Raw genomic sequence first — 144179 nt, forward strand, 5'->3', positions numbered from 1 at the left:
TAATCAACAACAAGCATTGATGAAAGAGAAAAGCTGGAACTTACTGGATATATAGGAAACAAAGCAATATGAAAATAAAGCAATAAAAACACAAACAGAATGCTAGCAAGGAAAATATCTATAGAGATTCTCAGTCATCCAGGTCATGACAACTGGACTTTGTTTTCCCTTGAAGATATTTTGCTTCTCACCCAATAAGCTTCTTTAGATCTGATTGAATGGTAGATGATGGAAGGATTTATATTCCTTGTAGTTAATTGGCCATTAGCACTCAAAATGCTAATGGCTGATGCCTGCAAGGAATGTAAATCCTTCCATCTTTCACCATTCAGTCAGAAGTGTAGAAGCTTCTTGGATGAGAAGAGAAATGTCTTCAAGGAAATGTCTATGGAGATTCTCAGTCATTCAGGTTGTCCTAAAGGTATTTTTTCAAGAGGAAACTGGACTTTCGGGGGGGCTTGAAGATGTTTTGCTTCTCATCCAAGAACCTTGTTCTTCTGAAGAGCTGAAGAAGCTTCTTGGATGAGAAATGAAACATCTTCAAAGAAAAACCAGAAAGCCCAATTGCCTCTTGAAAAAGCACCTTTGGGTCTTCAAGGAAAAATAAAATCTAGTTGCTTCTTGAAAAAGCACTTTTGGGAGATCAAGGGAAAGCATTAAATGGTGAATTTCTACAAAAGGCTGGGGAAGTGGGTGAAGATTAAACGAAGATTGTGAAGAACAATAAAAAAGAAATTGGAGGCTTGTTTTGGCTATTCAAAGAGCAATGCAATAAAGGCCAGATTTCTAAAATCGTCAAATAATTCAAAGTACAGATTGTGCAAAGAAGCAAAAATGGATCATATACTCAACAGCAAGATAACACAGTTATCAAAGTAATTCAATAGAACATCTGTAAAAATTATCAGTAGTGGAAGATTGGTGGGAATATAATAATTGAAAAAGTAATTGAAAATGATCAGGTTAAAATATTTTAGGATTTCAGAATACAAACTTATAAAGTCTTGGCCCATAACACACCAGAGGTTAAAAAGAAGTGTGGATAATTGTTGTGTCAATAAGAGGCATGCATAAGCGCACAATCGTGCCTACCGTCTCTGTCCTATTGTCCCCAATTATTCATACCCATTTCATGTATTTATACTTATCTTTGTTATCTTGTAAGCTATTGACAAATAAATAAAATAAATATCACAGAATAGTAGAATAGAAGTCATAGAAGTGGAGATTATCACAAAATGTCAACATCTCAAAATCCCAGTTGAAAGATTATGACATAAATCTGCTGTGGTGATCATACAATTTCTCATACCAAAAACTCATGAACAGCACTTAAAAATTCTGTGCATTGACAAATTCTCCATTTGTCAGTTAAAAAAGGCCATACTACTTGCATCAACACATATACTGTGTCAATATATTATAACAGCCAGTTCTGGGAAGAACTCAATGTGTATGAAGGCCAACACTAGCTAAAAAATTAGCACTTGTGACTTCACATTGTAGTGTATATAATAAGTCAGGGGGGTCAAGCTGGTGGCCTATGCATCACACGTCAGCCACGCCCACTCCAACTTGCAAACATTGCAAAATGTCACGTGACGGCAACAAGATGCCACGAGTTTGATACCCATGTAATAAGCACTTGGGGCAATACCTAAAGAACTTAGAAAATAAAAATAGTTCTCTACTGAATGGATCTAATTGGATCTTATTTTACTTGGTTTGTCTCTATACTTCTAATCCACCTGTGGTTTCAATGTTTTATAGCAGAATTTGTAAACTGATTGCCCTAAAAATCATTCATGTTCTTCAAAATTTCTATGTGTGAACCCACACAATCAATTCCATCTCCAGAAGACGCTTCATTATGTCTTTGAAACACGTCTTCCTTTTCTACAAGTTCTCCTCAAACTATCTACCATTTTAATGTATAATTTTAATGGAATGTTAAAAACACCCTATAACGATTTTGTTGTTGCTAGTAGAAAGATCAAGTTTTGAAAGAAATCCAAAACTATGGAAAACAAGCTACAATATTTTTATTCCCCCCCCCCATGTTTAACAATGAAATTTGTTTAAACAAGTCTTGTTCAAGCAATTCAGCACCAATTCAACTCTACTAGCTGCATACTACAGTAGGATACAATTTCCAGCAGTAGCAAAAACAAACAAGCCACCAGTTCTTTTGTTATCAGAATAAAAGCTTTTCTGAATTTGCTCACTGGCTAATCTTTTCCAGGGTTTAAACAGGAACATTTGTTTAACATTACCTCTGTTTGTCATTTTCACTATATGGAAATGAAGCTACAAGAATTGAAGCCAGATTAGGGAATGGGAGAAACTACATGAAATTACTTGATTATACCATTTTAAAATTGTTTTCCCCTCAGAAAATATGATCCAGCTGTTTGCTACATTAAACCTTTTTAATAAACAAACAACACCTGAGCAAACAGATGGAACAATATGACTTGAATCAAATGATTCTACCTTAAATAGTATAAGTAGTGTTGTGAAAGAAAGAAGGCTCTGGGGCACCTCATTTCCAACTGACCTGATTATCAATATTTTAAGGTCAACCTGCCATTTCTATGCTACCTTCATTTGCAATAAAATTACACCAATCAATCCTTACACAGCTTTGTGAAACATCTGTAATCCTAGAAAGCAAAACACATACATTGCAAGGAGCTTATGTTGGCATTGTTTCAATTCAGAGAAGAATATGGCCATAACATTGCACATGTTTACATGGAATGTTTAGTAACAGCCAGCAGAGGGCAATAGTACCTTACATATACTCAAAATGTGGTCTTGATATAGTAAAATTCATTCTGCTTCCTCCTCTCATGAGGCTAAATGAAAGTTTCTCAACCTTAGGGAAGTAAAGATTTGTGGATTTCATGCCAGCTGAGAGATTCTAGGAGTTGAAGTCCTCACATCATAATGTTGTCAAGGTTGAGAAAGACTGTGCTAGAAGATTAGAAGAAGATACGTAACCATGAAATAAAAGAAGTTTCAACGGTATATATTTCAGCTTAAAAGTCTGTCACGTGACATATCGGGACATTTTCCCCCTTCGCTAAACCCAGTGGGAGTGAGCCAGCATGTGACACATCCGGCCTACGGGCTGTGAGTTTAAGACCCCTGGGGTTAACAAAATAATAGTGTTGGAAAGGACTCTGGCAATCCTCTAGTTCAGGGCTGTCAAACTCCCAGCCTGCGGGCCTTCTCTTTGTTAGATGAGATATTTCCAGGTCCTGCAACCATTCATCATATGTTATAGTCTTCAACCCTCTAATAATCTTTGTTGCTCTTATCTTTCTAGTGTTGCAACATCTTTTTTATATTTTATGGTGACTGAAAAGGGGTGCAGTATTCCAAATGCGGTCTTAGCAAGGCAATATAAAATGGTACCTTATAGGTTGAGAATAGAATAACAGAGTTGGAAGGGACCATGGATGTCTTCTAGTCAAACCCTTGGTCAGGCATTACCATTTCAGACAAATGGTTGTCCAATCTCTTCTTAAAAACTTCCAGTGTTGGAGCATTCACAACTTCTGGAGGCAAGTTGTTCCACTGATTAATTGTTCTAACTCTCAGGAAATTTCTTCTTAGTTCTAGGCTGCTTCTTTCTTTGGTTAGTTTCCATCAATTGCTTCTTGTCCTGCCCTCAGCTGTTCTAGAGAATAGATTAGATTGACTCCTTCTTCTTTGTGGCAACCCTTAAGATATTGGAACAAGATATGGGTTGGTATTTTAAAATGTGTTGGTCAAAGGATCTGCTGAATAATTGTTAAAATGGTTAACAGCCACAATAAGTAATTTGAGGACAGGAAGTTAGTGGAGTATCCCTTTTTTGTTGTTACTTAATAATTAAACAAAAATAATTGATTAAGGTGCTGAAGTAGGAACAGAAAAATGCAAATTCAAGTTTACCTTCAGATGTGGAAATTCACCTGAAGGACTTTGGTTTAGTGTCTCTCTCAGTGTAACCCATTTCCCATGTTGCTGTTGAAATAAAATGAAAAAAAAAGTGTAATTTTAGAGGAACAACAGAATATATACATACAGTTCGATTTGTGGTTAGTTAAATTTAGTTATCCCACTGATTTCAAGAGGAACAAAGTTTAACTAACTGTTTGACATCAATCCATCATATTACCAGGCCCTTTTCTTTACAGACTGCCTTATTAGTTTGCTGTAGCAAAAAGCAACCAATAATCTTGTGATACTTCATATATAAACATATTTTAGCAGTTATAATAAATGTGTTAATGTTTAAGGTACACTGTGATTTTCATTTTTACCCATTTCTTTTTCATCTTGTCCTCAATTAAATATAATTCTCACCAAATGTCCAAACAAACTGGAAATTCGAGCCTTTTAAGGTTGCAACATTTCTTCCAGCAAAAGGCATTCTAAGTTGTACGTATTGATTTATTTTAGTTTGTTAGGTATACAGTGCTGTAATTTCCCCTGAGAGAAAACATGTGAGGTTTGAAATGTACGGGGAATTAGCTGAGAAATAAAGCATTTCCCATTCCCCTTGGTTTCTGCTCCTTACATCTTTCTAACTAGAGTGGTTGCCACTTTTAATATGGCGGTGCTGTAAAATGCCTACGTACCTGTTTATTACACTACAAGCAGCAGTGTATGGTATTAATGAAAGAGGGCCCCAAGCAATCCACTGTCTATATGCTATGTGTGATAGTATTGTGGACTTTTTCATTAGCGCTGAACATATGGGAACCAGTGACATGCAAATGAGGATGACACTAATTGGACTAAAGGTGAAGGCAATTTCTCAATTTCTATGACTTCAGGGATTTGGTCATGTAGTTTTCTGGGCAACGGAATATAAATATCTTGCCATCCCAATTTTCTGGCCTTGCTTTAGCTTTTCAGGATCAACTAAGGTCAGATAGGGCTGCCATCTTACTAGGCAAGTTCTGTAGGATATTTTTGATATATTCAATGAATGTGTGAAAAAAAAAAAGTTTGAATACTCTGTTGCCTCTCATTAAGGAGGAATGTTATAAGATCTTTTCATTCACTTACTCAATCATTTTTTATTTAAATCACTGGAACAGTTAAAGAAGAAAATGAGCAGAAGAATCAATTGAAGAATGGCCAGGTGAGGCTGTGGCTACAGGACATCTCACTTCAAAGGGAATTATATGAGACAACATTATGTTTCTGGCCCTGTAAAATTGGGGGAGGAGATGTGGTGAGCTATAGCCCAGAAAAAAAGTTCCCATTTATAAATAGAAAAAAATCTACCTCTCAGCCTTTATCCTGAAGAAAACTAGGGAGGGTCAAGCCGGAGACACTTTTTCAAATTCCATTCTTTCTTTGAGCTGAGATTTCTCTTATTTTGCTGTTGCTTGATATTGGATCATTCTCTTCTTCATCAAAGTTATTATCACAGCCCATTATACCTTCCTAGATTTGGAAATTTCCCATCCTGTCTCTGAATGAGATTTCCCTCCTCCAGATGGAAGTGATGTATAATTAGAGAATGTTCCTGGGTTCCTACTTGAAGAGTTATGGCCAGGAGGATATTTCTACAACTTTGGCTTCTGAGCCAGTTGCACCTGTTTATGGATTGGAAGCCCCTCTTCAAAGTTACTCACTAATCTCCTAGCTGGACTACTATAGCACTGCATATGGGGATTCCCTGGAAGAGCATTTGGTCCAGAGTGCAGCAATCAGTTCATTTGGGGATGTTTTTTATAATACAGATGTCAGCCTTTGAAGCCATATTTAACTTAGAAGCTTCGAGACTGCCACATTTAGTGCCTGGGAATTTGGGAGGGGGGATTTCATAGAGAGGGGAAGATTAGGCTCAACAACATTCTTTCTCAGGAAGTCAAGGACAAGTCACCCTGCACCTGGAGAGGAGTGTCTGGAGGAAAGTCTCCAGTTGGGATGACGTTTGATTGGGCCATGTGATGGACTAGTAAGTGGCCACCCTTGCAGCTCATAGCACAATGTGCATTCTGTATCAGCTGAAGCTTCCAAATAGTCTTCAAGGCAGTCCCATGCAGAAATCCAACCTGGAAGTGAGGTTAGAGCATGAATGACTGAGAAAAGAACCTTTTTGAACATGAAAGTAAGGTTGGTTGATTGATTGACTGATTGAGTGATTGATTGGCTTAGGCAAATAAATTATTGGCAATAAAGAGAGAATATAATATTATTACATTATAGGGGCATACTTTGTACAAATGCCACAAGGATTGTTCAAATTCCTTCATATTTTAAAAGCTAAATCTGTCAAATTTGCAATCCACCTAGCAAATGAAGCTGTGAAGAATGAAACCTCAGAAAGGTTATTTTCTTCTTCTTAACCTCTAATGCTGTAATTGTCAACCTTGGCAAATTTAAGCGGTGGAACATCAACTCCCCCAATTCCCAGCCAACAGGCTGGCTGAGGAATTCTGGGAATTGAAGTACCCAGAGTTTAAAACTGTCAACATTGAGAAACATTGCTCCAAAACAATCCTTTCTTATCAAGATATCTTAATTAACTATATATGTTCAATGACTGTTTGATATATTTGGTTTGTTTAGTCTTAGAAGCTTTTGGACTCGTTCTGGAGCCCATCTTCAGGGAACTTCTCTCTCACCCAAATATGTGATTTTATCCATATATTAATTTTAGATTATGGGTTCTAAAATCAGATTAAAGTTGGGATTCTGATCTGGTGCAATAAAGAGACTTCTGAATTCCGTCATACTACATCAGTATCTAAGACAAGTTTAATGGTTATAAGGCACTAACTGTTTCTAAACTTTTAGAGCCATGGTGGCACAGTGGTTAGAGTGCAGTATTGCAGGCTAATTCTCCTGACTGCCAAGACTTCTATCTTGACTGGCTCAAGGTTCCATCTATCCAAGGTGGGTAAAATTGGAAACTGAAGTTTTTCTTTTAGGATTATTACATAAGAAGTTGGAAAAAAAGTTTTGTTATTGTATATGTTGATTACAGCAGAATGGAAAGATCCATTAATCCCGCACAACAGAAGAAGGGATTGAAAAAGTGATGGAGCTGGCAAAGATGGAAAAATGGACAGTTTTAATTAGAGAAGAGAATACATTTCTATGTGGAAACATATTTGGACTTTGTGCCTAAAACAGTAAAACATAAATTCTTGATTTTGGATTTTGCTGATCAGTTTGGAAACAGCCAATGTTTGCTAAATTTGTAAAGTAAAAAGTTGAGGTTGTAATTCTATTCTGCATTTTACTATGCTGGAAAAAAAGTGTTTTATTTCCCTTCCAGTTCCCCTTTCCTCTACACTTCTTCATCCTTCTTTCCCTTTTTCCTTTTCCTCATACAGGTATTTTCATTTGTATTTTATATAATGATATTAACATTTTTGATTGACTGGGGAAAAAAGAATGCTCATGGGATGGGAAAAGATATAGGAGATGATGATAGACTCTAGGAAGCAATGACAATTTGGTAAATCTATAACAGTAACTATCCAGAAAGAAACTAGGCATGAAATGCTGTATCTTTGTTCTCTAAAAAAAACTTCATTGTCTTTTCACTAGCCCTTTACCTCATTGTTGTACCCTAACAGCCTCAATGACCATACTACCACATTAAATGTGTATCCAATAAACTATCTTGCTGTTGTATCCATTCATATGTACACTTTAATTCACATTAATCTATAAAGAGGCATTGTAAATCATCCTGTCTTTAGTTTTGTCTTTGCCTCCAATACTGTCAATAAACCAATCTGGGCTTTAATTCAATTGTGTCCTGGTCCTTTTCAAACATTCCTTTAGAAAAAATCCCCTACAAATGTTCACTAAATAAGATTTTTAGGCTTGAGCAAGTGGCTTTTGATTTAGGAATCAGACATGTTGCTTCAGAATTGTTCCTTCACCCTAGTGTCAAAAGTGAAGAAACTGAAATGAACCCCTGTATCCTATATGATCAGAGAAAGAAACATTGCCAAGAAGTATGATAGGTCCTATTTTCTGAAGAAATAATCGTTCTGCCTTCTGTCCACTAGATGGCAGGACATACCAAATGTATCTTTAATTCTATTTAGAGAAAATCAATTTTATTTTCTTAAAACTATATGCAGTAGGTCAGTCCTCTATAATTAGAAGGTTCCTTGAAGGAATCAGTTACCATATACTCATTATCTTTGTTTTCAGCAGCAGTACCATTATTAGAAAATAATTTAGAGATAGATTGGTGTGTGTGAGAGAGGGAGGGAGGGAGGAGAGAGAGAGAGAGAAAGAGAGAAAGAGAGAGAGATTGTTTAATCAATTTATATAGCTGTCCATTTCACCACTTATGACTATGGGTGGGAAATACAATTAAAAACAACAATAGTCACAGACAGATATAACATAATTGTTCAGTTAGAACACAGTAGCATCTGAGGATAATCAAACCAAATTCATAGAACAGAAATATTATTAAAAAAAATAAAATCATACTGAAAAATCACACTGATAATCTCATCAGGGAACATGAAGTTTTTCAAGGATTTACAATTTTCCAGAGGGCAGGCATTGTGACAGAAAAGACATATCTCCTGGGTACCGCCAGATGGCACTTTAATAGACAGGATCTGACACATGCCTGCCCTACCAGACCTTGTGGGATGGTCAGAAACTATTTGAGGCATAAACATTCATTTATGTTGTGTTTGCAAGAGGATCTTGTCATTCATGGTACAATCTTTTCTCCAGAAATCTGAAATTTCTCTGGCCTCTCAGATGTCACCTGAATTGACCAAGGGGATAAACTGTTGGCTTATTTACATATCTGAGAGTATAAACAAATGGAAATTACATTGCAGCAAAAAACACCACAACAGGAGATTGTGACATTAGCAACCTGCATTGTTCAAGTCAGGATAAAAGCACCTCAGAAGAAATTCTCAAGGAATTCTCCTGTATCCCAAAATTGGGATAGCCTCTTTGTAAGGGGAAGAAACATAACAGGACATTGGAGAACATACTTAGTCATAGAGATTTCTCAGACAATCAACTCATGTTGTTATCTTTACCTTGCTGTTGTGTTTATTATATATTAGAACTAGTATTTTTTTTAAACAAGTTTTATTGATTTTACAAACAAACAAACAAAACAAAACATCATTAAACATTAAAAACATAAAACCTCTTTCCATTGTAGATCCTTACAAGGCAGGTAACATATTGCTTTATATCACGTACTTATAATTTATCCCATTTCCATATAAACACGTAAATTCCCTTTACCAAATTCCACATTGTTTCTCTTTAATCATTATTCAATCATATTTCCTTTCTGATTTATCTGCTATCCAGTCATCAACTTTATATTTTCCTCTGGCTTGTTTATAATTATTCTCATCTAGTCTTCCTCCGAGGTTTTATTATTTAATTCTTAATTAAACACACACACATAAGACATAGACATAAAAACATAAAACTTTCTTCTAGAAAGTAACTTGGCCCCAGATTACCACTTTTTGTATGGACTTCAATTGAATTCATGCTCTTCTTATATACCATTACCCATCTTATTTACCATTCTATATCTATTATATAACTCCTCTCCACTTTTGCCTCCTCTTAATTCTGTTTTATATATTTAATCTTGCTTTAAAGAAAAATATTTTTATATCTTTTGTCCATTTCTCCATTTACATCTGTCTCATTTCCAATTTAAGAAAGAATAGTTTCCCCTGGAATCACTAATCGGAGTATGATGCCTTTCTATCATTCCCCTAAGTTAAAATTTAAAATAACACCTAAATCCCAATCAGATTCTGCTTAGTACATTCTACTATTTCAGAAACCAATACTACAATAATAAATCCATAACAATCAACACATTAATCCATTAAACTCTATATTCAAACTAATATTTTAAACATTCCCTTTAGTATTTTATTAAAACTTAATATCATTCATTATTAAACCTTTTAAAGTTATACCTTGATATTTTAGTCTTTTATTAGATCTTAAAAAGTTCTGATTATCTACTTATAATACAAATACCACTATTACAATGCTCATGTGTACTTTGCAGAATCCCCTCTTTTTTTAAAAAAAAAAACCCATATATTACCCATTATCCCTAAAAAAAATTTCCTTTTCTCCATCTTGTCTTATACCTTTGTAACTTTTTCCCCCTTTCCCTTTCCTTCTTAGCCCGCCTAAACTTTTACCCCTCCTCTCCAAACCTCTGCCTTCTTGATTTCCCCTTTCTGTTGCATTCCTCTTTCCTTTTGCTTTCTAGCATTCTGTTGTTTTTGCATCTTCTTTTTCTCTTTCATAAACATTTTTTTATTTCTTAAGTCCTTCCTTTTCGCTCCTCTCTTTCTCCTTTCTTTCTTAGTCACACCGTTTAATTCATTAAAAATGGCTTCTTCTTCCTCGGCTTCTTCCAGCTGTTGTTTAATTTGCTGACACATGACAAGCGCCATATCTAGAAAACAAAGGGCTTCTCCCATAACATCTTCGCCTTCTTTCTTTATTTTTAAATATTGTTTTTTTAATTCATCAAGAGATAGAGCCATTTTGAACTGTTTCTTCTTCTCTTTCTGTATCCTCTTCTTATTATTAAGCCAATCAATTATTTCCAAACTTAAAACAGTTCCCAAAAGTCCCAAAATCCCACAGTCATCAAACAGTCCAGGCAGAGTACAAGCTTCTTCTTTTTACAGTTTCTCTTCTAGGAGTGTAGTCAAATTAGGGAAAGCAGAAACGTCCAATCTGTGCTTTAAATCCCTTCCCACTTATAACAAAGGAGTTTAGGTTTTACCTTCTATCAAAAGGCTGGTTTCCCTTGTCCATTTGTTAATTCCATAAGGGAGGGAGAGTAACTTCCCCTTTTCGTCACTTTTCTTCGCAGCTGAAAACATCAATCGGGAACATTATAGCTTCCAAGTCATTACTTTCCCAGGTGTTAAATATGTCCTTAAGGTCCCAGTTCGACCAAGAAAAAACTTTCTTTAAAAAAAAACTCCTTCTCCCTCCTGCACATTCTTTATCCAATTGCCGGCTTCTTTATGGTGGCCATAAAAGACCACCGCTGCACCGTCTTGAGAGAAGGGGGTTATTGCTGGCTGAGGGGGGGGGTTTGCGATGCCCCTCACCCCCGTCCGGATCCCCCCTTTCTTCAGCTGCCCCAACAGGGCAGCCTTAGCCTCCAAATCCATCAGGATCGGAGGCACCAAGGCGGCTAGCACAGCAGGGATCGCAGAGAAGGCGAATCCCTGCTGTCACCGAAGCCGACAAACCGGAAATGAGCATATTAGAACTAGTATTAAGATGACCATAACTTTACTGCTGTGTTTGCATCCTTGTTATTATATTCTGTACAGTTCAACGGATGATGAGTGATGGAATATTTCTGACTACCCTGATCAGTCCTATACCTGATAAGTCTTTCACTGCAGGTAAGCATATATCGGTTTGGGGATCTGATCCCTACTAAATTCTCTGAAGCAAAATAAATGGGAAAAAGAAACATTCTTGCAGAGATACCTATTGTAGATTACTGGTGTCATCAAGGTGATTAGTACATTACATGTAAATGGAAATCTGGGAGATTGCAGAAGTGTTCTGATTATTTGCACTATGTTTTCAGAAACTAGGAGGATATTTATTTCTAAAAAGAAATAATGAGATCAAGCAACTCAGATCCAAACTCAGTTTCTGCACTATCCAAACCCAGTAGAAAAGCAAATAACAGCTTAGATGTAGTCCTCGATTTACAATCATTCACTTACAATCATTCATTCATTCATTCATTCATTCATTCATTTAGTGACTGTACGAAGTTACAATGGCACACTTATGATTGTTGCAGCATGGTTATGTGATCCAAATTTGGATGCTTGGCAACTGGCCTGTATTTACAACAGTTGCAGAGTCCTGGAGTTTTGTGATCATCTTTTGCAACTTTCTGATCAGCAAAGGGAAGCCAGCTTCACTTAACAGCCGTGTTACTAACTTAACAGCTACACTGATTCGCTTAACAAACTATGGCAAGAAAGGTCGTAAAATGGGGCAAAAGTCACTTAACTGTCTTGCTTAACAACAGAAATTTTGGGCTCAATTTTGATTGTAAGTTGAATAGTAAGTCAGTCATAAGTACCCCTTGTACTTTTTAAAAGCATGCATGAATAATTATGAATATAAACACAAAATAGTGATGAGGCATATGAGCACATCAGTCATGAATGGATGCTTTTGGACCCAAGCGGACCTGGTTGGAACTCCAGAAACTGCAAGGAAGCTGTGTCAGAAGGTAGTGAGTAAAAACTGCTGACTGTAAAGGTAAAGTGGATTTTAAAAACAAAGCTATTATTTAATTTGAACTAAAACCCAAGGAAGCTTAAAACAATTAAAAATACAAATGACAAATATATGACAAAATTTATATAACTAAAAATTCAAATTTAAATCAGCCATTAAAATAATTAAATGTGTAAAATGTTTTCCTAAATATGGGAAAGCTGAAATATAGATTAATGCATAGTTTTTCAGAGTCCATCATGCCAATATATTTCACAGGAATTACATATTAGTTTAATATGCAGACATATTAGGTCCGTGAACATTTTACTCTGATTTTTCAGATCTTGTTTTTTGTATGGGACACTAAGAAAATAATCTTCTTTATCTTCATTAAAAACAGTGCAGGAGGATATGGCTCCCAGGTATATAAATAACTACAGGCCGATTTCACTCTTAAATACTGATTACAAAATATTCACTTCTATTATAGCAAACAGATTAAAAAGAATGTTAAATTTGTATATACACAAAGATCAAAACGGATTTCTCCTAACCAGGCAAATAAAGAACAATTTAAGAATAGTATTAGACGTACTAGAATTTTACGAAGCCCACCAAGAGAAACAAGTAGCACTCATGTTCCTAGACGCAGAGAAGGCTTTCGATAATCTAAATTGGCAATTTTTAATTCAAAAAATTTATAATTTGAATTTGGGCACCAAATTTGAAAATATCATAACAACCATATATGATACACAACAAGCTAATATAATAGTAAATGGGGAATGTACTCACCCAATAAAGATAGAAAAAGGAGTGAGACAGGGTTGCCCACTCTCTCCCCTGCTCTTCATACTAGCATTAGAGACATTACTAACATGAATTAGGCAGAATTCAGATATAAAGGGATTAACTGTTAAGAAAGAGGAATATAAATTGCAAGCATTTGCGGATGATATGATTTTCTTTATTGAAGAACCAAAAGACAGGGGATCAAAATTGATGAGTGAATTAGAGAAATTCGGAGCAGTAGCAGGATTCAAAATAAATAGGAAAAAAACCAAATTAATGACTAAAAACCTAACAGAAAAACACAAAATAGAACTAGAAGAAACAATGCATATACAAGTGACAAAGAAAGTGAAATACTTAGAATCTGGCTAACACCACACTGTAAGACACTTAAAGAAAACAATTATGATAAATTAATACACCAGGTAAAGAAAGATTTAGAATCATGGGGGAAACTTCAAATTTCACTACTAGGTCGAATCACCACTATTAAAGTGAACATTCTCCCCAAATTCTTATACCTATTCCAAACGATCCCAATTAAATTACATAAAAAGTTTTTTGAAGAACTCAATAGAATAACCCTGAAATTTATTTGGCAAGGGAAAAAACCCAGAATAAATGTAAAAGCAATGCAGGATATGAAGAGCAGGGGAGGGTTAGCATTTCCAAACTGGGAGTTATACCATATGGCCACCTCGTTAGTTTGGCTAAAGGATTGGGTGAATTTAATCAACAAAAGAATACTATTTTTAGAAGGCCACGATTTACAAAGGGGGTGGCACGCTTTTTTATGGGATGTAGGGAAAACCAGTCAAAAATATTTCCATAGACATTTAATCAGAGACGCATTATTAACAAATTGGAGGAAAATACGGAAAAAAACATTATACAAAAGTACCAGTATGGATTTCAACAATGGAGGCAATGATTCACCCAAACAATCTGGAGATTACCAAAATGATCAAATACGAAGACTTATTGGACCCACAAGGGAATTTGAAACCGAGGCTGGAACTTCAGGAGCAAGGACAAAAAATTGATCAATGGGTTTACCTTCAGATTCAAAGCAGATACAAACAAGACAAAAAAGAATTTGGAATTAATAATAAACTGCAACAATTAGATAAAATTTTATTAGGATCAAATAAAAAAACAACAAAATTTTATAATTACTTATTAGAAACAGAATTAGAAGAAGAAATTGTAAAAGGAAGTACGATCGCATGGAGTAAGAATGTAGGGCGCAAGCATCATATTAGCGGAATGGGAGAAAGTTTGGGGCAGAAATAATAAGATCACCAAATTGGCAGCATATAAGGAAAATCTTTATAAAATGTTTTATAGATGGCACCTCCCCCCTTCGAGGTTAGCGAAGATGCACCCTAACATGAGTCCGTATTGCTGGAAATGTAGGAAAAAAGAAGGAACCTTTTTCCATATGTGGTGGTCTTGTACAGAAACCCCAAAGTACTGGAAGAAAATTAAAATTTGTTTGGAAGAAATTACAAAAGAGCAGATCGAATACAAACCAGAGTCCTTCCTGTTAGGGATTTTTGATAAGCAAATTTCCAAAAAAGCCAAATATATAACAATACACATTTTAACTGCGGCCAGATTAGCCTTCGCTCAACACTGGAAACAACATCAAATTCCATCAGACGAAATGATCATTGAAAAAATTTCAAAATGTGCAGAAATGGATAAATTGACTTTGGCGCTAAAAAACAAAGACACTTCACTATATTATGATAGCTGGAATTGCTGGTATAATTGGATCGACCAAAGATAAATTATATATCTTAAGGCATAAGAGAAAAGTATTAACCTATAATAATGAGGCAGTGATATAAGTAAAGAACAGGTGTGGGTACATGACATAAATTAAGGTTATGAAAAAAAAAAGAAGATCTTGCAAACTGTAAAAACAAGAATGCTTTTAACCTTCTCTTTCCTTTTTTCCCCCTTTTTTCCTTTTTTCTTTTTCCTTCTTTTTTCTAAATTCTTTCCTTTTCTCCTTTTCCTCTTTTCTTTCCTTTCCTTTGCCTATTTGTGTATGTACTGTTGGTTGATTTTAATTGTAAAAACTAATAAACTATATTTTTAAAAAAACAGTGCAGCTGTAATAAATCAACAGTTTACATTCTGCAAAGTACAGTGTCATCAATCAGTTCAACTCTCTGTTCCCACTATTATCAGAAGTCCCTGAGCACCCACAGTAAAGTTCCTTTGGTTAAATTCCATAAATTTAGTCTTGAAAGTTTCTTGGAAAAGTGAATTTATCCATAATTTAAATGGACAAAATGTTAGGGCCACACAGGGAAGGCATATTCCACCTCATTGTTTTGTTTGGCAAGGTGTTTATGTTCCATTATGAAGAGTGACAGCTGGTGGCCTTGCCTTGAAGGAAATGACTTCTGCACACACAGGACTGGCAGAACCCATTATCCATATACCAGAAGATAGGAAAGTGCTTTGCTGCTTAGAAATGGGAAACAATGTTCCACTTCATGTTTTGTTTTGAAGTGTTTGTGCCTCTTCAAAGTTCTGCTCAAGCTTATAAAATGTTTCATTTATCTGAATTTAGGAGGTGCTATCTTTTCAAAGTCTTTTTAAAAAAATGACCATTGATGTTTCCAAAAATGGATCCCTAAGTAAGGATTCCTGCTAGAATTACTCTAGGTTCTAGTGTAATATAATTACTAGAATATGTAAAGTCAGTTTCTTTGTATTACTGTTGTATAGTTTTATTCTTATGATTTATACTGACTATTTCCTACTATGATTTGATTGCCTATTTATACCCTATGACTATATTAAGTGTTGTACCTTATGATTCTTGATGAATGTATCTTTTCTTTTTATGTACACTGAGAGCATATGCACCAAGACAAATTCCTTGTGTGTCTAATCACACTTGGCCAATAAAGAATTCATTCATTCATTCTCACTGGAGAGTTAAGAAAACTTTCAGTAACTCCATGACAAGATTTGAATCAAGAGCTTCCCTTTCTCAATCATTGAAACAACTTATTTCGATGTGTTCTTGTTTTGCTGTCATTTTTATTTCTGGATTTATATTCAAGGTCAATAACAAACTTCTGTGACTTTATGATTACCAGCGGGATGTTATTTTTTATTGTGACCAGATAAGTGTGCTGATACATCTGTTATATTGGAATTTAACATTAAAAAAAACAAACATGCAGTCTTTTGAGGCAAAATAAGCAATGTGCTTTATATAGGCATTTGGAAGAATTCTCTTTTACATATTCAGAAAGCAGGGATTTTTTTACTGCTTAATGCATGTATTCCTTGCTATAAAGCTTGCAGAGCTAAGCTTTTCCTTATGATGCATTTGATGAAGACAACATTTTCCTTCCTGTATTATTTAAGACTGGGGTAGGTGGATGCGAATACAAAACTTATTTTTTGTTTTTTATATATCTGGGACAAATAAAGGAACATAGGGTCACTGGGAAAGCTGCCTTCACAGAAAACATATTTATTGCCCATGTATTTATCAAAATAATTCCAAATAACAAATGTGTCACAGAGATGTTTAAGCTCCTTTGACATCCAACTCTATTTGGGGCTTATTAAAGGCACACTGAAGGCATGTAAAGACAAGCACTATCACATTTATCTGTGGAAAGTAGGTCAAGAAAGCAGCAGAAATCACTGTGTTTGTTGCATTCTCCACTTGTTTTAAAGGTTTCAGCTGCTAGCCAGAAAGCTAATTTAACTTTTCATATGCACGGTGCACCACATGATATTGTTTCTTTCCCCTGAGCAACAGATGCCGATGCTGCTCCATAAATTACTTTTAAAGACCCCCTGAGAAAGATTATTAGTAGGGCCTTACATGCCATGTCCTTTCAGTGCATTAGGAAGGATGCTGATCATATCCAGACAGTAAAAAGGGGGATGGGGAAGGATTGTGACAGAGCTTCATCAATCAGGCCAGAGTGAAGGAGAAGAGCTATGAGAAAAGAGTAACTTTTGATGGGGAGATTGAAGCCTACTGAGAAATTAAGAGGAAAAGCTGGTTGATCCACCCTCCATCCACCCAACACGAAAAAGTTACACAGAAGGGATTCTTAGACATGTATGAATAGATAAAACTCAGAAATAAAACAGAGTTGGCAGAATCATCAGGGGACTCTGTTCTTCTTCTTTAAAAAAAGGAATAAAAATAAGGGTATCAGAAAGTCCTAGGAGGCATAGGATGGGGCTCCTAGAGATCTAGTCTCAGGGGTGGGATTCTACCAGTTCGTACCTATTCACTAGAACTGGTTGTTAACATTCTAAGCAGTTTGGATAACCGGTTGTTAGAAGAAAATACTGGCCTAATCCTGTAAGGAAGGCAGGAAGAAAACATTCTGGTGTTGCTTACAGAAACTGCCTCTCTGTTAATCCTTATTACATTCTTGGCAGAACTAGACTTCCTAAGTCAGGAATTTCTCTGGAGTTTTTTTCCTCTCCTTTGCTGGTACTTTGCTTGTGTGGAGTGACCATTCAAAGTTACAATGGCACTGAAAAAAGTGACTTATGACCGTTTTTCACACTTATGACTGTTGCAGCATCCCCACAGTCATGAGAGGCCAGGCGAGGAGATGCGTGCCTCAATGTGAGTGATAGAGTTCGCCATGCCTACCAACTAAAGCCACGCCCACAGAACCGGTTGTTAAAAAAATTGAATCCCACCCGTGTCTAGTCTACAAAGTGTTCTTGTTTCTTCTGTGAATCAAATTCAAGCAGTCAAGCTTCTCTAGCCAAAGATGACTATTAATGGAAGAAGATATGCTCTTTGAAACTATGTTAGATTTTAAAAACCCAGGAAAAAATATAACTTGTGACCTTGTAAATGTTAATGGTTAAGTGAAATTCTCAGTTCCATTTTCCCTGTAAATGAACTATATCTTGAAGTGTCTTTCCCACCAAAGGAGATGTAGGCTAATACTGTATGTATAGGTTGGAGGTGGGAAGAGTTATTTCTCAGAAAAAAAGAAATGTACAATAAGACCACAAGTTGCATGTTGTTCTTTGGCTCATTCAAAAAGCATACTTAGAGTCACGTGTTGCAACTGTTTATAAATGCTCTGCCATAAATCACTGCCATTCAGTTAGAGCACCATAATGGATGTGATTGGCAGTGACATAAAAGAAATCCATCACAGATTTCTTTTCAGGGAAAATGGTGTGCTCTGCCAAAATAAAATCTGCTGTAGTAGGAATGGGGGCTTAATTCAGTATCCAGCTGGAAAAAAAATCTCAGTTTAAAACCTGCATACCCAACTGTTTGGGGAAGTTACGTAAAAACCTGCATTTCAAAACAGTTGATTTATTAGTAATAGTAGCATATAAAATATGTACTGTATATTAGAAACAATGGATTTGAAAAAGATGTGTGAAATCTATGCCTGAATTGAAACAAAGTTAGCATTTCTTTTATTTTTTTAAAAAAATATATTTTGTGAAAGCATTGGTGGAATAGATAAATAGCTTACTCAAGTGAATACTTGGAATGTTGACATGCAACAGATCAGGATATAACTAATAATTGAATGAAAGTATAAGTGCTGAATGAATGGAAGGCTTAGTTTTTATATTAATCAGACTCCATCCTTTTATCCTTCCATCCATCCATCCATCCATTGCAGAATGAAAGCATTATCATTAAATATATCATATCATGATATGCCATGTTATTTTTTTTAAACCAGTTTGGTGTAGTGGTTCAGGCAGCGGTGTCAAACTCGTGTTATCATGTTGTCATCACATGATATATCACAACTTTCCCCCCTTCACTAAAATGCGGTGGGCGTGACCAGCACATGATGCATCTGGCCCGTGAGCTGAGAGTTTGACACCCCTGGGTTAAGGTGTTGGCCTAGAAACCAGGAGACTGAGAATTTTAGTTCCACTTTAGATAAGAAAATTGGCTAAGTGACTGTGGGCCAGTTATTCTCTTTCAGCCCAACCACCTCACAGGGAGAAAGAAGAAGAGGAAGGAATGTTATGTTATGTTTGAGGCCTTCAGTTACTCATAAAGTAATAAAAGCAGCAAAAAATATAATGAACAAATAAACTAGGACTAAGAATAACTAGCCAAAGTTACTCCTTTCTCGAAGGGAGCTCTAGCATCAATCTCTGCTCTTACTCCAATTTCTTAAATTACTATCCTACCCTACTGTTCTCTCTCTCTCTCTCTCTCTCTCTCTCTCTCTCTCTCCCTCTCCCCTCCCCCCTCTCTCTCACACACAAACAAGGAAAAAAATAGAGGAAGAGGGAGGTGTGTTGGATCCTCCCAGATCAGGTTTCTAATGAAAAACTTTAGAAGAAACATCACATTGATATACATATACATTTACATATACATATACATATACATATACATATACATATACATATACGGTATTCAGCTTTGTTCGGGTATTTTCCCACATCATTATAGTTGTGCTTTTAAAGTTGTAGCAACGTTTCGGCAGAATCTCATCTGCCATCATCAGGCTTCTGTATTGTGTTCATCTGTTTTGTGACAGAAGATATTAGAAACACCAATCAAGCAGAACACAGCAAACTCCAAGACCAATAAACACAGACCAAGACTCCCAACCAATCAGGATAAAGAAAAAACCATTCTGGCACAGCAGTAGGCTAGCCCCAAATTTAAAACTGAAACAACTGTAAAAGTCTGATGAACACAATACAGAAGCTTGATGATGGCAGATGAGATTCTGCCAAAATGTTGCTACAACTTTAAAAGCACAGCTATAATGACGTGGGAAAATACCTGAACAAAGCTGAATACCATACATGTAAGTACCCACGAAAACTTAAGAAAACAAATATCAGACCTCTACGGGGAGGAAATAAACAGCCAGACCAAAACCTATTGAAAGCTGGAAGTTAAAAGAGCAGGAATACTATGTGACCTCAAATTCCTATGCAGCTGCAGAGACAACAATGCAACACCAACCTGCTTTAAATTAACATTTCATCACAGCACAGCAGCTACTAAACGTATCCTGAAAAGAACTCTACTCAGGAACGAGCTCCACAGAAAGAGATCCCAATTGGATCAGTTAAACAAAGATTTGCTAACACTACACCTGGAATTGAGCAGCAAAATCCACCCTCTACTTTGGTACAAGATAAAACAACTTACAACTTGGACAGCTGAAACTGAAATCACTTACAAAAATGACAAATGCTTAAAGAAACTAAAGAAATTAGAACATGACAAGAAAGCCCCCAACAACTCACAACAACACCTGAAACAATAGTATATAACGTTTCCAACAGAGAACTCACCAAAACAGAAACGGATGTCCTAGCCAAAGGATTCAATTATGCTATAGCACCCCAAAAAATCCCACAGAATCCATCATATGTGCAGTAGAATCCAGCCTAACTAAATTAAATACAGATGAAGCTGATAGAATAAAACACCAAGTTACTAACATCCTATGCACAAGCAAACCACCCCAAAGCAACTTGCACAAAGAAGAACTAAAAGCCCTGCAAGCCCTAAAAAAGGATAGCAGCATAATCATATTTCCAGCAGACAAAGGGAATGCCACAGTAGTAATGGATAGAAAAGACTACGAAACAAAATTGACAGACCTACTCCAAGACTCCACATACAAACCCATAAACACAGACCCAACCACATATCTTGAAAAAATAACCAAGAAGAAAATTATAACCAGACACATGAGCAAAGAGATCCAACAGATGATCATCCCAAGAGAAAAATCTTCCAGATGCCCCAAACTATATGGCCTCCCCAAAATATACAAAGAAGGCATACCTCTCAGACCCATAGTCAGCTCCAGAGGAGCACCGCTACAAAACCTAGCTAAACACTTAGCAAAACAGGAGCTTCACATGTACAAAACTCATACCACTTCTTGGAAATGATCAAAGATCTACACGTGGAACAAGAAGATCTGCTTGTAAGTTTCGACGTGGTTTCACTATTCATTCAAGTCCCGATAAAAGAAACCCTTGAAATCATCAAAAATAAATACCAACCAGCTAAACACCTCATGGAACTAGCAGAACACTGCTTAACCAACACATATTTCATATACAAAGGACAAAGATACAAGCAAATTGAAGGAGCCCCTATGGGATCACCACTGTCATATGTCATTGCAAACCTGTTCATGGAAGAATTCGAATCCAGAGCCCTGGCTAATGCCACCCACAAATCCAAACTATGGTTAAGATACATCGATGACACATTTGTGATTTGGCCCCATGGAAAAGAAAACCTAAACAATTTCCTAACACACCTAAACAGCACACACACCAAAATCAAGTTCACCATGGAAACGGAAACAAACAAACAACTACCATTCCTAGATGTACTAATCTACAAAAAAACAGATGGCACACTAGGACACACCATATACCAGAAGAAAACACACACCAAATGCTACCTCAACGCCAAATCCCACCACCACCCAGCACAGATAAACTCCATGGCCAAAGCACTAATCGCCAGAACCAAACACCTGGCAGACAAGACACACATTAAGACTGAATTATGCACCCTGACTAAAGTACTGAGAGCCAATGGCTTCCACAAAAGCAAAATCACCGGCTTGATCCACAGAAACACACTGAGACATAATGGAGACCTAGAAGATGAACAGACCTATGGAACAGCTGTCCTGCCCTACATAAGAGGTACTACAGACAAAAGATACTACATAGGCATCCCATCAAGACTGCCTTCAAAACAGACAGAAAAATAGCAGCCATCCTTAGAAACCCCAAAGATAAAACTGACCTGGAAAACCAAGGCATATATGAAGTCCCCTGTGCATCATGCCTGGCCACATACATTGGACAGACCAATAGAAGAATAAGTACCCACCTGGATGAACACAAAAATTCAGTAAAAAAGCTGGAACACACTTCCTCACTAGTCCAACACATGAAAGCCACAGGTCATAGCATCGACTTCAATGGCACCAAAACCCTAGCCACTATAGAAAACCCCAGCCACAGAATCATCAGAGAAGCCATAGAGATTGAAAAATGACCAGAAAGCATGAATAGAAGAGATGATTCCACCAGACTGTCAATCATTTGGAAGCCTGCACACACAAACAAAAAAATCTCCACACCACAAGCCAGGCAAACACCTGGGCACAGACAGATCCTCCCTGATACCTCCAGCTCAAACACACCTCAACCAGGCACCCAGATGAAACCTAGCTTCCTAACTAATGATAGCCATCCATTTACTCGGAGCCAAGCTGCACTAAAGGCCTCCAATAAAGTAACACAATGTTGCCAGCCAATCAAGAGACAAAAAGAGCCAAAAAACAAACAGGAGATATTAGAAACACCAATCAAGCAGAACACAGCAAACTCCAAGACCAATAAACACAGACCAAGACTCCCAACCAATCAGGATGAAGAAAAAAACCATTCTGGCACAGCAGTAGGCTGCCCCAAATTTAAAACTGAAACAACTGTAAAAGTCTGATGAACACAATACAGAAGCTTGATGATGGCAGATGAGATTCTGCAGAAATGTTGCTACAACTTTAAAAGCACAACTATAATGACGTGGGAAAATACTCGAACAATCTTCGCTCTGGGCTTCTCAGAGTGATGTGAGAAGCCCAGAGCCGAAGACAGAAGCCTGAAGATGATGAATGAGACTTATCGAAACGTTGCCTAGATACTTGAATCTTACGCAGGAGAAAACCGAACAACCAAAGATCCACATACAAATACCATGAGAACCTCAGAAAATATATATATATATATATATATATATATATATATATATATATATATATATATATATATATATATATATATATATATGTGGATCTTTGGTTGTTCGGTTTTCTCGCGTAAGATTCAAGTATCTAGGCAACGCCGATGAAGTCTCATTCATCATCTTCAGGCTTCTGTCTCCGGCTCTGTGCTTTTCAGAGTAATGTGAGATTGCAGCTGCTTCCTCCTTTAACTGCCAGTGGGGGTGGGACTTGATTGGGTGGGGGCTTGGCTGTGTTCTGATTGGGTGGGGGTGTGTTCTCATTGGTAGGGGTTTGGTTGTGTTCTGATTGGTTGGGGGTTAGCCGTGTTCTGATTGGTTGAGGCGTGTTCTGTTCAGGTGGGGGCTTGGCTGTGCTCCGGTTAGTCTTAGTTGCTGGGGATTTGAGCTGGTGAGTTGTGATCTTGCTGTTTGGCTTCTAGTTCGTGGTCATGATGACACCTTCATAATCTGGCCACATGGGAAAGAAAAACTGAACAACTTCCTCACACACCTCAACAGCCTACACCCCAAAATACAATTCACCATGGAAACAGAAGCCAACAACCAACTTCCTTCCTAGATGTCTTGGTATACAAAGATCCAATGGCTCCCTAGGACACACCATCTACCAGAAGAAAACACACACTAACCGCTATCTACATGCACTCTCACACCACCACCCAGCACAGATCAATTCCGTAGCCAAGACACTCATCTCCAGAACAAAATGCTTAGCCGATGAACAACACCAAAAACCGAACTACACACTCTCACCAACGATTCACAGCCAATGGATTCCAAAGAAAGAAGATTACCACCTAATCCAAAAGAAACCCCAACCAAAATCCAAGACAGAGAACAAGAAACGGCAAAGCCCTCCTCCCATATATAAAAGGCACTACAGACAAAATCAGCAAGATCCTCCAAAAACACAACATCAAAACAGCATTCTGCACAAACAGAAAAATATCCACCATCCTAAGAAACCCCAAAGACAAAATCGAATTAGAAAACCAAGGAGTATATCGAAATCCGTGCACTGCCTGCCCTACCACATACATTGGACAAACTAACAGAAGAATAAATGCACGCATTGAAGAACATAAGAACTCAATCAAAAAAGAAGAAACGACCTCTTCCTGGTCCAACACCTCAAAGCCACAGGACACGAAATTGATTTTAAAAATACCAGAACTATCGCCAAAACCGAACACTTCAACAGCAGAATAATCAGAGAAGCCATAGAGATAGAAAAACGCCCACACAGCATGAACAAACGAGATGACACCTCCCGCCTTCCAGCCATTTGGAAATATATTTGTTTTTCTGAGGTTCTCGGGTATTTATATGTAGATCTTTGGTTGTTCGGGTTTTCTCCCGCGTAAGATTCAAAGTATCTAGGCAACGTTTCGATGAAGTCTCATTCATCATCTTCAGGCTTCTGTCTCCGGCTCTGTGCTTCTCAGAGTAATGGAGATTGCAGCTGCTTCCTCCTTTTAACTGCCAGTGGGGGTGGGACTTGATTGGGTGGGGCTTGGCTGTGTTCTGATTGGGTGGGGGTGTTCTCATTGGTAGGGGTTTGGCTGTGTTCTGATTGGTTGGGGGTTAGCCGTGTTCTGATTGGTTGGAGGCGTGTTCTGTTCAGGAGGGGGCTTGGTTGTGCTCAGGTTAGTTTTAGTTGCTGGGGATTTGAGCTGGAGAGTTGTGATCTTGCTGTTTGGCTTCTAGTTCGTGGTCCTGCTGCATCTTCATAGTGGGTGTCGGTTTGCTTCATGTATGGCTCAGAGGGGTTTGAAGTGGGTAAGATGCAGCTGCAGTGCAGCTTCTGGTCCATGGTCGCTTCTCATTTTCTGAATGGGTGGGAGTCTGTTTTCTACATGGAAGTGTGGTGGTGGCATCTTGTGTGGCTCTCATGGGTGTGGGTCCGGTGTCCTTCTTCATGTTAGGTATTCGTCTGTTCATGAGGGCGGGTTTCCAAATGGCTGGAAGGCGGGAGGTGTCATCTCGCTTGTTCATGCTGTGTGGGCGTTTTTCTATCTCTATGGCTTCTCTGATTATTCTGCTGTTGAAGTGTTCGGTTTTGGCGATAGTTCTGGTATTTTTAAAATCAATTTCATGTCCTGTGGCTTTGAGGTGTTGGACCAGGGAAGAGGTTTTTCTTCTTTTTTGATTGAGTTCTTATGTTCTTCAATGCGTGCACTTATTCTTCTGTTAGTTTGTCCAATGTATGTGGTAGGGCAGGCAGTGCACGGGATTTCGTATACTCCTTGGTTTTCTAATTCGATTTTGTCTTTGGGGTTTCTTAGGATGGTGGATATTTTTCTGTTTGTGCAGAATGCTGTTTTGATGTTGTGTTTTTGGAGGATCTTGCTAATTTTGTCTGTAGTGCCTTTATATATGGGAGGAGGGCTTTGCCGTTTTCTTGTTCTCTGTCTTGGATTTTGGTTGGGTTTCTTTTTGGATTAGGTGGGTAATCTTCTTTCTTTGGAATCCATTGGCTGTAAGTACGTTGGTGAGAGTGTGTAGTTCGGTTTTTTGGTGTTGTTCATCGGCTAAGCATTTTGTTCTGGAGATGAGTGTCTTGGCTACGGAATTGATCTGTGCTGGGTGGTGGTGTGAGAGTGCATGTAGATAGCGGTTAGTATGTGTTTTCTTCTGGTAGATGGTATGTCCTAGGGAGCCATTGGATCTTTTGTATACCAAGACATCTAGGAAGGGAAGTTGATTTTTGGCTTCTGTTTCCATGGTGAATTGTATTTTGGGGTGTAGGCTGTTGAGGTATGTGAGGAAGTTGTTCAGTTTTTCTTTCCCGTGTGGCCAGATTATGAAGGTGTCATCTACGTATCTGAGCCAGAGTTTGGGTTTGTGGTTGTATTTTTCTAGAGCTTGAGTTTCAAAGTGTTCCATGTAGAGGTTTGCGATAACAGGTGAGAGGGTGATCCCATGGGTGCTCCTTCTGTTTGTTTGTATTTTTGTCCATTGTAGGTGAAGTAAGTATTGGATAGGCAGTGGTTGGTTAGATCTAGGATGTGCTTGGGGGTTGTATTTGTTTTGGATGGCTGTCAAGGCTTCTTTTATTGGCACTTGGGTGAAGAGGATATGACATCGAAGCTTACTAGTAGGTCGCTAGGTTGTAAGTTTTGTTTCTTTATGATCTCGATGAACTGGAATGAGTTTCTTACATGTGAGTTGATGGATTCTGCATAGGGTTGTAGTTGTTTGGCAAGAAATTTGGCCAGGTTTTGTAGAGGTGAGCCTATGGAGCTGACTGAGTGGGTTCCTTCTTTGTGTATTTTGGGAGACCATAAAGCTTGGGGCATCTGGATGATTTTTCTCTGGGTATGATTCCTTGCTGGATTTCTTCACTGATGGGGGAGGCTTTTATTTTGGATTTGGTAGTTTTTTCTAGGTAGGTGGTGGGGTCTGTCTTTAGGGGTTTGTATGTGGGGTCTTGGAGTAGGTTGGTTAGCTTGGTTTGGTAGTCAGATGTGTTCATTACCACTGTCGTTGCCCTTGTCTGCTGGTAGGATTATTATGCTGGTGTCTTCTTTCAGGTTAAGTAGTGCAGTTTGTTCTTCTTTGGATAAGTTGCTTTTGGGTGGTTTGCTAGTGCAGAGGATGTTGGTGATTTCGAGTCTGATTTTGTTAGCATCATCAGGGTTGGTTTTGGTCAGGCTGGTTTCAACTCCACATATGATGGTTTCTGTGGGGATGTGTTTGGGAGCGACAGCAAAGTTGAATCCTTTTGAGAGGATCTTGGTTTCAGCTTCAGTGAGGATCTTGTCTGAGATGTTGTGCACTGTTTGTTTCATGTGTGGCTGTGGGGGGAGGAGTTGGTTTCTGGCATTGTTGTAGTTTCCTGAGTTTGTTGGTCTGTGTGTCTGTCTTGAGGATGGTCTGTGTTTCGGCTCTCCAGACAGCGAGTTGTTTGGATTTGTCCCAAAGTAGAGGGTGAATCTTGTTGCTGAGTCTGAGGTGGAGTGTGAGGAGATCTTTGTTGATTTGGTCTAGGAGAAACCTTTTGTGTGAAGTTCATTTCTAATTAGGGCCAGTTCTGTTCTTTTAAGGATGCGTTTGGTGGCTGCTCTGTTGGTGTGGAATTTCAATTGGAAGCTTGTGGGAATTAAATTTTGATCTCGGCAGTTGCATAGGAATGCAAGGTCACATAAAATGGAGGCTCTTTGGACTTCAAGTTTTTCATAAGTCCTGGTCAGATGGTGGGTTTCCTCCCGTAGAGGTGCAATATTTGTTTTCTGAGGTTCTCGGGTATTTATATGTAGATCTTTGGTTGTTCGGGTTTTCTCCCGCGTAAGATTCAAGTATCTAGGCAACGTTTCGATGAAGTCTCATTCATCATCTTCAGGCTTCTGTCTCCGGCTCTGTGCTTCTCAGAGTAATGGAGATTGCAGCTGCTTCCTCCTTTTAACTGCCAGTGGGGGTGGGACTTGATTGGGTGGGGGCTTGGCTGTGTTCTGATTGGGTGGGGGGTGTTCTCATTGGTAGGGGTTTGGCTGTGTTCTGATTGGTTGGGGGTTAGCCGTGTTCTGATTGGTTGGAGGCGTGTTCTGTTCAGGAGGGGGCTTGGTTGTACTCAGGTTAGTTTTAGTTGCTGGGGATTTGAGCTGGAGAGTTGTGATCTTGCTGTTTGGCTTCTAGTTCGTGGTCCTGCTGCATCTTCATAGTGGGTGTCGGTTTGCTTCATGTATGGCTCAGAGGGTTTGAAGTGGGTAGTGATGCAGCTGCAGTGCAGCTTCTGGTCCATGGTCGTTTCTCATTTTCTGAATGGGTGGGAGTCTGTTTTCTACATGGAAGTGTGGTGGTGGCATCTTGTGTGGCTCTCATGGGTGTGGGTCCGTGTCCTTCTTCATGTTAGGTATTCGTCTGTTCATGAGGGCGGGTTTCCAAATGGCTGGAAGGCGGAGGTGTCATCTCGTTTGTTCATGCTGTGTGGGCGTTTTTCTATCTCTATGGCTTCTCTGATTATTCTGCTGTTGAAGTGTTCGGTTTTGGCGATAGTTCTGGTATTTTTAAAATCAATTTCATGTCCTGTGGCTTTGAGGTGTTGGACCAGGGAAGAGGTTTTTTCTTCTTTTTGATTGAGTTCTTATGTTCTTCAATGCGTGCACTTATTCTTCTGTTAGTTTGTCCAATGTATGTGGTAGGGCAGGCAGTGCAGGGGATTTCGTATACTCCTTGGTTTTCTAATTCGATTTTTCTTTGGGGTTTTTTAGGATGGTGGATATTTTTCTGTTTGTGCAGAATGCTGTTTTGATGTTGTGTTTTTGGAGGATCTTGCTAATTTTGTCTGTAGTGCCTTTTATATATGGGAGGAGGGCTTTGCCGTTTTCTTGTTCTCTGTCTTGGATTTTGGTTGGGGTTTCTTTTTGGATTAGGTGGGTAATCTTCTTTCTTTGGAATCCATTGGCTGTAAGTACGTTGGTGAGAGTGTGTAGTTCGGTTTTTGGTGTTGTTCATCGGCTAAGCATTTTGTTCTGGAGATGAGTGTCTTGGCTACGGAATTGATCTGTGCTGGGTGGTGGTGTGAGAGTGCATGTAGATAGCGGTTAGTATGTGTTTTCTTCTGGTAGATGGTGTGTCCTAGGGAGCCATTGGATCTTTTGTATACCAAGACATCTAGGAAGGAAGTTGATTGTTGGCTTCTGTTTCCATGGTGAATTGTATTTTGGGGTGTAGGCTGTTGAGGTATGTGAGGAAGTTGTTCAGTTTTTCTTTCCCATGTGGCCAGATTATGAAGGTGTCATCTACGTATCTGAGCCAGAGTTTGGGTTTGTGGTCGTATTTTCTAGAGCTTGTGTTTCAAAGTGTTCCATGTAGAGGTTTGCGATAACAGGTGAGAGGGTGATCCCATGGGTGCTCCTTCTATTTGTTTGTATTTTTGTCCATTGTAGGTGAAGTAAGTATTGGATAGGCAGTGGTTGGTTAGATCTAGGATGTGCTTGGGGGTTGTATTTGTTTTGGATGGCTGTCAAGGCTTCTTTTATTGGCACTTGGGTGAAGAGGATATGACATCGAAGCTTACTAGTAGGTCGCTAGGTTGTAAGTTTTGTTTCTTTATGATCTCGATGAACTGGAATGAGTTTCTTACATGTGAGTTGATGGATTCTGCATAGGGTTGTAGTTGTTTGGCAAGAAATTTGGCCAGGTTTTGTAGAGGTGAGCCTATGGAGCTGACTATTGGTCTGAGTGGGGTTCCTTCTTTGTGTATTTTGGGGAGACCATAAAGCTTGGGGCATCTGGATGATTTTTCTCTGGGTATGATTCCTTGCTGGATTTCTTCACTGATGGGGAGGCTTTTATTTTGGATTTGGTAGTTTTTTCTAGGTAGGTGGTGGGGTCTGTCTTTAGGGGTTTGTATGTGGGGTCTTGGAGTAGGTTGGTTAACTTGGTTTGGTAGTCAGATGTGTTCATTACCACTGTCGCGTTGCCCTTGTCTGCTGGTAGGATTATTATGCTGGTGTCTTCTTTCAGGTTAAGTAGTGCAGTTTGTTCTTCTTTGGATAGGTTGCTTTTGGGTGGTTTGCTAGTGCAGAGGATGTTGGTGATTTCGAGTCTGATTTTGTTAGCATCATCAGGGTTGGTTTTGGTCAGGCTGGTTTCAACTCCGCATATGATGGTTTCTGTGGGGATGTGTTTGGGAGCGACAGCAAAGCTGAATCCTTTTGAAAGGATCTTGGTTTCAGCTTCAGTGAGGATCTTGTCTGAGATGTTGTGCACTGTTTGTTTCATGTGTGGCTGTGGGGGAGGAGTTGGTTTCTGGCGTTGTTGTAGTTTCCTGAGTTTGTTGGTGTGTGTGTCTGTCTTGAGGATGGTCTGTGTTTCGGCTCTCCAGACAGCGAGTTGTTTGGATTTGTCCCAAAGTAGAGGTGAATCTTGTTGCTGAGTCTGAGGTGGAGTGTGAGGAGATCTTTGTTGATTTGGTCTAGGAGAAACCTTTTTGTGTGAAGTTCATTTCTAATTAGGGCCAGTTCTGTTCTTTTAAGGATGCGTTTGGTGGCTGCTGTGTTGGTGTGGAATTTCAATTGGAAGCTTGTGGGAATTAAATTTTGATCTCGGCAGTTGCATAGGAATGCAAGGTCACATAAAATGGAGGCTCTTTGGACTTCAAGTTTTCATAAGTCCTGGTCAGATGGTGGGTTTCCTCCCGTAGAGGTGCGCTATTTGTTTTCTGAGGTTCTCATGGTATTTATATGTGGATCTTTGGTTGTTCGGGTTTTCTCCCGCGTAAGATTGAAGTATCTAGGCAACGTTTCGATGAAGTCTCATTCATCATCTTCAGGCTTCTGTCTCCGGCTCTGTGCTTCTCAGAGTAATGGAGATTGCAGCTGCTTCCTCCTTTTAACTGCCAGTGGGGTGGGACTTGATTGGGTGGGGGCTTGGCTGTGTTCTGATTGGGTGGGGGTGTGTTCTCATTAGTAGGGGTTTGGCTGTGTTCTGATTGGTTGGGGGTTATCCGTGTTCTGATTGGTTGGAGGCGTGTTCTGTTCAGGTGGGGGCTTGGTTGTGCTCAGGTTAGTCTTAGTTGCTGGGGATTTGAGCTGGAGAGTTGTGATCTTGCTGTTTGGCTTCTAGTTCGTGGTCCTGCTGCATCTTCATAGTGGGTGTCGGTTTGCTTCATGTATGGCTCAGAGGGTTTGAAGTGGGTAGTGATGCAGCTGCAGTGCAGCTTCTGGTCCATGGTCGTTTCTCATTTTCTGAATGGGTGGGAGTCTGTTTTCTACATGGAAGTGTGGTGGTGGCATCTTGTGTGGCTCTCATGGGTGTGGGTCCGGTGTCCTTCTTCATGTTAGGTACTGTCTGTTCATGAGGGCGGGTTTCCAAATGGCTGGAAGGCGGGAGGTGTCATCTCGTTTGTTCATGCTGTGTGGGCGTTTTCTATCTCTATGGCTTCTCTGATTATTCTGCTGTTGAAGTGTTCAGTTTTGGCGATAGTTCTGGTATTTTTAAAATCAATTTCATGTCCTGTGGCTTTGAGGTGTTGGACCAGGGAAGAAGTATATATATATATATATATATATATATATATATATATATATATATATATATTGCTCACAGTGCCATTATTTTTCAGGAGATTTTTTTAAAAATTATAATTGCAACATGGGAGCAATGAGGTAAGCTTTCCTTCACTGTTAATATTAGCAGATCTAATTTTCATTCAGTCTCTATTTTACACACCTGGGTATTAAATATAAGGATATTTCTTGTGTTTCATCTAGATTTATTCTGTGATCCTTTCTCCAGCTGTTGAGTGAAGGGCCCTCTTCCTGTTCTTAAAAAAACCACAATGTCATGAAATTTGCAGTATACATTGCCAATTCTTATCCTGCCTCTATTTCAAGTCACTGCAGCCTCCCACTGCAGTAATGAGTAACACAGCCTAACAGGTATCTCTAAAACTGGCAGTCTTTAAATAAAGAATTCAGACTTGACACTTAAAAACTAATATGGAATAGAAGTTATCTCATTCATGGGCTGGTTAAGGCATAGTTTTGGAGCATGGGGCAAGAAAAAAGGTCGACTTTTTCATCTATTGTTGATGCAAAATACCCCAAATTAAATGCTCACAGATGTGACAGCACTGCTTTCAAGCAGGGCCCCAAAACCCAACTCATCTTTTTTATTTATGGGAGTTCAAAATAAACATGAGACTCTCTTTCTTAAAAAAATCCAATACAAAAATGAGTGGACTAAGGTAGGTAGGGAAAATAGACCCAACATTAGCTTTTCAATCAGAAAGGTCTGAGAATCAGACATTTAAGGGAAGACCTGTTACTTTAGATCTAAATAGAAGTTCTGGGAAGCAATGGCTTGCACTATCTTTCTTTTCTTTCTTAACTTTCCTTACAGCATCTGAGTTCTCCCCAAGAACAGAAATTGAACTGGGGAAGAGGGCCTTTTTTTCCCTTTTCTGTCTTCTCTCACTATAGTAGATGAGTAGAGGATGGTCTTGAAGGACAAAAGGAGATCTGCTACCAAGGCAACAATCAGATAAGTGAAGCCCATACCAAGAAACTAGAATGCAAAAATGCCTAAGATAGCTCACATACACACACTTATTCACTCTCTCTCACACATACTTTATTTCATATGGAGGGAAAAAAAGAAACTCATTCAATATTTCAAGTTTCTATTACTATTATTCTATTACTTTGAATAAAAGTATCTTTAGGTCTGCAGAGTGTCTGCTTCTTAGTCTGGTCTGCATTATAGAGCTGACAATCAATTATATCTACAGTTAATCAAAGTCTATGATATCTCCTTGAAAACTGCTCCCGGAAGGACTTTAATTAGAGCGTGTACGCATGCACAGACACACACTTAATCAATATATGATCAATATAATATATATTATCTATTCTATCTATCTATCTATCTATCTATCTATCTATCTATCTATCTATCTATCTATCTATCTAATGATAAAAACTTTTCTGTATTCTTTCTCCAAGGAAGGGGTCTGTGAAAAGGACAGGTGTTTATTATTATTTATTCTTTTTTTAGAATGTTTTGCACTTTGTACCTGCAAAGGGCTCATGGGATAAAAACACACATATAAAAAATAAAACCAATACAAGAAAATAACCAGATAACCTTTTTTTAAGCCTTTGGCCTTTTAAGGCTTGACATTTTTGCTGCTTTCAATCAGAAGTAGCAGGAACATGAACCTCATATTCATTTTAATAAAGTTTGAGAAAGCGTGGGTGATCCCAGCTCCTCATACCATGGCCATGCTCACTAGGGTTGTTGGGGTCTAGATGTCTGCCATCCACTGGATTGTAAGAAGGCCGTGACCTTCAGAAGTAGTTTTTAAGTATTTCTCCCTTTATTAAGGTTGCCAAGCACTTACCTGCCCATTGTCTCATGTCTTCTTTAAATCAATAGGACTCACTTCTGAGAGAGCATTGGAGTGGATGTAATTTGTATGAAGATGGTTTTTGGTAGCTTGTTTGATTACAAACAAAGACATGCATTAAACAGATGGAAGAATCCTTACCGCAGTCACACAGAAATAGTATAATGAAAGTAAATACTTATGATAATAAGCATCACACCTTAAGGAGTTGTAAAAATGTGTTGTATACATATAAAATGCTCAAAGAAAGTGGAAGCAAAGCTATTTCCTTGATTTACAATAAAAAATGAAGAAAGAATTGTCTACACAAACTGCTATTCTCATAAGGAACAAAAATGTATTCTTCCTGTTCTTCAAAAGTTGAAATCATTTTATGTATCCCACAGTAAGAAATATTGAAACATGAAAGCTTTTTTCCCTTCTTGTACGAAAGCAAATAGAAATAAGTTCCCTTTAAATTAGTGTATGTCACACAGCAAAGGATACTAGTTTCAGATCCAGAAGGTGTATCATTTAACAGAAATAAAATGTTTTATAGATAGAAATGGTCACTGTTCTACCATACTTTATTTTTATTTCTGTCCCCTCGATTTTTCATTGGTAATAGAAAAAAACCTGGAACAGGTAATTTTTCTAGGAACCATCAAATAATTGCCCCTTTTCTTCTGTTCTTTTCTATGATCCAACAAAGTGGATATGTTCCATGTGCCTTTCATCAAGAAAGTTTACCTGATAGGACCTGGTCATTATACTATTCCTTCTCTGAAACTTCAAGCAACCATAACTCTGCTATCGTATGTATGTATGTATGTATGTATGTATGTATGTATGTATGTATGAATTTGTCAAACATATACAAGTATGAACATAAACAAGAACAAAGAAAGTAAATACAGATAAATGGGGACAGTAAGACAGGGAGGGTAGGCACCCTGATGCGCTTATTCATGCCCCCTTTAAGGACCTCTTAGGAATGGGGTGAGGTCCATGGTAGACACTTTGAGGTTGAAACTGAGAGGGGTTGATGCTGCTACAATGGAGTCAGGAAGGGAGTTCCAGACATTGGCCACTCTGTTGCTGAAGTCATGTTTTCTGAAATTGAGTTTGGAGCGGTTTACCTTGAATTTGTGTTGGTTGTTTGCCCATGTGTATTATGTATTACAGTTAAGCCTTGAAGATCTAGCTTTTTCCCCAGGCTCTGAGTTAAACAGGGATATGTGTCCATCTGTATGGGATTATGTTCATTATACCAATGGCTGGTTGTTGCTTCCTGCTGTGGCCATTTTCTATTTCCTTATTCTATTTATTTGTGTAATGTATTTGGCTTTTGTTCTAATTTGTGTGCTGTCCAGAGTTACCGTTGAGAGTTGGATGGCAATGAGGGAGAAGGGGAAGGATGTTTTACCACCAGCTTAGGCCAACCTATGTTTTCTTAGCTGCTATTCTTTATGGGAAAATGTAGCATTTTTAACAGGCAAAAGAGATAGAGAGCCCCTTCCCTAGCTTTCAGTACTTATATTTGGGGATACTTGAATTTTATTCTTTTCCTAGCAAAGATGAGGAAAACAAGTCTCAGGTGTGTCTTGTTGTGTGGCCAAATATCAGGAAGTTCTTTCCAGAGGGTTCTGTCTTATTGCTGCAAAGATTTGTTTGGGAGAGGAAAGAATTGTGACCTTTGGTTCTCTGAATGGCAAGTGAGGGCAAAGTACAGCTCGTTTATCTTCTGCTCTCTAATGTAACTCTTCTGTGACCTCAGAAAAGAACCTGTTCAAAAAGGGCTAAATATTACATCTTATTAATGTATGTTGTCAATGAGGAGATGTTTCCACTTTTACCAAACAATACTTTGTTATGACTGCAGTTCATTTTTGAAGAAGATAAAATAAGCATTACACTTTTTTTCACAGTGAAAACAGGAAGTCTAACACAAAACATTCACTGGAGACTGAAGTCTGTAGTTAATATCTTTCTCATATAGCTTGATGTCAACTTGGTGCACAATGCAAAGAGGGATAGAACTGAAGGTGGACTCCATCAAATCTGTTTAAAAGCCTTTTCATCAAGATATTTTCCTTCCTGGATTTCAATTAGCAAAACTGATTCCAGCAGACTGCACAGAGAGACAAAAATTTCTTCTCTGTCTCTGTCTCTGTCTCTGTCTCTGTCTCTGTCTCTCTCTCTCTATGTATGTATGTATGTATGTGTATATATATATATATATATATATATATATATATATATATATATATATATATATATATATATATGTGGATCTTTGGTTGTTCGGTTTCTCCGCATAAGATTAAGTATCTAGCAACGTTGATGAAGTCTCATTCATCATCTTCAGGCTTCTGTCTCCGGCTCTGTGCTTCTCAGAGTAATGTGAGATTGCAGCTGCTTCCTCCTTTAACTGCCAGTAGGGTGGGACTTGATTGGGTGGGGCTTGGCTGTGTTCTGATTGGGTGGGGTGTGTTCTCATTGGTAGGGGTTTGGCTGTGTTCTGATTGGTTGGGGGTTAGTCGTGTTCTGATTGGTTGGAGGTGTGTTCTGTTCAGGTGGGGGCTTGGTTGTGCTCAGGTTAGTCTTAGTTGCTGGGGATTTGAGCTGGTGAGTTGTGATCTTGCTGTTTGGCTTCTAGTTCGTGGTCCTGCTGCATCTTCATAGTGGGTGTCGGTTTGCTTCATGTATGGCTCAGAGGGGTTTGAAGTGGGTAGTGATGCAGCTGCAGTGCAGCTTCTGGTCCATGGTCATGTCTCATTTTCTGAATGGGTGGGAGTCTGTTTTCTATATGGAAGTGTGGTGGTGGCATCTTGTGTGGCTCTCATGGGTGTGGGTCTGGTGTCCTTCTTCATGTTAGGTAGAAAACCCGAACAACCAAAGATCCACATACAAATACCCGCAAGAACCTCAGAAAACAAATATATATATATATATATATATATATATATATATATATATATATACACACATACACATACACACACACACACACACACACACACACACACATGATAATCTTTCTCTATCTATCTCTCTTTCCACCCATAAATATACATATATATTATTTTGGTTTTGGCTTGCATTAGTTTTTATTATTTGTATTTATATGTATATTCTATATAAATAGTAATATTAATTTATATAAATTTGCATTTATATTTATTATTAAATATTATATATATTACATATATATACTACATGTTACAATTATTACAATTCCAACAATAAAAACTAATGTAAACTAAATAAAAAATAAAAATAGAAGGTGCAGAACAGGGGAAAAAAAGAAAAAAAATGAAGACAAATGCACTAAAGAAATGGAAACAAAGAGGTGATAAATATACCTGTTTCTTCAAGAATAATTCATTCAAAACAAATGCTAACAACTAATCACATACCAATGGAAATACTCCACATAATACTCCAATTTAATGAAATAAATCTGAAATAAGGATTCTGATTGGTATAATGATGCTATTTCTCTGGGCTGCGGGTAGATGGCTCAGAACCAGCCGAAGGCTAAAATGTAATAAAGATGAAGATGGGAAAACAACTGGTACAAAAGTTAAATGTGAAGAAATATGTCTGATGCACTAGATTTCAGTAGTCAGAGATATTGTCTCACAAATATGAGTGACAAATAATCCCAAAGCAAAGTTTCTTATGGCTTTAGTGAAAAACAAAACAATGTGTCAGCCTTGTTTGTAAGAAACAAATGCTCAACCTATTTCTAGGGGAGTCCATTGTACCTGCAGATTCCTACAAAAATTAAGATTGTGTCTTTGCCTCCTTTTCACATACAGAGCTACCACATATTAACTTGTAGATGCACTTCAAGACCATTTGTTTTTTTATCTTCTTTAGTCTGGAGAAGAACAACAACTCCAAGGACCTTCAAACCTGGCACTGTAATGTTCACAATCACCAATCAGTGTTGTTGTTTGTTGAAACAAATGTCAGAATTCAAGACATATAGAATTATAGAACCCCCAAATTATTTATACACACACATACACACACACACACCCCTCCTTGAACAAATCCTGACCTTTTAAAATAAATATATTTTATTTTAAAGAGAGAGAGAAAGAACAATTGTGTGCAGTAAGTAGCTCTTTTAAAATCTATAACAACTTCTTCAGATAGAAAAGGCTCCATCCATAAGCAATATCATACTTGGTCATATAATAACAAGCTGTTGTAGGAAAAATCAAGTACACTATTTTTCTTCCCGAATGAACCTAGAGCAGTGTTCTCCATCCATCCATCCAACCCCCCCCCCCTCCCCAAATTAAAACAATTTGATAAAAGCAATAGCCAATCATAATGTTACGTAGTGATTCAGGTGTGACTCAGTAAAAAATAAAAGACAGAATCCAGATTTGTCTTGATAAGCCTAATGTGTTTATTCAGCTGAATAAATGTGGGCCCTCTGTTTTGTTGGAAGAAGGTATAGAAGTTATAAAAATACTCAAGCACACCTTCTGTGGTTTTGGTCACATGCCCACAGGGAAGTGGTTTCCCATGGAACTTTTCATGGCCTCAAGGGTCATGCTGGCACCTGAACGTCAGTTCTGCCATTTCAACATATATCTGTTTCAGCCAATCATCAAATTCATCAGATTCCTGATCAACAATGATATCCTGGTTTAAACATCATTTAAGTAAAAAGCAATCTAGTCCTAGATACTTGTTCCCTTATTACTAAATGTCTTTGGCTCAGGGTTTTCTACTGCACTTTAAAACTATTATTTCTACTCTTATGTCACTTTATCAGTTCTTGTCCAAATGGCCTGGTGTAGTTTATTTCTCCATAGGCTAACCCTCCAAGCAGTTTAAGGGCTATTTCACAGAGACAAAGATGGTCTCTAATTTTTGTACATTTACCAAGAATGCTATAATATATCAGAGTGTTTGCAGCATGACTACCATTATGAGACAACCCAGGAGCAAAACACAGCACACAAAAATGTAGACATTTAACAGTGGTTTATATACAACAGTTATATATAGACATATACATGGTAGGCAAAATACCTTACAAGCAATTTTTCTTCTTATTAAGTCTACACAGAGAACTCTGCAATGAATACCAAACACAAGGAGAGAGAACATGCCCTCTATAATGGCTGCCTTCTATAAAAAACTCTTAAAGGGGTAGAAGCCAACCCCAGTCTTAAAGGGAAAATGCCCATGCTATGCTGAATCATTCTTATTGCATCAACCTACATTACATCAGCTTCACTGCAGGTCAGCTCTTAAATCCCAAGACCTTAACATAACAGCAGAATTTTCTGTCTAAAAAGAAGTTTGCCAAGTTGAAATCCACCAAAACTTTTAAAAAATTAAAGTAGTATAGAAATTCAAAATTATTATATTTGTCTTTGACTGTGGTAGTTACTTCTAATTATTTTAAAAATAAGCCCAGCAAATAAGCCTACAGCTGAAGAAACTTCTTGGATGAAAGTCAAAATGTCTTCAAATAAAAAAGAAAAGGTCCAATTACCTGTTGAAAAATGCACTTTTGGGAGCCCAACATTGCACAATTTCATTATTTTTTCATTAACATGAGGTAGAACTGTTTCACCCCAGATTCCAATTAGCTCACAGGAGTAACTTAAAGCACACAAGTTTTCATTAGGACAGGAGCCATTCCAGAGTCAATGCCTTGAGTCTTAATAACAAGATCACAACAAAATAATATGGTTGTAAACAACTCAGTACCTAAACTATTTCCATGGCCTGTCCTTGGTTCTATTTGCTATTAGAATAAATTATTTCCCACTAGATTCAATTTATCTTCTAGTGATGTAAAAAAAAACTATTGACTCAGGAACAGAATGTTTCTGAGAACTCTGGAATATTTCATTTCCCCTTTGGACAATCTCCAGATCATGCCATTGATTGGCAGTGCTAGAAAGTACTACTTCCTCTGAAGCAGAAATATTCTCTGGTCCAGCAATGAAATAGGACAGTTCTATCCAGACAATGATGTCTGGAATATGTTGAATGTTTTCAGTTCCAGAAAAATAACATTGCAGAATCTGTGGATTTTATAGATTCCTATTTATTTCTTTATTTTCTGAATAAATAAGGAGGGCTTATTTACAACTCTTTGCAGGTTCTGAACAAAGAACATTTTGCCAAGACACATTTTTTCCCCTCACCCTCCCTCCCAAATTACATCATTTTATATGGAAGCTATGTAGTTTCTCAAATTGTCTGTTTTTGGCTGAGAAGTAGAACGTTGTTTGTCCAAGACACCACTAGAGGGTGCTTAGCATTTATTCAATTCTTTAGCGCCTTTTGTCTTTTACAAAATGAGCTGTTTATCCTGAACTAATCAGGCATCATCCTATTCTGATTTCTTAATTTTTATAAAACAAAAATGGTATGAAAAAGAATCAGAATAGTACATCTCTGTAAGAGAAATGAAGTACCACTGACATTACTATAATATTCATTATCAACAAATGATCCTTTATTTATGGGCAGAATTATGGACATTCTTGTGGCATCAGAAATATATATATTTCTCATATTGCCTTTGGCATGCAGTATTATGAAAAAATCCATTTTGCCAATCCAGGTTCTTATTCTGAACATTTTTTCTTAGAAATCTGAGGGGGGGGGGGATTAATTCTGTAAACATGATGATTGGATTTGAAGTTTTGGCCATTTTCCCCTCTTAAATATTGGACAATGTTAAAAGAGCAAGAAACAAAGCATTCATCTGGAACTGTATCTTTGCTTTAAAAGATCATGTATCATTTTAAATAATAAAAATGCTCACTGTTATTTGTATTGAAAATCAACCAGAATGACTCCTTACTGGGTTTAAAGTTATTCTACTGAATAAAGCAAAAATATGGACAGTTTAAAATAAAACGATGCAACCATCTATTCAGAAAATATATAGCTTTTTTCAAAGCAGAGATAAAAGCTCCCCTCACCACCCTTCATCCATAGAAAGGGTGCATGATACATTAAAGCCTCTATTTGCCTTTTTTAAGACTGCAAAAGGAGGAAGTAAACATTTCTGCTTCTCAGTCTCACCTGTGTGGTAGAAGGTTCACTTCAGCTGAATGGTCTTAAGCAAACCACTATGTTTTCACATTCCAGGTAGGCTTAATAATTTATATTGTTATAAGAGAATAACAATATATGTTGGTAAAGCAATCATTAAGGCATGGAAAAGACGCTCAAATACTGCAATATGAGTACCAGAAAAACAGACTTGTGTAATTCATGACATTTATATGACTATGACATTTATATGAAGCAAAAGTTGGACTTTGAAGAAGCAGGATAGGAATGTTCTTGAAGCTTGTGAACTTTGGTGGGGGAGAAGACTCCCAAGAATATCATGGAGAGCCAAGAAGACAAACCAATAGATAATCAAATAAATGAACATGAGCTCTCACTTGATTTACAAATGACTAGGCTCAAACTACCTTACTTCAGATACAGAGACCAAGCACTCTGAAGAAAGTTCCAATGCTGGGAAAATAGAAAGCGAGTGAGGGAAGAGGATTATCAACAGCAAAGTGTATGGACCAGGGATGGGATTCAAATTTTTTAACAACCGGTTCTATGGGCATGGCTTAGTTGGTGGGTGTGGCTTGGGGGGTCATGTGACTAGGTGGACATGGCTTGGTGGTCATGTTATTGGCTGGGTGTGGCCAACTCAATATCACTCACATTGAGGCACGCATCTCTTCACTGGCCTCCATGACTGTGGGGATGCTGCAACAGTTGTAAGTGTGAAAAATGGTCGTAAGTCACTTTTTTCAGTGCCATTGTAACTTTGAATGTTCATTCCACACAAGCAAAGTACCAGCAAAGGAAGGGAAAAAACTCCAGAGAAGTTCCTGAGACAGGAAGTCTAGTCCTGCCAAGAATGTAATAAGGGTTAACGGAGAGGCAGTTTCTGTAAGCAACACTAGAATGTTTCTTTCCTGCCTTCCTTACAGGATTAGGCCAGTAATTTCTTCTAACAACCGGTTCTCCAAACTGCTTAGAATGTTAACAACTGGTTCTAGCAAATAGGTGCGAACTGGTAGAATCCCACCCCTGGTATGGACTCAGTTGTAGGGGCAATAATTGTATTGTTGGAAGACCTGAAAGACCAGGTTAGTGACAATCATGGAAAAAAAATCTATATGTGGTCACTAAGAAATGACAATGACTTGGTGACATGGAATCAATCAAATTTCTACACAGATCACTGAAGTTCTTAATCTCTAATGCACAAGTTAACATATCACGACTGATTTCCTTAATAGGAACTTAAGTACTAACTTGGGAAACAAAATGAAAGCTGCCAAATGATTTTTTTTTTGCAAGGCTAGTTTTTGAAACCTTAATTTAAATTCCAAGGTGATAAGTTTGATCTCTAACAGAAGAAGAACAGGAAGAGGTATAGCTTTCATTATTTAAGCCAATGGGATTTCTCTGTCTCCATGATTAGCAATAAGCCTTGGAGACTCTTCATTCCTGGAGACAGTGGAAATGAATAAGCAAATCAGGAAATGGACTGGAGTAGATCAATGGAGTAAGAGACTGACATTAGGGATCACATAGACACAAAAACTGAATTGCAGCCATAAAAAAATTTCAGAATATTTTTTACCCCCAAACAACAAGAGGCACAGGGAAAGTACAATTAAGTCAGAGGTGCTGACTATTGTTCCTGAGCCTAATTAATGTATACCTTAAACAGCTAAGTATTTTAAGTAATTCTGCAATCATTAGCAATCCTACAAGGATATTGTATAGTACATGCCATTTACTTAAACCAGGTCCTATGTCTTTGCTTTTACAGTGCATGTAATAGTGTCATGGGAGGAATTTGCATGCTGTGTATTTATTTATCACGTTTATATAGCTTTCCATCTCACAAAAAAGGAGAACATACAATAGACAATAAATAAACATGTATAAAACAGACATTTAAAATAGAGAAATCAGCATTAAAATGGATATTATTAAAGCTAAAATTATATACAAATCCCAAGGAGAGAGAGACTATGAACATCCATTGAAATAATAGAGCCATCCAAACAAGTCCCCAGTTCCCTAGAATCTGCAGGCCTGATGGCATAGCCAAATTTTGAGGGACTTCTGAAACATCAAAAGGGATGAAATTAACTTAATGTCCAGGAGAAGAATGTCCCATAAACCACCCACAGAATGAGATGGGTGGCATATAAATTTAATAAATAAAATAAGATGGGTCACCACAGTCCGCCACAGAAATAAGTCCAGCCTCCTGGGTCTCTGTGATTATAACTTTGAAAAGCATACCATCTGCCAAAAATATTTTTGGGGGAGCAGAGTCTCTTAAAAATAGCACCTGGGCAGGGTTATTATTATTTATTATTTATTTATTATTTATTTGATTTGTCAATCGCTTACAAAATAATAGGTATAAGAATAAACATGAGTGTCAATACAGGAAATAGGTACAAATAAATGGGGACAACAGGACTGGGACAGTAGGCATGATGGTGCACTTACACACACCTTTTACAGATCTCTTAGGAATGGGGTGAGGTCAATAGTAGCTAGTTTAAGGGTAAAGGAGTGGGGGGTTAGAGGATGGAACAACAGAATCAGCTAGTGCACTCCAGGCATTGACCACTCTGTTGCTGAAGTCATAATTTCTGCAGTCAAGTTTGGAGCTGTTTCCATTGAGTTTGTATCTGTTTTGTGCTCTTGTATTGTTGCAGTTGAAGCTGAAGAAGTCATTGACTGGTAGGACATTGTAGCAGACTTAAGTCCAACCATAGGAGGCATAGTTCTAGGTTGTCTAAGCCCAAAATTTCAAACCTGGTGGTGTAGGGTATTCTGTTGCAAGCAGAGAAGTGTAGTTGGATTACATATTTGGTCAGGATCTTGAGGTCCCCAATAAACGATCATTTCTTAAGAATACTTTTATGAGAACATTGTTTTTAGTATTCTGAGGGGTCCTTGGTACTTTCTGAGCTTGCTTATTGTGTTGCAGATATTTCATTACCCACATTAGTTTTCATCATGTCTTCTGACTACTCCTTGGTGTTCATGGATGCATTCTGCCAGTCTTTTGCCTATTTGTCCTACACAGTGGTTGTTGCAGTCATTACATTGTATGTTGCAGATGACTGCTGCTTCTTTTTTCTTTTGGGGTTGCTGGGACTTTTGATTTGCTTAGGATGTTTTGTGGGGCTTTAGTTGGCTTGTGTGCTGTTCTGATTCCATGTGGTTGTAGTTTGTTGATAATTTATGATATATTCTTGATATATGGCAGAGTAATTCTTTTTTGGGTTTGTGTTGGTTCTGCTGTATTGGGCTGAATAGTCAGGGATTTTTTGATAAAGTTGCATGAATATCCATTTGTTTTTCAGTATTCTGTTGTTATTTTTCTCCCTTACCTGATATTTTCCCTTAAATTGCTAGAAGGAATCGATACAAGAGAAAGAATGATTAACAATATGATACAATCCACAAAACTTGCTTTTAACTTTTCAATGCAACTACAGAAGAATTTACAATAGAGAGTTGTTAAAATTGTTATACAAATTACCTCAGCTGACTAAATAATCCTTTCAGCATAAAAAAGAGATGTACAAAGGAAAAGGAGAATTATCTTCAATCTTCCACAGTACCAATACAGATGTGTCTGTACTCTTTGTCATTGTCTTCCATGATGGTGCTCATGTTCTACAGAGGTTCTGCAAAAAGAGGGTATCCACCATACTCCATTTCTGTGTCCATTGCAGCTTTTTTCCTCCTGCATTTATAGATATGAAAAAGAGGCACAAACAGGTTCCTCTCCCCAACAGGTTCCTCTCCCATGAAAGATCTCTGCTAGGTAATAAGAAATTATGAAAGCACCAACTTCTCAGTCTTGTTTGCAGTAGCTGATTGCAATATATCACTGGCTAATTGATCACAACATTTAAGTCAATATTTGTATCTTAGGATTGAATTTTGGAGTCCTTAGTTCTCTCATTAGTGCATCGGTGAAATTATTATATTGGTTAATGAAACATCTGCAAGAAAGCCAAGTTTAGAGAACAGCAAGGGCCCACTGATCACGACATCCCTGGTCATAAGAAAGCTAAGGAATGCAATCAGGGTAGGCACATAGCCAATGTATCTTTTTAGTAACACTTCTATTTTTTTAATCATTCCTTAGTAGCTACTTTTCCCCAATATATGTCACTGATATGTTCTTGTCTCCTACTCCAACTTTTCCATCTACCTAGATTATTGTACTACTAGTTTTATTGTATTGCGAACAGATACTGGGGTGCATCCACAGTTTCATTGTACTTGTATAATGACAATAAAGTTCTTCTAATTCTAATTCTAAAAAAGTTGAACAGCTGTGTAATATATCTCTGTGGGCATGCTATTTTGATAGTGAGAAAATTCATCTCTAGAAGCTATTTGATCCAAGTACAATGATACTTAGCAGCTAGTTTTATATATCACAATAAAGCATAACATAGCTTTAAAAATGTTTTGGAAATGAACAAATTATTGTAATATATTCATTGTCATTTATGGCTTAGCACATTTTTGAACACAGCTACTTATGATTTAATTTGTAAATTGTAGTTTATAAATCATTACATAATACAATGTGAACTTGCATATTGAGATCCACCTAGCCAACCTGGGATCATCTCAGTAGCTAAGCACTTTAAGTCCTAATTAGCTCTTGCAGGAAAGTCTACTGCAAACCATATGGAGACTAAAATGGCAACATTTGCATGTGATATCATATAAATCCTTGTTTTAAGTACTTGCATTCCAATGTCTCATCATTTGTCCCCTTTCCCACTTGTTCTGCAGCACCTCAGCATTTGAGAGCTACCAATGAAGCTGAGAGTTAGCTGTGTGTGGATAAAGTGATCTCATGTTTGTTGAGCTTAATTTGAGTTGCCTTTACTTCCTGACCGATGATTGATTCTTCATGACTTTTGCAAGTCCCGTTTTCCTCAAGGATAACAGTGGTAACAAATAGGAAGAATATTGTTTTCCTCTTCATTTCATGACTATAATGGAACCATTTGACCTAGGTAGTATAAAAGAGTACTGAGAGGCATTTAGAACATGTTGTGTTTTTGTCAAAATCGTAAAGGGGGCTTTGAATGTAATTTTGTTTCACATTGTTTAACAGATATCTGATTGGCAGAAAAGAGAGGGTGTTTATTTCCTATTGCACAGTCCCAGTCTATTGGCTCAAACTTTACGCTAGGAGTACTATGTCCTTCCAAGTTCTGATGGAACTGAGACTGTCTCTTTTCATATGAATTAAGCTTCTATTTGAATTTTGGCCCTGTTGAATGTTGGCTGCCTTTTTGATAAATGCAGGCCCAGAATGTTGATTAGTTAATTAGGTGATCTACTTCCCAAGGGTAAAAAAAAATGTAGCATTCTCAGGCTTTGCTGTTCCTGTGGCAACAGTCATGAAACTCTCATTTTCAATGGGATGTACCTTTCTTGATTTAGTTACTAGCAAAGAAAAGCACAGATTAAAATGATTAGCTAAATTTCTATTTAATTTTGATTTATTTTCACCTTTGTAGTCTAGGAACTGGAATACTGAAGGCTATGTTTAAGTACCACAGAAGAAGGCATGTGTTGTAAATAATTTAAAGATTATTCGTCTGTGTTCCATCATCACTTTTATTGGCTAACTAGCTTTTCTGCTACTCTCTCCCATACTCTAACTGCTACTCTTTCCTATATTTATAAACTCAAGGTAATAAGCTTAAGAATGATGTTTTGAGCTGAATCTTTCTGCCAACCAAAGGTGGTATTCAGCAGGTTCTGACTAGTTCTGGAGAACTGGTAGCAGAAATTTTGAGTAGTTCAGAGAATTGGCAAATACCACCTTTGACTGGCCCCATCTATTTTCTACCTCCTGAGTCCCAGCTGATGGGTATTCTTTTGTTGCCCTGTATAGAAGAATGGAGCTGGAAAGCAGGTTAGTGGGGTGGGGAGGGAATATAGATTTATCCCTCCCCTGTCACACCCACGAAGCCACACCCACAGAAGCGGTAGTAAAAAAATTTGAATCCCACCATTGCTGTTGACTACCAAGGTCTTATTTTCCCTCCCTTTTTTGATTTATTGAACAGTAATAATTATCATCTCATTAATCAGAATTCATCTAGAATATACCTTACTTTGTATTACTAGATTAAACCATGTTTTTTGGTTCAGAGATTAATAGATAAATTTGACTTAATAAATCTCAATCATCATCTACTGCTGGGGAAGAATTAGAGGAGGAAAAGAAAAAACTAAACAAGTCATAATATATTAGGCCATAAGTAATATATCTAAACCACCTGTTTATCTCTGTGGGGCTAAATCTATTTTTACACATATAATATGTTACTATCTGTAAAAATTATAATACATATAAAATATATTATGTTTTTCATACAAAACTCTGGTGTTTAGAGCTTAAATAATCTACAAACATTACTTTTATTAGGAAATGGACCAAATCAATCTGCTAAATGAGAATGCCATGACAGGTTCTAGATACAATCCTCAGAGACCCCCCAAAATGTTAATATAATATGCAAAAGAGATACAATATTAAATAACTGGAGCGTGAACTAAAATATGTAAGTGGGTTGTCATTAAATGCCAATTAAAAGGAAATGAAATTCTCCGTTCTTGTGCTACTTGTTTCTTTATGTTTTTTATTTTTGAAAGTGAAGTTTCTAATATGGTCCTCAAACACCAAACAGTAATTTTGGCCCAGTGATGGTTCTAGATCTCTCTCATAACCATGTATGCATTGGGAACTCGCTTAGACTCAAAGTTGAGGTTCAGATAACTGCTGAAGCTCCCTCCTTATTGTTGTACATAGCTATAATTTTTCCCACTTTCATGGTTATAAAATAGATTAGGAGTATTTTTAAATACTCTGTGGGTGTGGATGTGGGTGTTTATACACACACACAGAGACACACACAGAGAGAGAGAGACACACACACACACCACACAATAAAATAGTTATGAGTTAATCCAATGATGTGCTGTGCTAAGGGAACATATGATTCCTATTCAAAATGAAACTGGATTAATTTTAGTAAAGTATATTTATCCAACTAAGTGCAGATACTAGTTTTCTTTTTAAGATTTAGCCCTTATGGTAATAAAGAAATGCTTGAAAATAGCAGTGTTCACTGGTTTTTTCACAATCTTTGTAAATAAACAGTACAGCTTTAGTGAGTTTTTAATATAATTTTATATTAAAGTTGCAATATAATTTTAAATTATATCATGCAAGCTGTTTATCATGTATAGCAGATAAAATCCCCAAATAGAATGAAAGAAGGACTTGGTTTAGCTAATAAGAGAGCTTAGATATTTATTAAATAAGGAAACAAAGAAGAAATAATTCAAAGTGACACATTATAAGACAAAGCTGTATAAAAACAATATGGTAGTTCCTAAAAACAAGATTAAGGCTCTTCACCTTTAGATTCACTGTCAAATGCATTTTACAGAGACAACCATATAAAGATTTAATCACATAGGCAATATGGTGAATTCAGACTCAGAAAATAGATTAAACCACAAGAATTGTTCAATGAACGTAAGAATTTACAATAATTGATGTACAATATTTACAATATTTATTCTTGGAAGAATGAAAAGTGACCTCAAGGAAGACCTTGAGAAAAATATGACAGAATTTTAAACACTTATAGAAAATCAGAACCGCATCATTTGTGTGTGTTTGTGTGCATGTACATATATATATATATACATATATGTACATATATATAGTATGTGTGTATAAATTTATATTACCTATTTTATTTAAGGTAGTCCTCACTTAATGACTGCCTTGTTTAGTGACTGCTCAAAGTTACGATTGTAAGGAAAGAAATAGCTATGCAACCAGTCAACCATTTATGGTCATAGCATCCTCCAGTCACATGATCATCCAGTGGATCAAGTAGTGGTTTACAATTACTTTTAAGAAGTCAGATTAGTGGAGAACATGGAAGTGAAATCACAAATCATTGTTATAGCATATCTCACTTAACAACTGCTGTCATTTGCTTACTAATGGAAACAGAAGTGATGTTTTAAGTCCAGCAAGGTCACATGCTTAGCAACTACAGAACTTAGCAACAGTTATTGCTCCCAGTAGTGGTTGATAAGCAAAAACTGTATTATGATGTTACGCAACAGAAAGAAGGTGGTAACAAATATCCAAAAATGGAGAAATGTTTTTATTTTTATTTTTTTTAACTACAAAAATAATGTTTATTGTTGGTGGCTATTATACTACTAATCAATAGCAAGGTCTTTTAACAACCTGCTCCTGAACACATCAACCAGTATACAAATCCTACTCCCAGCATGTATGTTTTCACAAAGCTTTATCACTTTTCTCCTCAAATAAAGAAACAAGCTATGCACAGACATATAAAAAGAAACTGCTAGGAGTAGTTTCTAAAGCAACTGCAGAAAATGACTTTGTACACATTCTTATACATTTCAGAGCACTCTTTTGAAGAATCCTGCTACATGGTTTTTGTATCTAATACTCTAACTGCCTCAGGCTCATAGTATTAAATACTAAAGACCACTTTCCAGTCAATCAGGTAAAGAATTATAATACCTAAAATATCTCATTAATATTCACTGTATGATCAATCAAATGATAACTAAATGCAAATTGGAAACAGCATGGAAAATATTTCTTCAAGTGGCTTACCAAAGAAGCAAATATAAAATAACTCAATTTTCTTTCCTACCCACTAATATTTCCGTTTAAGCTAAAGAACAAGTTTATTGAGGTGAGAGAAATAAATTCTAAATATCATATTGCATGGTCTGAATACTGATATGAACATGAACCCATTGATCTGATCATGAAAATATAATTAGGAGTTAGCCCATTTTTAATACTTTCTATTCCCAATGAGATGTAGAACAACACCAGACCAGTAGCGGAACAAATTAATAAGTTGGTGACATGAACATGTGTTATAAATTGGGTTATAAATTACTGTCTTTCATATGTACAATTTTTCATTATTATACGCAAGTATCTATATTGTATTGTGCCTAACCACAAGCTTAAACAATCAGAGCAAGAGCCAAGATCCAATTTAACACTGTTACGTAAATTTTTAATTATTTATTATAATTAAAAGCCACCCATCTTATGACCAACTCTGGGCGGCTTCCACTAAAAACTTAAAAGAGACTAAAAGCCATATTAAAACTATAAAAACAACACATTAAAAATGAAAACCTGGCACCAAGTCAAACTTCTCATGTGCAATTACCTCATCTTACCCAAAGCTTTTGAGACAAGTCTAGTCTTCAAAGCCTTTACAGAAAGCTAGGAAAGTAAAGGCCTGCCAAATTTCAGGAGCAAGAGTGTACCATGGGGCAGGGACTGCCACAGAAAAGGCACACTTCTGTAAGATTTCCGTAAGATAGTAATATGTAAAGGAAGGGACTAGGACAGTGGTGGGATTCAATTTTTTTTACTATCGGTTCTGTGGGAGTGGCTTGGTGGGGGTGGCAGGGGAAGGATACTGTAAAATCTCCAGTCAGAGGTGGTATTTGTTGGTTCTCCAAACTATTTAAATTTCCACTACCGGTTCTCCAGAACTAGTCAGAACCTGCTGAATACTACCTCTGGACTAAGAGTGTTTCCAACTTGCCTGATCTGTAGGATGTGTTAGGAATAACATAGGTTACCTAACATAGTTTGGGTAAAATAATATATATAAACTATGATTGTAAGTTTAAGTGTGTGTCACTTTAAACTGCAAAGCATGTAATTTTGGGTGCGGTTGTGAACCACCATAAGAGGGAGCAAGAGAACCTGACAATTGCTGACGATTCCCTGACGTTTGACTGGTTTGATGGATTGATGGTTTGTTAACTGCGTGTTTTCCCTGCTGCTGAGTTGCTGAAGGAAGAGAGGAGGTTTTCACTTCTTCATATCTCTACTGCGAGGAGATATATTACTGGACTGATATTTGTAAGTTTACTGACCTCTCTTTTTCGACTCTGGAATTTGCAACTGAATAATCCCTGGACAAACTGAATTAGTGAATGATACATGGACTGTTTGACTATGCTAAAACTCTTACTGGAATAAACTATTTAACTAGCACAGTGTATCTGTTTTACTGAGTGTAAGCTACAAAAACGTTTATCTCACATATTTTGCCTGCCTGACTGACTGCTGTGCAGATTCTGCTAGGGTGTATCCCTAACTGGATGGATAGATGTCCTTAAGAAAAGGCAGACAGGCAGATATAACCTGACCCTAAGCCCTGTGGTCCATTAAAAGTGATAACTATGAACTTGAATTGCAACCAAAAAGAAATTGGAGGCCAGTGCAGCTCATGCAACAGAGCACTACATGGGCAAAGCTAAGAGCTCCCATTACTGAACACATTGCCACATTCTCAACAGTTAAAATTTCCTAATGGTTTTCAAGGATAAATGCCTATCAGTCAAGCCTTTCATCAATGGTTCTTCAATTAGTGTTCCTCAGTTCATATGCTAGATTAAACTTTTTAAAGATATAAAATTGAAAAATAAGTTATTTGGGGAAACAGCAGAACTTTGGATCTTTGTTTGGTCTTTCACAGAGCCTCTTATTTTCCTCATTGTTAAGACTTTACCCTTTAGCCCAGTGTTTCCCAACCTTGGCCACTTTAAAATGGGTGGACTTCAACTCCCAGAATTCCTCAACCTAACCTAACCTTAACCCATGCTAGCTGGAGAATTCTGAGAGTTGAAGCCCACCCATCATAAAATTGCCAAGGTTGAGAAATACTGCTCTAGCATATTTCAGAAGAGAAACATGGTCCAAGTACCACTGCAATAACCTGACTCTGAAGCCTGAAATTGTGGAGATCTCCAAACCAAAATCCTTAAACTCTGGCTATAATTAACAAAATATTTCAAGCTTTTTTTTTTTCACTTAAGGGGCCAACCTACCAACCTACATTGCAATTTAGGGAGCTTCAGCACCAGTTTAGGGAGTTGGCCCTGTGTGCATTTTTAGGAAATGCAATGATGAGCTGTGATCTCGACTTGGAATGGATTTATCTGTTAAGTTATAAAAAGTGTCAATGATCTTATCAGAGCAAGTTGTTCATTCAATGCATTGTTTGCCTCCATGCTTTACTATAGTTGATTCATTTTTTTAAAATTTGGAGTGAATAATATACTGGATATTTTTGTACCCCAAAGCAGATCATATTCAGAATTGCAGTGGCAAAAGAAGTTTATTTTCCACTGAATAATATTCTGGTTTTGGCCTCCCTGCCTCCCCAAAACCTGTCAAAAAACCTTAAACTCCCCCCACCCACCCTGGCTTATGGTGGACTTGCTGCCTCAATGATCTGAATAGCTGCTTGGGAATTGGGAAAACAACTAGGTAATTTTATTATTACAGTCAAAAGGAGAGTTTCTGGCTGCGTCAAGAGAAATGACACATTTGGGAACATGTCATTCTGTGTGAATCCCCATGGGGTGTACTAGGGACATGTCCCTTCTGAATTATTGGATCCCTCTATGTGAGGCAGCAATTATTTGAGGTTGCTAGCATAATTCCTAATTGGTTGACATTTATGGGATTTCTTGAGTGGCTCTAGCTGTGTCGGTCCTCTTTATGCTGTATTTCTAGACGGAACATTTTGCCTCCCCCCCATCAAGTTTGAGCTATGAGGCAAATTCCACCTGCTGAGAGACAACAACCCAAAGATATAATTCTAGGACTTTTGATCGGGCACTATATATTTTTAAGAAACTGGAAAGCACCAAAATGTTTGCTTTTGAAGATGAGGATGAGAAGATTTCAGAAGAGCAAAGCTCATTTGAATGCTTAAAACTAAAATAATCTTGTTAACTTTCAAAGGGTTTTTGATTGATTTAGATTGTGAGGCACTCTAGATGGTTGAATAGCAGATTTCATAGGAGAAACTCCTATCCTTGGAAGCCAAGTAAGAGTCATCCTCTGAGGCTTTAATGGACAATTGTTTTTGTGCAGTGGACTCAGATAAACCACAGAAAGCAACAGGATTGCTCTGCTGTTCCAAAATGGGTTTACCAAACCAACAATCACTTTGATTTTTTATTCACAAAATGCAATATGTACTTATTCATATTCTAAGCTAACTGGGAATGGAGATAGAAGTGGAGGTTTTTTAAAAAATAATATATATGTTTGTTGTTCTAATTTGGCTTCTGTTGAAATTAATAAAATATTCTGGGCATGTTTCTATTGTGATTTTTCTTTTCCTTTTTTTTATCATTTCCTTCTTTACTGCTGCCTGGCAGAAACTAAAGGCAAAAATGATGGGCTGTTCTGCTCCATTTCTTACAGCATCCTAATAGCATATGTTTTTCATGAAGGGAAGCAGCTAGCATAAAACATTTGCCAAACAGTGACGGAAGGTAATTTGTTCAGCTTTTTTTTTTTTCAAGCACAAAATGTTTGTCCAAAAGGGCAACACTTAGAAAGCCTTCATGCTTTCTTGTCAGAGTATCTCAAGGACATTCCAATAATGTCATTTCTTACCATACTAGATTTTATTTTAAACATGTGAATAAAAATGTATAGTTTAATTATTGAAATATAAATGTAATTATCAAGTGTTATACTCCCATATTGGGATTACCTTTAATGAAAAGTAGGCTTCTTCCTATCTGTCTGTTTGTCCATCTATGTATCATTTCTCTGTCATTTATCTTTTGTTTTTACAATATATCATTAAATAATTTTAATTCAATAGAAAGATCTGTAGTGGTAAAAAGCTGGTGAATCTATTCCCCTGAAAAATCAGTAAGGAAAATCAGATCAATAAGAAAGAACTGAAGTAAAATATACTACAATCATTATCACCCAAACTAGGTAACATCATCGATATTACTCTATCACTGATATTGTTAGTTTTGGTAAACTAAGAAAACAACCAAGATCAGAAAGTGTTCCAATATTTGAGGGGCTCCTACAAAGATGAAGGGGTCAAACTATTTTCCAAAGCACCAAAAGGAAGATGAGAAACAATGGAAGATGAGAAACCAAGGAGAGAAGCAATCTAGAATTAAGGAGAAATTTCTTAAAGTGAGAGCAAATAACCAATGGAATAATTTGCTTTCAGGAGTTGTGGGTGTTCCATTACTGGAGGCTTTCAAAAAGAGACTGGACAATCATTTATCTGAAATAGTATAGGTTTTCTACTTGAGTAGTATAGGTTTTCTACTTGAATACTCTATTATTCTGTTCTAGCACCAAGGACCCTTTATTTCATCTGTAAGCTACACATATTCTTCTTTATTAGTGTAATCATTCAAGATGGTTCATAAGCCATCTCCATACCTGCTATTCTCAATTCTATACACTATCATCACCAAGGGGTTGGCCTGGAGATTTATTATCTCAATGGTGAGTTAAATGGCTCATAAATTTAATAAACAAACAAACTAAATCCATCTGCAGGGTTAGAGAAGGCTAACCTAGATACAACTTGAGAGTGGAAAAGGTTGATCCGAGACTGGAAGATGTGGAAAACATGTCTGCATAAGCTGTAATCTCCACTAAACCTGGGATATGCAGCTATGGTCCCTTAACAACCTGTGGACTTCAATTCCCAGAATTCCTGAGCCAGCCATTGGACCTTGTGACCTGTGGACTATGAACCACTGAACTATGAACCAGTTCATAGGTTGTAAAGGGGGTCATAGTTGCTCACAAAGGCATTAGATGTGTCATTGGCCCTATATGGTCACCTGCTTTAAACCCAATGTAATGGATGGCAAAACACAGTTGATTTAACACATTTTGTAGCTGTTATTGAATACTGAATGCTTTGAGAAAGAAAGCACTCTTTCAATAGAGAAATAACTAAGGTCATGAGTTAGAAATGAGATGAGGGGAACCCTATGGAATCACACTAGAATAAAATATGTTTGTAGAGCACACTTATACTATAGTTAGATATAAGTAGGGAATGACCCTTAACCATTTCATTTTCCTCTTTATTACTACTTACAATAGATTTCATGTGAATAGAAAGAAAATTGAAAGCAGAAACAGGAAAATATCAAAAACAGATAAATAATTGTCTGTTACTTCCTCCTTAACAGAGTTTGAATGCATCAGGTGAGATTACAATTGGTCTGACAGATCTAAAAGATACCAGAGGACAATGAGTTTCCAGGTGAGTCAACATAGCAGTGCAGTCTTTGATAGACCAGAAACTTTGATAGCCCTTGCATCGCTGTTCTCTTTCATTAAAAAAAACAACAACTGTGCACAGCTGCAAGGAAATAATAATAAAAAAGGATTACAATTCTTTTTATTAGCTGTCCTAAGTAGAATTGGCCAAATTCTAAAATCCAGGATGCTGATGGCATGCTTTATAATTTTATTCTCTTTGTTGAAGGCCAGCAAGCTAGAATCAAAGCTGAATTATAACAATTGATTTTGTAAAATACTATTCAGTAGAAGACTGTAATAAAAGTTCTACTTACTTATTGTTTATCTTTATAAATAGTACAATTCAATATTTCTGTGTGCAAAGAACAGAACAGAACAGAACAGAATAAAATCACTGGGCTTGAAGGGACATTGGAAGCTTTCTAGTTCAACCCTGTGCCCAAGATAGGAGTCCTTATACAATACAAATAATTGTCCAATCTTCTCTTGAAGTCTATTGTGATGACTCCCCTGGGTGCTTCCCCAGTTATCTCTCCAAATGTCAGCTTGGAGGAAGATGAACCTGTTCCAGGGGCAACTGGAGGTGAGTTGGTTATTGGCTCCAAGAAACCACCTGAGAAGAATTTGGCTCAAACACAGTTGCAGCAGGACAGCCTAGAGTCTGCAGGTGGAGAAGCATGCAGCTAGAACCAGTCAGTGATGAGGAAGATGAACTGCCTGCTCTACTGATTCAAGAACACGTAGGGCAGAGGAAAGGCTGGAGCAAAGAAGGTCAGCCAGATTACTGGTGAGGAGAAAGCCTTGCCCTTCTTGATTGGCTGCACCAGAAATGATTATTTAGCATAGTGGAGAGGGGGAAGTGATGCTGGGAACAATGTGTTGTGTGTTTTCTGATTGTTGTGATTCTTGCCTTGCTTTGGATTGATACTGTGTCTTGACTTGAATCATGCCTTACGAACTCTGGACTTTTCTAGCCTTGTGAACCCTCTTATATTGTGGGTTTAATTTTGCACGGTGGGTTTATTAGGATTGGGAAACTTTCAAGTGCCTTGTGGAGTCATTGGGCATTGCTCTGTGAATTAGCATTGGTCTGCTTATGGCTGGACTTAATTGGGACAGTTCTGGGTTTTTGGTGGAGGAAGTTGTGAGGGAATATTAATAAATCCACTAAACCACAATTACATGTGTGTATATGAGCAGGACAGCATATCAATGGAGATTCTCAATCAGCCAGGCCATGGTTGTCCCAGAGGTGATTTTTTTTTTTCAAAAGGCAACTGGACTTCATGGGCTTTTTCTTGAAAATATTTTGTCTCTCATCCAAGAAGCTTCTGCCATTCAGAACTGAAGAAACTTCTTGGATGAGAAAAATGTTTTCAAAGAAAAAAAAACCAAGAAAAATCATTTGCCTTTTGGAAAAAGTACCTTTGAGACAACTCAGGAGGCAAGCTGTTTCATTGATTTATTATTCCCACTGTCATGTTTCATCACAGATTAACAGATCATAGTGGATCAAGGTTATTCAGCCCCAACCAAATTGAAAGCAATTATTTATATATCCAAAATTAAATGCTGTTCTGCTTTATATCTAGTATTGTATCAAAGCCTTAATTGCCTATTGGTTAGGCAAAATATATATATTCTGGTTTAGAGGATCTTCCGTCTTGTGCTAACAGTGACATGTGCTTATGTAACATTTTTAACCCAGCTATATTTTTAAACTACTTGGAGTTAACCTATGTTCTTTTGATCACCAAAACTTCATTTTAATCCAATTAAGCAGCATATATGTCAGCAAGATGGATTGGGCCTCAGCCTTAACCTTTTTATTCATAAATGTTTAGGACAATTTCTTGCATGGGTTTCCCAAATCCCTGCTGCCCGAGATAATTTAATTGCAAATGGCAGCAAACTGGTGGGAGGGGGCAAAATATTTCTGTCATTCCTATTACATACATATACATCAAACTACTCCTGTTTGAGATGATGCAAACCACAAAAAATTACAATTGAATTATCATGTAATAGATTTCCATGCTCGGTAGAGAGAATAACAAACCATTTTTAGCTTCCTAATTCAGAATTCAAGTCTCAAACAGACTTTGTCATTGTCTGCAAGGAGAATGAGATAATCTTCAAATAATTCTGATTTTTTAATTAAAGATCATTGTTTTTATGACTTACAGCAATATTTCCTGCATTCTGAATTATTACTTTTATAAATAACTCAAGGCTTCTGACATACCTAATAGTTCTTCCTCCTCCCATTTTCTCCTAAACAATAACCCTGTGAGGTTTGTTGGACTGAAAGAAAGTGACTCACCCAAAGTCACCTGGCCAACTTTTGTGCCTAAAAAGGGATTAGAACTCATGGTCTACTGATCTCTAGTCAGATGCCTGACTAGATGCCTCTATTCATGGTTTTTTATAAGTAGTTTTATCCACCATCCATCTCAATAAAGGTGCCCATTATCATTTTTGGTGAGATGAACAGTTGTTTATGTTTGATAAATAAATAAAACTATATGTACGTGAGGAAAATTAGAAAGAATACAGTGCTGTATGTGAACAAAATAGGTAGGATTTTTTTCCTCTTGTGCCACCACTGCATTTGAAAGAAAAAGCAAAAATGTTAGAAGTGCAGGCCTGACATTTGTAAAAGAGAACATGGTAACTTTGTCAGTTTGATTGGCAGGAAAACAACATTTTTAAGGCCTGGGTAGAAAAGAAAGTTGTTTTATTTCTTCAAAATAGCAAAAGAAGAAATATGTGTTAGATGCTGCAGGATGAAAATGACAATTCAAATATGACCCCAGAATTTATCATTTGAAAAAATATCAAGAAATAAGAAATAAGGATAAGTAATTAGAGCAGAGAGAATGGTAGCTTACATAGAAGATGTAAACTATGCTTGTGCCAGTATTTGTGTATGAATGCTAGGCTGAACAGCAATGTCTGCTCTTAAAAGAGTTTATAGATACAGTTAATGGACTAAGAAATCAGTGGGACTTGGTTATTTCCAGTTACAAACTCTGTTAGAAAGAAGGATATGCATAGTGGAGGAAGTTTATGTAAAAAAACACCATTGAATCAAGTTATCTTGACATTTCCAAAAGAACAGATCATTTTATAGAGTCACTCTGAGTGAAAATACCAAGCCATAAAGATTAAAACTAGTTGTGGACTATCATCTCCCTAACTAAGATGTTGAAAAAGATCTGGAAATGGAAAGGGAAATTATCAAGGCATCCTGAAAAAGGAAGTCCTGCAATTATGGAATATTTCAATTACTCCCACATTGGCTGTGTTAATGTGTGTTCAAACTGTGAGAGACAGGAAATGTTTTTAGGTAATATAAATGACTGCTAGAACAGTGGCTCGTGGAATCAATGAGTGAGGGGACAATACAAAACCTACTCCTAAGTAGTGCCTATACTTAATAAGAGAAGCACATGTAGTCAAACCAATTGGGAATAATGATACAGTACAATTCAACATAAAAAAACAATGACATATTTAGCTTCAGTAAAGGGAACTTCTGAACTGGAGGTCACCCAGTGAAATTGAATTTCTTTTACGCAACACGTAAGAAAACTTTGGAATTCACTATGAGATCTAGTGCTGGCTACCAGTTTGGCTGATTTTTTTAAAAAAGTCTGGGCCAATCTATGGAAGACATGAGGATGAATGGCTATTCGCTCTGATTGCAATTTGATTACTTCTAAAGACCATCTGCTGGCATGCTACTGGGCTTCCTTGTACAGTTGTTGCCTCTGTGAGAACGAGATCATTGGATTAGATCAAGAGTGCCAAACTCGAGGCCCTCAGGCTGGATGCAGCCCATGGGTGCTTAGTTATGGCCCACCAGTCCACCCTGGAAACAGTGAATGTTAAGTTTGAGCAATGAGAGGCTGAACCAGAGCAAAAGTGAGTGGACCTGAGTGAGAACTCCTTGAGTCCTCAGGACATAACAGTGAAAGACTGGCCTGTGGCACACGGGCCCTGTGAGTTCTGTTTTTGCTGGCAGACCATTTGGGCCACCACAGGCAACCCGGCACAAGTGACATATAACTAGCCATGCCCCACCCCCCTGTATGAAGGTGGGAAAACAATAATTGTTGAACAAGGATGTATGCCTATTTCTTCCAATATTTAGATTAACAATGACAGTGTCTTAATGTGTAATTTTAAATATCCTAGCAAAGCTAGGCCTTACTATAAAATGTTTACAGTTTCATTTTTAAGCCCAGTGTAATAACATATGTTCAGAAAGATCTTGTTACTTGTATTCCAGGATTATTTTGAAGAAGTGCAAAAGAAAAGAATAGATTTTAGATTGCCAGGTGCATTGTGTCTGGAACAAATCAACAATAGCTATGGTCTATGCTCCATTCTTCTCTAGTGTTTATTCCTATAAAAAGCATTTATAAAGCACATAATGTAATTAAATCCTAGATAGGTTAAATGAGGAATAGAATGCACATTGTATTTGATGTTGCCTGTGGTACATCTAATGCCCGGGGTTATGCATTTTTCAGCCCTTCAGTTTCAGTAGATGTTATTATTCATTTCAATGGACATGGAAATGAGATACATAGATTTGAAATGAGCAGCCTGTCTACCATTCTCTTCCCTCTCATCATCCTAGACATTCAGTTTCACTGAAATCTGTACATTATTTACAAATCAAAGATGTATTGTTAGATACTGGAAGTAACTCATTGGCTGTGGGCAAACAAGTGTCTTCCATATATTGGCATCTTTCCCAGAAATGCTAATAGGCTCAGAGTAGCTTCCAGGATTTTTTCCGTCATTTACTTCTGTATATTTTAATATAAGCCCCCGCCTGCCCCGCAGTTTTACTCCATTCTGTTTTCATGCTATCTTTTTTTATATGAATTGCTTTATTGTGCTCCTTTTTTTTCACCCTCATCAATTCTTTAAACGTATTAAGCTGCTTCATAAGCCTGAGAACATAATGAGGTTCTCTCTGTATCATGGGAATGCTCAGAGAAGATATAATAACATGGAAGTTTTTCCCAAAGAATTTTTTTTTAAAGTAAGAAGCACTTTTGGGTCAACCAATCTTCAGTCAAGTTAAAATCTTTGTTCCCTGTGTGCACAGTCACTACAGAAAAAAGCCAATAGATTCTTTATTAACAATAATTATTCGTTACTGTATGTTGATTAAAAATACCAGGATAACACATTTTGCAATTGCAGCACAACTATTTGCAGATATCCTTAGCTGATTATACTAGTTTCTCAGTGGATAAATAGGGATTCATCTGTGCTCTAAATGGGCTACTTGTCCATGATCTACTGTCTTCCCATTCTAGGAAAACTGCTTAGTTAGACTAGAACAGAAGATTAGTAATCCTGTTATGTTTGCATCATAAAGACAGTATTGTTAATTTAACACCTGCAGAAAGAATGATTATTTTATTTCTGGTTGCACACTCAGCCAGATGTTTAGAGTGGACTTGTCATTTTTATTTATATATCAAGTCCTTCAAATGGGCCTGGGATAGGGAGATATTGTTTAATGCTATTAAAGGTGTTATTTAGGATGTGTGAATCCTCATTCTGGATAGTGAGGAAGGAAGCATATAAATTTAATGCATACATACATGCATACATACATACATACATAATTATTGAAGTAGGATAAATTTACCTGTGAATCCTCAAAATGCTAAACTTTCCCCTCTCTCTCTCCTTTCCTTCTTTCCTTCCTTCCTTTCTTCCCCCAAAGAAATAAAGACATGGGAGAAATTTTGGAGCTGGAATCAGTGGTGGTATTCAGCTAGTTTGAACCAGTTCAGGTGAACTGGTAGCAAGGATTTGGCATGGATCTGGCTGGCCACGTCCCCGACCCAGTCACCCGGTTGTTGCTGGCTTGCTTGTCCTGCCCACCTGATGTTCCCACCTGACGCTTGCCCCTTAAGGTATTTATTTTTTCTCCCTCCCAACACTCAGCTGTTCATATGATCAACTGTGCTGGGATTCCCCTAGCTGTCTCACTGCTTTGCCCAGGAGGTGCAGCCCCCCTCTCCATTTTTTGCCTTCCTGTGCCCCAGGGGAGCCTTATGGGAGCAAAAATGCCCCCTCCACAAGGCTTGCCTGAGGCCCAGAAGGCCTAAAAAATGGGGGGGGGGAGGTGGCTGCAAAAAGCAAAAAAAAAAAAAAAGCAAAAAAAAGCAAAAAAAGAAAGAAAGAAGAAGCCATGCCCACCGAGTCACATGGCCATGCCCACCTAGCCACGCCACCAAGCTGAGTAGTAAAAAGTTTTGAATCCTACCACTGGCTGGAATGAAGCCTTTATACCTCAAGTGACAAGAAAAAAAATACGAAATAGTGCAGAAGTGTACTTCTTAAAAACATAACAGTAATGTGAGTCATTCAATGGACAGGAAGAAGAGTAACGAAATAACCTTTTTACCAGGCTTTAGAGTAGTGATGTTCTGCACGGCAAGCAAGTGTTCTAATTGGTATACAACTGAGAGACTCATCCATCAATAACTGCAGCAGACATTATTGAGCTAAATTTTTAAATACAAAATGAAGGAATGGTTTGGTTTGAAACTGGTTGCTTTTCTGGCAGACAGACAGGCAGACATACACAGAGAGAAATATAGTTTGTGTGTGGGACGGGGGTCTAAAAGAATTATCTTCTCACCCCTATAGCTGGTATGTGTTTTTTTCAATCTCAAAAGGACTGGTAGCTTGAGGGTCCTGCACAGTATCATTGCTGCTTCTAGCACTGCAGTCTTCTGGACAGAGAGCTCAGATGTTGTTCCTGTTATTGTGCTGCTATGAACAGTGTCTCCGTGCTGTTTTTATTCCATCTCTTTCTATCCACTGGTAGGATTTCTCAAGGTCTTGTCCTGCCATAGAATTTCTTCTTGATCTTCCTCACATATATGCTGCTGCCTCTCTCATCTTTGGGTGCCATCTTACTCATGTACTCCTGGATACTGTGGGTTTCATCCAGGGCAGTAATTTTGACACTCACTAAATCCTGCCCACTCTCTTCCTGGAGATGTACAGTCTCTGGGTGTTGGACTTGGGTGGAAACCTTCAATAGTTTCTATGTCCTTGTTTGGCCAGCTCACTATATTGGCAGGGTATACCTGATGACTGCAGGATATACCTGTTGATGCCATGGCTCTTCAGAACTTGTTTTATCCATTGGTGAAAATTGAAAGTTGTCTTCCTTGCTTCTTCCTCATGGTTCCCAAGTTATCTTGGCATACTAAGATACTGGTCTATACATGTCTTCTATCTGGCCTGCTGGCAGTTTCACTTCTTCAGTCTTAATTACCTTCCCTCTCTTGATTACCAGCCAGCCAGCCAGACTTTCCCAGTTTAAATGACACCCCAATATCTTCATTGTAAATCCATAACAGGTGGCTCAATGAGTTGATGTTTCATTTACTTTTAGCATACAGCTTGATGTCACCCATGTAGAGGAAGTGGCTGGTGGTAGTTCCATTCTTGAACTTGTATCCATATTCAGTCCTTCTAATTATTTGGCTGAGAGAGTTCAAGCCTATCCAGAACAGCAGAGGGAACCATGTATAGTGGCAGGCATTCATAAATCTGTTCTGATCAAGGCTTCCCGAGACTGTAATTAAGAACACGCTTTATTTCAATGCTGGGAATTATTTTCATTCCCAGCCAGTAACAAGTCCCAAACAGTCCCTTAGAGATAAGCACCCTGTTATGTCTTTAGGACTGGTTGGAGTCCCCAACCAGGTCCGCTGTTTGAGTGGGAGCACCAGCAGCTCCCATTGGTTGGCTCCGTTTGACAGTCGGCTATAAAAGCCGGCTGTCGAGCAGAGCCAGCCGTTGTTCGCTTGCAGTCTGCCTTGTTAGCTGGCAGATGCGACAACCCTTTATTCCCTGAATAAAGACTGTTACTTGTATGCTCTGGTCTAAGCCTCGTCTATTCCCTCGCTCCACAACACTGGCGACGAGGATGGGATGTGACCGCAGGCTAGCCAGAAGCACTCACATTCAAAAGAGCTGAAATCGCCTAGCGAAGCCACGGCGTTGAACCGCAGCCGCCTCGCTCACAGAGAGCCCAAGCTCAAACCGCTGCGATATGAGCTGAAAGTCACGGCGCTGAAGCCTCAGCCGCCCACGCTCGTAGTAGAGTGCGAAATTCAAACCGCTGCCATTTGAATCGAGTCACTAAAGCGAAGTACGGCACTGTAGCCACAGTCGCCGATGCTCCCCAGAGAGCGCAAAATCCAAACTGCTGTCACTAGCTGAAGTCAATTACGGCGCTGTTAACCGCAGCCGCCAATGAGCGCAGAGAGCGCGAGATACAGACTGCTCTTTCAAGAGCCGAAGTCACTGAGCAAGTCTAGGGTGCTGTAGCTGCAGCCGCCAGCTCTCACGATAAGTGCAAGCCCTAGGGGCACGACCACCCAGAGAGATAGTCCAGTCTGCCGACGACACCGAGGGTCCCAAGATGAACGCCAATCCGGCGTTTCAACCATTCAAACCCAACGAGGAAACGTGGGACTCCTACAAGAATCATTTCAGCCATTACATCGACGCCATTGGGTTAGCTGACGCCGCGGAGCATAGGAAGAAATCGTACTTCCTTAGCTACTGTGGGGCTGCAGTCTTCGACACTGCCACGGCACTTTTCGCACCACATGACATCAGAAGCGTTCCGTGGAACGAACTACAAGAAACACTTTCGAACCACACTCCCCTAAGCCTTCCCAGATTGCAAGACGTTACGCGTTCAGGATGAGGAAGCAAACTGAGGGGGAGTCCATCAACCAGTACATGGCCGCTTTGAGGACAGCAGCTTTACAATGCGAATTTAAGAATTATTTAGACGACATGCTTCTCGACCAACTCGTCTGTGGGGTAAGAGATCTGAGGCTCCAAAGGCGTCTACTAGCAAGAAAAGATTTAAATCTTTCCCAAGCAGTAGATGAAGCCCTAGCTGCTGAACTCTCCGCCCAGTCAGCAGCTGAGATTCAGGGCACCACACCCAAGCCTGGTACTTCCACCGTCCATTCGGAAGAGGTGATGACCGAAGCTGACCCCACAGAATTTTCTGACATCCATCGCCTCAAGCAGTTGAAACAACCACAGGTAGGAGCAAGGCAGAGAAACAGCAGTGGCCCACAACAGATTCCTTTGTGCCTAACCTGCGGAGGTGCCCACTCCAGGGCATCTTGCAGGTTCAGAAACGCCAGCTGCCTAAACTGCCACAAGAAAGGTCACCTTGCAAGAGTCTGCCAGGCAGCACACGCTTTTCCTCAGAAACTTTCTTCATCTCCCGGCCTCCAAAGGCAAGTAGAAGACTGTTATACTTGCTACCACGCTAACCACACCTCCCAAACACCAAATAAAATTAAACTTTCTGTTTCCCTAGAAGGTAAACCTTGCAGCATGGAGGTAGACACGGGCTCAGCGCTCTCAATCATCTCCTGGGATACGCTGAAGGAGATTCACCCCAGACTGACCAGAAAGCAGCTACAAAAGTGCCACCTCACCTTGAGAGACTACCAAGGCAAGAACATCCCTGTCCTCGGGAAAGGCAAGTTCCTTGTTAAATTCCGAACCTTCAAAGGCCATTTGCCTTTAGTGGTGGTTAATGGTGCCCTCCCTAGTCTGTTGGGGTTAGATTGGTTCCCCTCTCTTGGCCTTAATATAACAGGGATTCATGCTGTCTCAACTTCAGATGTTGACACATTATTCTCAGACTATTCCGACGTCTTTAGCAGCAAGCTGGGTTGCTATAATGGCACGCCCATCTCTTTCTCCGTAGACCCCCAGGCAGTTCCCGTCCGCCTAAAATTTCGCAGAGTACCTTTTGCTATCCGCCCCAAATTGGACGCGGAACTAGACAAACTTCTCGAACAAGTGGTAATAGAACCCACAGATTTCGCCAAATGGGAGACCCCCATAGTCACCCCTCTTAAAAAGGATGATAGCCTGAGAATTTGTGCTGACTATAAGACGACCCTCAACCGTTATCTTCAGGTTAGCGCATACCCTGTTCCGGTCATCCAGCACCTGTTGCACACATTCGAACCCGGCACCATCATTGCCAAGCTAGACATGTCACAGGCATACCAGCAGTTCCCTGTCGATAGCCACACTGCAGATTTACAAACCATAGTAACACATAGAGGGGCATTCAGGTGTAAACATCTCCAATTTGGCGTTAGCGTGGCCCCAGGTATTTTTCAGTCACTAATGGAGAGAATTCTCCAAGGTCTTCCAGGAGTAGTTCCCTATTTTGACGATATTTTGGTCTCAGCTATGGACAGGCCCCAACTCCTCCAGAGGGTCAGGGCAGTATTAGAGAAGTTTAGACAGCATGGTCTCAAGCTCAAATGGGAGAAGTGCACCATCGCCACTAGACAGGTGGACTTTCTAGGATATAGGTTAGACGCCTCAGGCATCCACCCAGTAGAGTCAAAAGTAAAAGCCATCCACGAGGCACTCACACCTACCAACAAAACGGAGCTACAAGCCTTCCTGGGGTTATTAAATATCTACGCTTCGTTCCTACCCCACAAAGCATCAGTCGCTGAACCTTTGCACAGGTTATTAGATAAAGACACTCCGTGGCACTGGGGACCCACAGAATCCCATGCATTTAAAGCAGTCAAATCGCTACTCACCTCAGAAGCCGTTTTAATGCAGTTCGACCAACGCCTTCCCTTGGTCCTAGCCACTGATGCATCCCCTTTTGGGATAGGAGCTGTCCTAAGTCACAGACTTCCCAATGGCTCCGAGGCACCAATTGCCTTTTTCTCCAGGACTTTCTCCATGACTGAAAGAAACTACAGCCAGATTGATAAAGAGGCCCTGGCTGCAGTAGCGGCAGTTAAAAAATTCCACGAATTTCTCTTCGGCCACCATTTCGAACTCATTACTGATCACAAGCCGCTTTGGGGCCTTTTATCGGGGGACAGGCAAACTCCACAGGTACTGTCCCCCAGGATGACAAGATGGACCTTGTTCCTGGCAGCCTACTCGTTCAAATTGGTCTATCACCCAGGTAAGACTTTAAGCCACGCAGATGCCCTCAGCCGCTGCCCCTTGCCGACTCCAGTCGAGGACCCTGCTCCGGTGCACGCAATCTTCGAAGTCAACGAACTCAAGCTGCCAGTGACCGCAGATGACATCACAGCACACTCCAAAAAAGATAAAATACTCGCCCAGGTTCTGGACTGGGTGGGGAGGGGGTGGCCGGAAACAAAGTGTTCAGTTGATTTTACCCCATTTAAAACACGCCAACAGGAATTATCAAAACTCCAGGGATGCCTGCTGTGGGGTACCAGAGTCGTCATCCCAACCACTCTTCGCGTGCCCATATTGAAGGTGCTGCACGAGGGCCACCCAGGCATCGTGCGAATGAAGGCATTGGCTCGCAGTTACGTATGGTGGCCCGGGATGGACGATCAGATCGCCAATTGGGTAAGCTCGTGCCAACCATGTCAAGAGTCTAGAGCAGCCCCACCAGCCGCCACACCCACCAAGTGGGAGAGTGCCAATGCCCCATGGTCGCAGTTACACATCGACCTGGCCGGGCCTGTGCATGGCAAAATGTTCTTAGTGGTTGTGGACTCTTATTCTAAGTGGATAGATGTGGCCTTACTTCCCACAACCACCACACAGGCAGTTGTTAAAGCCCTGACCCGGCTTTTCGTAACTCATGGGCTTCCGGACACGCTGGTCTCCGACAATGGCCCACAGTTCACATCCTGTGAATTTAGCATGTATGTCGCGAATCTGGGCATCAGACACGTCCTCACGGCCCCGTTTCACCCTGCTAGCAATGGGATGGTGGAGAGAGCTGTCAGGTCAGCTAAGGAGGCACTAGCCAGATTCGGTCAGGAAAACTGGCATTCCAAGTTATCTCGTTTTCTCCTCAGCCAGCATACAACACCATGCACGAGCACTAATAAATCCCCGGCCGAACTGTTAATGGGGAGACGCTTAAGGACTACTCTAGACAGACTGCACCCCCCATTACTGTCCTGACACCCCGTTAGGGTCTGACAGCCAGGCCAGAGACTTTGCCTTGCAGGACTCAGTTTTTGCAAGGAACTACGCAGGAGATCTGTTGTGGGTGCCAGGGCAGATCGTGGCCGTCACGGGTCCAAGATCCTATTGTTGCAGCAGTCTCGGTTTCAACACAGAACAAGAGACCACGAGAGGTGGAAGAATTCAGGTTTATTTGCGCAAAGCGTTCAGAGCATTAACATGACAAATTCTGAACCCCCATTACATGCTGGGGTTAGTTCTTTTATACTTTATGATGATTTCAGCCCAAGCCTGGGCGTTCACCTATAACCTATTTACCAAATATAGATTTCATGCTTACAAAATACCTAAAACATATTTTGTCCTGGGAACAAAACATAAGAAAGAGGATGTGGTAAAGAAGACAGGATATTTGTAAGTATATTTTATCTTTTGCCATTATCTTACACTTACGAAAAATGCTTCCATGACCTTCCCTTGATTGCAGCTTCCTTGTTCTTCAACTTTAAATACATTGTTACTTCCTCTAAATAGATTTCCTAATTCTTTAGCGTAACACAGACAGAGTTGCCCTCTGTCCCTATGACCTATAGATCAGAGAGTTATAATATGCTCAGGAGCTAGCTAACTTATATAAAATATATTCCTTCTCTGGTCCTTCTTCATTCCCCCCTTTGAAACTTCACCTAAATCGAAAGATTAATGTGTAGTTTCATATTCCCGGGAAGGAGGACATAGGGGAAGGAGTTCTTCATAGACACCCACAGGTTCCCGTACCAAGAAAGCCATTACCTTTTCGGTAGTTGTTTTTTTTTTTTTCAATTAACAACGAGACAGAACTTGAAATAGTACGTATCAAAAGAGGTATCACACATGGCAAGATGACACAAGTCCCAACCAGGATCCCTACAAATACAATGATGGCTGGGCTTGATATTCCTTAGGATTCTTCCAAAATGGGGTAGGCACTGCTTTGTCATTTACATAACAAACCAGGCCCTGCTTCCCCTGATAACGATTGACAAATATCTCAACCCTCATTACCCCTGTACGCTTAGTGCCATTACAAGAGGTTGGAGGAGACCATGTGGTATGTTTACATCGTGGCAGGGTGAAGTCTGTGCACATTGTGGGCTTTCCTACCCTGTAGTTGAGACCCCCCTTTCCATCCTTACATTCCACATGGATGTTACACTTCTGGTCTCTATGAAGGGAGTTCAGGGTACGGGGTACCCGATTGCGACGGACAGGGACCCATGGGGAACGGAGAAAGTAACATCTTAATGTTTCATTTTGTACACATTGCCAATATTTCGTCCCTTGGTATTCACATTGTGGGAGACTTGTGATATGGCAACCTGGAGGCCTAGTGTTAGTATATGTAAAGTGTCTCCCAGTATTTCGAACCAGGAAGCAATCAACGCATTGTTCCGTTTTCCTGGGGTTTATAACTGGGGGAGGTTCATCATAAAAAGGGTCAGGAGAATACCATTCCTCCAACTGCTCTATCTCTTGGGGTAAGGGATCGTCCTGGGCTGGTTTTCCCTTTATCAGCGTTGAGTAAAGATACAATGAATTAATCACCACACTTAATACCAGTAATATGGTTACAACCCAGACAGATGGCATAAGACCCCTTCGGATACAAGCAGTTTCCCTTAACCTTTGACGAGGCTCCATTTTCTACTGTCCTTCCCTCTCCCTTTTTCCCAATTCCCCGTATTAGGGAAGTCTAGCACGTGACCTAAGCCGCCAGGGGAGACTCTCCGAAATAGGAGTAGTAAGGGTCTGGTGGTCTTCGCCTCCCGTAGGTAGAGGGACAGCTTCCGGAGTGTCACCACTAGGGGAGGGCAATTCCTCTTCGTCTCCCGTAGGTAGAGGGACAGCTTCCGGAGTGTCACCACTAGGGGAGAGAGTCCTCTTCACCTTTTTAAAGGTCAACCTGAGTGGAAAGTCAGGTTGAGATCTGACTTTCCAACAGGCAGGCGCGGCTAATTTAACCCGAGACCAATGAACCCATGATTTAATCTCCGCTACCTTAACAGCAAGGGGAGAACACATGACTACAGTATAGGGGCCCTTCCATTTGGGAGACAATGTTTCCCGTTTCCAATCCTTAACCCAAACCTCCTGCCCTGGACGCATGTTGTGGGGGGAGGTTACCCAAACCTGAGGTTTACACGTTAACACATATTCCTGTAATTTATGGATAATTTCATTTAGGGCCTTGAGTTGTCTTAACCTAATAACATCAGATACATTTGTGGTGTCATGCATATCAAACCTAACCAAGTTAGGAACCCTGCCATACAATAATTCAAAAGGGGAGACCGAAATATCCCTGCGTGGTGCACAACGTATCGCCACCAGAGCTAGGGTCAAGGCATCAGTCCATTTGAGATGTGTCTCCTGGCATATCTTTGCCAGCTTGTCCTTAATTGTTCGATTGATTCTTTCCACCCGACCCCCCAAAGGGGGGTGGAAACTACAGTGTAATTTCCATGTAATACCTAAAACTTTTGCTAGCTGCTGTGTTGCCTTGTGAATAAACTCCGGACCATCGTCCGAAGAGATCCGGGAGGGTAACCCATACCTTGGTATTACAATATGAAGTAATGCTCGAGCAACCTCAGTGGCCTTCTTTGTGCGTGTAGGTACACCTTCTGGCCAGCCCGTGTATGTGCAGACAATAACCAGCAGTGCATTGTAAGGGCCACAACGAGGCATGTCGGTAAAGTCAACCATCAAAGAGTCGAAGGGGTAACAGCCTCGGGGTTGGTGGCCCATTGGTGGCTGCGGGCCTTGCCTGGGGTTATTGGCTGCACATATTTCACAACGGGCACATACATTGGCTGCTATGCTGTTAACTCTATCTATATACACCTCCCTCCTAAGCGCCTTTGTGAGGGCAGTCTTACCTAGGTGCAATTGCTTATGTAGCTGACGTACAACATCCCAGGCCAAATGAGCGGGAATATACACCCTCTTATCTGGTAAGACCCACCACTGACCTTCTTGGTGCGCCTCGAGTGCCTTTTAGCCGGTCCCTATCCTCCTCCGAGTAATGGGGTTGGGGTTGAGCATCGGGCACCCATATGGCAAGGTGCCTTTCAAGGGGGCAAAGTCTAGTAGGGCTGCTTCACGCGCAAATTTGTCAGCTCTCTCATTCCCCCTCTGTATATCTGTCACCACCTTCTGGTGGCCCCGGCAGTGCATGCCTGCTACTTTGCTCGGAGCCCACACACTGTCCAATAAACGCAATATCTGGGGGCCGTATTTTATTTCTTTTCCCCCTGCAGTTATTAGTCCCCTCTCTTTATACAGAGCCCCTTGGACCTGGACTGTGAGGAAAGCGTATTTGGAATCCGTGTATATATTCACTGCCAGTCCCTGGGCTAGCTCTAGAGCCCGGGTGAGGGCATGTAGTTCAGCTAATTGGGCACTAGTTCCGGGAGGGAGTGGCTTTGCTTCCCAGACCTCATCCAGTGTGACCACCGCATATCCCGCTTTTCTCACTCCCTCTTGTAAGTAGCTGGTACCATCAGTAAACAGAGTATAATCTGGGGCGGGAAGGGGAACATCCTTCAGGTCAGGACGACTAGCATAAGTTTCCTCAATAGTCTGAACACAATTGTGCTCTACTGCTATTTCAGGCTCAGGTAATAATGTGGCTGGATTTAATGTAGTAGACTGAGAGAGGGTAATCATAGGATTATGGGTCAGAAGGCCCTGGTATTTAAGCATCCGTGGGTTTGTTAACCACAAGTGGCCTTTCATCTCTAGAACTGACTTAAGGGCATGTGGTGTGTATATGTGCAATTGTTGACCAAAGGTTAGCTTATTTGCTTCCTGAGTCAAGATTGCTGTGCCAGCCACTGCTTTAAGGCAGGCTGGCCACCCCTTGGCTACATTATCTAGTTGCTTGGAGAGATATACTACCGGCCGGTGCCATGTTCCCATCATCTGGGTGAGGACGCCTATTGCAACGTTTCGCTTAGTGTCAACAAACAACTGAAATGGTTTCTCCAAATCCGGGAGACCTAAACTGGGAGCTTGAAGGAGGGCTTGTTTAAGGGATTGAAAACTAGCTTCTTCCTCTTTGCTCCAAAAGAGGGGGGCCCTTTCTGCCCCTTTCGTAGCTTCATAGAGAGGTTTTGCAATTAGGCTAAAGTTGGGAATCCAGATGTGGCAGAAACCAGCCGTGCCCAGAAACCCTCGTAATTCTCTCCTGTTAGTTGGAACAGGAAGTTGACATATGGCCTCCTTCCGCTCGTGGCCCAACGTCCTCTTCCCTTGCTCAATGTCATAACCCAGATACCTGAACTTTTGCTGAACTAACTGTGCTTTCTTTCTAGATGCTTTATAGCCTAAATTTTGCAGTAGTGAAAGTAAATCAGCTGTATTTTGCCAACACGCGTCCTCTGCATATCCTGTTACTAATAAATCATCCACATATTGTAAGACCACATCTGGGGCTGGTATATGTAAAGCCTCCAGATCCCTGGCCAAAGCTGCACCGAAAAGTGTAGGTGAATTCTTAAATCCCTGAGGCAGCCTGGTCCAGGTATATTGCTGCTTCCTACCAATATTAGGGTTTTCCCACTCAAAAGCAAGTAAATGCTGGCTTTTCTTGTGTATGGGGATGGTAAAAAAAGCGTCCTTCAAGTCTATCACAGAAAACCACTGGGCCTCCCGAGGGATGAGTCCCAATATGACATAGGGATTGGGAACTACTGGATGGATTGTTATAGTGGCTAGGTTTACAGGCCTCAAATCCTGAACAGGGCGAAAACGACCATCCCCTTTGGAATTGGTAATATGGGGGTATTCCAGGGCGACTCAGTAGGTACCAGGATATGATGTTCTAAATATAAGTCAATAATATCCTGGATAGCTTGCATGAAGTGGCGAGGGTATGCCCTCTGTCTGATTCTCACAGGCACTTTCAGAGGCACTTCCTCAATTAGAATGGGTGGATGGTGTGCTGCAAAACCAGGGGGGTTATCTTCCGCCCACAAATAGGGAACCTTAAACTGCCTCCAGACTTCCTTATCAGCGCACCCAAATTCCCTCGCTACCATAAGCCTCCAGGATTCTTCCAAAGGTACCGACAAGGTTACTTTTCCGTACCCCAGGTTCATGGAACCATCCTCATTAAAGGATAATTGTGCCCTCATTTTACAGAGCAGGTCCCTTCCTAATAATGGGACAGGGCAGTCAGGCATGTAAACGAACTGGTGTGTTATAGCCTGCCCTTTTAAGGTGCATTCAAGGGGCTCCAGAAAGGGACGTTGTAAAGTTGTCCCTGTCGCTCCCTGAATATTAATAGTCTCACGGGATGCCTGCGCTAAGGGTTGGGTTAAAACTGATCGGGTAGCTCCAGTATCCACTAAGAATGTAACTGGCTTGCCTCCCACATTCAATCTGACCATGGGTTCAGGGAGGCTGACTGAACCCGGTCGGCCTCAGTCCCATTCTTCTGCTTGAGCCAAGCCCACCAGAGGGGGTCCGCCCAACCCCCGTCTGGTTTCTGTCTGTCCTCTACCCCTCTGGGTCAGCCTTCTCTGACCATCTTCCACCACGAAACTGAGGCTTCGTGGGGTCCTTCCCTATTTCTGGGTAGTTCACGTTGGGACACTCACCTTTCCAATGCCCATATTTCTTACATAAAGCACATTGGTTATGGCCGAGTTCCCATCTTCCCCCTTTCTCCCGACTATTGCCCCGGCCCCTCTGTGAGCCGGACCCCGCACCACGTGGATTTGACCGTCCTCGTGGTGCCCACATCATGGCTGCTGCCATTAATTCAGCCTTGCGTTGCATCTTCTGATCTTTTTTTTCCTGTCCTCCTCTTTATCCCTATTTGCAAAGACTTTTCGAGCTACCTCCATTAATTGGATTAATTGCCAACTGATCCACTTGTCTCAGGGGGGCTGTCAGGGAAGCCTGTTCTGTTTTTGCCCGAGTTCTAGCTGCGACCGGTTCGGTCATAGCAGATGTTCCCGGCGCTGAAGTGGATGGGGTAGGGTCCACGGACCTTTCCTTTGGGGTGGATGTTGAAAGCTGTGATCTATCCACCTGGACCGATCGATCCATTGCCTCTGACCTTGGGGGACTTTTTTAGATATGGAGATAGTCGATCTAATCGTGCCATAAAGTCTGCCACCCCTCCCGATTCCTCCCCCTCCGACCCTTCTTCAAAACCTCCCGGTGGTACATAAGGGGGGGGTTTGGAACTTCCTCGGGACAACTAGGCAGCACTTGTACAGATCTCTGTAATTTGTTAAGGGTAACATGTCGTGATAACAAGGCTTTACACAGCTGCATTTTAAGTCATCGTAGCCAAGGGGGTGGATGATTCAATAAATCCAGCCACACATCTATATATGGACCCTGATCTGGGTAGCCTAACATTGGGTGGAAGACCCTACGATGTACCTGCACAGTAGTAGGAATGTCAAGTGTACCCACCGGGGGCCACCCAATCCCCAGGTTGGGCCATTCACTTTCACAAAATTTTCGCAATTTCTGTCTATCCCATTTATGCCCATAATCCTGAGACTGGTAAGCCTCCCTAAAATGTCTCATCATAATCTCCAGAGGGGTTACCTCTTTACTTTGTCTACCACCCATAATCCTCCCACATAAACAGACAAGAGAGAGAGAGGAGAGGAAATTGAAGAAGAGGGTAAGGGGTCCCACTTTCTTCAAACACAGCAGGGATTTTTCACATAGACACCCACTCACACATGCCCGACCCAGGAGCCGGATATTCACGGTCTCCGATGGGAACTGCGGACGCCACTCACTTTCTACTGACCCACGGTGCTGGAGACTCACAGTCACCAATGGGAACTGCAGTAGGCTCTCTCTCTTTTCCAATCAGACTTGACAAGTCCACCTACTTTATCTGTTAAGAGAGGGTGATCAGTCCTCTCCTCCGTCCCTGCTTACAGGGAGGGATTATATTTCCCATCCAATACTTGCCTGCAGGCGTCTTCTCCTTTTTTATTCCTCTTTCACTGCTGGCCAGCCCCAGTCCTGTTCTTCTCACCTCTCACCAGTGGTTCGTGGGTTCGTCAATCGCCGACAGCAGCAGTCAGCCGTCTGGGGAAGTCCCTCGGATTCAAAGGGTTCGATGGCGCCTGGGATATTCCCTCCAACTCACCGATCCACTGACTGTCGGGATGGACCACCCAGAGGGCCTCAGGGCCCCTCCAGTCCCGGCGGAGTCGCCAGAAAATGTTGCAGCAGTCTCGGTTTCAACACAGAACAAGAGACCACGAGAGGTGGAAGAATTCAGGTTTATTTGCGCAAGCGTTCAGAGCATTAACATGACAAATTCTGAACCCCATTACATGCTGGGGTTAGTTCTTTTATACTTTATGATGATTTCAGCCCAAGCCTGGGCGTTCACCTATAACCTATTTACCAAATATAGATTTCATGCTTACAAAATACCTAAAACATATTTTGTCCTGGGAACAAAACATAAGAAAGAGGATGTGGTAAAGAAGACAGGATATTTGTAAGTATATTTTATCTTTTGCCATTATCTTACACTTACGAAAAATGCTTCCATGACCTTCCCTTGATTGCAGCTTCCTTGTTCTTCAACTTTAAATACATTGTTACTTCCTCTAAATAGATTTCCTAATTCTTTAGCGTAACACAGACAGAGTTGCCCTCTGTCCCTATGACCTATAGATCAGAGAGTTATAATATGCTCAGGAGCTAGCTAACTTATATAAAATATATTCCTTCTCTGGTCCTTCTTCACTATCAGGTCCAATTGGAGGATGGTCGCGTATGGCGGAGACACCTGGACCAACTAAGGAGACGGCGGAACAGCCTGACCAACGCTGAACCGAATCCACCGACCAGCCCTCGAGTTCCCGTCCAAGTTCCAGATGGAGGCTCCCTGAGGGACCAGACATTCCCAATCGAACAGAGTGAGCCTAGAGTAGATCCGGACTGCCAACCCGATTCTCCACCTCGTCCACCCAGCAGGAGCACCAGTCATCCGGACCGAGACGGTTTCCCGAGCCAGCCCAAACGAGGGGAGTCATTCCAGTCCCAAGATCCCACGCCAAGCCAAGTTGATACCCCGGCGACCTCAGAGCCCTGTTCCATGGACTCGATGCCCACCAGCAGTTTCCCAGAACCACGACGTTCCGGTCGCCAACGCAATCCACCCACGTATCTCAAAGACTATGCATGTTCCCAGCTAGTGGGGAGGAGTGTTATGTCTTTAGGACTGGTTGGAGTCCCCAACCAGGTCCGCTGTTTGAGCAGGAGCACCAGCAGCTCCCATTGGTTGGCTCCGTTTGACAGTCGGCTATAAAAGCCGGCTGTCGAGCAGAGCCAGCCGTTGTTCACTTGCAGTCTGCCTTGTTAGCTGGCAGATGCGACAACCCTTTATTCCCTGAATAAAGACTGTTACTTGTATGCTCTGGTCTAAGCCTCGTCTATTCCCTCACTCCACAACACACCCACCTTTCTTTCCTTTGAAGTGCTGCCAACAACTAGAGTGCCAAATGGATTATAAAAAACTAACTGAAATACAAAATCCACACAGAGCTTCAAGGATTAATCTGAACAGAATGAAAAACTTTGCTTCCTTCAAAGGTTATGTCACCTTTGCCTTATGCCTCCAAGCCTTACTCCTTTTGTCTTAGCTGCTCTTGCCTTCTAACAGCTCTGCACACACGCACATTGGGAACAGGCTCCCCTTGTTCCTCAGCCTTGCTGGTGCCAGATTCTGGAGGCTCCAGAGTCAGCAACCCACTCCCAGATGGTCCTGGCCCCATCTCTGCATCAGACACAGGACCATGTCCTCTCCAGACTCCCTGACTTGTTCCCATTCTTCCCCACTGTCCAATTCCACTGCCGTCTGCACAGGCTGCCGGCGAACCACAACAAAATCCATGTGCAATGCACTGAGTCACACTTTTCTGTACTCAATCCAGGCTGTGCTCCAATTGGTTTATTTATATCTTTAGTCTTAGTTCACTGATCTATCTAACTAAAACAACTAGTGTTCTGAACCTCTGGTGCTTTTTCCAACGTCCTTCTGAGCTTGCTCATGTACTAGCCTATACACTCTTATGCCTGATATAACTTTCCATGCTGTGTGGAAACAGGTATGCATTTCTCTCTCTCTCTCTCTCTCTCTCTCTCTCTCTCTCTCTCTCTCTCTCTGTCTCTCTCTCTGTGTGTGAATGAGTGTACACTATATTTTCAATCTGTAAATTTATATTTAATTTAACTTAACATGTATACTTTCATGTAAGTATGTATACATGTATCTTGATATGTAGACATTTTTACATGCACAGACACCTGCATAAACTTATTCTATATAGTATTATATCTAATAAGACTGGCAAAAAGAATGGGAAAAAGTGCAGTTGCTTTCCTAGCATGAAAGATTGTGAGGGCAGAACATCCGGGAAATTGTCCAGTGAGGGCAATGGTAATCAATTGTCTGGATTGAATCTATGACAAGTCTCTGTTGAAGTATGTCTTGACAAATTGTCTTAAACTGGCTTAGAGTCCTGCTGGCAAAATGTGCCATGAGGATATAGCCAAAGTATCTATACTTTTTTTACTTTCAGGCTAAGAAATGTGAAGTTACAGCTCAGCAGATATTTGGGGCTATGCTAGCTATGGATTATGAAGATATAAAACTGACAGCAGCTTCTGACAATTAGTTTGCTAAGCCCTAATATAAAATTTAATTAATAAAATGAGAAACAAAAGATCAATATATATGTCTTTCACCTCAGTCAGATAAAAAACATAGAGCCATTTTACATAAGACAGACAGTTTTTCTTTCTTTTTTTATTACATGTTTAGTTATTTCTATTCTCTTTGCAAAATCATTCTGTGTCTTCAAAATGTACAGAATTTCATTCAGCCCCTGATTTATTCCAGGCTACACACTGTTTCATTTTATCTCATTCAGCATTTCTTATGAGATTTCTCTTTTATCATTTCTCCTGTGGATCTTTTCTATCACTTCCTTTTATAAAAAACAATGGGATACTTGAAGCTGAATATGGCCTCAATCATTGACCTAAGATTACACAGTCTTGTCACTTAACTGTTATAGTCACAATTTTCTGAATGTTGCTGCTCTTTATTTATTAAATGCTTTCACTCAAGGACTGGTAAATGTATTAGTTTATAAAAAGAAAGGAGTGACTTTGTCAAGATTAGTTGGAGGTTTAGTGATACATAAGGCCTGCAATAATTTAATTAATACATAATAATGTATCTTTTTATACCATTTTTTAACATATCTTGTTACAACAGATATGGATACAAACAACAAAGTTACAGTCATACAGTCACAAGGGGGAGTGGATGGGTGATAAGGAGTGATGAGAAGATTAATAGTAATAGTAGTGCAGACTTTTTAAATAGTTGGACAGTGTTGATTTGGAACTCAGCACTTTGATATGGCCCATGGCTAATCAATAAAGTAAACTAACTAACTAACTAACACATGGACTGGAAGCTACAGTCAACTTTAATTATGGAGCATCGTCTGATGCCATTTTAATCTATAATAGTATATTTAGTCCTTCATGAACATCATCTAATTATCTTTATTAAAATTAATCAGGGTATAAATAACTGGTTTACTTTCCCTTTGAAAAAAAGATGTTGTACTCTTGTTCAGCTCTAACCTCTCTTTAATGAAGTTCTATATTTTCATCTCAGAGATTTTCCACTCCACACTTAGTCCCCTTAGCATTAAAAATTAGCTATTTTCTATAGCTTCAAATCAGTGAATATGATTTAGGTGAGCTTTGCAGTCTAGATTTACTTTTTGTTGCTGCTCATGAAAATAAATTATTGTATATTTAATATACATATACATACATTTAACACAATAAGAATAAAAGATAGATAGATAGATAGATAGATAGATAGATAGATAGATAGATAGATAGATAGATAGATTAAAAAATGTCTCACATTGATACATTTGATTATAGCTAACAGTTTAACACTAAAGAAAAATAGAGCAAAAGAAAAGGGCATCATGAGTTGTAAGGCTGGCTTTTTCCTAGTGCTTTTGACAGATCTTCGAATAAAAAACTTTTTACCCTCGAAAAGACATTGAAAAGGTTTGATTTTGTTATGAACTTTTAACAATATGTAATATGTTTGCATGCTTATAACCATGTTCTGTATCTTAAGGCCCTAATAAACCAAGCAATTGAAAATGTGTTCCTCTGATTATTTTATGGTAGGTTGAAGTAGATGCTCCTCTCAACTTCAAACTCGCAGGGCAGATGCATCATGCCCAGGCACTGTCTCCCCTAATTTATCTGGTTATTCTTCCCTAAATGTTATCTGGACATTCTGGACCAAGACAGTGTGCTATCAACTGTAGAACTTTTTGCTTGTAATTTTCATAGTTTTGAAAGCTATATTTTGATTCAGAGGTAGGATTGTCATCAGCCTGCCATTCTTTACAATTGGTTGGAATGCTGTCTGTATTTCCTATCTCTTAACTTCTTTGGAGCACACCATTACCATCATTGAGATGCCACTATAAAGTCCAAAAAAAAAAATAAATTACAAACATATGTGCTTGTATTAATCAAGTATATCTAGAATTTTGTATCAAGTTTTTTTAATTATTGGCAGTTCAGAATGTTAGGGTTCGTTTGAATTGATGATTATTTTTGTGATGGCATTGATTCAAGATGTTAGACAAGCATCTGTTGGAATTACTGTCCCTTTGTATTTCCTGCCCCAAGGAAGCAATTAGCTGCACAATCATCCACTGGATGCCAGCAGTTTCTGTTAGGGGAGAAAACCCCTAAATAAAGTTGCATGCCAATTTCAGATAAACTAAAAATCTTCTGTATTTGAAAAATAGTTAGAAAATCAAATAAGATACATTGCATTTTTCATTTGTTTCCAAAATGGAATACTTACAACAAATATTATGCCATGGAAGAGTTATTTTTAGAATCAAATCCGTGGTTCTATCTACTTCCTTCCTTCCTTCCTTCCTTCCTTCCTTCCTTCCTTCCTTCCTTCCTTCCTTCCTTCCTTCCTTCCTTCCTTCCTTCCTTCCTTCCTTCTTGGGTTGATTAGATTTTTATAGCTTTTTCAGCATATTCAATTGTTATTTTACTGGGTTTAGTGTAGTTCCTTTTATTTTGCTTTTTCCTTCATTTTGAATTGTGTGCTGGATATATGTCCCTTCCTATGTACATTCAGTTATTTGATTTCTCTATTAATATATATAGGCAGCTTTTGATTCTGCTCCTCAGGGTCATTTTAAAATGCTTTCTCAGTGTGAAGAAGGAAATTATCTTTATCCAGGGAAGTAGAGCTCCTTTCTACATTTTAATAAATATCCTGGTATTTTTCCCCTTCCTATCATTCCTATTCCATAATATTCCCCCTGCCATTTTTTTTATCAACTTTTCCTCACTTAGTCATCTGTGCTACTTAGTTATGTAGCAACCAACTTATATAATTTTGATTACCTTCTTATGTTATTTTCCTTCCCAAAATACAGCCTGGCATATTTGCAAACATATCTACCAATGTCTCTTTCATTGAAATGTATGGTGTAGTTATGATTCTAGCTCTTTGATCCTTACAATGAATATTATGAACCTTATAATGAATATTAACATATCAGTGTATAAGTTGAAAATGACTTTAGAACTGCTACAATCAGAAGAATAATCAGGAGCATGGAAATGCTGCCAATCCTCATCAGAGAGGCTGTTGAGCGTGAACGGAAACGTCCAAATGCCATCTTATTTGGTCTAGAGGGCATCAATGATAATGATGACATCACAACTGTCCGAAACATCATCAGTGATTATCAAGCATCAACCATCTCCCCTGATGAAATACTTGACATTTCCCGCATTGGCCGAGAGCTCAAAAACAGTGATGGCTCTGTGACCCCACGCTTCTGCAGGGTCATTTACAAAAATGAATCAAGCAAACGCAAATTCATTTACACTATAAATTCACTCGCCAAAAGCAACACCAACCATAAGAACCTCCGTTGTCGCCCTGACCTAACCATACAGCAACGTGCCCGCTCCCGTGTACTCCGCACTGAACTCAAAAAACGTCTCGACAATGGAGAGAAGGACCTGTACATTGACTACCATGCTGACTGTATCAAAAGTAAGTCACACATCCCGCAACTCAGCTTTAACCTTCAACCACAACCCTACCTCAACCAATCCACCATCACCCAAGACTAGGCACACGCCCTAACTACCTCAACTCCAACTACTGCTGGCCTTAAATGCAAGCTACTCAATGCAAGAAGCCTTGTAAATAAAATACCTGAATTTTTCTTCCTACTAAATATGGCTAAATTCGACATTATATTTGTCTGTGAAACATGGCTCAATGCATCTCTCCCCAACTCCATTACCACAGTAAGAGACTATCATGTTCACCGATCAGATCGTGAAATTCGTAGAGGAGGTGGTGTTGCTATCTTCTACAAAAGTCCTTACATCTAAAAAATATCCAAGTTACCCAGGAGCTTGCTCTTCCTGAGACCATTATCTGTGAACTATCCTTAAATATCACAATTCGATTCTTACTATGTTACAGAGCACCTGATTATGACATCGAACATGTAAACAAGCTAAATACACTACTAACATGGGCAGCATCCTGCCCATACCCTTTATCTTTCTTGGTGATTTCAATCTGCCTCATATTGACTGGACCCTAAATGAATGTACAACTGAAACCATACATGCAACCTTTTACAATGCTGTTACAAATCTGGGACTGGAACAGCTAGTATCCAACAACACTAGACTAAACAACTGCCTCGATCTCATCTTCTGCAATAGTTTGAATTTAATTTACGGAATACAAACTAAAGAACCCTTTTCCAGCAGTGACCACAATATGATTGACTTTTGTCTCAACATACGTCCACACAAAAACCACCACAATGATGTGATCCCCAATTATAATTTCAAAAAAGGCAACTATGATCTTATAAACAACGATCTCTCATCCCTTGATTGGCAATCTCTATTCACTGGATGCAATACTGTTGAAGACCATTACAACATATTTTTACTTGAAGTCAAAAGAGTCATCAAACTATATGTACCAACAACTACTCCCAAAACAAAACAAAAAAAACAGATTGCCCATAACAATAAAGAAACTTCAATCCAAAAAGAGATCACTCTGGCGGAAAAACAAATCTGGTCATGTTGCCAATTTCAAAAGCCGATACAAAAATTTATGCCACCAAATAAAGACCGAATGCACCAATTATCACATTAAACAAGAGGAAAACCTTCTAAGCACCAATTCCACCAATGCTTTTTACAATTTTGTAAACAACAAACTAAAAGATTCAAGGACCATCCCACCCCTGATAGGACCTAATGGTAAAGACTGCAACTGACGACACCATTAAAGCCAACATCTTTAACACATTTTTGGCTCAGTATTTGTAAACAGCAATGGATCATGCCCAGCATTTCCTAGCCGAACCACAGATAACTACAGTGATCTAATACATATCGATTTTACAGAAGACAATGTTGAAAAAGCACTACGCAATCTAAAACCATCCCTATCTATTGGACCGGATGGAATATGTGCCTATTTCTTAAAAAAGTTATCCACTGCCATAGCCAAACCGCTAAGCATAATCTTTGAAAAATCTTTCAGGACCAGTTCCTTGCCTAACCTATGGTCACAAGCCACAGTCACCCCATCTTCAAAAGGGAGACCCTTGCCTAGTTGAAAATTACAGACCAATCTCCTTATGCTGCGTCACCTGTAAAGTCATGGAATCAATTATTAACCAATCCATCATCCTCCACTTAGAGACAAACAACCTACTCTCAATAAACAATTTGGTTTCAGAAAAATACTATCCTGTAATCTGCAACTCTTACACTGCAAAAACATATGGACTACACAACTTGATCAGGGCAAAACAATAGATGCAATCTACATAGACTTCTGTAAAGCCTTTGATTCAGTGGTACATGACAAACTACTACTAAAAATAAAATCCTATGGTATCTCTGGACAACTGCATAACTGGATAGAAGCATTCCTGTCAAACAGACAACAAATGGTCAAAATTGGGAGTGTCCTATCAAATTCTGTACCTGTCAATAGTGGTGTCCCCCAAGGCAGTGTTCTAGGACCAACTCTCTTCATACTCTACATAAATGACCTCTGTGATCATATTAAGAGCAACTGCGTTCTTTTCGCTGATGATGTAAAGCTGTTCAATACCACAGACAATACTGCTACCCTTCAAGAAGATCTTGACTGTGTATCAGAATGGTCAAACAAATGGCAACTTCAAATATCAACAAATAAATGCTCTGTCTTACATATTGGCAAAAAAATCCGAAAATAAAATACAAGCTGAATAGTCAAGATCTTGTTGATGATCCAAGCTCTGTAAAGGACCTTGGAATACTCACCTCTAATGATCTAAGTGCTAGTGCCACTGCAACTACATAGCCAAAAGGCATTAAGAGTTGTTAACCTAATCTTACGTAGCTTTTCTCTGGTAATATCACACTACTAACTAGAGCATACAAAACATTTGCTAGACCAATACTCAGAATACAGCTCATCAGTCTGGAACCCACATTACGTATCTGATATTAGCACAATTGAGAAAGTCCAGAAATATTTCACAAGAAGAGTTCTCCACTCCTCTACTCGTTGTAGAATACCTTATGCCACCAGACTTGAAATTCTAGAACTAGAAAACCTTGAATTACGCCGTCTTCGGTCTGATTTAAGCATGGTATATAAAATCATACATTGCAATGTCCTACCTGTCAATGAATACTTCAGCTTCAACCATAACAACACAAGAGCACACAACAGATACAAACTCAAGGTTAACCGCACCAAGCTTGACTGCAGGAAATACGACTTTAGCAACAGAGTGGTCAATGTCTGGAATACTCTACCCGACTCTGTAGTTTCTTCCCAAACCCCGAAAACTTTAACCTTAGACTGTCTACTATTGACCTCACCCCTTTCCTAAGAGGTCTGTAGGGGCGTGCATAAGCGCACCAACGTGCCTACCGTCCCTGTCCTATTGTTTCTTTTATTTTTCTTTTATTTTTCTTATATGTACTCATTTCATGTATTCATAATTATGTATACACTTTTACTTATCTCGTAAACAATTGACAAATAAATAAATAAATAAATAAATAAATAAATAAATAAATAAAAATAAATAAAGGCCTCCTCCATTTTTAGCTTACTGTTTGGCATATTTCCTATTTTATTTCTCCTTCCATTTGTAAATCAATTGCTACATAGTTACGCTGAGACTAATATCTTTTATGGTCCCTCTGAAACTTCAAGGATCATGATTATGAATTCTTATTATCTGGGAGTTTATTTGTTCCCATTAAACAACAATATGGGTGGAATTAAGTGCTGTTCAACTGATGCCAAGCCATATCACCTATGCATGAACAATTGATGAGTTTAGTCCCAGCTGCTGTGCAAAGATTCTAGATGGAAGGAACAGCATGCTCAAATAGCATTAAGCCAACTCTTTGTTAAATAAGATTGCATCCTGAATGGTTTGGACAACTGAAGAATTAAGAAATTTTCTGATCATATGCTATAGCATTAATCATTTTACTTAATTTATAATCTGCACTCTTAATTATCATGCTTTTTTCTCCTGAAAAGCTTAAGAATAGATCAAAGTCCTGGATCATGGCAAGGTCCTATGTGTCTAGGGTCATGTTTACCTAATAGAGGGAATAAAATCAAGATCACATGAAGTGTTAGTACCATTTTATAATAATGCCACACTTGGAATATTGTGTCCAATTTGGTCACCACAATATAAAAAAAAATATGTTAAAACTCTAAAAAGAACAGCAACAAAGATGATTAAGGACAAAACATACAAAAAACAGTTGCAGGAATTGGGTATGTCTAGCATAATGAAAAGAAGGACTAGAGGTAATATGATTGCAGCGTTCCAACATTTAAGGGGCTGCCACAAAGAGGAGGGTGTCAACCTATTCTCCAAAGCACCTGAAGGCAGGATAAGAAGCAGTGGAGGGAAACTAATCAAGGAGAGAAGCAATCTAGAACTAAGGAGAAATTTCTAACAGAAAAATTAATCAGTGGAATGACTTGCTTCCAGAGATTGTGGGTGCTCCAACTCTAGAAGTTTTTAAGGAAAGATTGGACATCCATTTGTCTGAAATAGTATAGGGCATGCTGGTAATGCGGCCCAGTGCCCACCCCAACCTTCGTGCAAGAGGACGAGCCAACGAGGAGAAGGAGGAGAGGCAGGCGCGAGGCGGGGCGAGGCGAGCGCCACGCCAAGCAGCAACAGAAAAGGCAGGTGCCATCAGAGCCAAAATATCTGATGAGCACCTTGAGCACTCACTGAGAATTGCAACAAGTTCCATCGAAGCAAATATGGATGCATTGGTGGCTGAGGAACAATATCAAACATCTCACTAACTTCATTTCCAAATAAATTTAATATGTTAACTATGTTTTCTATGGTTTTTTTTTGGATGATCAGGTATCGTTACTGTTATTTTATTTTATGTGCGGCCCAAACCAAATTTTCATCTTCTAATGTGTCCCAGGGAAGGTGAAAGGTTGGACAAGCCTGATATAGGGTTTTCTGCTTGAGTAGGGATTTGGATTAGAAGACCTCCAAGGTCCCTTCCTACTCTGTTATTCTGTTCTGTTAATGATCAAATGTATACCCATGGGAAGTTTACATAAAAAAGTAATGCAGTAGCACCCTTTTGCTTGTGTGGTGTAGTACTATAGAATACATACACAGCTATTCCAGTTAGTTTACATATATCGTAATCCCCAAGTATATCAATCACTACGATTTCTGGTAGAAGCTTCAAATCTTTAACTGTGTAATGTTGAGTGAAAAAGGTCTTTCCCTCCCTTGAACCTCATACCATTAGCATCATGAGAGAAAAAGAAAACCAAAGTTTTAACCTACTTGTTCCACGCTAAGAATAATTCATCTTTCTTACTTAGTTTCTTTAAAAAAAAAAACACTTCCCCCATCCAACATTCTCCAAATATTGTAAGTGTCTTAGTAGAGGTGTTGCTCCAGATTCTTGGCCTTTTCAATTTGCATTTAGCTAATATGACTAATAGAGCTACCTTGGTGTAGTGGTTAAGGCACTCAGCTAGAAATGGGAGTTCTAGTCTCACCTTAGGCACAAAACCAGTATGATGGTCTTGTGTTGATTTCTCTCTCTAATAGAGCCAGATGTTAAGGCACTCAGCTAGGAGGCTGTGAGTTCTACTCTCTCCTTAGGCACAAAATCTTGTGTTAGTTTCTCTCCTACAACCTTAGGAAAGCAGCAGAGGCAAATCATTTTTTCAAAAATGTTGTTGCCTAGTCTTTCCAGGAAAGTCATCAGTAATTAGTTGGGAATGGTGCTATATCCTTCTACCTTTCTTCTACTCAACTGAGTTGATATATATGCATTTTCCAATCAAAGGACTATTTCTGGCAATAGTATTCTCTTGAATCCAACATTGTACGTCAATGGTAAGTTGATCCAGAAAATCCAAAAGGATTGGAGCCACCAATCTATTTCTTTTTTTTTTTTTTTTGGGGGGGGGTTATTTAAAAAAAATATTTTTACAACAAACATACAAACAAAACATAAGAACATAAAACCATCTTTCAATTATTTACATACAGTGTGTCAGTTGGTTAAAATCTTTTGTGCTATCCTTTTTTAAACATTGCTCACAAGTTATATAAATTCTCACCTTATCAATCTAGCTTGTGCTTATGTAATATCAGTTATTAAACATTCATTTGGCTAAACTATTTTTCCATCATTTTATACAAGATATTCTAAATTTCATTATGGTTTAACCTTAAACATTCATCCAATGGTTATATATTTTATATTGTATTATATATCAATCTATTAACTTTTATTGTAAGGCTTACTAATCTATTTCTTTACCATGTCTTTTTATCTAACCATTGATAAAATAAATCCCATATCATATAAAATTGTTTATCTTCTTGTTCTCTAATTTCAAATGTCAATTTACTTATTTCAGCACAGTCCATGGTTTTCTTAATAATTTCCTCCTGCATAGGTATTTTTTCATTTTTCCAATTCTTAGCAAATACAATTCTAGCCACTGTTAAAACATTTACAATCAAATATTTCAATTCTTTACTGTACATTTTTGGTATAATTCCCAATAAGAATATCTCAGGTTTTAAGTCTATGTGTTGTTTTATCATTTTTTCCAACCATGTGTGGATTATAGTCCAATATCTTTTTGCATCCGAGCATGTCCACCACATATGGTAATATGAACCAGATATCTGATGACATTTCCAACATTTATCCAATTTATTCTTGAACATCCTCACAATTCTCATCGGGGGTAAGTGCCACCTGTAAAACATTTTTTACAAATTTTCTTTATATGCAGTTGACATTGTCATTTTACAATTTTGAGACCACAATTTTTGCCATTTATCTAAGTCAATCCCATATCCAAAATTTTCCCCCATGCAATCATTTTACTTGCTCTTCCTCTAATTTAAACGCCAGCAAATGTCCATAAAGTTTTTAAATTATATTTTCATCAGTACCTGTCAAAAATTTATCTAAATTGGTCAACTTATCATAAATACCTTCTGTTTTAACATCTTTATCAAATCTGGATTGTATTTGCAAATATGAAAACCAATTCATTTTTACACCTTGTTCTTCCAATGCTTGCATAGATTTAAGTTCACCCTTTTCATTCAATATCTCACCATATCTTACTGTTCGTTCCTTTTTATATATTATTGGATAGGAAAAAGCTTCAATGGTAGATAACCATAGTGGAATTTTTAAATAATATTGCTTTTTTATCTTCTCCCAGTTTAGAAACAATGCTTCTCAAATATAATGTCTTCTAAAATACCCCTGCATGTTAGTTCCCTTATACCAGAGGAAGGCATGCCACCCTAAAAGCAAGTCATGTCCTTCTAAATTCAAAAGTCTAGTATTCCTTAGTGTTATCCACTCCTTTACCCACATCAAACTCGTCGCCTGGTAGTATAATTCCCAATTGGGCAAAGCAAATCCTCCTCTTATTCTTGCATCTTGTAACAATTTAAGTTTTATTCTTGCTTTCTTCCCCTGCCAGATGTATTTTAGCACTATTTTGTTTAAATCTTCAAAAAATTCTTTCCCTAATCTGATTGGAATTGTCTGGAATAAATATAAAATTCTAGGCAATACATTCATCTTAATTGTAAATATTCTCACAATCAATGATAATTGTAAATTTTCCCATTTTATCAAGGCTATCGCAATCTGTTGTTTGAGTTTAAGATAATTATCCTCCTTCAGTATGCTACATCTTGATGTTATATGTATCCCTAAATACTTAACCTTATTTATGACCTGGATCTCCCAAACTTCCTCCAATTCTTTCTTTCATCTTACTAACATGTTCTTTGTTAAAATCTTTGTTTTATCTTTATCTATTTCTGAATCCCTTTTCTTTTCATTTCTTTCATTTCTTTCCTTTCATTCTCATTTCCCTCTCATTCCTTCCTCACAATTGTCCATTTTAGCCAGAAGACTGAAGTTGCTTTGAAAACTGCAAATTGGATTGCAGATTATCCACCCATGTAATATACGGGTCATGGGACGAACCACACCAAAGCACAGAACACGCTGCCTCTTTCAATTAATTTGATCCCATTTGTACATTAAATTGAGGGTTTTTAAAAAAATGTATAATAGCATGTTAAGAAATATTTCTTAAAATATGTATTTTAAACTAATTTTGACACAGTTTTAACATGTTGAATATTGCAATACTATATTTAATGAATTTCAGCATCAAAGGGATAGCAGCATTTTTATTCCCATATCAGGATTCATAAAAATAACCACATAAAACTTACTTTGATTGTTTAATTGCTTAATTCTGATTATTATTTTCATCTTTATATAGTTTGGAAACAATTTGTTATGAGTTATTATCTATTCTTATCCTCAAATATCAGTGTCTGCTTGGAAAAATATTTTTAAATAAATGTTGAACAAAGACTCATATATACCTTAGGACAATTGGACCTTCCTAGGCAAGAGACTAATATTAGAATAATTTTACTGCAGTGATTGATAAGAGAAGGCAGAAAGTTCTAGAGAAATAGCATGCCTGTGTTAAGAATAGTTTAGATGTGGAAGAGAATAAGCATGTGGCCTGAGGTACTGTAAGAAATTGAAGGACTGAAATATAGAAAATGAAAGTAAATAAAATTAGAGGAAGAAAATAAAAAGAAGCATTGAAATTTCTATTTCTTGGCAAGATCACTATCTAAGTTCCTTGCTTTGGAATTGTCTCTGAATAAGGTTGTGTTTCTGTCCAAAGTAGTGATTTTAGAAGAGTTCTTCTCTTTTAAGATTAGTAACATGGATATATCTCAAGCTTCATGACTTCCTATCTTAGATTATCTGATAATGACAGACTTTAAACAGAGAGCAAAAATGTCCAAGGCTGGAGAAGAAGACATTTTATTGGAAATGAGGATTTTACTTTTTTTAATTAATTGATTATTTAAATAAATATTAAAGATACTCTGATCAGGGCCCGTGACCTGGCTTTCAGAGCAGGTGACACCTCACAGTACAGCATTGCCAGAGCTGAGCTGAGAAGGGGCATCAAACATGCTAAGGAGATGTATAGGAGGAAAGTTAAGGGCCACTTTAGGGGGATACAGGCCCTGACCAACTATAAAGGCCAGGGCCCAACAAACAACAGAGAGCAGTAGCACTCTGGCAGAGGAGCTAAACAGCTTTTTTGCACGCTTTGAGACCACCAAGAACCTGGACATACTGCCTCACAAAGACCACGATGCTGCACCTCTTTCTCTTCAGGTACATGAGGTGAGAAAAATACTGAGAGCAGTAAATCCCAGGAAAGCTGCAGGCCTGATGGCATTCCTGGTACAGTAATTAAAGTGTGTGCTGACCAGTTGGCAGAAATACTTACAGAGCTGTTCAATCTATCTTTAACACATGCCATCATCCCACAATGCCTGAAGGCTGCAACCATCATCCCCCCCCCCCCCAAAAAAAAACAAATATAAACACTCTCAATGACCATAGGCCCATAGCGTTAACAACCTCCATTATGAAGGTTTTTGAGCGACTAGTTTCACAGCACATCAGAGGCTGCTTCCCCCCCTCCTTTGATCAACATCAGTTTGCTTATAGAGCAAACTGATCTACAGAGGATGCTGTGGCCATCACACTTCATAGGAAACTGAGTAATCTGGAGAACAAACAGAGCTATGTGAGGATGCTCTTTGCAGACTACAACTCTGAGTTTAACATTATCATCCCAGATATACTAGTAATCAAACTGTATAATCTGCAGGTCCTCACCCCCCACGTGCTCCTGGACTAAGAACTTTTTGACAAACAGACCACAGTCTGTTAGACTTGGCCCCCACCTTTCTTCTAATATTACACTCAGTACTGGTTCCCCCAGGGTTGTGTCTTGAGCCCCCTGCTATATGCCTTGTACATCTTTGACTGCTCACCAAGCCATGCAACAAACACCATCATAAAGTTTGCAGATGACATGACCATGATTGGTCTCATCTCTGGAGAGGATGAGACGGCATATAGGGCAGAAGGAGAGAACTTGTCTATCTGGTGTTCACAGAACAATCTGTCACTGAATGTCCATAAAACCAAAGAACTGATTATGGACAGGACCATGCCCCACTAATCATCAACTGCAAAGTGACAAGTGGAAACTGTCACTACTATCAGATTCCTTGGCATCCATATTTCAGCTGATATCTCCTGGTAGTGAAGAAGGCTCAGCAGCGGCTGCACTTCCTGTGGGTTCTCAGGAAGAACAATCTGGATAAGAAGCTGTTGCTGGCTTTCTATAAAGCCTCTGTGGAGAGCACTCTGACATATTGTCTGGGCGTGTGGTATGCAGGCTCCATAGTTGAGGATAGGAAAACAGTACAGAGGGTGATAAACACAGCTCAAAAGATCACTGGTTGCCCTCTGCCCTCCCTGAAAGACTTAGCCAGGTCCTGCTGCCAAAGCAGAATCAAGGCCATTATAGAAGACTCCTCACACCCTGGCAATTATCTTTTTGACCTGCTGCAATCTGGATGGCATTTTAGGTCAATAAAATCCCACACCACTAGACTAACAAATAGTTTCTTTCCTTGGGCCATCAGAAGTGCAAATAAACATGAAGTCACTACCTCATTAAGATGTGAAAAGATGTGAAATCTCAATACCCCATTCAGATGTATAATAACATATTACAGTACAATCCATCTCTTGTGTATTATTACAGTCAGTGTTGGATGTATATTTTGTGTATATTCGTAGATATTGTACTCTCAAAATTGCAAATGGAGACGTTGGTACTCTGTCTTTCTTATCTTCATTTTTAAGTGCTTTGGTTTTATTGTACTGCAAACAGTTGCTGGGGTGCATCCACAGTTTTGTTGTACTTGTACAATGACAATAAAGTTCTTCTAATTCTAATTCTAATACACATATGGAAAAGTAAGAGAAAATTCTGAATAAAACCAAGCTTCATTTGATTGAACCTTACAGCATTCCTCAATTATTCTATATAGTTTTAAGTCTAGGACCTTAAATAGTTAGAACATAAAAAATGCAATGCTGGATTACACTATCTATTCCAGAGGCTATCCTCACAGTGGCCAACCTACTGATCAAGGCAGTCCACGGATCTCTGAACAAATGGTCTTCAGAGGTGGTCACACCTTCATTGAGGCTAATAGACACTGATACCCAATGAATTGGTCTAATCCTTTTTGAAGGCAATCAAGTTGGTAGCCAGTATCTCCTCTCAAGGTAAAGTAATATTGTCATATTATCAGCGATCATGTATTACACTTTACAGCCAGATGCACTTAACAGCCTGGTTACTAACTTATCAACTGCACTGATTCACTTAACACTTATGACATGAAAGGTTTTAAAATGGGGGAAAATTGCTTAACAAATGTTCACTTAACAACATAAATTTGGGGCTCAATTGTGGTCATAAGTCAAGGACTATCTGTATTTAAAAAGATAAAGAGATATAGATAAGGTGATATATTCAATGTTTGCATATGTGTGTGTGTGTGTGTGTGTGTGTATGTATGTGTATGAGATCAGTGTAAAAGTTCCTCACTGCAGAAGTAAATATTAATGATGTAGACAACAAGCTTTAATAAATGCTGAAGTGTGTTAGTGGTCTATGATGATACGTTCTCAAAGTGCTAGATAAATTGAGTGAAGACTCTGGTAAATATTCTGGACTCTGGTAAATATTCTGGAAATTTTTTTTCTCCTTGCATAAAATGAGAATTCCTAAGATGCATGTTATAGATGCCACACCCAGTAATTTTAACTACTGGTAGATATTAATTTGCAATTTCAACACATAGAACATGAACATTCTTGACCATATGACTAGAGGGTAATACATGTTAATTGACTTAATTTTCATTAAAAGTAAGCGAAAATAGAATTGAGTTCTGGCTCCAGTCATGGGTGTTTGTAAGGGATTCAAGGGGCAAATTACACAATACCATGACTCAGTTATATAATTGTGGCATTTGCAGGATATCCACCCATATCCCCTCAGTTTGATGTCATTGCGGTTTGTGTGGATGCTACTGTTTTGCATGCCATTTAAACTAAAGTACTTGTCTTTGAACAGAAAAAAAAAAGTTTTGCTCTGTTCAGTTATGGAGGACAGCTAAATTAGATAATGACTTTTTCTTTGCTCTTTCTGCTAATGTATATTTAATTTTTCTCTATACATTGCTAAAACTCTTGCCATGACCTTTAACTGGGTGTTTCGACAGTTTTTGAATCAATTGAATCTTAAATGAGGTACCTTAAATAATATGCAGAATGAGTCCAAAATCCAAGACCTATGACTCCAGAGGGAATGAAATTTGGGGAAATTGTCTCAGGTGGCTGCTATGGTCACATAAAGCTCATCCTGAATGATCCTTGACAGTTTGCTGCCATTCTCATAATCCCTTGCTCCCTTCCCCACTAGCAGCAAAGAATTGACTTATCATGTAGCACTTTAAAAAAAGCAACAACTTTAAGGTCCATGAAGAAAGGTTTGGATATTTGTATTGCTTTATATGCCCATTCTCTGGCACACAAACAAGCACATGTATACCCTGTCTTTGTTCAGGAACCTAAGCTGCACACTTTGTGCCCCACATAGCAAAGAAAAACACTATTGTGTTCAAAAATGACATTGTTAGGATTTGAAAAATTATGCTCAATTTAACAGAAGGTAAAGATATTGCTCTTCAGCTGGGAGATTTTCCAATACAGTCGTGTTTTTCTTTCACTATACATAAAGCACAAGACAAATCATGGAAAATGTGTTGATTTATCTTTCAGAAATCAGTATTCTAACCTGGTCAGCTGTATGTCCAGTGGTGAGATTCAATTTTTTTTACTACCGGTTCTGTGGGCGTGGCTTGGTGGATGTGACAGGGGAAGGATACTGTAAAATCTCCAGTCAGAGGTGGCATTTGCCAATTCTCTAAACTACTCAAAATTTCCATTACTGGTTCTCCAGAACTGGTCAGAACCTGCTGAATATCACCCCTGTGTATGTCCCTTTATACTGAGGGAAAAGAAGTGAAACTGCTTAGGGTATGTTTAAAGAATGGCAGATCAACCACAAATCAACCATCAAAAGTGTCTTTTGTTAAACAAAAAGCAACATCTTAGAGCTGTGGTGGCGCAGTGGTTAGTATGCAATATTATAGGCTAACTCAATGCTCACTGCCAGGAGTTTGATCCACACCAGGCTCAAGATTGACTCAGCCTTCCATCCTTCTGAGGTGGGTAAAATGAGGACCCAGATTGTTGGGGGCAACATGCTGATTCTGTAAGATGAGATGGTTGTGAAGCACTGTGAAGCGTTACATAAGTCTAAGTGCTATTGCTATCTATATTTTTCTTGCTGCACATCTTTTTTCATCAATAAAATAAAATGTTTTTCTTTTTTCATTTTAAAACCAAAACAATAGAAATCCTCCTATGGTCCTTCTGTTTCTCTGTTTAGGTAAGGAAATATATCTAAAAGGATGACCCAGCAAGTCTTCCTTTGTCTAGTTTGTAATATAAAATAAGGATTGTGGTTGGTTGTAGAACAAGCATACTATACAGTATAAATAGTAATGAGATTGAGTTTCTCTGCAACAATTACATCATCCTACCCCTTGCACATATTTATTTTCAAGTCATGTCACAAATTCTGCATTCTGCCTTGGGAAGGGAATGGTTGCCTAGAGAGAAAAATGTTAATATTCTGAGCAATCTCAATTCTAGTCTGTAGGAATACGAGATTTGCTTGCACATTCAATTTAAAAGCAATTTTTAATGGTATATTCTGTAGTTATTCTACATTTGTCTCATCAACAAGTTAATTTTAAAGTGAAAATTACTGGCTATTACTGCTATAAACATACACTTACGTGTGTGAATTGTTTTGTAATTTGTAAGTCTAACTTCTCGATGAATTATTGATCACCGGAGATTGTTACTTTTGGATATGTTTTATGATCAACTCAGAGTGTGATCTATTTATTATTATTTTAATTTGTTTACTATGTCGATGTCTATAGCCAATTCTGAGCTTAAAATAGTTAAAAACAAATAGTTGATTAAAACAACAATTTAAAAATGAGGACAGATGTAAACAAATTCTATCTTTCCATTACTTATCTGTTGTTCATCTCCTTTAAATGGGATAGACAACATATACAGTATAATATCTCATACTTCATTTTAATGACAATTTCAAAATAGGCTTTTTATAAATGCTGCTTGTTTTTATAGTTACTTTACTTTTCTAATAATTTTAAGCTTATTAAAATGTTATTTGATTTATTTTTAGGTTAGGATATGATTGAAATGGTCAAACCAATTACAAAAACAGCTAGAGGAATTCACTCAATGCTAGGGAATTGCCTGGATGCTGAGTGATTTTATCAAAACCAGGCATCCATAAAAATACATTTACTCCCCCATCTCACTATAAAAAGAAGTATTTCATTTCTATTTTAACATCCTTTTTCTAAAGTCTTTCCTCGATACTTTCCTATTGCAGCTTCAGAAGATTGACATTCCTTAATGTTTTGCATATAGAATAATAAAGATAAGGCTTGTATATTTAAATTGTCATTATTCTTAAATAATAAGAATATGTATGTCAAACTGAGCAGCATGAATGCTGGAGAAGATGATAAATTCAAAGCAGCTAAATTAATAATGTCAGTGGCCATTAGGTATCAAACAACAAATAAATATTAGCAACAGAGTGAACAATCTCAAATTAAAATAACTCAAAATCATTTCAATGTTAATATGTTGTCTTGTTTGATTATTCAATTAAAAATCTTTATTTTTGATTCTCATTGGAAAGTGGTTAAAAAAAAACAATATGTCCTGTTAATTTATTCCATTCAAAATTTTGATTGGAAGGTAATTATGATTGAGTCTCTGCCTACTTAGAGTAAGAAAAGTCAGAAGTTAAAAACTTTTGGCTTTGATTTAAATATTGTTTATACTTTTTTCCAACAGTCTTTTCTTCTAAGAGAACATTTTATTGGTTTAACAGATGAACTTCTTGGATTTTCCTAAACTTTCTTTGTGTAACCCTTTGCTTAGCGAAAGAAAAGAAATTAAGAGAAACTGGTTCATTTGAGGTACTCTCAGTAGGCACTCATAATTAACAACTGAATGCATCACTTGCTTTAAATAGTTTGACTATAGTCATTCATAACAATAACAAAAGATAGATGACTGATTAACATTCTCTGAGGTTTGAAGTATTTTAAATTTATTGATGAGAGTTTGAATGGGAATATTTCTTCCACACACATGCACATCTGTTGCTAAAATGTGATCCACATTAAAATACAAAAGAAGGCCTGGAATAGTCAATTTTCCCATTAATCACTACTGTAATGTTTCAACTCAATGATTTCCTTTGTCTCCTATTTTATTACTGTTTAATGTTTATAGTTCTCCATTTCTCTATATATAGTGTATATAGTTGTATATAGTTCTCCATTTCTAAAAAAAAATGCATTACATTCAGAAAGACTACAAGATCACATTTTTTTTCATTTATTCCATAAAATAAAAATATTCCTATGAATATATGTTCTAATTTAACTTATTATATTGTTATAAGACATCATGCATTATATTATTTCATTATAGTAGTATTTAAACAGTGTTGATGGTCCTACGGATATGTTCAAAGTCAATCCCATTCTATTCAGAAAGGTTTATTTCCAGAAACATGTCTATGACATGGCATTCTTAAACTTCACTTTAAGGAGATAGAGAAAAGTAAATAAATATTATAACAAAGAAGAATAACACAACAGTGAGAAGAATGGTAGCTAGTGTAAATCCTGGCTTGTATATGAGAAAAATACTAATAGAATTCAATGGCAACTGAATTTCCTGCTTTCTATAGATTAGACAATACAGATATAGGTATACAAAGAAGGAAATTAGAATTGATGAAAATTATTTACCATGGATTTGCCTAATTAAACTCTTCATAAAATTGTATTCCTGCTACTTTTGCACAATACTGTGTCTATTGTTTCTTCTTGGAAATAATTAAATTTCTTGTTACTGATGGGTGAGTTTTCATGTGGAAAACACAAGTGTAAAAACAAAGAAAGAATTGTTTCATCTACTTTTATTCTCAGACTTTATGATAGCACTATGGGAAATCATTCAGAAATCAAATCAAGACACTTGCTTCAAATTCTGTTCCCAAAGAGCAATGTTTTCTTCTTAAAAATTATAGGCAGCAACTAAATTAGCAAAGTAGACCATAATATAGTTATTAAAACAATTGATGTTTCTTGACATTCTCCTCAGTAAACCATTGTATGGTCTGTGGGCAGAGTTTTATCAAGAGAAGATGAAGAAGAACAAGAGTTGGAAAAAGCACCCAGCAAGTATGTTTCTAAGAGTCAAAATCTGTCTTAGGCCACAGGAAAATAGAGTTTCACAATACCTAATTCTGTAATCTTAGAATTTGAGCCTAATGCCATAGTTCAGTGCATGTTATTGAATGCCCAACTTCTAGGAACAATGCCTTCCATTTCAATCTGACCCTGATAACAATCTACAGCTCTTTCAGGGATATTCCAGATCCCATCCATTTTTTAAAATCTTCTTCTATTTCTCTAATTTTTGCTAAACATGGTCATTTTTTTCCAGTTTACTCTCAGAAAAAGCCCAAACTACAGTATGTGAGTTTCTGCTTGTTAATAAAACCCCTTAAGTAAAGTGTCTTCTGGGCTTGAATGGTTGGATCTTGCAATTATGGTATTTTTAGCAACCAAATGTATAATTCACTAGTTTTGTAAAGTTTTAGTCTTTCTCCATATTCAACTTCTCAATCTATGGGAACAACATCATTGGCATGTTGATGACAAAGTATGGAAATACAGAGGAAATTACTTCCAAGGCAGAAGAGTTCCTTGGAAGTAATCATCTAATTTGAAATAGATGCTTACTTCCAGGTAGACAAGCACTTATAATCATGTGATTGAGTACAATACAGGAAGTTCAACTATAAAAGCTTTATTCTTAAAGAGGCCAACAACATTGTAGGTAGTCCTTATGATTGATTACTTATGGACTTTTTGAAGTTGTGATAGACCCACCCCCCAAAACATACATACCCTCCCCCTGCAATCACACAATCAAATTTTGAAAGCTTGGCAACCAACTCCTCTTTACAGCTGTTTGCAGTGTCTTCGGTTACCTTAGTGTTATTTTTGATTTTTTAAAAATTATTTTTCATCATTTATTTTGAGTTACTGGTAAAGAACACCCTTTGGGTAAAATTGATGCTCTTAATGATTCTGTATGTGCTAAATGACTACCTCAAAAATGTTGTAAAATCAGGTTTGGTCATGTGGTGACCCATCTAATGACTGTAATGACAACCATAATCCAGGCTTAGTCATAAATTGAGGAATACACACACACACACACACACACACACACACGCACATATATATATATATATATATATATATATGTTTTCTGAGGTTCTGGGGTATTTATATGTGGATCTTTGGTTGTTCGGGTTTCTCCGCGTAAGATTCGAAGTATCTAGCAACGCTTTCGATGAAGTCTCATTCATCATCTTCAGGCTTCTGCTCTCCGGCTCTGTGCTTTTCAGAGTAATGTGAGATTGCAGCTGCTTCCTCCTTTTAACTGCCAGTGGGGTGGGACTTGATTGGGTGGGGGCTTGGCTGTGTTCTGATTGGGTGGGGTGTGTTCTCATTGGTAGGGGTTTGGTTGTGTTCTGATTGGTTGGGGGGTTAGCCGTGTTCTGATTGGTTGGAGGCGTGTTCTGTTCAGGTGGGGGCTTGGCTGTGCACGCATTGAAGAACATAAGAACTCAATCAAAAAAGAAGAAACGACCTCTTCCCTGGTCCAACACCTCAAAGCCACAGGACATGAAATTGATTTTAAAAACACCAGAACTATCGCCAAAACCGAACACTTCAACAGCAGAATAATCAGAGAAGCCATAGAGATAGAAAAACGCCCACACAGCATGAACAAACGAGATGACACTTCCCGCCTTCCAGCCATTTGGAAACCCGCCCTCATGAACAGACAGTACCTAACATGAAGAAGGACACCAGACCCACACCCATGAGAGCCACACAAGATGCCACCACCACACTTCCATGTAGAAAACAGACTCTCACCCACTCAGAAGATGAGACACGACCATGGACCAGAAGCTGCACTACAGCTGCATCACTACCCACTTCAAACCCCTCCGAGCCATACATGAAGCAAACCGACACCCACTATGAAGATGCAACAGGACCACGAACTAGAAGCCAAACAGCAAGATCACAACTCACCAGCTCAAATCCCCAGCAACTAAGACTAACCGAGCACAGCCAAGCCCCCACCTGAACAGAACACGCCTCCAACCAATCAGAACACGGCTAACCCCCAACCAATCAGAACACAACCAAACCCCTACCAATGAGAACACACCCCACCCAATCAGAACACAGCCAAGCCCCACCCAATCAAGTCCCACCCCACTGGCAGTTAAAGGAGGAAGCAGCTGCAATCTCACATTACTCTGAAAAGCACAGAGCCGGAGACAGAAGCCTGAAGATGATGAATGAGACTTCATCGAAACGTTGCCTAGATACTTGAATCTTACGCGGGAGAAAACCCGAACAACCAAAGATCCATATATATATATATATATATATATATATATATATATATATATATATTTTCTTAAGTTTTGCAGGTACTTACATGTATGGCATTCGGCTTTGCTCGGGTATTTTCCACGTCATAGTAGCTGTGCTTTTAAAGTTGTAGCGACGTTTCAGCAGAATCTCATCTGCAGAAGCCTGATGATGGCAGATGAGATTCTGCTGAAACATCGCTACAACTTTAAAAGCACAACTACAATGACATGGGAAAATACCCGAACAAAGCTGAATGCCATACATGTAAGTACCTCAAAACTTATATATATAAGGCCTTATATATAGGCCAGAAACATATTAACAAGACAGATCAGAGCAGCAAAAAGAAGCTACTCTGAAAAGTTAAAGAATCAATTTTCAACAAATGAACCAGCAAACATGTGGAAAACTCTTAAAAACATCATTGGCTTCATCAAACCTCCTTCCCAGACAAAAGGAAATCGGCAACTAGCAGATGACCTGAATGTGTTTTACTGCAGGTTTGAAAGAAACTACAACTACCTATCTCCACAACCCACATCTCAAACACACCAACAACAGCCCAACCTCCTACAACTGGCCCCAATCCATTGGGCTCGCAACCTCTGGTGATCACAGAAAAAGAAGTGCAAGATCTATTACACAGACAGAATCCAGGAAAAGCACCAGGGCCAGACAAGATCACTCCTTCTTGCTTAAAAGTCTGGGCTGACCAATTGGCCCCCATCTTCACCCAAATCTTCAATAGATCACTAGAGATATGCTGAATGACTACAGACCAGTTCTTCTAACATCTGTAGTTATGAAAATCTTTGAAAGGATTGTGCTGACCCACCGGAAAACCATCATGGATCCACTGTTAGATCCCATGCAGTTTGCATACTGAACGAATAGAATGACAGATGATGCTGTTAACATGGCTCTACATTACATCCTATAACACCTTGAATCTCCAAATACCTACGCAAGGGTCCTCTTTGTAGACTTCAGTTCAGCATTCAGTACCATCATTCCAGACACTCTTCTAAGTAAATTAAATCAACTAGCAGAACCTGAACACACTTGTAAGTGGATCATAAGCTTCCTAACAGACAGGAAGCAGCAGGTGAAACTAGTTGGAATCACATTCGATACCTGTACAATCAGCACAGAGCCCCCCCGCCCCCAAGGCTGTGTGCTATCTCCACTTTTCTTCTCCCTATATACCTATGACTGCATTTCAAATGATCCATCTGTTAAAACAGGGGTGTCCAACCTTTCACCTTCCCTGGGCCACATTAGAAGATGAAAATTTGGTTTGGGCCGCACATAAAATAAAATAACAGTAACGATACCCGATCATCCCAAAAAAACCATAGAAAACATAGTTAACATATTAAATTTATTTGGAAATGAAGTTAGTGAGATGTTTTTATTATTTATTATTAATTATTTATTAAAAATATTTATTTTTTATCACAGTTTTTTTACCACAGTTTTTTTTATCACAGTTTATTTTCCGGCCAAATTTTGTGGGTGGGGGGAGAAAGCTTGCCCGCCTCGCACCTACCTCTCCTCCTGCAAATGGCCCGGCTGGATGAGGCAGGACTGGAAGGCAGAAGCAGAAGCAGCAGCAGCAGCGGCGGGGGGCAGAAGCAGCAGCGGCGGCGGGGGCAGAAGCAGCGGCGGCAGCAGGGGCAGAAGCAGCAGAGGTGGCGGGGGCAGAAGCGGCGGCGGGGGCAGAAGCAGCGGCGGCGGCAGGGGCAGAAGCGGTGGCGGGGGCAGAAGCAGTGGCGGCGGCAGGGGCAGAAGCGGCGGCGGGGCAGAAGCGGCGGCAGCGGGGGCAGAAGTAGCAGCGGTGGCGGGGGCAGAAGCGGCAGGAGTGGCAGCGGGGGAAGAAGCGGCGGGGGCAGCAGCGGCGGGGGCGGCCGGGCCAGAAGCAGCGGCGGTGCCGGTGGCGGCAACAGCAGGAGATGGCGCTCTGACGGCGCCCGCCTTTTCTCTTGCTGCTTGGCCTGGTGCTCGCCTCGCCCTGCCTCGCGCCTGCCTCTCCTCCTCCTCCTCCTCGCTGGCTGTGGCACGATGGTTGGGGTGGGCACTGGGCCGCATTACGAGGCGACCTGGGCCGCATGCGGCCCATGGGCCGCGGGTTGGACAAGCCTGTGTTAAAATAATGAAGTTTGCTGATGACACAACAGTGATTGGTCTCATTCGAGACAATGATGAATCTGCATACAGATGGAGGTTATACAACTTGCCTCATGGTGTAACCAGAACAATCTGGAACTGAACACACTCAAAACCAAAACTTTCTCAACAATAATGAGGCAAACAGAAAACCAAAACAAACAGTATTGATGAGAGTTCTGAAGCAAGCCGAGATAACTAATTATAAACTCCAGGAAAATAACTGAGAAAAGTCCATGGGAAGAACACCAACAAAGATAAGCTTCTTTCAAGGTGAACACTAACTGACTTCAGCAATTCTAACTGCATAGTTGCAAACTTATACACCTAGCTCCCACCTGCAAGCCATGAGGAGGATCATGGTAATCTCCTCTTGAGTAGACCTTGCTTTTCCCTGATCCTCTCCTCCCTGCGTGACCTAGGATGGATAGGGGATGGGCCTGGATCCTCCTCTGACTACTCAGCTGGACTCTGCCCTTCCCCAGCCTCCTCCACCACCTCTGGAGCCACACTCCCACTCCCTGTTGGCTGTTCCTCATCTTCCTCAGAGTCAGATTCCACCAGGGGCATGCCATGTACACTACTATTACTGTTAATCTTCTCATCACTCCTTATCACCCATCCCCTCCCACTTGTGATTGTAGAACTGTAACTTTGTTGCTTGTATCCTTACGATTTATATTGACTGTTTCCTAGTATGATTTGATTGTTGATTGTACCCTATGACTATCATTAAGTGTTGTACATTATGATTCTTGATTCTCAACGAATGTACCTTTTCTTTATGTGTACTGAGAGTATTTACACCAAGACAAATTCCTTGTGTGTCCAATCACACTTGGCCAATAAAGTATTCTACATTCTATATTTCTCACTGATTTCAGCTCTATGCATCTTACTATTTATATTGTGGATGGTAGCATTATCCCTAATTACAATATTTATAGCATAGTACCTTCCAGGAGATGTTATGCAGCCATCAAGATTAAGCCTATTTATACCTCTGTGTATTTCTGAAGACCGTGTAAATTAATAGTCGCCAAAGTGTACAATGGCAGCAAATTGTAAAGTGCAACTACTCTTAATCTAAAGAAAACCTGATAAAGGAGAACAGTATATAAGATAATGTTTGAAGAACCCCAAGAGCTCTTTTCTACCAGCTCATATTATTTGCCTGGATAACCTAATATTGTGTGCTTTATTAGAAATATAAACAAATAACAACAGAATGGACAGAAGCCATAATCAACATCTATATTTTACATGTTTTCCTATTTTGCCCACAATTTTGACAATCAGCTTATATTTCAAATGGTTGTGTACATGCATTTTTTTTAAGTGCCTAAGAAAGCAGAAGGAAGGGTGTTTAATTCACACTGCAGGTCAAATCTACAATTCAATTTCAGTTTGCCATCCTTAGCAAAAGGCTTTCTTTAAATAGAATGTCACTTCCCCAGTTACATTATCATTAAATGAACACTGAAATTGTCTTGCCCACCAAATTCTCTTTTGCTACCCATTTTAGGCACTTTTAAAGCAATACCGGTACTTCATGTTTTAATGGGAAGGGGTACTACTTTGCTGCGATTGTGTTGAATGCCACAAAGGTGTGCATAAGCACTCAGCCACATAAAATTTGTGAAATATAGCACTCTGCAGGGGTATACTGTATGATTATCCCTAATTCGTAATGAACAATTTCTCCTTGTTACAGGGCAAATGAACCCTTAAATCAAAGATTAAAACCTTAGGGAGAAATAGCTAGCAATTATACTTGTCAGTATTTGCCCTGGTGGAACTTTTTAATAGATTGAGATTACTGACAGCAAGAAACAGATCTTGGCAGGTGCCTATGGAGTGTGAGTCAGAATCAGGTAGCTTATAAAAACAAGATGGGGAGGAAAAAAAATCAAAGACCTTCTTAGAATCAGTTAATGAAATGTCAGGTGATCTCTATGAAAAGTCCCAAAGGACACCTATCCTGACCTTTTAACTTTGAGATAAAGTTCACAAAACCTTTCCATAAATAAATACCCAGTTATCATAGAATGTAATGCATGGATAGGATTACAGTATAAAGTGCTAAATCCAAAATTTCAGAGATGTGAAGAAAGATATTTTGTACCTATAACCGAGGAGATGTGTGTTTGTTTACTTTGTCTGACCTTTGCCTTACATTTGGGATTGCACTGTTAACAATATGCATTAGAAGTGCAAACAAGTCATGCATCAACCTCTCTCTGTATTTTTTTAAGAGAGAACTCAAGTTTACTTATGGAAAGTCTCCATGCAGAGAAATGCTGGTTTTCTGTTGATGAGCCTATATGAACATCTTGCATGTAGGTGACATAAAAAAAAAATCAACCTCAGTTTATAGAAAAAAAAATATTACTTTTAATTTAGGTTGAAAGTAGGTTTTGCATCTTTTGGTGGATATGGAGAAAAGTTAGTGAATCCAACCTTTGCAGTTTATCTCAAGGTGTGGAGTGGAAGCTGTACCTGTGGGAGGTGCTTTGTTGTACTTGGAAAATCAGTGTACTTAATCCTATAGCACACTTCTACGGATAAAATTCTCCACTACAGATTTTCTCTGCCCTTATAGGGTGATGGGTGGATGGGAGAGGGAGGAGGTATTAGACTTCATGTTAGGCATGGCAATAAATCTTCCAGCTTCTGGGGAAAAATAGTAGCAAGCAAGAGTGATCAGGAAAAGAAGGAAAGAGTTATGCTCATATCATCCCGAACAGTCAATATGTGCCTTTCTGATTCTACCCACTATTAGTCACCTAACTTTGCCTCCAGTGTGATGGGTGGAGAAGTGTAACAGATTTTACATATCTTACAGCTGTCATGGAATGCTGTCTGCAGATGCAGAAAAACACCACTTTAATAAATACAGCTAAAAACAAATTAATCATGTTTCACTGATGTGATGAAGGAAATCTCCCGAAGACAGGGCTATCAGGGCATGTTTGTGCCATAGTAAATTGTGAGGGAAGACAGGCCATATATCTCTAGAAGCAATGACTTTTACAAGTGTTTTTTTAAACCTGAGAAGAAACAAGTAAGGAAGAAATTCTGATTTTTCAAGTACCAAGGTTAGCCATCTTCTCCAGGACCCGCTAAGTGAGATCATGAACAGAAGAATAGGTAGTCATCCTCTGCTGATTGCAACCAACTTTATAAAACTTTTTTCTTCATCCTTCAGATGATCTTGGAACAGAAAAACAACTTGAAAAGCAGAATGGAAGTTTGGACCTAATCTAACAAGACAGTATTTTCTATGGGGAATCCAACTCATTTTCTGAATAAATTTGAAAATGTCAAGCAAGCAATCAGTAATAATTACAGCACTTATTATGACTCAGAAAAAATCAGATGTAACATTCAGCAAATTGAAATAGGCTGCCTGCTGGAAATATCAGTAGGGGAGTATTATAACCTGAAGAATCACATGACAAATATCTAGTTAAAGTACTTGACAATAATAGATTTTGACATCTCTTGATCTGAAGAAAATAGAACATAGATTTATCCTTGGTCATTGCAACAGACATAGTTAACTTCACTCATAAATTGAACAAGCTACTTTAATTACTTTACTGGTGCAAATATGGTATGCACATTCATGGTTTCTCTAATAACATTTTCTGCTCCTCCACAATAATTGTTCTAATCTAGAGTTATCTTTGGGAAACAATTCACCTTTTCCACATATTTCCCACAACTTTGTGATTCCTTCATACTCATAACTTGTTATTGAAAAAAACGTGCTCTCAGGGTTCCCAACTTTCTAAGATTGATGAATCTTAGATTGAAAAGATTGTAAATTAGCACAATTTTAGATGTTTCCTTATTAGGATTATTGCTTTTTTTACATTGCTACTAATATTGCTGTGTGAAATACTGTAGCAGAAATCAGCCACTGCATGATGTATTGTAATCAGAACAACGTACTATCCTTGAATATTATATCTTATCTGTATTTTCAGGGTACATAATTCATCTTAGGCTAACTATAGAAGCAGTAGGGAATAACTCACGAGTTTGGAGTGGTTTACTTTGTGTTTGTATCTATTGTTTGCTAATGTGTTATTGTGGTTGAAGCTGAAGTAGTCATTGACAGATAGAATGTTGTAGCAGACAATTTTGTGTACTAAGCTTAAGTCAGACCCTAGGCAGCATAGTTCTAAGTAGGTAACCTGGACTGATGCCATGTAGGGTTTAAGATACAAAAGGATCTTGACAGACATAAACATTGAGCCCTATCTAACAAAATAAAATTCAATGGTGAAAAAAGTAAGGTTCTAATTCAGGCAATAAAAACCAAATGTGGGATATAGTATATCTGGTGCCTTGTTCAATAGTAGTGATTGTGAGAGGGATCTTGGAGACCTAGTGGACAACCATTTAAATATGAGCCAGTGGTGTGCTGCAGCTGCCAAAAAAGCCAACATAGTTCTAGGTTGCATAAACAGAGGGATAGAATCAAGATCACGTGAAGTGTTAATACCACTTTATAATGTTTTAGTAAGATTGTCAACTTGGAATACTGCATCCAGTTTTGGTCACCATGATGTAAAAAAGATGTTGAGACTCTAGAAGGAGGGCAGAAAAAGCAAAAAGATGATTAGAGGATTGGAGGCTAAAATATATAAAGAACAATTGCTGGAATTGGGTATGTCTACTTTAATGAAAAGAAGGAATAGAAATGATGTAATAAAAATGTTTCAATATTTCAGGGATTGCCACAAAGAAGAGGGAGTCAACCTATTCTTCAAAGTGTTTGAAGACAGAAAAAAAGCAATGGGTGAAAACTAATCAAGGAGAGAAGCAACCTAGAACCAAGGAGAAATTTCCAGACAGTTAGAACAATGAATCAGTGGAACAACTTTCCTCTAGAAGTTGTGAATGCTCCAACACTGGAAGTTTTTAAGAAGAGATTGGACAACCATTTTTCTGAAATGGTATGGGGTTTCCTGCCAGACTAGGTGGGGAGTTGGATTAGAAGACTTCCAGGGTCCCTTTCAACCCTGTTATTCTGTGATAACTACCATGAATTGGACCCAAGAGTATACCAGGATGCCGTGCAGCTTGTACAGTCGAGGTGTTACATGCACCATTTTTTTGGATGTCCAAGATTGCTCACAGAATTACACTTTTTACCAGCTGAATCTTCTGGATACTTTTTAAGGGTAGCCCAATGTTTACATCCATTTGCTATTGAACATTAACTTTTTTTCATTTTTTAAAATGTAGACATTAAAGGGAGAAAATAAGATGGGCTGAATTTGGGGTGAGTAGCAATAGCAATAGCACTTAGACTTATATAGCACTTCACGGTGCTTTACAGCCCTCTCTAAGTGGTTTACATGGTCAGCATATTACCCCCAACAGTCTGGGTCCTCATTTTACCCACCTCGGAAGGATGGAAGGCTGAGTCAATCTTGAGCCTGGTGAGGATCAAGCTCCTGGCAGTGAGCATTGAATTAGCCTACAATACTGTATTCTAACCACTGCACCACCACAGCTCTATGATATTGCTTTTTGTTTAACAAAGGACACTTTTGATGGTTGATTTGTGGTTGATCTGCCATTCTTTAAATATGTCCTAAGCAGTTTCACTTCTTTTTCCTCAGTTTAAAGGGACATACACAGGGGTGGGATTCTACCAGTTCACACCTATTCGCTAGAACCTGTTGTTAACATTCTAAGCAGTTCAGAAAACAGGTTGTTAGAAGAAATTACTGGCTTAATCCTGTAAGGAAGGCAGGAAGGAAACATTCTGGTGATGCTTACAGAAACTGCCTCTCCGTTAACCCTTATTACATTCTTGGCAGGACTGGACTTCCTGTCTCAGGAACGTCTCTGGAGCTTTTTTCCCCTCCTTTGCTGGTACTTTGCTTGTGTGGAATGACCATTTAAAGTTACAATGGCACTGAAAAAAGTGACTTATGACCGTTTTTCACACTTACGACTGTTGAAGCATCCCCACAGTCTTAAGAGGTCAGGTGAGGAGATGTGTGCCTCGATGTGAGTGATATTGAGTTGGCCACGCCCAGACAATAACATGACCACCAAGCCACACGCACCAACTTAGCCATGCCCACAGAACCAGTTGTTAACAAATTTGAATCCCTCCCCTGGACATACAGCTGACCAGGCTAGAATACTAATGGAAGGCTGATTCAACCTTGAGCCAATGAGACTCGAACTGCCGAAATGCAGGCAGCCGGCAGTCAGCAGAAGTAGCATGCAGTACTGTACTCTAATCACTGTGCAACCAAGTAACATCTCCACACAAATATAAATATAGTTTTACCTTAATGAGAAGACCAGCATTCTAAACTTCTTTTCTGTTGCATTTTCAAAATAGGTATAGCCAGAAATTGAAAATAGCCTAAAATATGAAAATATGCAGATAATAAGAAAGACATAATGAAACAGGTAATAATGTAAAAACAGGAGGAGATTATTTGCTACAACTGATGAGAAAGCTGGATTAGCAGTATTATCTACTGCTGAAAAAATGTGATATTTCATAGGTTGGAAGAAATTTCCCAGCCATAAGTAAAAAAGGATTTGAGAAATTGCCAGTAAGGCACAATGGTGCACATTCTAGAGCTTCTTATGAAATTGACAATACAACAGAACATGCCTGTGGTGTTTTTTTTTAACCAACCCTAATCCACATGGACAGGTCTTATTACAGTAGTTTGAGAAGTTTGAATGAGAAATTTTACTGAAGTGTGCATTAGAATTAATGCAAGAATCCAATATGGTTTGGATGCTGTCCCAAGGGTGCTTTTTCAGGAGGCAGCTGGACTTCCTTGTTTTTTCTTTGAAGATGTTTTGCTTCTCATCCAAGAAAGATGAGAAGTGAAATGTCTTCAAAGAAAAAACAAGAAAGATCAGTTGCCTTCTGAAAAAGTACCTTTGGGACAACCATGACCTGGATGACTGAGAATCTCTACAGACTTTTAGCTGTACAATTTGGGATGAACACCCTTTGAATGGTGTGGAAATAGGAATGGATTTTGAGAGAAAAGAATTTGCAGACTACAGGGACCAGGAGCACTACTCAGGTGACCCTGAGGACACAGAGAAACCTCCAAGTGCTTCAACGACCCTCTAAAAAGGATGCAAATGACCTGCTGTCTGCAAGGAATATAAAGTTTTCCATTCCACACTATCCTGTCAGAGCTGAAGAAGCTTCTTGGATGAGAAGTGAAATGTCTTCAAAGAAAAAATAAAAAAAATCAGTTGCCTCCTGAAAAAGCACCTTTGGGACAACCATGACCTGGATGACTGAGACTCTCTACAAATTTTGGATACTGTAGAAAAGAAACCTAGGGATGAGAGCCTCATGTTGTCGATGCTTTTTTTAAAGCATACTTTTAACATAGTGGGGATTGCTTTGGCATTTGTTGAAAAACATTATCAGAAGATCTCATAAATCAGTCTTGTCTATACCTGTGCAGTTTATGTCCATGAAGCCAAACATTGCACATTGCAAAAGTTCTTGTCTTGTAGGCCTTATTGCATTTTTAATTGCACTCAATTTATATCACACATTGTGCAAACTTAAAATACAGTTTACTTCAAATGTATTGATGCTATAGTTTACAATCTCTTACAGTTCTTAGAGACTATCTTCTGGTGAATGCTTCATATTTTCTCACATTTGCTATTTGTTAAACAAATAGGACACATACATAAGCTATGAGCCTCAATAGATTCAAGAAAGTTGTTCTCTCCTCTAGCCCTCTAGAAGTAACATTTTACATCTCTGCAATATTCAGATGAAATTTTATTTGAAGTAGGTCAGAACTATTATTTGATTATATGACTCCAACTTCTCTTATCCCAGTTCAATCCCTCCAGCCCATTAATTACTTTTTTTAAAAGAAAAATTAAAAATATTTTGGCATCACCTTAGAAAAAATTCTGAGGAGAGGAGTGAAGAATTGGATATTCAGTTTAGGGGTCATCAAATTTATCCTTAAATAAAAGTATCTTTCAATTAAATCATCTTCAGTCACTCCAAACACAGTATTTGCAGTGGTACAATGAAATCTAGTTTCAACATTTAGTTCCATTCCATTATTTTCCAATTTCCCATCCTGATGAATATTTTCATTTACTCATTTTTCTTTTTAGATAAAAAAAATAAGTGAATTATTACCTGTGCATCAGATTGGTGTTAAGAGAAGGATATTGCTTCATGTTTATCATTTTTGAGTTTCAATTCCTTATAAGTAGTTTCATTTAATTCCAGAGTTTATTGTTTTTAAACTATGGCACATTTTGAAAGAAAAAAAAAGGAGAATTTTCAGTAAAAATTTAGCTGTCCTAATAATCCCCCCCCCTCACACACATACACACAAAACCCCACTCACCATGAGGTATATGTTATAATAAAATTAGAAGGTGCAACTTTGGCTCCCCCACTTCATAGGTAAGGGAAATTTTGTATGAGCTAGCCTGCAATGGATCTGGTTAATGGGCTATTGAGTATTTAATCCAACCTTCAAATAATGTTGGTTTCAACACAATACTTGTCTTTTCTCTTTCTATCCCCCTGCTTCAAACCATGTGGAAGAAGTTCTCCTAAGTGTCCCTGGACTTGTACTACAAAGTACAAGTTTCACTTGCTTTTAGTATGACCTCTACTATATTTATTAAATTAAATTGGAACTGCATTTTTTTTAAAAAAAATTAGACACATTGTGAGTATGTTTCAGGGTGTTGTATGAACTTCCAAGATGATGAGACAAGAGCTAAATTATGAAGCAAATTGAGCTAGGTTACAAGATAGATTGTAGCTTAAAGATCTTAGCTTACAAAGTTAAGCATAGGTTTCATGAGGTCTTATGAGAATGCTTGTGATAAAAACTGAACTATGATTGTGCTTGTGGCACACTGGCTAATATGTGCCCAAAGTGATTGGTTGTATCCTTATTGTTAACAAGGAATGTTGCACTAAGACCAAAAGTGGTCACTTAGGCTAGAGATGGGAAGTTACTTGATGGAATTCTAATTGAAAAGATTTAAGACGTGAGGATAAGTGAGATTTGGAAGTGCGGGGCAGCTTCAAAAGTTATGCTGACCACATTTTTGGCTCTACAGGAGATCATTGGGAAGTATATGAGTGTTTGCATATCAACATCTTTTAAAAAAAAACATCCACTAATAGCTAGAAAACATCAGGTGGTCTGTGGTTTGGCCAATGATGAAATACTGTAAGAGTTTCTGAAGAAATTATTTGTAGTGAGATTAGCTGGAAGGTGTCCACAGAAGCTGTTAGAAAAAAATTGTGTTGAGTTTACAAATAGTGAGTAACTGTTGAAATTGTATAAAAATGTGAATTGAAATAAGGACATGTGTAAATACTCTTTTGATAATTTTGGCACTACCTATAATTAAAACAGTGGGAGGAGGAGAAAAGGAGGAGGAGAGAGATGGCAAGAAATCTAAATGCCAAGTAACAGCTGCAGCAGAACTGGTTGTTGGCATCCAGAGGATAGCCTTCACAATGAACTACTGAGTTGCAGGAAATTTACAATGCAGTGGCAGCATATGGAAGCGCTATAAAAGCAGAGATTGATAAGAAAGAATAAATGGGAAGCTGCATTCCAATTAAGAACAAGGCACTGTAATCTCATTTTCTTTTCTTTTTATTCCTGGACAATAAAGCAGGGTGAGACTAGGGTCATGAAGATTCAGATATCATTCTAAATCATAAGAAAGAAACTTGCACAAAGTTGGTAGTAGACACTAAGGTAACCTTCTGTAGAAAAGTTGCTCTGGAATTCTGTCCCTTTGCCTCTACCCAATCCAGTTTTTTAAAGGGCAGAAGGTCTTCTCTAGATACTTTATTAATCATTCAGCATTTGAAAGAATGTTCTAGCCAGCTTTTATCATGCTTGGCTCAGCAAACTTTGCCTCTCCAGAGTATGTACCTGTGCATCAGATTGATATAAGAGAAGGACATTGCTTCATATATGTTAATTTCTCAAGGAGTTTATAGGAAGTGTCTAAATAGGTAAAATACAACCATTCTGGTAGAATGGTTAAGATGGTGACCTAAAAATCAGGAGAGTGTGAGTTTTAGTCTGCCTTAAGCCTAAATGCCAGCTGGGTGATCATGCCTTAGTCACTCTTTCTTAGCCCAATCCACCCCACAGGGTCACTGTTGTGTGGAAAATAAGAGCAGGAAGGAGTATTGGATATGTTTACCACTTTGAGTTATTTATCATACTGAGAGAAAATTCATTGACTAATTTTGAATGCCTTAGAACATTTGCTCTGAACATTCTGGGATACAAAGATAGAGAATGATATCTTTTTGATGCTTTGTATCCTGAAACCTTGACTTGGGGTAATGATGCTCAGGTAGACTTTCTCAACAACTTAAAGCCATATCCCAATGGAACAGAAGAATCATAGGACAGAGTCAGATTATCTGCCAGATACATGATTAGCTGTGTAATAGTGAAGTATCAGATTTGTATACAGGAACTAATTACAAGTTCTCACCTATATCATTCACTGGTAATTGAAGTCACTGTCTCTCAACATAATCTGCCCCATAAGCAAATACTATATTGGGATTAAAATTAAAATTAAGGATCCCACTTGCATTTGTTTGTTTGTTTGTTTGCATGTTTAACCAATGTATATACCCACCCACCCACCCAACCCAATAGGTGACTCCAGGTAATTTACAATTTTTTTTAAAAAAAAATCTACCATACAATAAAAACCCATTAAAAATATCCAGCCAATCTGTATCATCCTCAACTGCCTATTTCTTCCCCAAAGCAAAATATTTAAGATAGTTTAAATCCACTGTGAAGGGAAGAAGGCTTGTTATTTCTGCCTCTGTCACAATCTATCTTGGATTTCATACTGCTTAAGTAAGAAAAGATGAGATGCCTTGGCAATAATGGGCTCTCCATAAACCTTTTCTGGACAGATTCTGGAAACTGTTAGTCAACAGATACAGATTTACTGGACTTTTAATCCACATTAAGGTAGGTTTTGAATGTAAGGGAGAACTGGCCCGGGCCATCCCAAAGAAGCTTAATGTGGAATCAGAGAAAAGATAGGAAGGAGGCCTCTCATTACTGCTTTAACTAAACCCAAATTATTACCTGAATCAGGTCACAATTTATTGCATTGGTTACTTTTATGAAAAGTAGTGTAATCTTCTTTACTGATTTTTTAAAGAATACCAAACTGCATATTTATTTTTAAGTAATGACACTGTTAAGAACCTTGAGGAAATTCCTAAAATGCAAGTATAATTAATGCTGCCAGCTGTCAGCCACTCAGTCGTATTAATATTCTATCTTGTATAAGGAACATTTGAGTTTGCTCAGCCTGAATTTTACAGATAAATATAAATGCAAAGCCTTAAATATATTTTGAGATCATTTTGTCCTCTAGAAAATTTGTCAGTCTTTTTGGGTATTCTAAATACTTTGTGATAAGGATTCATTGCCCATGGGTAAAGCATATGATTGGTATGTCAGCCCTGAAGTGATCATGGCTGAGGTCTTCTTGGAGGCTTCAGGGCTGCCACACAACAGAAGGGGGAGGGAATTAGTTAGATGGGGTTTGTAGTCAAAACCTAAGGACATTTCCCACTGGTGGCTGGCAAGAGAAGGGGTGAAGTAACCAAGAAACCGGCCAGCTCCTTGGATTGGACAGTATGATCAGTGACTTGGGGGAAAGGGGAAACTTTTACTTTTAATTAGGTGAAAGTTGCAGGAACTTTTAGAGTCAGCTTTCACCAGTTGTGCCAATATGATCTGCCTAATAAAACTGTTCTTTGAGGAACCTGCCTCATTTCTATGGGTGCATTACTGTCATAGAGACTGACTCTGAGGAAGAGAAGGAACAGCTGATAGGGAGTGGAAGTGTGGCTCCGGAGGTTGTGGAGGAGGCTGGGGAAGGGCAGAGGCCGGCTGAGCAGTCAGAGGAGGACCCAGGCCCATCACCTATCCATCCCAGGGCACGCAGGGAGGAGAGGATAAGGGAGAGGTGTGGTCTACTCAGGAGGAGATGGCCTTGATTCTTGTCATGGGCTGCAGCTGTGACAACTGAATAAGTGTATGGACCTGTGTACTGGCGAACACTAGAAACAAAGCATGTAAATATCTCTAGTTTAAATTTCCTCTCTGAGTTTGATGCCCTTCCCAGTGTCTGTTATCTGTGGACATCCTCCAGCCCTTATCTTGCCTGGTTTGTGTTGCTTTTTCCCTTCTTCGTGTAACTGTTTGTGTGGGAGTGTTTTTGTGTTCTGTCAAAGATATTGGAGCTTGGAAGCAAACTGAAGGAATAAAAGGGGCTTCACCTGTTTTCTCTGACTGTGTTTGTTTTGTATCCTAACCAACCTAGCTGACAACTTTGTTGTCCAAAAGGTAGAGGATGAAACTAGAGGGACAGCCATACTGGACTTTAATTCAAACAGAGAAGAAGTGATAGAGGGAGTTGAAACTGCAGGAACCTTGGGTGAGAGTGACCATGTCATATTAGAATTCAACATAACACAAACACAAGCAATAGAACATAATGACACCAGAGTCTTGGATTTTAAAAGAGCTGATTTCAATAAACTCAGAGAGAACTTGGGAAAGATTCCATGAATGAAAATCCTAAAGGGAAAAACAACTCAAGAGTCTTGGGAAACTCTGAAAAGTATGATCATTGAAACCCAGACCAGCACAATACCACTGAGGAAAAAAAACACAAGAAATCCAAGAAGAAACCAGCATGGCTGCACAAAGATCTCTTTGGCAAATTAAAAGATAAAAAGGACAAGTACAAAAAAATGGAAAGAAGGACATACAACTAAGACAGAATATCAGCAGATAGCCAGAATCTGCAAAGACAAAGTCAGGATAGCAGAGGCACAGAACGAACGAAGACTTGCAACAAAAGTCAAAGATAATAAAAAAAGTTTCTTCTAAGGGCAGAGCTGGTGTCACGGCAGTACAGAATGCGATCTTGAAGCTCTATAATCACTGCTGATATTTCCGTTGCAGGACAGTCCCACCAGACCTAAACCGTCCCGTAGAGATGGTGACTAAGGCAGGCACATCCTGTCAATCCCAGGGACATTGCAAAGTCCCTGATAGATGCAGGAGAAGTCCTTTTTTACCTGTGATGGAGAGGCAGCCATTAAAGCTGCTGAAGCTGGGACAGTTCCGGAATGGAAGAAAACTGGAAAGAAAGTGTGTCAGTTTGGTGAGATAAATTTCTATTTACTATTTTCTGGAGAGAACACCCTAAAAGACTAAAACTAAAATTTAAAAGTAAATATAAATGTGGTCAAGCGGCGAGATTAAGCACAAATTAAACTTGAAGGGTTTTTCTTTTTTATTGGAACTTGGATTTTTGTAAAAGCTTTTCAATTTTTAAACTGAACTGGCCTTTCCTTTTAACTTTAATTTTTTTAGAAAAATAACTCGTTGGAAAAGATTTTTTTCTCTTCTTTTTAACAATTTTAGATTTTTTTTAATTTATTCCTTGCTTAAATATGAGAGGAATATGAGAGGGAAAGGAAAGGGAAATAAGTAGCATTGCCACCTGGAGGCTTGGATACACTGTTTTTCTTTCTTTCTTTCTTGTTGATACATTTGGTGTTATATTCAAGGACTCAATACAGGTGATGTTGCAACAGGAGAAGGAGAAGGAAGTGTCACTGCAGATGATTATGCAAGGAATTCAAAAGATACAAGCAAAAACAGATAATATTGAAAAAAGAACGGAAAACGTTGAAAAGAGAATGGAGAATATCGAACAAAGAACTGAAAAGACAGATGAGAAAATTGAAAATATCCAACAGATGATAATGCAATATGAGGACAGAATTAAGAAAATTAAAAAACAAGACATACAAAGAGATAAGAAGATTGGAGATATGGATACCTGACTGAGTGAAGTTGAAAGAGACAAGAGCAGATCACTGGGATCATTGGGATGGGAAATTGATAGGTCAGAATTCTATCTTAGATTCCAAAATATAGAAGAAGAAAAGGGAGAAAACCTTGCTGAAATGATGACAGAAATCCTGGCAGAAGCATTAGAAATAACTAAAGAGAAGATGATGGATGGAACAGATGAGGTTTTCCATGTTTATGCAAAATATGCGATGAGAGATAAACTACCAAGAGAAGTTCATATCAGATTTACTAAGAAAATAATTAAATCACAAATACTCCAGGTGGCAAGAGAGAAAACTAAAGTACAAAGATAAAGAAATAGTGGTACTGAAACAGGTACCAAGAAGAGTGAGAAAGATAAGAAGGGAATGTTTATTTTTGACCAAAGACCTACCCAAGAGAGGAATAAATTACAGATGGCTGATACCAGAAGGTCTCATGTTTACCTGGCAGGAACAAAGACACAGAATTGATGCAGTTGAAAAAGCTGAGTTATTCTATCTGGAATACTTCAGAGGAAAGGAGGAAGATACAAGAAAAGAAGAATCATTAATTGAATTTCAAGAGGAATGTATAGCACTAATTGAAAAAGAAGAAGGAGAGAGCAACGAGAACCAAGATCTACTAGAGCAACAAATCCTTCTTATAAAGTCTAAAATGGATGAGGGAAAACTTATTACAATTAATATAAATGGACTTAATTCAGCTACTAAAAGAAGAAAAATATTTCATAAGTTGGAGAAATTAAAATTTGATATAATCTGCCTACAAGAAGTACATATTAAAAAAAAAACACGAACACATATTGAAACAACAAAAATTAGGGAAATTATTTACAGTGTTGACACAGTGTAAAAAGAGAGGAGTGGTGTTATACATTAGAGATACAATCCCTGCGGAACCAATATATACAGATGATGATGGAGGGATTTTGATGGTGGAGATAATGGACAATAATCTAAAGGCACTTTTAATAGCAATCTATGCTCCAAATGATAATCAAGAAGATTTTTACAGGAAATTACATATGAAAATAATTGAATTGGACTATGCCAATATTTGTCTGATGGGAGATCTTAATGGAATAATAAATGACAAATTGGATTGTAAAACACAGAAAACAGCAAAGAAAACTAGAAAGACATTGCCAAAATCCATCTTTCGAATTGATGGGATAAACTTAAAAGATGCATGGAGAGAGAGAAATATGGAAAATAAACAATATACTTTTTATTCAAATAGACATGCATCATGGTCCAGAATAGATATGATATGGATGTCAACAGAATTTCTCTCTAACATACAAGACATTGAAATAGAAACAAGTACCTGGGCAGATCATAATCCAATAACAGTTGTATGTAAAAGAAAAAAAAAGGAGATCCAGATGGACTTTAAATAATACGATATTAAAGGAAAAAGATTTTAAACAGAAAATTGAAAGAGAACTGACTGAAAATTGAGAGAACTGACCACAAAAGAGGATACATCATTACAGAACCTCTGAGACACGATGAAGGCATATACAAGAGATTTGATAATGGACTATACAAGGAAAAGAAACACAAAACAGAAAAAGCTTTAAAACATTGGAAGACGATTAGAAGAGGCTGGAAAAAGAACTACAGAAATTTCCACAAAAAAGGACCTTAAAATTAAAATGGACATAACTAAACATAAAATGGGGCTAATGGAAAAAGAGGAAATACCACAAAACATTAAAAACACTAAGCAGAACTATTTTCAAGATGCAAATAAACCAGGAAGATGGCTGGCATATAAATTGAGAAAGGAAAGAGATTCAAGAAGGATAAATCAATTGATAAACGAACAAGGACATGTATGCTATGGAAATGCGGAGAAGAAAAAAATTATTCAAGAATATTATGGAAAATTGTACCATCAAGAGAATGTTCAGGAAAAAAGAATTCAACAATACTTACAGGAAGCAAATCTGCCCCAGATACCCAAAGATATTGAAATAATGTTAGAAAGTAACATAACAATGATGGAATTAACAGAAGCTTTAAAAAAGCAAAATATTGGGAAAGCACCAGATCTGGATGGTTTGCCAGTGGAATTTTATAAGACATTTCAGGAAACATTGAATCTTCATTTATTAGAAATTTTGAATGAAGTTATGACAAAGAAGAAAATACCCAAAACATGGTCAGAAGCATATATTACACTTATACTGAAGGAGGACACAGACCCACAGCAAGTTAAAAATTACAGACCTATATCCCTATTAAACTCAGATTATAAAATTTTTGCTTCAATTCTGGCAGAAAGACTGAAAAGATACTTAAACAATTGTATTCATTCTGATCAAAATAGATTTCTGCCAAAGAGACAAATTAAAGACAATATGAGAATAATTTTAGACACACTGGAATACTATGAGGCACATTCCGAAAAACAAATGGCTTTGATGTTTTTAGATGCACATAAAGTCTTTGATAATGTGAATCGGCATTTTATGCTGCTACAGTTGGACCAAATTGGCTTTGGTAAAAAAAATTACCCAAGCCATAGAAACGATATATCGTAAACAAACTGCAAAGGTTATGATAAATGGAGAGTTAACAGACTTTATAGATATAAGAAAAGGGACTAGACAAGGCTGTCCACTGTCTCCTCTATTGTTTGTGTTAATGAAAATTAAAAAAGAAGAGTATAAATTGCAAGCTTTTGCAGATGACTTGGTATTCATATTAGAGGATCCATTGGAGTCAGCACCTAAACTGATAAAAATGATAGAAGAGTATGGGAAAGTAGCAGGTCTGAAAATAAATAAAGATAAAACAAAGATTTTAACAAAGAACATATTAGTAAGACGAAAGAAAGAATTGAATAAGTTTTGGGGATCCAGGTCACAAATAAGGTTAAGTATTTAGGGATACACATAACACCAAAATGTAGAACACTTAAGGAGGACAATTATCTTAAACAACAGATTGTGACAGATTTGATAAAATAGGAAAATTTACAATTATCATTGATTGGGAGAATATTTACAATTAAGATGAATATATTGCCCAGAATCTTATATTTATTCCAGACAATTCCAATTAGACTAGGAAAAGAATTTTTTGAAGATCTAAATAAAATAGTTCTAAAATATATTTGGCAGGGGAAGAAAGTGAGAATAAAATTTAAACTGTTACAAGATGCAAGAATAAGAAGGATTCGCTTTGCCCAGTTGGGAATTATACTACCAGGCGACGAGTTTAATGTGGGTAAAGGAGTGGATATCAATAAGGAATACTAGACTTTTGAATTTAGAAGGACATGACTTGCTGTTAGGGTGGCATGCCTTCCTCTGGTATAAGGGAACTAAAGTGCAGGGGTATTTTAGAAGACATTATATTCAAGAAGCATTGTTGTTAAACTGGGAGAAGATAAAAAAGCAATATTATCTAAAAATTCTACTATGGTTATCTACTATTGAAGCTTTTTCTTATCCAATAATATATAAAAAGAAACAAACAGATATGGTGAGATATTGAATGTGAAGGGTGAACTTAAATCTATGCAAGCGTTGGAAGAACAAGGTGTAAACATGAATTGATTTTCATATTTGCAAATACAATCTAGATTTGATAAAGATAAACAGAAGGTATCTATGATAAGTTGACTGATTTAGATAAAATTTTGACAGGTACTGATGAAATGTAATTTAAAAAGTTCATGGACATTTGCTGGAGTTTAAATTAGAGGAAGAACAAGTTAAAGAAACAATGATTGCATGGGGGAAAATTTTAGATATGACAAATCTAGACAAATGGCATAAATTGTGGTCTCAAAATTTCTAAAATGACAATGTTAACTGCATATAAAGAAAATTTGTATAAGATGTTTTATAGGTGGCACTTACCCCCGACGAGAATTGCGAGGATGTTCAAGAATAAATCAGATAAATGTTGGAAATGTCATAAGATACCTGGCTCATTTTACCATATGTGGTGGACATGCTCGGATGCAATAATCAACACATGGTTGGAAAAAATGATAAAAGAACACATAGACTTTAAACCTGAGATATTCTTATTGGGAATTATACGAAAAATGTACAGTAAAGAATTGAAATATTTGATTGTAAATGTTTTAACAGCGGCTAGAATTGTATTTGCTAAGAATTGGAAAAATGAAAAAATACCTATGCAGGAGGAAACTATTAAGAAAGTCATGGACTGTGCTGAAATGAGTAAATTGACATTTGAAATCAGAGAACAAGAAGACAAACAATTTTATATGATATGGGATTTATTTTATCAATGGTTGGATAAAAAAATATGGTAAAGAAATAGATTAGGAAGCTTTACAATAAAAAGTTAATAAATTGATATAGAATACAATATAATATATATAACCATTGGATGAATGTATAACATTAAATTATAATGAAATTCAGAATATCTCGTAGAGAATGATGGAAAAATAGTTTAGTCAAATGAATGATTAATGATTGATATTATATAAGCACATGTTAGATTGATAAGGTGAGAATTTATACAACTTGTGAGTAATGTTAAAAAAAAGGATAGCACAAAAGGCTGTAACCAACTGACACACTGTATGTATATAATTGAAAGATGTTTTTATGTTTTGTTTGTATGTTTGTTGTAAAAAATAAAAACTTTAAAAAATATTAAGAGATTTAGCTGTGAGATTTTGAGGTGAATAAAAATAAATGTGCTACATGTTCATAAAATTTTTTTTCTTCCAACATATAAATAACAAGAAAAAAAATCAAGGAAACAGTCAGTCCACTAAAGAGAGAAGATGGCAAGGAAGTAACAGGCAACAGAAAGCAGAACTGCTTAACACATTATTTGCATCAGTCTTCATGCAAAAAGAAACTATAGCTCAACCCACCAAAAACATAACTGTAAAAGACAGACCAGAAATAAAGGTTAAAATAAGCAAAAAAATAGTAAGAGAACACCTGTCTGATCTTGATGAACACAAATCACCAGGGCCTGATGGATTACATCCCAGAGTTTTAAAGGAGCTGGCAGAGGTCATCTCAGAACCACTGCACCATATCTTTCAAAAATCCTGGAGCACCGGGGAACTACCAGAGGACTCGAAAAGAGCTGATGTGGTTCCAATCTTCAAAAAAGGAACAAAAACAGATTAAACTATAGACCAATCAGCCTAACATCAATACCCGGGAAAATACTGGAAAAGATAATAAAAAAACAGATCTGCCAACATCTAGAAACAAGTAAAGTAATAACTAGCAGTCAGCACGGGTTTGTTAAGAACAGATCATGCCAAACCAATCTTACTTCATTCTTCAATAAAGTAACTAAATTAGTAGACCAGCAAAATGCTGTGGACATAATATATTTAGATTTCAGCAAAAAAGTGGAATAGATAGCACCACCACTAGATGGATTCACAACTGTCTGGCAAACCGTACTCAACGAGTAGTCCTTAATGGGTCTAAGTCTACATGGAGGGAAGTAAGCAGTGGGGTGCCACAAGGTTCTGTCTTAGGCCCAGTACTCTTCAATATCTTCATTAATGACTTAGATGAAAGAATAGAAGGGGAACTTACCAAATTTGCAGATGATACTAAGCTGACAGGAATAGCTAACACCCAGGCTCAAGATCCAGATAGATCTTGACAGATTAGAACACTGGGCCATATCTAACAAAATGAAATTCAGTGTAGAAAAAAGTAAAGTCCTACACTTAAGCAAGTACACCAAAAGTACACATATAGACTGGATGAAACTAGGCTCAATAGCAGTAACTGTGAGAGGGATCTTGGAGTCTTAGTGGAAAACCAGCTAAATATGAGCCAGCAGTATGCAGCAGCAGCCAAAAAAGCTAATGCAATCCTAAGTTGTAGTAACAGAGGGATACAATCAAGATCAAGGGACGTACTAATACCAATCTATAAAGCCTTAGTAAGACCACACCTAGAGTACTACATCCAGTTTTGGTCACCACACTACAAAAAAGATGTTGAGACTCTAGAAAAAGTACAGAGAAGAGCAACCAGGATGATTAGGGTTCTGGAGACTAAAACATATGAAGAATGGTTACAGGAACAGGGCTTGGCTAGTCTAATAAAGAGAAGGACCAGAGGAGACATGATAGCAGTCTTCCAAGATTTGAGGCGCTGCCACACAGAGGAAGGGGTCAAGCTATTTTCTAAAGCACCTGTAGACCAGACAAGGAATAATGGATGGAAACTGAACAAGGAGAGATTTAACCTGGAAATAAAGAGAAACTTTCTGACAGTGAGAACAATCAACCAATGGAACACCTTGCCCTCAGAAGTTGTGGGAGTGCCGTCACTTGAGACTTTCAAGAAGAGATTGGACTGCCATTTGTCAGAAATGGTGTAGGGTCTCCTGCTTGGACAGGGGGTTGGACTAGATTACTACAAGGTCCCTTCCAACTCTGATTATCTGTTATCTGTATCCCACCCTGGGTCATCACAATTACTTAGAATGTTAACATGGTATAGCAAAGAAATCAACAGTATGTATGATTGCAAAAATCTATTGTCTGAACTTAAAGTGCTGTGGCCATTGATGCTGATTCAGCATATTGTCCCCAAGATCTTGGAAGAATGGAAGACTGAGTCAACCTTGAGACAGTGACAATGAAACTGCTAGCAATTGGCAGAATCAGCCTGCAATACTGCATTGTAACCACTGCACCACCACAGCTATTGTACAGATACTGTAATACGGAGGCATCAAGCTCACAGCTCATGGCCCAGATGTGTCATGCGCTGGCCACCCTCAATCCCAGTTTAGCAAAGGAGAAAAAAGTAACTGTATGCCATGTGATAACAATGTAATGCCACAAGTTTGGCACTCCTGCTATAATAGATCTGCCAAATATGTAGAGAGATATACAGAGACTGTTCTACTTTATAAAACATTTCTTTTCTTCCAGAAAACAGCAGCAATGTAATAATGTGTTTTTCATTCTCCTATCCAGTGGTTGCATGGGAGAGTACAATGTCTTGTGGCCTTGACTGGTAATATGGAACCAAATTTCCATTCCCTGACAAAAACTGGGAATTGCTTACAATCAAACAAGTTTACAATTAGAATTGTATAATCTACAATGTTAAATGCTGTTTAGGAAAATTATCACCTTCTGATCTATCAGAATATAATACTGCATGTATATATATGTATGCAAGATTATGCATATGCATATGGATAAAAAAATAAAAATAATAATTTTGGAATAGAATAGAATAACAGAGTTGTAAGGGACCTTGGAGGTCTTCTAGTCCAACCTCCTGCCTAGGCAGGATACCCTACACCACTTCAACAAATGGTTATCCAACATCTTTTTAAAAACTCCCTGTGATGGAGCATTTATAACTTCTGGAGGCAAGTTGTTCCACTGATTAATTGTTCTAACTGTCAGGAAATTTCTCCTTAGTTCTAGGTTGCTTCTCTCATTGATTAGTTTCCACCCATTGTTCCTTGTCCTGCCCTCGGGTGCTTTGGAGAATAGCTTGACTCCCTCTTCTTTGTGGCAACCCCTGAGATATTGGAACACTGCTTTCATGTCTCCCCGAATTCTTTTCATTAGAATAGACATACCCAGTTCCTGCAACTGTTCTTCATATGTTTTAGCCTCCAGTCCCCTAATCATCTTTGTTGCTCTTCTCTGCATTCTTTCTAGAGTCTCAACCTCTTTTTTACATCATGGTGACCAAAACTGAATGCAGTATCCCAGGTGTGGCCTTACCAAGACATTATAAAGTGGTATTAATACTTCACGTGATCTTGATTCTGTCCCTCTGTTTATGCAACCTAGGACTGTGTTGGCTTTTTTGGCAGTTGCTGCCTTTTATATGTGACATTTTGACAAACATCAAGCAAACCCAGCACACATTTTTACGTGTTTATGAAACAACAAAATAGTTGGAATTATATTTTGTAAATGATTTCTGATGGATTTTTACTTTGTCCACAATGATATTTTATCTGCTGATAGAGCACTTCTTGTGCTGTATTTCCTTATACAAAAGGCCTTTATATATTTTGGAAGTTACACAACGTCTGCTTTATTTTTCTTTTGCAAATGCAAATATTGATCTTTCTTGACCACAACTACATTGTAAGTATCTAGAAAGTCATGAATTGACCTGACTTACTGCACAAACATAGCAGCAGTATCTACTGAATGTGCAAAAAGAAAGACAGCTGAAAACAGATTTACTTGCTATTGTCCTTGTAACCATGGTTACCCTATTCCATTTCGATGTTGCTAAGATAAGGATAGAAATTTTGGCCACTATACATTCAGTCTTATCTCTTCAACCACAAGGGATAGAAATCTACTTTTTTTTTTTTTTTTACAAAAAATAAATCTGGATTTCTAAATATTTAATAAAACCAATGAACTGCAAAATGACATGTAAGAAAAATATTAGGTTACTAAATCCAGTTATACAGTGTGCTAATTATTATTATTATGAAAGACAAAGCTTCTCTAAGTAACTTGCTGGAATACATAGGAGCAGAATTAAGATTATATTTGGTGTATGGATGAAGAATAGTGGAAAAGACACACTACAGCATTCCATTAAGAAGAAATTTGACAGAGAATTTCAAAAATTCATTTTCCCCTAACTTGTAGGAGAAAGTAGCTTGTATGCTACTTTAATAATTATTTGCATGTTATCTAATAAATTGACTTTCAAATCTAAATAAATAATTAATAACGAAAAACATCTAAAATTTACATTAAAACAATAATCACCATTGCTGATAGCTAATCAAATCCCAAAAGCCATGGCCTCTCTTATGTGAAGTCATCCTCTCCACTGACTGTAGAAGAACCAGGTTTTACTGCACTCTTGAATAATAAGGAAAGAGCCATTCTGATCTCAGATGGTTTGGATGCTATGAGAAAGAAGGTCATTCTTCTAGCACTCATCCATTAACCTTCTAAAGTGGGGCAGGTGGAGAATTGTAAGTCTACCACTCTGTAGCTAGTGACAGTAATGTGATTTATGACTCTTTGGCTCTTCAAGTAGCTTTGGTCAAGAAGACTGTTTATTTTGTGCTTTCTCTTGTGTAATGAGGGAGAAAGTCATATCATGTCGAATAACAAGGGATGTTTTGAGAAAGCGCATTTTCATCCTTTGTAAAATGTTGCATTCAAACAGTAAGCATAAAAAAGTAAAGCACTAATTAAAAATGTTTCCTTACAGAAAGATTTGATTCCCTAAAAACAAAAAAGAGGTGATGACTATTGCACATGTATTATCTGACATTGTGGAAAAACCCTCTGGCTACCTTTTCAGCAATACACTGAGCTAAAGATTAGGAAATTGCACTTTAGCTTTGTATGTTGTGCAAACCTAGGTCATATGGTTCACATGCCATCCACTCTAAAAAAACTAGATAGTGTAAGCTATGGTTAAGTTCACTAAGGGCAAGAATGTCATGCAAACATAGCTATTCATATCTTAGTGTTTGATAGGGAAGGTTCAAGCTTGTCCTGCAGAAGTTCAGAAGTCCTGACTTTTATTCACTTCCTTATTTTGCTTAATCATTATTCATATATCTGGTCTCCAAGGAACTTGAAGAAAAGTTGAATAAAACTATATTGCTCACATCTATAGATTATGTTTTGTTTCCTTTTGAAATTAAAGGGATTTGTTTCTCAAAAGGCTTATCAGATACATCTTTTTGGCTTCTACTAAAAACAGGATGCTGGAGTAGATAATGAAATCCAGAAAAATTATTCTTATAGTCTTACAGTTCATTCTACATAAATCAACAAGTTTGATTGTCATACCTGGCACAAAGCCTTGGGGGAAAAAAAGCTACTTTAATGTAAACAGTTCAGTATTTTAGCCTTTTATCTCATAGGACTTTCAAACAAATTTTATCCCTCGTTTCATATCTTTTATTTTTACAGAGTGAATAATGCAATCATTTAATCATCATAATAACTGAGTAAAATGCAAGGGTAAGATTTGGTTTTCTTTTTTATAGAACAGGAGAAAAGGAAAAAAAAAACTTTTGACAGCAAAAGTGGTTTCCAACAGTGACCTTAAATCAGCTCTATAGGGATGAATGCAAGCTGTGAAAACACCACCTTTTTATAGCAATCTTCTTGGGAGCTGTATTAAATGTTCCATGAGACTTTTTATAGAGAGATGAAAACTTCACAAAAGACTCCGTCAAAGCTGTCTAACAGAGCTTAGTGGCATAGAAAAGATGCCCTTTAGAAACATATCTCTGTAATTGCAATCTGATTTTGCCCCCTGCCATATGGGCTGCAACTTCAGCAAAGAATTGTTCTGTAACCTTCCTTAAAGAAAAAAAAATATATTAATAAATTAATTCATTCAAGAAGAATTAGTTTAAAAATTATTGTGATGGAAATGGAACTGAAATGACCGCAAAATATTTGGTAGTTAACATAAATAGAATTTAGTCTACAACTTTAAAATTACAGTTGCCAGATCTCACCTGCAGAAATCCCAATGAAGACCATGGGTGGCAAAGATCAAGTTTTTTTCCTTGCTACCTATTGGTTACTTGGAGTTTTTCTGGTGACCAATGGTACCCTTATTAATAATAATCCTAATAATATTTAAAGAAAGATTGTTAAAAGCTTCTATAGGATATTTATAGAATTGAAAAACCTTAGCATGATCTGTTGGATTCAGAAGCAATGTATTGTAATGAGCTATTGATGAAATTTCTTGTTTGAACTATGGAAAAGAAGTGACTAAATATTATAATCTTAAAGTAGAAATCTCCAAGGAACTTCTAAGTTACAAGTAAAAATACACCTAAATGAAAATGCCACATAATCTCTCTATGTTTTGAGACTGGAATAATATCACATAAATTCAGTATGGGATTTTTTACATTTCTTTAATTCTAAGGTGATCAAAAGGTTCAATGTGAATGTCCTCTTGGTCCTCTCTACAATGCTATCTCCACTGCTTTGCAACTTCCCTGGTTTCTAATCTTCAATGAAATTTACTTACTTAATTTCAGTAAGACTGCCATTGTCACTGCAGTGCTCCAGGAAAATGGCCTCTTTGAGAAATAGAGATCTTCTTCTGCAGAAATGCAGGCCTCGTCCATCTGACCTTGGCCCACAGAATTTCACAATGCCCCCTTTGCCCAGTTTTAAATTAGAAAAAAAGCTGAAAATATGTTATATTTGTTATATCTCTGTGAAGCAAAAGACAGAGCAGAAGCTGATTTCTATAAGAACATGAACCCCTAGAAGGTGATATGCTTAGAGCTAAGCAGAAGAAAAGGGACATTAGAGGCAATGTGGGGAAATTGTCATATTTTCAAGGATTTCTTAAAACAGCTATAGGTTTTCCTGGGTTCTGATAGTAGCCATAACACTAAAAGGAAAAATCAAAGTCAAAGAGGTATTAAAGTGTAACTGATTGGGTATGTCCAACCTGTTACATCCTGCTAATTTTTCCTTAACCTAGACATGTGTTTTCCTGGGACTATGCCATTGTCATGGAAAAACTTTGGATAAAGTGCAAAGAAAAGCCACTAGGGTGATTAAAGGCCTGGAGACAAAAACATATGAAGAAAGGTTGCAGGAATTGGGTATGGCCAGTCTAGAGAAAAGAAGGACTGGGTGACATGATAGCAGTATTCCAGTATTTGAAGGGCTGCCACAAAGAAGAGGAGATCAACTTATTTTCCAAAGCACCAGAAGGCAAGACAAGAAACAATGGATGGAAAATACTCAAGGACAGAGAAGCAACCTAGAATTAAGGAGAAACTTCCCAACCATAAAGAGAATTAAACAGTGGAACAGTTTGCCTTCATAAGTTGTAGGTGCTTCATCACTGGAGGTTTTTAAGAAAACACTGGACAGCCATCTATCTGAAGTGGTATAGGGGGTTGGACTAGAAGACCTCCAAGGTCCTTTTCAGTTCTATTATGGTTGATTAATTGCTTAACTACTAGGAAATCCAGGGCTACAAAACAGACTGGGGAATATTTGAAAAAAATGGAAAAAAAGCAATAGCAAATTACTTTTATAACAAACAAGAAAATTCAATAAACATGTATGTGAATTCAGCAGGAGTAAGGTTGAATTTGAAAAAAAAATGTTCCTTTTTTTTTAAAAAAAATCAATAATTAGTTATTTTTTTTAACCCAATCCCATCATATAACTATTGTATTGAATTACTATCATCAATGCTACTTTCATCTCTTCTGGGAAATTAAATGTTTCCTAAATTCCTTTTTTAAAAAAAAATAATGATCACAAACTAACTTGTAAGCACTACACTGATAGTTGTTCAGCTGCAGCTGTGTGCTATGATTGTTTTCCCCAACTAATGATTTATAGCCATACAGTCATCATTATGTCAGAATAACAGTAATTAGAAGAGGCTTTACATCACTTCAGAAATGTCTGAGTGACGCTATGAAGATGTTGTAAGCCACTAGGAGAGAAACGTCTTATGAAATGTGCTAGCAGTTACCATAGGATTGTGAGGATGTAACTTATCACATATTCATACATTCATGCAGACACCTAGATAAAAGCATAGTACTGTTCAAGCTTCTAGAAGATATTCAAGTTAGTACTTACAGGAAAGATTCTGACAGGAGAAAAAAGATATTGCAGGTGATAGAGATGGTTATATAATAGGATTCTGGGAAGAAAAAAAAGCAAAAGAACTGTAGCAGAAGTAACTACCAAAATGGCCTTGAATATTTCTGAATATTCAAAATCTATGGTTTTAATAAATTATAGTTTAAGTTTGTAAACCTGAGTTGGATTGGACAGTGTTTATACTTAGTTTATACCAAAAGTTTGTTGGTTTGAGGATCAATATGGTGAAATTTGTTGAAGAAAGTCATTGGGCATGATTCAAAGAGGACTGCTGAAGACACGGGCAGGAGGATACATAATTAGATGGATCTGTTCAGTGCAAAGGGCTCTCAGCTGGAGCTGAAAAGGATGTTAGTTCATGGATTTACCAGCTACAGAGAAATCAGCTACCAACTTTCCTGACTGGAGAGAGTAAATTGCTGCCAGTTACTATAGGCCCTTTCTTAACTTTAAATCAAGAAGTTAGGCAGAATTAGAAAGAGAATAGTGTAAACATAAATTAAACTTACATGAAAACTTGCCCTTTTGAATGTTCTGAAAGAATTTAAACTTTTCTTTCTTGAGTACAAAAAAGAAAAAGGATTTTCATGGGATGCTTAAAAATCAAAGTTTTGTTGTGTCTCCTGGAAACTGTAAGAGAATGGAACAATTTGCAGTGAAATACAGTGCAATTATTTGTCAACCAAGGTTAAGAAAATGAAACTCATGTTCTTCCTATTTTAACAAGAACTTTAATAAAAAAAATAAAAGATACGGATTAGGTCCCTGTACTCAAAGTCTAGCAAATTCAAAGAGAACCAGTTTGCCAACTCTGACGTGAACCTGGCTGAAGCCTTCTTTTGCGGCCTCATAGTTTCCATGAACTGTGAAGTGGGAAGGGAGGGGAAAGTGGATAGACTGGCTAACAGTCAAAACAAAAAGTTTTCTGGTGGGAACCAAGGTCATCCCAACAAGTAGCAGTTGAAAGAAGAAATGGGTGACCAAGCAGTCTGCTAGCAACCTTTATTGGACAACGTGAGCAGTGAAATCAGGGGAGGAAAATGTTTGCTATTTTAATTAGGCTAAAACGGTGGGAACTTTTAGAGTTGGTTTTCACTAGCTAGGCTGATATGATGTATCCAATAAACATGTTCTTTGAGGAATCTGCCTGCCTCTGAGTTCTGCTTTTGACAGATGCTGACACAGTTGGGTGAAGGTGTTGCCCTAGTAACTAGGCAACTCTGACTTCTAGACTTGTCTTAGGCAGGAAAAACTGACGGGGTTAGTAAATTTGGACCAGTCACTCTCAGTCCAACTCACCTCACAGGGTCATTTTTGTTGGGAAAATAGGAGAAGAAAGGAGTACTGGTATGTTTAGCACCTTAAGTTGTATATGAAAAAGATTCAATAAAAATCTAAAAATGAAACAAACCATAGGATGCTCCAGTCATAGCCTATGTCATCTACAAATCCTATTTCAGAAGAATTCTCTAATTCTAGAATACGGAGTGTCACTTGAAAATTGTGGACTAGCAAGAATATGAAGCAATGGCATTGGATGAGGAACAATGGAAAAATACTTCCAAATGGACAGCAGAAAGCAAGGGAATGTGACAATAATTGTTAGTTTTGTTAAATTTATTATTAAATTTATATATCACCCATCTTGTTATCTAAAGCAACCCATAAGAGTGAAAAGATAATTGTAAGGCATAATTATTATAATGCTGAATTTTAGTGGAAAAACCATGATTTATAAAGCATAACATATTAAGGAACAACTTAAGACATACTCGGGACTCACATGGCCAAAATCTTTGCCCATAGCTCATGGATTGCTCATTTCTATTATATCATGGAGTTGTACATGTGGAGATTCTTTCATGTACAATGCTATTACTCATAAAGATCCCCTTCAATTCTCTGCTGAACATTTGAAGAACGGCTGCTGTGGATGAGTGGGTGGTAGAAGAGAAATCAAAAGGCTGGGGTCAGCTTATATGGCCATTTTCTTTCTTTTTCAGACTCTGAATGAACAAGTAGAGCTTCATTCTTGGTTTAATTTAAGCCCTGTGATAGACTGATAAATAACTCTACTGTATAGCTACACTGAGGTGATATTCAAAAACAGAAACTTATCAATTTGGAATGTGTATGTGTGAAATTTTATTTTTATACAATACATAGCACAATCATGTCTATTTGATTAGCTTAACATCTTTTTTTCCTCCCTGAGCTTGTGAGTTCAACACTACTCAGACTTAAGCTGTCTGTCATTTAAGCTGAAATGATATGATTGTAGGTTTATTTGTAGGAAAGAATTTGGCATCCCACAGCTTTTGAAGAGCATCATACCCAACCATTTCTCCCTTTTATTCTTCTTTCCTAAGTGCCATTTTTTTTTAAAAAAAGATTTATATCACAAAGAGCTTTATTATAATAGAGATTACTTAAAATAGTCCGACAGTAATATTTATTATTATGGATTCAGCTACTACTTGTTTAATAATGTTATCTTTCTTTCAGACAACACATAATCCTAAATCCCACGTCCACATCAAGACAATAGATAATTGTCACAGAGTAGACTTGCATACAAATTTCATGTAACTCCAGCAGAACATAGTTTAAAGCAAAGGAATGTTAATTCTTTTTGATAATGTGAGAGATGTGCTTTAAAACCTTTCATAATTGTGGATTTTTAAAAATGAAAAGCCACAAAGGTTTATTAGAATGTGTGCTATGGATTATACAAAATATTGGATACACACACACACGCACACACACAAAAAACACACAACACACACATAATTTTGTGTGTGTGTATGTGTGTGTGTGTAAAATAACTTATGAGTTTTTGTACTGAAATGCAATTGAAATGACCTCATTCACAATCACAGAATGGTGCATGTTACTCTTAGCACTTCACAATTATCCTTTCATCGCACCATTGATTATTTTATATTTTTTAAAGCATCTCGGCACTCTAAGCAATTTATCATGAAGAGCTATTAGGATGCAGCAGCCTCCAAAAAGAATTGAATTTTGTTGAAATTCTCTGAGGGAGTGAATCAAAATATATATTAGCCACATGAAATGTTGCATTTTCTGAACACATGTTGAAAGATTGGGTGTGCTTTTAAAAAAATGATTTTTATGCATGTAATTGCTTTTAAAAAAATGATTTTTAAGTATTTAATTGCTGCACTTTAACTACTTTGTGAAGAGGAAGCCCTATTTATTGAGCATTATTATATTTATTTCTAAATAGACATTTACATAATCATACTGTTAGGCTGCAATTTGATCTATTTTACTTCCTGTGAATATTATAGGTAGGGACTGTTCTTGAATCTAACGGGAAACATTGCTGAGTAAAGATAATTAGGACCACTCTTTTGTTATTATAATGCAAATAAAAAGGCAAATCAATAACACTTGCACAGTCTTTTGTTCTATACTTTAACAAAGAGAATTCAGTATGATCTTCTTGCATATGTACATTTATTATTCAATCTCAAAACATCTGTGCATAATAAAATATACTGGCTATTTGAAATGCACAGTAGATAGCAGTTGTTTCAAGCCATACAATCTCAGTTCCCTCTATCTATCTATAAATATTACTTTTTTACAGGCTGTCCAAAATAACTAGACCTACATGGTAACAGTGAAATAGTCTCTACTGTCATTATTTCTAACTACCAGGGCTGTGCAAAGGTCCAATAGATACTTTAATCTGATGAAACTTTAAGTCAAATCATCCTCCACCCATCCCTCCCAAGCCTATTTATGGATTGAAATGGAGACATGCTTTGAAGCATGAAATCAGGTGCTTCCAAAATCCTTCAGTGATTCAATGACTTATATTATTTCTGAGATTCCTACAGATGGTGCACTATGTTGCAACATCACTTCCATCAGTAGAGAATGCTAAGCAGAGGACTGAATGGTGTGATGGGCTTTCTGACATTAACACAAATAGTGGGGCAATAATTTTAATCACCTCAGTAACCCCTCTGCCTACCAGAGCTGTCTTGAAATGGGGCATTCTTTTGCTTTTTTCTGTTTCTCTTTGCTTGTCTTCTGTACCTACTATTAGCATTTGCTTGCTCCCTTTGAGAAATAAGAGAGAACATTCTATTCTATCGCTTTTATTCTTACTCCATATTACTTTGCTCTTCTATGGGACCCTTCCTTTCCCTAAAGCCATATATTTTTAAAATCCAATTTGCTTCTGACCTACTCCCATTTCTCTCTGGATGCCTTGCCAATGTAGCCTAATTTCTTCATTGCCTCATTCATTCTTCTCTCTCTAAATTTATTCACCAATAAAAAATAAGATTCCTCTGTGACCTGCCTCTCGTTTGTCTTGAATGAGTGGGCCTGAGACTATGTTTGAGGTTGACTACCATGTATAGAATTTGAGATCCATTCCATGACCTTCTTATGAGATAAGTATCTTGGTGGCACAGTGGTTAGAGTGCAGTACTGCAAGCTACTTCTGCTGCAGCCAGCTTCCTGTAATTTGGCTGCCTGCAGTTCAGTAGTTCAAGTCTCAAGGTTGACTCAGCCTTCTATTCCTCCGAGGTGGGTAAAATGAGGACCCAAATTGTTTGGGGAAATATGCTGACTCTGTAAACCACTTAGAGAGGGCTTTAAAGCACTATAAAGTGGTATATAATTGTAAGTGCTATTGCTATTATGAGATAGGTATCATAGCAGTGTTCACTGCCACAGACAGGTAGGGGGTCAAGCTATCTTCCAAAGCACCTGAAGGCCAGACAAGGAATAATGGATGGAAACTGATCAAGGAGAGATTCAACCTAGAAATAAGGATAAATTTTCTGACAGTGAGAACAATCTACCAATGGAACAGCTTGCCTTTGCAAGTTGTTGGAGTTTCATCACTGGAGCCTTTCAAGAAGAGATTGAACTGCCATTTGTCAGAAATGGTGTGGGGTCTCCTGCTTGGGTTAAGAGATTGGACTAGATAACCTACAAGGTCCCTTCCAACTCTGTTAATTTGTAATCATTGTGGTACAGGTGGAGGCAGTCCCAATGCCAACTACATCATAAAAAATCTCCACTGATAGATGAGTTTTTGAGATGTTTTTGATGCATGGCAGCATTATTTTTGTCTCAGTTTATGTTGGTTGTGCTATATTCAGTTGAGAAGTCAGGAATGTTTTTATCAAATTATGTACATATCTATTTTGTTGGAAGACTTTGTATAGATGCTTTTTCCCCCCTTTTCCGAATGCTCAGGGTGACTGCAGTGAGTCTGTGCCTATCTAAATGGTATTCATGTATAGCTTCTCTTGTGGGAGATTGGGTTGTTATTTTGATAATGGAGCAGCTAGGTAGTTTTATGATAGAATAATTTGCCATCACTGCCTCTTCTGATGAGGATATCCAGGAAGAGGAGAGATCCAAAGAAGTTGCCTTTATGCCAGTGGCACTAGGGCCCACTTTTTCTGTGGTCCAGAGAGAGAGATTAGACTTATCTTCTAGGGGGAAAAAAAAGGATGCTGCCGAGATGGATGAAGGAGATCCTAACTTTCCTATCGGCAATTGGCAAGGTTGTTCCTCCTTAATAGTTTAATTTGCCATGATGCCAAAGATGTCAGAGAAGATTCACTGTCAACTTAAAAACAAGCTGCAATTCCAAACAAACTGATATCAGAGAAACAGACAGTGGCATATTTCTGAGAGTGCCAGTTATTTCATTGGAAGAAGAAGCAGAACTGAGTGAAAGCAAGAAGGGAAGGACAAGCTCTACTTTCACCAGGCAGCAATAATCATAGCCGATGTTCATCCAGAACTCCCGGCTGCCATCTTGCCTTATAAATTTCACTTTATTTGTGAATAAAGTGACACTTTATTTGTGGTTCAGAAATCAACTTGCTTCATGGAAAGCTCATCCTTATGACTCAACTAGATTACCTCACCCCCGCTTGCAACTAAGAATAAAACTATATACTCATGGAACCATATACTACATAGAAGTCCAAGCCTATGTATAAGTTTATATTCCAGGGCTCTTATTCTAGTCATTTTTCTCCTGGTTCTCTAAATCAATTGTTACTTGGCCATTTCTTGAAGTATCTAATCCATCTAGGTATAACAATTTTCTTTCTTAGAAACTAATGATTCATTCTTTCATTAATTAATGATTCAATCTTTCTTACTAGCACTACCAGCAGCTGGGGTGGGCAGATGCTTTAGTAATGTTAGCCAACTAATTCCTTCTTTAAAGTCTTCAACTTGGGTAAGAGAATTGGAATTTGGAACATCCCACTAAGCTGAAAAGTTCAGAGGCATCCTTTACTCTTACTCTTTTTGGAAGAAGTAGAGAAGTTATCCAGCTATCACCTGGAGAACTGGGTATCCTGAAACGAGATGTAGAAAAATCTGGCCGTGGTTGCTGAGAATTCCTATTATGCTTACTAACCAAGTAATATCATGCAATGTTGCAGTGCACAATGCCATATATATGGAAACTGAGTTGCAGCGGATATTCTTGGAAGTAAACCTTCCATTACTATATATCCTAAGGTGGATTTGCAAAAAAAGCCACCTACTTTCATGCTTTCCCCAATTCTCTGTTTTGCTTCATCTCTATGTAAAGACTTCCAGATCCAACTGAAGAGACTTTATAATTTACGGCAGTTGTCATTCTTACACTTTTCAATATTATTATTTTAAGGCCACACAATTTAAATTTGGTTTCACAAAACATTCTTTTGGTTGTCAAATGTATTAATTGGGTCCCCAAAGTTTAATCCTTTGAGAGTAATGTAGCTGGGAAAGCAAATGTCAAGTCAATATTTTGTTTTATTTTTTGGAATGGACATTGCAATTTGGAGATGTCCTTCTAATCGATACTAATCAGATTCGATGCGATTTAAAAGTTAAATGAAAAGAAAAAAAAGATCTCTCTTTTGTCTGACTGGAGTAAGGTAATATCTGCCTGTACCAAAGGTGCTTTTTCAAGAGGCAGCTGGACTTTCCTTTTTTTTTTTTCTTTGAAGACATTTTGCTTCTCATCCAAGAAGTTTCTTCATCTCTGACTGGATTGTGGGGAATGGAAGGATTTATACTCATATAAATTATTTTATAAATATACCCATTTTCACCACCCAGGTGACCCTGAGGACACAGATAATCCTCCAGCTGACCTTAACAACTCACTAAAAGAATGCAAATGACCAGCAGTCTGCAAGGAATAAAAATCCTTTTATTTCCCACCATCCATTCAGAGCCAAAGAAGCTTCTTGGATGAGAAACTAAATGTCTTCAAAGAAAATCAAGAAAGTCCAGTTGCCTCTTGAAAAAGCACCTTTGGGACAACCATGACCTGGATGATTGAGAATCTCCACAGACAGATAACATCTGGGATTCAAAAATGCAATTAGAATTTATGATCAAAAATCCTAATGACATAATAAATTTCTGACATATCATTTTTGCTTAGATTATGGCTAAAGTTTTTTTTTTCTTTCTAAAATTAGGGAGCCATGATTATTTTGAGTAGCTTTGGGTAGTGAGATGGGTAGCATATAAATGTAATAAAGAAATAAATAAAAATAAAATAAATAAATTTTAGTTGGGCCTCCAAATTAGTTTTATACTTCATGGGAATAATGGACAGGGCTAAACATAGTCCATATCCCACAGATTTGTTTTAATTCTTTGAAGAACAGAAACCTACACAAAACTGACAAAACCTATACATGCCACTACTCTCAGGGTGCCAATTCAGAATTTGCCCCAATGGCTGGTGATTTCTTTGAGGAGAGCAGCCAAAGTGTCCTGCTTTAACATTTTTTTGCCATTTTCAAAAACAAAAGTCTTTATTCATATTTCCTTAACAACCATGTTCCATATTGATGGCATAGAAAGGAAAGTTAAAAAACTAAAAGCAAGAACAAAATCAATTTTTTTTTTGCTCATCTAGGTACATTGTACCTCAGATATTTCAAGCATTTGTTCAATTCTTTGGTTGTCACCTGAAAGCAGAGCTTCTGGGGATGTAAGACTTTTTTAAAAAAAAAATGGGGACAGAAGAGTAAGCAAGAATTAAGAGTAAATCCTATGTTAGTAGATTTAAAAAAAATAAAATAAAATTGCAAGCTGTTAAACCATTTATCATGTAAAGCAAGAGTAAAACTTTACAAAATTGATAATTTAATATAATAAATGAGGCTGTATATTGCTTGTACCAAAATGAAAACAAGTTCTTAGATTAAAACTAATTTTATTCTTTGCAGTCTCTGCTTTCTCCCATATAGTCACTGCATCATTTGTCTCCATTTACATTAATCTCCTACAGTATAGATTTATCACACTTTCGTATTTTGGTAGAGATGTTCCCCATTGGCCTGAGATGGCAGATAATCATAAAGAAAGAAGTTATATGTGTGCAACATATGGTATATTTCTATTCAATAAATATGTTGATCATATGTTACCAGCATCTTCAGAACCAGCTGTGCAGATATGACAAAACCAACATTATCTATTATTTATTTCTGCAGCATATAGCTTCAAAGTGGGCATTGGGTTTTGCCACTGTATTGGCATTGATCACATATAATTGGGGTAGTGAACAATATTTACAACCTCCAAATCTTGATCAATTTCAATTGTTATTATGTGCTGTGTAGCTACAGGACCCCTTAATTAATCAAGGTCAAGGCTTGGGAGAAATGACCTCCCTCCCTCCCTTCTCTCCCCTTATTTAATTATTTAAAGAATTTCTAAGACCACCTATCTCGTAATAGTGACTTTGGCAGCTAATAATACAGAAAACATAAAATAAAACAAAGTAATTTAAAAACAATGTAAAACAAAACAGGGCAGTGCAATCAACAATCCAAGTAAAAATCTTTCATAATGCACCATAAAATGTATGTGTGGTCTGAACTAATATTCTGGCTCCAATGTCTAAGGAAAACTTGGGTTTTCAAGACACTCTAGAAATATCATATTATTTACATATATTTATGTCTTCTGTGATCCAGTTGTGTTTCGTAGTGACCTATTCTAAATTGTTAAGTTGTTGATATTCTCTGAGCTGCACTGATGATGTTACCTAGCTTGGTTTTAAAAAAAACAATCACAAAAACCCAACAATTGAACACTGAGTTACAAATATCCTTTAGTATTGGAATTCCAAATTGAAATTCTATGTTATGGCAAGTAAAGTTGATATAAGAGGTGCAGCTCATTTAGTTCTCTCATCATTCCACCTTTTCTCTGAGTGCATTTAGTAATCTTTTTACCACGCTATCATAACCCTTGTGATGTTTATTAAATGTTCAAATCATGCAAACTTTACTTGTTGTCCCACATTAAATTTACCTCTTATCATGAAAATGAAGGTTAATGAACAGCATGATGGTTGCTGATATTCACAGTTATGTTTGTGTATGGTTTTCTAGTGCCCTTCACTATTTTAGAACGAATTAGAATGTTTCCACTTTGTTGATGATTTCACAAAAGAATTAAAGAATTGATGGAAGGAGGCTTAATCATATCAATAATCTGTTAGAGCCACCCTTAACTAATGACATCATTGGTCTTTGACAAACCAAATTAGATCTGCTTGGAGATTTAGGTTTCCAGATTCTATTTCATTGAAAAGGAACATAAAGCCTTCACTCAAAAGTTTTTTTTTATCTAGAATTTGAAGATAAGTTTATTGATTTTGTCTTATCACTCAGACACACATGAACAGGAAAGAGGGGAGATATAAAGTTACTTTTGTTATTAACATTGCTACTAAACTATTGAATATTCTTTTAAATCTTTTGCACATTTCTCTCAAATATAAAGTTTGATTGATTGGTAGAAAAATAGGTATCTGTATCCAAGACTACTGCATTTAACAAGTATTATAATAATGTTCCAAATAATGGTAATTTTGTGGTTGACATGTCTTTTGCCTTTACCTTCTTGAAAATGAGTCAAAACAAAGGTTTTGTTGGATCATATTTCTGATCAGCAAAATTAACTAATACTGAAGCCCAAATTTACATAAATCCAGACTGAGGTTGATTTCTCAGCTCCTATACAGGATTCCAACTATTTTTTTCTATTATTTTATGGAATGTGAATATATTTTGTTGACTAAATGATGAACAAAATACAATTTCTATTTATATGCACATACCTGCTCTAGTGCAGTATACTTCTCTCATGATTTTAAATTAGTTAAAATATGAAATAAAGGGATTTAACTCTAATTCATAAAAATAAATGACACTCTATTAATGTTTCTAGTAGTTCTACATAACTTAAAACAAATTAATGTTATTTATTTATGCAATCTGATGCGGGACAGCAATGTTGATTAATGGAACCTTCAGAATTCTCAACAGAACTACTAATTTTTATTTTTATTTTATTTTTTTGCTGAAAGAGAGAGGATAACATGTAGAAGCACTTTTGCCAACCCTTCACTGAAAGTGAAAACAAATACACAAAGGGGAAAAATATCTCTTCAGGACTAAGTTATAAAGGGCCATTGTTTCATAGCAACTCTGGTTGTTCACAGCTTCTGTTTCTTTCTAGTATAACTGGTCATCTTTGCTTCCTCATCTTTGTCCAATCCTGGCAGACTCACTTCCCATCTATTGATGGGGGAAAAAGAAGCTCATTAAAGAGGTAAGCTTAGCCTAACAACATGCTTCTTCTGACACCAGAGATTAAATCTCAAAAATCACTCACAGCTATATTCGTCTTTATTTTCCCTTAAAATATAGGTAAAGAAGAGTATATAAGTATATATAAACAAAAACAAGAGTAATGTGGATCAAATAAGCCTACTAGCAACATAGGTGTACAGTTCACTTTCTTTTTAATTATTCAATCAAGTTTAATCTCTTTTTCCTATCTCTTTGGTAGGAAAAATGATGTTCACTTGTTTTTAAACTTTTGTGATAAGTTGTATAAAACACCTGATAAAATGTTTTCAAGATATCCAATTAACTGAAATCAACACCAATTGCTGATCACAATGGAAATTTGGGGATCTCTATTTCATCATCCCAGAATGTTTGTAAGAAATCAGCTACTATATAGCAAGATAAATAAATAAGATTAATAATTATTAACAGAATAACTGTGTTGGAAGGAACCTTGGAGGTCTTCTAGTACAATCCCATGTTCAAGCAAGAAACCCTATGCCATTCTAGACAAATGGCTCTCAAATCTCTTCTTAAAAACCTCCAGTGTTGGAGCACTCACAATTTCTGGAGGCAAGTTGTTCCAATGGTTAATTGTTCTAACTTTCAGGAAAGTTCTTCTTGTTTCTAGGTTGGTTCTCTCCTTGTTTAGTTTCCATCCATTGTTCCCTGTTCTGCCTTCAAGTGGGTTGACACCCCCCCGCCCCGCTTTGTGGCAATCAGTTAGATATTGGAACACTGTTATCATGTCACCCTCTAGTCCTTCTTTTCTCTAAACTAGACATACTCAATGCCTGTAACCCATTTTCATATCTTTTAGCCTTCAGCCCTCTAATTATCTTTATTGCTCTTCTCTGCACTCTCAACATTTTTATATTGTGGCAACCAAAACTGGATGTAATAGTCCAAGTGTGGCAATGGTGGGATTCAAAAATTTTACTACCAGTTCTGTGGCCTGATGGGCATGGTGTGGCTTGGTGGGTGTGGCTTGGTGGACATGGCAGGAGAAGGATACTGTAAAATCTCCTTTCCCTCCCCACTCCTGGGGGAAGGTTACTGTCAAATACCCATTCCCTCCCCACCCCACTAACGTGCTTACGACCTCCATTCTCCTGTGCAGACCCAGCTGATCATCGTGGACTTGGAATAGATGGGGGCAGGGCCAAGAAGAGGTAGTATTTGCCGGTTCTCTGAACTACTCAAAATTTCCACTACTGGTTCTCCAGAACTGGTCAGAACCTGCTGAATACCACCTCTGAAGTGTGGTCTTACCAAGGCCAGCATAACCAGACCTTGAAGGACCTTCAGAAGCTTATCCCTTGGGTCTAAAATCCACACCTGGTTGGAAAAAAAATGATAAAACAACACACAGACTTTAAACCAGAGATATTTTTATTGGGAATTATACCGGAAATATACAATAAAGAATTGAAATATTTGATTGTAAATATTTAAACAGAGGCTAGAATTGTATTTGCCAAGAATTGGAAAAATGAAAAAAAATACCTATTCAGGAGGAAGTTATTAAGAAAATTATGGACTGTGCTGAAATGAGTAAATTGACATTTGAAATTAGAGAACAAGAAGATAAACAATTTTATATGATATGGGACTTATTTTATCAATGGCTAGATAAAATGACATGGTAATGAAATAGACTAGGAAGTTTTGTAATAAAAGATTAATAGATTGATATAGAATATAATACAAAATATACAACCATTGGATGAATGGATAATATAAATTTATAATAAAATCTAGAATATATCATATGAAATGATGGAATAATAATTTAGTCAAATGAATGATTAATAACTTAGACATATAAGCATATGTTAGATTGACAATTTGAGAAACTTTACAACTTGTAAGGACTATGAAAGGATGGCACAAAAGATTTGTAACCGACTGACACACTGCATGTATAAAATTGAAAGATGGTTTTATGTTTTTATGTTTTTGTCTGTATATGTTTGTCTTCAAAAAAAATACAGAAAAAAGAAGCTTATCCCTTGGGGTGAGGAAAGAAATAAAAAATAACTTGTATGACCTGTTGCACTCTCAAGCTTTACCTAAACAAAATATGTAAATGTTTTAACATTTTGCTATTATATATGATTGCACTTGTATTGTGGCCCACAAATTTGTACTTGGTTTGGGAAAAGCTGTAAACAACTTTTTTCCACACACAGCATGTCAGAAATTCAATGGGACATTGTTTGTGGGATTTGGTGAGATATCCACAAGAATCCTGAGATTTGTGTGATAAATGAAAATACTAAAATATTTATGGAAACACATTTGTAAGTCATCAAATGAATTGATAAAACTCATCAAAAGTTATGAGCCCGAGAATATCTTTCAGGTGCAGTGTTCTGACAATACTGTTAAGCTGATCTTTTCAGGTAATGTTTTTATAAGTCACTGTCTTCTGATTCTAGTTCTATTTTATCTTTCTTACTGCAGGAGATATGTTCCAGTCTGACAAATATTCACTATTTTGTAATGTGACTTCAAACTTCCCCATTATCAGAAAAACACTTGCTTCCTCACTCATTCAAGTGAAGGCTGAGAGAATTAGAAAGTCTCTACCTTGATTTTCCCAGAGATCTATTATTAGTAAAGTGAAAATAGTTCTCTTGTTTGGAATTCTGGTCCTTTCAACGTTTTGTCTCACCAAATCTTGCTAAAGAGAACAGCCTGAGCCTCAGCTGTCCAAGAGCCTGACACGTACAGGATGAGAAGGGATAAATACTGCTATAAAACTAAAGAAGGAAAAGGCTGTGTTTTTTTAAGCAAATTCTGTTTTGGCAGATTCAGCAATAAAAGCACCTTCAAATTTGTGTTCCATGACTTGTAATTTGCATAGAAATTTGTCCATCACTGCATCCTATGTACAAATAACAGATTCAGTTGAGAGTATAATGATACTTTACAGAAACATAATTGCCACACCGTGGTTTTGTTCGTTGACATGAATCTAGATGTTATTTTAAAATCCCAGTTAATAGTGTCTATGGGGATTCTCAGTCATCCAGGTCATAGTTGTCCCAAAGGTGCTTTTTCAAGAGGCAACTGAATTTTCTGTTTTTTCTTTGAAGACATTTAGCTTCTCATCCAAGAAGCTTCTTCAGCTCTGAATGGATGGTGGGGAATGAAAGGATTTATATTTTTTTGCAGACAGATGGTCATTTGCATTCTTTTAGACAGTTGGTGAGGAGGTTTATTTGTGCCACCAGGCTAATCAGAGTAATGCAAATGGGTGTGGAACTGTTGAAAGACTGTATTGTAGACTAGAGATATATTATGTTCAGTGGTGGTATTCATTTTTTTTACTACCAATTCTGTGGGTGTGTCTTGGTGGGTGTGGCTCAGTGGGCATGGCAGGAGAAGGATATTGCAAAATCCCCATCCCCTCCCCACCCCACTAACCTGCTTTCCAGCTCTGTTCTCCTGGACAAAGCAACAAAAGAAGACCCAGCCAATCAGCTGGGACTCAGAAGGCAGAGAACAGATGGGGTGGGGGCAGTCAGAGGTGATATTTGCTGGTTCTCCGAACTGCTCAAAATTTCCGTTACCGGTTCTCCAGGACTGGTCAGTACTTGCTTAATACCACCTCTGATTATGTTGTATCTCTCCCCTTCTCCCTCTGAGAGAGGGCTGTTTCAATTTTGACATACTGTAGATGGCCTCTTTGACCCCTATTTCAAACCAACGGTCCTCTCTGTCCAAAATGTGGACTTTGCTGTCTTCAAAAGAGTAACCTTTGTCTTTTAAATGTAGATGGACTGCTGAATCTTGTCCTCATGCCTTTGTTTTCCCAAGTTGAGCCATGTATTTATGAAGTGGTTGTTTTGTTTCCCCAATGTACAGATCTGCAAGTGGTTCACTTCATTGTACTGCTTATACCATGCTGCTCAGTTTGTGTCTGAATGTTTTATCATTTATCATTTATATTTATTGAAGTGTGCATATACAGTACTATGTTGGCTGAAGATCCTTCTGAGCTTCTTGGATGAGAAACTTGGATGAGAAACTGATATTCCTACCACCTATGTGTTGGCAATGTTGCTTTATTTATTGTTCTCTTTGTTGTATGTTATGGAGAAGCTTCTGTAGGGTATTTTTGAGATTTGATAAAGACCGACCAATTAATTTAACTCCTGTTTAACTCCAATTAAAATTTGGTGTTCCTTTCATTCCACCAATATGAGGAGCAGGAGAGAGAAATAAGGTCAGTGATGGGTGAACTTAAGATTGGTAATTTGTTTATTAATTATTAATATTTTCCACAGCAATTTTTGCCTTTGTGGGTATAGGGTTATTCAGTGTAATGGTATGTGGAAATGACCTTGGGTCTGGACTGGAGGAAGAGCTGCAGCTTAAACAATGGTCTGATAAACCACATTTGAATCCAAAGAAAGAAGGATGGTGAAAATGTCTCAGAAGGGACTCTTCCTAGTTTTCTGAAAAGTAAAAGAGAGAGAGAGCAGGGGTACTTTCAGAGTTGCAAGATTCTGTTTATAACATTGCAATAAAATAGAACTAGCTGTGCTTCTTGTCTGGACTACATCACAAGGTTAACACAGAGTCATTTTCCATTCTTTGTATGTCAGTGGACATCCATCTTTAGGATTATCTGTCATCTCTGAACTTTTTAAAGCTCCTGTTTAGGTTATCAGTGATAGTATTTAGGCACTTGATTTTCTAGTAGTCTCATTTCCAATTGCCTTTCATTTTCCCAAGGATCAGGATGGATTCCAATGACTCCCTTTGATTTCCAAGCATCAGGGTTTTACAATATGTGTTTGAAATGTTGACCCTTTAACTTCATTATTAGTGTTCCCAATGAACAATTTGATCTTACTTCTATTATTTCTCCTTGCTGCAATCCAAAGTATTCTCAGCAATTCTCTCAAGCACCACAATTCAAAGACCTTGGTGTCCTTTGTTCAGTCCTTCTGATGGTCCATATTTCACAGCCATATGCTACAACAAGCAAAATCACACCCTTGATAATTCACACCTTTATTATCAGTGTGGTGTCTCTATGGTTTAATATTTTGTTTAGATGTGTCATTGTCTTTTTTTCCAAGTAGCAGATGTCTCTTTAATTTATGACAAATTTATCACTCTTGTGGATTTTTGAGCCCAAGAAGATAAAATCTGTCACTATATTTAACTTATTCTCTGCCTATCTGAGGCAGATTGGATTTTGAACTTCCTTCCTTCACCTTTAGAATTTGTTAAGCCTTCCAGCCTACCAAGTGATATCATCATTTATATCTGAAGTTGCCAGTGTTTCTCCCAACAATTTTAAATCTCATTTTCTATTCCCCTAGTTCTAATTATACACATCATTTTAAAAACATAATCCCTGTTTCATAATATTAAACAGAAACAGAATGTCATGTCATGTTTAATATAGCTTTGTCATAAACACTAGTTATACTTTAACTCTTCCCATGCTCTTTCCCAGAGGCTTGTTGGATATGTTCCAACTTGGTGGGGGGGAATGACACATATTTCAGTATCATGTTGATATTATCCTGGTTATAAATGCTTATTTGAACTTCTTGATATTGTAATGAAGAAACCTGCTATTTCCTACTTCAGTGTTGTATTTGGTCTTATCCCTTTTCTATAACCCCTCTGGAAGAGTACATTCCTGATTATATATCTCACAGCACCACTTGTTTATGTAAAGCCTTTCACTATACAAGTAAATTATCTGTGAATATGACATCCACCTTTGTTTTTGTTTTTTAAGAAAAAAACTGAGAATTTTACATATTTATTTCTGCAATTTGACTTTTTTTTTATTTCATTGACTATTAAAGTAGACCCTTCATCTAAAAGATAATCTTTGACCTTTCATTAAATTGAGTTGAAACTGAAATTTTGCACTTAAATTTGCAAGAAGCATTTATAAATATGCAGTGTAATGCAATAATTCTCTCTCTTTCTCTCTCCCCTACACCTGTGATGGAGAACCTATGGCACGGATGCCACAGGTGGCACACAGAGCTATTTGTGTGTGCATGCAAGCCCCATCAAACTTACCTTCACTGCACATGTGTGGGCCTCCCAGCTGATTTTCACCCCATTTGAAGCTGTTTTCAGCTTCCCAGAGGCTCAAGGGAAGCCTCTGCAGCCTTGGGAGATCAAAAAACAGGCTTCAGAAATACTGGAAGTGCCAAAAGGGGGGCCATTTTCAGCCTCCCGAGGCTCCAGAAGCTTCCTTTGAGCCTTCAAGAGGGAAAAAATGGCCTCAAACAAGCAGAAAATTAGCTGGGAGGCGGGCATATATACAGTGCAGGTAAGGGGGTAGGATGGGGTGTTGCATGTGCATGCACAGGGGGCAGTGAGCATTGCATTGTGGGTGCCAGCACGTGCTATTGAGCACATGTGCACTTTTGGCAGACCACAACAAAGTTCACCCTCACTGGTGAACAGAATATCTATCTATCTATCTATCTATCTATCTATCTATCTATCTATCTATCCATCCATCCATCCATCCATCCATCCATCCATCCATACACATAAACATATACCTACTATAGATATGTATGTGTGTATTTATGTATGTATGTCTGAAAAGGAAAGGTTTTGATTAGTGTGTGCTACCTGCTGCAACATATGCCAGTGAAACATGGACACTAACCTCACAATCAATACAAAAGCTAAGAGTGATGCAAAGAGCCAATGAAAGATACCTGCTTGGCATTACAAGGCAAGATAGAAAAACCTGCACATGGATTAGAGAACAAACAAACGAGAGTAAACGAATTGAAATGGAAAAGGGCTGGTTACATAGCAAGAAGAACTGATGGCAGGTGAACCAAGGCAGTCATAGAATGAATCACACTTGATGAAAAGCATCCATGGAAGAGATCCAAAACAAGATGAATCAATGATATCAGCAAGTATTGTGGCCCAATTGTCAAAAAATAGTTCAGGATCATATGGGTTGAAAATATATGGAAAAGGCCTTTGTTCTGCAATGGATAGACAATGACTAGAATGATGATGATGATGATGATGATGATGATGATGATGATGATATACTATATCTATATCTATCTATATCTATATATCTATATCGATCTATCTGTCTATTATCTATCTATCACCCATCTATATGAAATAAATTTATAAAAATATAAATGTAAATCAACTTGCATATTCAGTCCTTTAGGTAGATCCCTTTATCCTTCATATCTATCTTTCAGCTTCCCCATTACTGTGGAATTCAGCACTGTTTTGCAGGCAATGCTTCTTAATTATTTCTCTCCCTGGCAGGCAGTTCAAAAGAATTGCTTAAGTTCAGAGATCAGGATTTATCCCATCAAGAAATCTCCTCTTTGTTTATCATCTGTTATCAGCCAGCCAACTGCATTTTT

This window comes from Pseudonaja textilis, chromosome 2 (genome assembly GCF_049901715.1).
Source record: "Pseudonaja textilis isolate UNSWEBS1 chromosome 2, rPseTex1.2, whole genome shotgun sequence".
NCBI lineage: Eukaryota > Metazoa > Chordata > Lepidosauria > Squamata > Elapidae > Pseudonaja > Pseudonaja textilis.